The following is a 144,179-nucleotide window of genomic DNA, read 5'->3' on the forward strand; positions in this document are numbered from 1 at the left end:
AACCCAAGGTTTAAATGTTCTAAACAATGAAACCTTACCTTCAAAAGCCTCTTAAACAAAAATTTGAGCTTGAATTTTGTTTTAACCGGTTTAAATGCTTTTAAATGGTGAGAGAGAGAGTAAAGAAGGAAGAGAGAAAAAAAGGCTGGGTTTTGAGGGGAAAACATTTTTTAGCTAGTTAAGGAGAATTTTGAGGGGTTAAGGCTTTAGAATGAGTGTGAAAAGGCTAATATGCCTTTATTTTTTTTCAAATCTGCAATTGAAGCATCGATACATTTGCTGGAGGTATCGATGCTTTTTCCTTTTTAGGTACAAGTATTGATACACCATGAACATGTATCAATACATGTTCGTCAAGATGCATTCTTGGGTTTCAAGTATCGATACTACATGAACAGCTATCGATATTTTTGCTCCGGAATATAGTTTTAAGCCTAAAACCAAGTCTTTTGATCCACCCTAAGTCCCATCTTTCATGTAAATTCCTTTGGTATCAATTTATACATTTTTCCTAAAGTATAAATGTGAGAAATCTCATTTGAAAATGTGAATTTACATGCTTACCAAGCTAAGTTACAAAATTAACCATAAGTGAAAGTTGGGGTTTCACAATAGTCCACCTAGTACTCACTTGACTTAGTTTTCTCGAGCTTCAACAACACCTAAGATAGAATTTATCAAAAATTTCACAATCTCCCCCAATTCCCTTAATTCGAAACTAGTCAAGTTCAAGCTCAAATTCCATAATCCATGATTAACAACTCTACAACCTCAAAACCATAAGTTTATGAACACAATAATCAAGTCCGTATCTTGGTGAGCAAATTTGAGGGCAAACCAACCAAATTCCTTAGATTAGAGAAAGAGTCAGTTGAAACGGTAGAGAGAAAATTATAAACCAATTAAACTAAAGCTAACAAGGCAAGGAAGCCTAAACTCACCGTGGTTTCCATTTTGATCGCTCCAAATGAGGGTAGGAGTAAGTGAGAGTCAAGATATAAGGGTTTTGGAGAGCTGAAGTTGAGAGAAGAAAGGAAGAGAGAAGAATAATAAACTGGTGGATGGACCAAAGCTGGACCTTAAAGCTAGTGGGGATCAACCCTTTCTATTCAAGGTCGATCCTTCTATCGTAAAATACATTTTAAAGCCTTTCTCTCGATTTTTTTCTGTTCCCTTGTCATCCAATACTCATCTTTACCTGTTTTTAATACCTTGAAAGGTATTAAAACAAATTTTGACTTTAATTACACTTTTTTAAGTAACATATTTTTTTGTATAATGAAATTTTAAAAAAGTGTAATTTTTTAGACTTGTAGTTGCACATTTAAATTTATAGTTACACTTTTTCAACATTTAGTAGCAATATTAAAAATGTAATTTTACTGGTGTATGCATTCTTTATAACTGCATTTTATTTATAATGCTGTTAAAAATTTTTATAGTGTACTCAATTCTAAAAAAAGTGTCGTAACAAGTACACAAAAAGTGTTACTACAAATATTTTTAAAAGCACATATTAAAATTCGTGCAACGCTGAGTGCAAATTGTTGTAGCATTTGAGTTTGGGATAAGTTTCTCTCTCTAGCTCACCAAGTATATTTCCCATTTTACCCTTGCCTATAGAACTGGGGTTCTACAAAACAACAATAAAAGAAGCATTAGAAAACAATGACCATGTAATTGAACTTTGCAGGGGTCTAGAGCATACATAAACATAAGTTACACCTAAAAATGCAAGATCAGATGCAAGAAATTAGCAAGCTTTAATACATGCCAGAATTACAACTTATTACATACTTAACACATCAAGCTTCAAGGCTACAAGGTGAAACCAGTCAATATGGTTTGAGCTAAAGTCAGTACAAGCAATATAGTTGCAGCAACTGTAGAAGCACTTCTCCAAGGTGTGCTGAAATACTGACGGTATAGGGTTGCTTTCCAGCTATGCCAAGGTTGGTTGTGGTACTTGTTCAGCTCTACTATAAGACGAAAGAACCTTCGGTTAATCCTTCCCTTAAGAATATTTGTGCAAAGACTGTTAAACAAATTGGCCACTTCACCACTGCTTCCAAGCCAGTGCTTAATAATTTTCTTTTCCACAAGTAAATCTATATCTTTGCTAGTGTCCACTAGGTAATCCATAATTGTGAAATAGTCACTTATGAATTGTTCATGTGGATAGTGATATTGCTCCAGGGCAATGAGGTTACGGAAACGATCTTCTGTTTCATCCCATATATGCAGAGACGGTATTTCAAGTATTCCATCCGCAAATTTTATGTCGAGCAGGCATTTGCTTTCGCTTGCACGGAACTTCACTCCTGCTGCATGTAGTTGAGTTGCGCTAGGCAAATGTTCACGTAACACTTCATAAGAAAAGTCAAATTCATCTTCATCGCAATTTTGCTCTTTCTCCTCAAGTTTTCCACCAGAGCCACTATTCTCTACATCTTTAAATGACGGTAAAAAGAAAGCTCTCAACAAGTCTGTGAAATGATTTACTTCTCCTGTGATGGACTTTTGCTGCTCATTGTAAAGCTTGAAAAATTTGTATGCAAGTTCAAGGAAGGAAGGGTAAATATCAGAACAAGAGCCAAAGGCTAAGTCGTATAGTTCTCGAAGAACAAAGAATGGAAGTTGATTTTCTAGTAGCCACAGATCAATCCTTATGAAAATTAAGAAATACGTTGGTAGCCAGGTTTCTACGATACCTCCAAAATTAGACCTCAAAAAGAGCTCAATGATGAAGGCGGCATCCACAAGAATAAGCCTCAAAAAGTCTTCACTGACGATGTGGTTCAAGTTCTCCGCATAACTACTACGGATGTCATTTTCCAAAGATTTTAAAATGTTGAGAAAGTTACCTAAGCAGGGAAAGTCATTGGCTCTTTCAGTATCAACTTCTTCTGGATTAACAAATGCCAATCGATCTTCCAAGCTAGTAAGTTCATGGTGCTCATGTAACCTAGCAGTCTTGGCAGCACGTTGAAGGAATTGCTCCAGAAATTTGACTTTCGTCTCTTCCATACCCCTTAAATGTTCTTGGAAATGATGCAGAGGACCAATTGAAACAATTTTAGGCGTGAAGGCTGCTTTATCTACATCACGAAGGACATGCGCTCGGTTGATACAACAGCGACGAGATGAAGGACGCCCCGCGTTATTGATGATGAATTGTTTTGTGTCAATTACCCAATCTTTGTGAGAATGTTCATTTTGCTCTTCCATTTGAGTTTCCACAACATCAACTTCAGTTTGTGGATTTTCCTGGTTGGTATTTCCCATCTTTGCAAGCTTTCCCTGATCACAAAACTAACATTAATTAATTGTTACATGCCTCAAAAGTATTATAACAGCACATCTATGAATTTATTCTATAACAGTCATCATATTTACCATCGTATCAAAGTTGCCCACGAGCCGAGCTTCATCCATAGGGTGGATAGTTTTAAAAGTCAAGTTCGTCCATTATATGATACTTTATTATTAAAATCTTTTTATGTTCATATTTTAAATTAAAATTAAATAATTAAAAAAAATAATACTTTCAGGTCGGGGCAAATAGAGCCTTGGCCGAAAGACCTAAATCCAAGCCTGGTTCAAATCAAGTCGGACTTACCGGCTTGGATGAGGTAACTCAACTCTTGAATGGCTTTGCGCTGTATTGTCGCGGTAATAAGAATTTTTTTACTTATTACCCATTGGTTTTATATTTAGAGCAACATAAGCTTAACAACATATTTAAAACATTTTTTTCGATGGTTGATACAAACTCAGGAACCTCAATTGTCCATCGAATAACCCATGGAAAAAGAAAAGAAAATATCCTTGTTTTTGGAAGGGTGGCGACGGAGAAAACTGGTTCCAAACTGGATCTGATAAATAAAATAGAGTTAAAGTTGGGGAAAGGAATTAGATTTCTAATTTCAACTCTATTTGTCATGGGAATATTTAATAATTAAGTTCCAAACTGCTACCCTAAAACCATAGTATTTTTTATATTTCTCTTTATACATCTCATAATACTCTAACTAACTCAAACTCTAATTACTATATATTCCCATGACAAAAAAATGCCTTAACTATTTCTGCACTCTTATTTTACAGAAATGTTGTTCTGTGAGAGCACCAAGACGCCCAAGTTTCCTGAGGTTGCTCAAGAAAACTTTTTACTAATTAAACAAATGCTTTTTTAAGTAATAGAACATGAAATCTATATTTCCAATGGTATGTGTAAAAACCCTTCATTTTCTTTTGTAAATACGAAATTCACCTTTTTTTAATTATAAAGCAAAATACAAGAAATGCAAAAGTAAAGGAAAGGAAGAGAGAGAGAAACATGAGCATGAAGCATTGGAATTTGAAAGGAAGCTTGAATTGGTATCTTACCATGATGGATCAGGATAAGGCACTAGGGGAGATATTTGCCGAAGCTGCTCTTGAGTCTTCAGAGCTTACCGGTGAATACTAAATTGAATAGAAGAAGTTAGGGTAAAAGAGGAAGGGGCATTCAGGACAAGGATTTTGCTTCCCTTCAGTCGACTAATTAAAACAACCTGGGTGGTCAACTCAAGTCAACATTTGTTCAAATAATCTCAGGATAAGGATTTACTTGCCTTGGATTTAGAGGTGGCGTTGCTTGTTTTAGATCTAAATTCTTTAGAGAAAAGATAAAAAATAAAATAAAGTAGAATTCTTTTCTTTTTTTGAGAAGAAAATAAAGTAAAGTGAAATTCTTTACTTGTTTCTTTTGTCAAGTTCAAGGTGGTTCGCCCTTATAGAAATTGTAATCTATCATTCCAAAAATATTTTGGCAGAATCATATTATTTCATATATAATTTTGTAAATTTTGAGTCTTTTTAGTAATATACAAGATGTTTAAATTATTTATTTATTCATGTAAATTATTTGTATTAAATATAGGAAAATTTTGAAATTTTAGCTATCAGATAATTCTATCTAATAATTATTTATATTTGTAAATTTATAGTAAAAAATATAATAAAAGACCAAATCTTTAGTCATTGTTAATTCAATAAATATTAGTAATTAAAGTAAATTGACTAAGTAAACTGACAATTTAAAAATCATAAATATTATTAATATTTTCATAGAATATAGATAATATTTTCATATTAAGTAAACTTTAGTAAATTGAAAAGAAAAACAATTTTTTTGAATTTTGAATTGGATGTCGATTATTATTAATTGGTTAATCTATGATAAATTGTCCAAAGCCAATTGGCTTTGGTAGCAAGCAACAATATTTCCTACATTTAAAAAAAAATTATGATAAAATTAATTAATTAATTAATTGGCTAATAAATGTATGGGTTAATCAAATAGTTACTTTTTTCTAATCCTTTGCTTGTTTCGGAGGTACTTGCTTCAGATAAAAGATTAAAACAAAAGAATAAAGTAAAATTCTTTTTTTGAAAAAAGCAAATAAAGTAAATTAAAATTCTTTACTTATTCCTCTTTGTCAAGTTCAAGGTGGTTTGTAAATTTTGATTTTCTTTAATAATATACCTTAGTAAGTTGACTAAATAAATCGAAGAAAAAAACATATTTTAAATTTCAAATTGGATATTGATTATTATTAATTGGCTAATCTATCATAAAATGAATTAATTTATTAATTAACTAGCAAAGGAATGTATGGTTATTTACAGTCTTATTAAATTGTTTAAATTCTGAAAATCCTTATTTATGCCTACAATCATGAACGGTTGAGTTTTGAACTCACACGTTATAATATAAGATATTTTTCCTTCTTCTACTTCTCTTTTAGGTCTCGGACACAATAGAAGTTCGGACCCTTAAATAGCAAAGTATTCAAATTCCTTTCTTTTGGATGTACAAGAAATTGAAATTTCGAATACTTATCATTCAAATAATAATCCTTATTTACTTTTCTCTAATCTTTTGCTTGTTTTGGATGTACATGCTTTAGAGAGAAGATAAAAAAAAAAAGAATGAAGTAAAAAAAATTTTTAAGGCAAATAAAGTAAAATTCTTTACTTGTTCCTTTTGCCAAGTTCAAGGTATTTAGAAATTGCAATGTAGCTGGAAAACTATTTTTGGTAGAATAATATTATTTCATATATGATTTTGTAAGTTTTGAGATTTTTTAATAATATACAAGGTGTTTAAATTAATTATTTATTCATGTAAATTATTTTTATTAAATATGAAATATATGTATATATAGGAAAATTTTGGAAATTTTAGCTACCAGATAATTCTATCTAATAATTATTTATGTTTGTAAATTTATAGTCAAAATATAATAAAAGGCCAAATCTTTAGTCATTGTTAATTCAATAAATATTAATAATTAAAGTGTAAATTGACAAAGTAAACCTACAATTTAAGAATCTTAAATATTAATAATATTTTCATAGTATATAGATAATTTCATATTAAGTAAACCTTTGTAACTTGAACAAAAAAACAAATTTTATAAATTTTGAATTGGATGTCGCTTATTATTAATTGGCTAATCTAAGATAAAATTAATTAATTAATTAATTATCTCACTAATAAATGTATGAGTTATTTACAATTTTACCCAATAGTTTAAATTCTGAAAAAACCTTATTCATCCTACAATCACGAAAATATTGAATATAGACTATTAATTATTGACAATTTTTCAAAAAATATAAATATAAATATTTATGCAACTATTTAGATTGGAAATTTAATTTGTTTACATTAAATACTACTTATAAAAGAAAAAGTATATGTGTTAATACATATATTTTTATTTAATTTAAAATATTAGTTCAAATTTTGAGTGACCAAAATATAAAATCTTGAAAAATTAAGTAATTAAAAAAATAATTTACTCATTTATATATGACAAGTCTAGAAGTAATTATTGTTATTTTTTCTGTAAGCTTCTTTCCCTTGCAAGAAAATTATCTTCATCTCTCCTTAGAATAAAATATAAACACCAAAATAATTTTATTATTCTATAAATTATTATCATTATTTTTTTAATTCTCATAATTATACCTTAATGAATATGTGTTCACCCTCTAAACTCATTTGTGAAGTTTTAAACTCTACCAACAATATATAAGATAATTGTCACGACCCGGAACCTCCCTCAAGCCCATGACAATCGCCGTAACGTTCCTGATTGACACTCATTATCCGGAATGCCAACCGAAACCCCGCAAGGCTTACATATCAGTTTCTTTCCTTTCCTGTGAGCAATCGTTGTTAAATATCGAGTTTTTAGAGAATATACACTATTTTAGATCAAAAACAATCAAAATAAAATTTTCGCCACATAAGAGTATTTTGGTCATTTTTTTCTCAAAAATTTTGAAACTGGCTAAAACGTAATATACAAGTACAAAACACATAATTCATATTCAAAATGAGTTTAAAAGTCTAAAATCTTCATTTAAAACGAAATTACGGTTATTTGAATATAATAAGAAAATAAAAGAAATATTAAGAAAAATATTCTATTTTCTTATAAAACAATATTTATAGAGTTATACGTGAATAATTTTTATAGCGTAAAAGCTAAATAAATTTATACATACTGAAATACAGTAAGCCAAAATATTTAATTTAATTTACAATAACAAGAGGGCCCTCGAATAAACAAAAGTAAAGAGGACTGTGAACCTACGGTTTGGAAAATGCAGATCCAATGGTAGTCCTCGATGAGATCAGCTATCTACAGTCTATACTGAACCTGAAATGGGTGAAAAGGAGTTGGGTGAGATTTTGCAATCCCAATAAGTAAACAGACATTATCATAAATATCTAAAGGCGAGTAAAATGGAGGCAAGTTTAAACAACAAATTTCAACCCATTTCATAATGTTTTCAATTTATTTCTTAAACCATAAAATATTTATAATTTACCAAAACAATTGTTAAGGCTTATGTCTTTTATTAAAACAAGGCTCAAGCCAAAACTAATCCTCGGGGATACCTTGGCCGAGGCATCTAACCGAGTCCGCCAAGGGTGTTAAAATATTCACACGTGAAACACATTTTTATTTTTAAAAAATCAGCCGTTCCTTGACGTTGGCTGAGTTACACATTCACGTGGGGGTTCGACGTGAAGTGAGCTCTAATACTACCCCGGGAGTTACCCTCCTCGCTTCTACAACCAGAGTAATTATATAACTGGGTTTACCGTGCCCATCTAATAGGCAGTCCACCAAAACCCGTCACTGTAGTGACTAACCCACCAATTTTAATAAAATTTCGACAGTATAACGTGGCTTTTATTTATTTATCCAGCCTGCATAGTAAAACAACTTACATAAATTTCCCAATGCATTCACAAAATATAGCCACATATACTCATTTCTCATAAGCCATTCCTAGGAAAATATATATTTTTCAAGTCAATTTGTAGCCTCCAATTACTCAATTTCATAATCAATACAATATATTTTTATTTGTCACATTTATTCCTAAAACATCAAAAATTCCGTTTTAATCTCGTTCTCATTTCATAAAATACATAAAGGGCATTTAAAATAAACTCTAGATAATTTACAATAATAATAAGTTTACTCACCGTTTGTACAAACTAAAAGCTTTCTAAGCGCCTCGATCACTACTCGTCGGGTACGACTTCTTTGCCTTTTCCGGAAGGCTCTCCTCCTAGACATATTACAAAAATTTACACAATTCATCACATTGATGCTAAATCACTATATAATTAACTTAAATCCTATACTAATGCATGGTATGAAATGCAATAGCCTAAAACAGCTTAAACGCGGTATTAACCTATTTTTGGCACTTTGCTCGATAAATTGCTAACGCGCTCCATTTTAGCTCTAAATCATCCCATTCTCTCTCCAACATTTCTAACCATTAAATATCAGCCAATAACCTTCTAAAAACAACAAAATCAGCTCACTCCCTTCCTTGAAAAATTCGGCCAAAAATGGGACATTAACTCGGTTAATTTTCTACTTTGTTTTTCTATCACGTTTAATCGTTTTTCATCATTTTCTCTTCATTTCCCTTAGAATAAAATCAATTCATCATCATTGTACAGCATTGAGCATCCAGCCAAGAGTGGGTATTGTGAAAATTTAATGATTTCTTGCCCAATTTAATTTCTAAACACATTTAACTAACTAAAACTATCAATTTAACTAAAAATCAAAACCTAAAAATTTCAATTTCTCTCCCCTAGAATTTTGTCCAGCCCTTGATATCACTCTTTGATCTCTCTCCTCAAGCATGCTAAATGGAAATAAAGGCATAGGAAAGGTAGAAATCAAGCTAAAATCGAAAAATCTTACCGTTAGACGCGTAAACGGTCGAAAATCGTGAATTTTCCTTTGAATTTTCTTGTTTCTCTTTGGTTTTTCTTTTTTTCTTCCTTTCCTCTCTATTTCCTCTCTTTTTCTTCCTTATGGCCGGCCAGCACTTAAAATTTGGGTTTAAATGGGCTGACTTTTCATTAAAATAATATTATATCATTAAAAAAATGCCACATGTCACTTTCCCATTGGCCCATTTTTTAAATTTCATCCATTTGTTTCCAAATTTTCACCATACACTTGTCTCATATATTCATAGCTTAGCTAAAATTCTCAGACTCATCCAAAGTCTCGGTGGAGTAATTTTTGAAATTTACACTTTTACCCCCGTAAAAGTAAAAAATTACATTTTTGCCCCAAAAATTGAAAAATTGCCCATAGACATATTTTTCATCCCTTATACTCATACCATTCTCCAATTTGTCAAATTTGATATAAATTCTCTCAAAATCTCAAATTTTGTCCGTGGGTGGCAACATTTGATTTTGCCCCTACACTCCAAAAATCACCAGAATTAAACTTTTTCACTTCCTATCATTAAATTATACTCCAAATAGTTAATCTTGGTCAAAAATTTCACTCCATGATCAAATTATTATCTTAGGTGACAAAATGATGATTTTACCCTTGAATATCAAAATTTCTAATTTTACCCCAAATGAACCCTCGAACTCCGAACAATAATTTTTAGTCATTCCTGGACTATAAAATATTAAATTTCATCCTACAATTTCTATTTGAATTAGTTCGAGGTTAAATCAATTTAAGTGTACCGTTAGGTACAATATCGGGTTTCGTCTATTCTTAGGTGCTTTTCTAGCGTAATAACATGCTATTCAATGCATGTATGTCATGGCATGTATTTATAGGGTCGGGTTTTACAATAATTTTCCTTCTACTTCTCTCTTAAGTCTTAGATACAATGTAAGTTAAGACCCTTATGTGATAAAGTTTTCAAAATCCTCTGTTCTAGAGATATAATACATATATATAAATATATATATATATTAGAAAATTTAATAAAGTTATTTACGCCCTTGTCGAAAAGAAAGTTACCGTATGAATTATTAATTCTTATACTTATACCTTAATAAACATGTGACAATGTTCTAAACTCTCACTTATAAAGTTTAAAATTTTTTACCAATTATCCTTAAACTCTCACTTATATAATAAAGTATTCAAATTCAATATATAGAAAAAAAGTATTCAATTTCCTTTCTTTTGGATGTACAAGCAACAACAAATTGGAAAAGTTAATAACAATCTTTATTTACTTTTTCTAATCCTTTACTTGTTTTAGATATAAATGCTCTAGAGAAAACTTAAAAAAAAGAAATAAAGTAAAATTCTTCTCTTTTTTTGAAAAGAAAATAAAGTAAAGTAAAGTGAAATTCTTTACTTGTTTCTTTGGTCAAGTCCAAGGTGGTCCGTCGACATAGAAACTGTAATCTATCTTTCCAAAAGTATATTTGGCAGAATCATATTATTCCATATATAATTTATAAATTTTGAGTTTTTTTAATAATATACAAGGTGTTTAAATTAATTGTTTATTCATCTAAATTATTTGTATTAAATATAGGAAAATATTGAAATTTTAGCTACCAGATAATTCTATCTAATAATTTTTTATGTTTGTAAATTTATAGTCCAAATATAATAAAAGACCAAATCTTTAGTCATTGTTAATTCAATAAATATTAGTAATTACAGTAAATTGACTACGTAAACCGACAATTTAAAAATCATAAATATTAGTAATACTTTCATAGAAATAGATAATATTTTCATATTAAGTAAACCTTAGTAAATTGAAAAGAAAAACAAATTTTTTAAATTTTGAATTAGATGTCGATTATTATTAATTGGCTAATCTATGATATATTGTCCGAAGTCAATTGGCTCTGGTAGCTAGCAATAATATTACCTACATTTCAAAAAAAAATCTATGATAAAATTAATTAATTAATTAATTGGCTAATAAATGTATGGATTATTCACAACTTTACCCAATAGTTTAAATTCCAAAAAGCCCGATTTATGCCTACAATCATGAAAATATTGAATGAAGACCATTATTTATTAAAATTTTTAATAATAAAAATATAAATATTTATGGAACTATATTTAGATTGGAAACTTAATTTGTTTACATTAAATATAGTTATTAAAAAAAGAATGTTAAATACCAAAAATAAAGGCATATTGGAGAGGAGAAATTATAATGTCAGAATATTATACTCTGCTTTCTTATTTTGTTTTCAATGTCACTTTGGAAAAAGCCATTACCATTATTTTAATGCAAAAATTAGAAGTAATCATTTATCAAAATTTATTGTTGTAAGTATTACCTACAACTTACCGAAAAGAAACAGAACAAGTCTAACAGTTATTATTAATAATGTTTAGTAGTGTCGGTGTTCCAAAGTTTGTTGTCTTGTTAACAAGCACAAGAAAAGAATAAAGAAACCTACTCCGATAAAGTAAAGGCAAAAAAAAATAATAAGAAGTTTATTTCTTTGGTTATAAATGTATTGATCAATTACAAAATCTTTATTATTGTGTCTTTTCTTACCACTTCAGATTGATTATTCACTAATGGAGAAGGAGAGAGAGAGAATTGAGAAAATCAACCATTTTAGCCATCCACATCCTGTCACGACCCGGAACCTCCTTCAGGCCCATGACAATCGTCGTGACGTCTCGATTGACACTCATTATCCAGAATGCCAACCGGAACCCCGCAAGGCTTACATATCAATTTCTTTCCTTTCCTGTGAGCAATCATTGTTAAATATCGAGTTTGTAGAGAATATACACTATTTTAGATCAAAAACAATCAAAATAAAATTTTCGCCACACAAGGGTATTTTGGTCATTTTTTCTCAAAAATTTCGAAACTGGCTAGAACGTAATATACAAGTACAAAACACATAATTCATATTCAAAATGAGTTTAAAAGTCTAAAATCTTCATTTAAAACGAAATTACAATTATTTGAATATAATAAGAAAATAAAAGAAATATTTAAGGAAATATTCTATTTTCTTATAAAACAATATTTATAGAGTTATACGTGAATAATTTTTATAGCGTAAAAGCTAAATAAATTTATACATATTGAAATACAGTAAGCCAAAATATTTAATTTAATTTACAATAACAAGAGGGCCCCCGAATAAACAAAAGTAAAGAAGACTGTGAACCTACGGTTTGGAAAATGCAGATCTAATGGTAGTCCTCGATGAGATCAGCTATCTACAGTCTATACTAAACCTGAAATGGGTGGAAAGAAGGGTGGTGAGATTATAAAATCTCAATGAGTAAACAGACATTATGATAAATATCTAAAGGCGAGTAAAATGGAGGCAAGTTTAAACAACAAATTTCAACCCATTTCATAATGTTTTCAATTTATTTCTTAAACCATAAAATATTTGTAATTCAACAAAACAGTTGTTAAGGCTTATGTCTTTTATTAAAACAAGGCTCAAGCCAAAACTAATCCTCGGGGATACCTTGGCCGAGGCATCTAACCGAGTCCGCCAAGGGTGTTAAAATATTCACACGTGAAACACATTTTTATTTTAAAACAAGTCGTCCCTTGGCGTTGGTCAAGTTACACATTGACATGGGGGTTCGACATGAAGTGAGCTCTAATGTCAAACCCTGCTTTGTAAAATAATTATAATGTCATTCACATGCTCGATGGAATGTTTGTATATTTAAGAAGTTCGAAAAATCGTTAAAAGACGATATTGCCCCTAATGGTACCATTGAGTCGATTAAGCCTCGAACTAGTTCAAATAGGAATTTTAAGATGAAATTAAGAGTTTCACAGTTCAGGGATGACTCAAAATGGTAATTAGGAGTTCGAGTATCAATTCGGAGTCAAACCGGAATTTTCACTATCTAGGGGCAAAATCGTAAGTTTTTCACCCGTGAATAAAATTTGAGATTTTGAGAGAATTTAGATCAAATTTGACAAATTGGAGAATGATATGAGTATAAGGGATGAAAAATATGTCTATGGGCAATTTTTCAGTTTTTGGGGTAAAAATGTAATTTTTCACTTTACGGGGGTAAAAGTGTAATTTTTAAAAATCTACTCCACCAAAACTTTGGAAAAGTGTAGAAATTTCATGAAAGACATGGATAAGTGAAGAGGATTGAGTGGTAGAAAAAGAAAGTCGAAAAGATGGCTAGAAAAAATAAAATAATAAAATATTCAAAAAGTAAAATAAAATAATAATATTTTATTAAGCCTATTAAAAGGCTTGAAAGTTCCAGAATTCTTCATTTGGAGGGTCAGCCAAAACCAGCAGGAGAGAGAGAGAAATAAGAACAAATCCTAGAGTGAGAAAATTCAAAGAAAAAGTGTGATTTTTCAAGGAATCAAGTGTTTAAAGGTATGATTTTTCAAGCTTAGCTTAAGATTTATCATTTCCATGCATTTCTCCTTATTTTCCATGGTTAAATTATGTGTTTTGATGATGGATTCAAATCTGATCATATGAGTTTAGAGAGAGAAAGTTGTTAGATTAATTTGATTTTGAACTAATGTAGTGTTTAGTGTTAGTTTAGCATATTTATGAGTAAAACAACAAGAAAAATATTCATTTTCTAGATGAATTTCTCTAGGCCGAATCTAGCCAATGGTGTGTGAAGATGAGGTTGACTTTATTTTAAGAGAATTAGATGGAAAAATGATTAATTATGAGGTTGGAAATTAAATGGGAATTTTTGGTGCAAAAAAATTGAAAATTTTACCCACTAAGGGTAAAAGCGTAATTTGTGATCCGAACTGATAAATTGGACCATATTCACAGTCATTGAGGTATTGTGGATATAATTAGATAATTAAAATTGAAATTGATGGAATTGGAGTTGAATTGGAGATTTTAGAAATTTACACTGTGTATAGGTGAGTTAGGTCGGACACTGTGATTAAGCGATTGTCCAAACATTTCACACCCTATCTAGTGCATACGCATGGATAAGAGCCTGAAATAATATATATTGATTTGACACAAATTATTGAATTTTTTGTGTCATGTATTGCGGATAGGTGGTGAGCTATCTGATAAGGGTAAAAGACTACACCCGAGGATCGAGAATAGGAGTATATCTACTCCTATTATAGTGAGTAAACTTACTATCGTCTTAATTATCTAGAGTAAATTTATTTAATTGTGTGATTTTATGAAAAAATGATTTAATTGGAAAATTATTATGTTTTATGGGAAAATGGGATTTTATAAAATTTTTGAAAATTTAATAATGATTTCAAAAATAGAGTAATTGGAGACCTATACTATGATTGTGTTGTTTATCCATGATTTTACATTAAATGGCTTATGATAAATGTGGGTATGACTAGTTATTTTTATGATTTTAAGAATATGTGAACTGCTTTGATTTGCCTTGAATGTGTTAAGTGAGCCATGTCATACTATTGTGATTTTATTGGTTGGTGGATTATAAAGTGGGCACTACAGTGACGGGGGTTTCGTGGGCCAGCCTAATTAGAGGGGCACGGTTCCCAATTATTGAGCTTACCTCGATTGGAGAGGCGCGTAGGATAACTCCCGAGGTAGGATTTGAGTACACTTCACGCTGGCCACCACGTGAAACTGGGACTCAGCCAACGCCAAGGAACGGCTGTGTTGTCAGAGGTGAAATATGTTTGTGTGTGTGACAATAAACAGCCTTGACGGTCTCGGTAAGATGCCTTCGCGGGGTATCCCCGATAATGGATTTTTGGCAAGGGCTAAGTTTTTGAAAAGTACATAAGCCATGTTGAGTAGTTGGATGAAATCCAATTATTTATATGGGTTGGGATGAATTATTTTAATTGTCTCCTATTACTCGGCTTTAGATTATTTTGATGATGTCTGTCTACTCACTGGGATTTTATAATCTCACCCATTCTTCCTATACATTTTTCAGGCTCAGAATAGGTAGTAGACTGTCAATTGCATCGAGAAGTAAATTTCGGAGTTGCATCCTAGAAAGCAAGGTTATAGACTTAAACCTTCTCAATTATTTGGGAGCCCACATGTCATTGTAATTTAAATTGCATACTCCAGTTTTCTATATTACAGTATGTATAAATTTATTTTGTTTTTATGTGCAGAAAACTAATTTTTTGATGTTTCAAAAATATACATATATATATATTGTTTTACATTAAAATAGATTATTTTAATTAATATTTTTAGTTTATTTTATTATTCAAAAAAAAAGAAAAGAAAAAAAGAGAGAGAAATGGAAAAACTGGTACGAAAGCCTTGCAAGGTCTCGAAGGGCATTTGGGGGAAGAATGTCTGTCGAGGCTTCGCGGCGGTTGTCACGGGCTCGATGGGAGTTTCGGTTCGTGACAATTCGATTGGTATCAGAGCATGGTTTAAAGATCAAAGATTTTGATTTTAAAGATATGGATTTTAAAGTTTTTGGTTTTAAAGTTGTTTTAAGAAATCCACACTGACACTGCGTGACCCTGAGTTAAGTTAAGTCGAATAGAATGCATGAGTCTGCATATAAAGACCTGTTTGTTTTCAAGGTGTGTAAGAGATTAAGTGATTGTCGTTAGACATTCTCCCTTAGGCTATGGGAGCAATGTAAGTAAATGGCAAGAGAAGAAAAAGGGAGAACTGGAAACGGACTCGAAAAAGGATCAAGATGATAATGATCCTAAAGATGTTTAGTGCATTGTTGAAGCTTGTAATACTGTAATCCTAGGCAGATGCAGTATAAGAAGGATAATAATCCCCTGTATAAAAGTCTTAAGAGTTTACTTTTGTCTTGTATAATATAAACGGATGATGGAGTAGTTGTTTAAAAGACAGAAGGAGTGTAAAAATCTTTTAGTATGACAAAGGTAGATTAGTAATATAAGTATTGAGGATGAATAATTATCTTAGTGGCAAGATCGATTATTTTAAATAAGTATTGAAGGTTGAAATAGGAAGCCATTAATGGTTCCAGTAATTATTAGATTTAATAACGATTAAACCTTGCAGTACTATGAATTGATCACCAGTTAACGGGGTTAAGTCAAGGATTATAAATTTGAGTATGGAGGAAATTAGAAGGTGATACCGTAAAATTTTAAGATGAGAAATATAATCGGTTACGACTATGAGAATAGTGGGATACTATCAATAATGAATCATTAGGCGTGTGATGAAGTTGTGATCTATTGAACCATATGGGAAGACTGTCTTAAGGTGGGACATAGGACATGAGGATTTTTGGAGATGCTTATAGAGGGAGATATAAATTGTAAAGTATGTTTTCCCCCACAAGTTTTAATTTATTTGAGAAATTATCATGGTAAAGATATGTGAATATTGGTAATGAAATATGCCCTAAGGGATGATGGTGGCATATCACATAGATAATATAGATATGTTGGGGTCAGCATCCCGATCATGCATCTGTGATAGAAAATTTACTTTGCTAATTGTGGTATAGACTCAAAAAGGAGCCAAGCCGTTGAGAATGACTAAGGTAGTAACTCCAAAAGTGAAAGATTTGTTTTAATTAAGTAGATTCCAACGGCTACATTGAAAAAAATTACCTTGCGGAGTATTAAGATCAATAATGTATTGATCAAAGTCAAATCTTAAGAAATAAAGAGGATGAGAGATTAATGAGAAGGGACATCAATGTTGAGTAACGAATTTGTGAATAAAGGATTACTATGAGGATTTATAATTCTTGTATTAACTCAGTTGAATGAAAAGTAATTAAATGAAGCAACTCTTGTGGTAAATAGCGGAATAGTGGAGTTGACGTAGAGTCTTGTTTATAGTCAGTGATTGCAGCACCGATTATAGACAGGAGGCTACGTAGACTCTTTATCATAGGAAACCACTTAGTATAATCCTAAATGACATAAAGACTCATGATCGAGAGGATTATTGCTGATCAAATTCTAAAGGGTAATAATAGATATAAGTGAAGTATTCAAGTTGAGTTGGGAATAAATACGAGGAGCAAATCAAGATTCCCTATAATGGAGATAACAGGAGAAGTTGAGCATCGAATAAAAAGCTAATACCTCTATCTTTTCTTGGAGTTTGATAAGTGAAATTTTGAGGACAAATTTTATTTTAAGGGGGGTAGTGTTGTCAAACCCTGCTTTGTAAAATAATTATAATGTTATTCACATGCTCGATGGAATGTTTGTATATTTAAGAAGTTCGAAAAATCATTAAAAGACGATATTGCCCCTAATGGTACCATTGAGTCGATTAAGCCTCGAACTAGTTCAAATAGGAATTTTAAGATGAAATTAAGAGTTTCACAGTTCAGGGATGACTCAAAATGGTAATTAGGAGTTCGAGGATCAATTCGGAGTCAAACCGAAATTTTCACTATCTAGGGGCAAAATCGTAAGTTTTTCACCCGCGAATAAAATTTGACATTTTCAGAGAATTTAGAGCACATTTGACAAATTGGAGAATGGTATGAGTATAAGGGATGAAAAATATGACTATGGGCAATTTTTCAGTTTTTGGGGTAAAAATGTAATTTTTCACTTTACGAGGGTAAAAGTGTAATTTTTAAAAATTTACTCCACCAAAACTTTGGAAAAGTCTAGAAATTTCATGGAAGACATGGATAAGTGAAGAGGATTGAGTGGTAGATAAAGAAAGTCAAAAAGATGGCTAGAAAAAATAAAATAATAAAATATTCAAAAAGTAAATAAAATAATAATATTTTATTAAGCCTATTAAAAGGCTTGAAAGTTCCAGAATTCTTCATTTGGAGGGTCAGCCAAAACCAGCAGGAGAGAGAGAGAAATAAGAACAAACCCTAGAGTGAGAAAATTCAAAGAAAAAGTGTGATTTTTCAAGGAATCAAGTGTTTAAAGGTATGATTTTTCAAGCTTAGCTTAAGATTTATCATTTCCATGCATTTCTCCTTATTTTTCATCGTTAAATTATGTGTTTTGATGATGGATTCAAATCTTATCATATGGGTTTAGAGAGAGAAAGTTGTTAGATTAATTTGATTTTGAACTATGTTAGTGTTTAGTGTTAGTTTAGCATGTTTATGAGTAAAACAACAAGAAAAATATTCATTTTCTCCATGAATTTCTCTAGGCCGAATCTGGCCAATGGTGTGTGAAGATGAGGTTGACTTTATTTTAAGAGAATTAGATGGAAAAATGATGAATTATGAGGTTGGAAATTAAATGGGAATTTTTGGTGCAAAAAAATTGAAAATTTTACCCACTAAGGGTAAAAGCGTAATTTGTGGTCCGAACTGATAAATTGGACCACATTCACAGTCATTGAGGTATTGTGGCTATAATTAGATAATTGAAATTGAAATGGATGGAATTGGAGTTGAATTGGAGATTTTATAAATTTACACTATGTATAGGCGAGTTAGGTCGGACACTGTGATTAAGCGATTGTCCAAACATTTCACACCCTATCTAGTGCATACGCATGGATAAGAGCCTGAAATAATATATATTGATTTGACACAAATTATTGAATTCTTTGTGTCATGTATTGTGGATAGGTGGTGAGCTATCTGATAAGGGTAAAAGACTACACCCGAGGACCAAGAATAGGAGTATATCTACTCCTATTATAGTGAGTAAACTTACTATCGTCTTAATTATCTAGAGTAGATTTATTTAATTGTGTGATTTTATGAAAAAATGGTTTAATTGAAAAATTATTATGTTTTATGGGAAAATGGGATTTTATAAAATAATTTTATAAAATTTTTGAAAATTTAATAATGATTTCAAAAAATAGAGTAATTGGAGACCTATACTATGATTGTGTTGTTTATCCATGATTTTACATTAAATGGCTTATGATAAATGTGGGTATGACTGGTTATTTTTATGATTTTAAGAATATGTGAACTGCTTTGATTTGCCTTGAATGTGTTAAGTGAGCCATGTCATACTATTGTGATTTTATTGGTTGGTGGATTATAAAGTGGGCACTGTAGTGACGGGGGTTTCGTGGGCCAGCCTAATTAGAGGGGCACGGTTCCCAATTATTGAGCTTACCTCGATTGGAGAGGCGCGTAGGATAACTCCCGAGGTAGGATTTGAGTACACTTCACGCTGGCCACCACGTGAAACTGGGACTCAGCCAACGCCAAGGAACAGCTGTGTTGTCAGAGGTGAAATGTGTTTGTGTGTGTGACAATAAATAGCCTTGGCGGTCTCGGTAAGATGCCTTCGCGGGGTATCCCCGAGAATGGATTTTTGGCAAGGGCTAAGTTTTTGAAAAGTACATAAGCCATGTTGAGTATTTGGATGAAATCCAATTATTTATATGGGTTGGGATGAATTATTTTAATTGTCTCCTATTACTCGGCTTTAGATTATTTTCATGATGTCTGTCTACTCACTGAGATTTTATAATCTCACACATTCTTCCTATACATTTTTCAGGCTCAGAATAGGCAGTAGACTGTCAATTGCATCGAGAAGTAAATTTCGGAGTTGCATCCTAGAAAGCAAGGTTATAGACTTAAACCTTCTCAATTATTTGGGAGCCCACGTGTCATTGTAATTTAAATTGCATACTCTAGTTTTTTATATTACAGTATGTATAAATTTATTTTGTTTTTATGTGCAGAAAACTAATTTTTTGATGTTTCAAAAATATACATATATATATATTGTTTTACATTAAAATAGATTATTTTAATTAATATTTTTAGTTTATTTTATTATTCAAAAAAAAAGAAAAGAAAAAAAGAGAGAGAAATGGAAAAACTGGTACGAAAGCCTTGCAAGGTCTCGAAGGGCATTTGGGGGAAGAATGTCTGTCGAGGCTTCGCGGCGGTTGTCACGGGTTAGATGGGAGTTTCGGGTCGTGACATCTAATACTACCCCGGGAGTTACCCTCCTCGCCTCTACAACCTGAATAACTATATAACTGGGTTTACCGTGCCCCTCCAATAGGCAGTCCACGGAAACCCGTCACTGCAGTAACTAACCCATCAATTTTAATAAAATTTTGACAGTATAACGTGGCTTTTATTTATTTATCCAGCCTGCATAGTAAAAACAACTTACATAAATTTCCCAATGCACTCACAAAATATAGCCACATATACTCATTTCTCATAAGCCATTCCTAGGAAAATATATATTTTTCAAGTCAATTTGCAACCTCCAATTACTCAATTTCATAATCAATACAATATATTTTAGTTGTCACATTTATTCCTAAAACATCAAAAATCTCGTTTTAATCTCGTTTTCATTTCATAAAATACATAAAGGGCATTTAAAAATAAACTCTAGATAATTTACAATAATAATAAGTTTACTCACAGTTTGTACAAACTAAAAGCTTTCTAAGCGCCCCGATCACTACTCGTCGGGTACGACTTCCTTGCCTTTTCCGGAAGGCTCTCCTCCTAGACACATTGCAAAAATTTACACAATTCATCACATTAATGCTAAATCACTATATATTTGACTTAAATCCTATACTAATGCATGGTATGAAATGCAATAGCCAAAAATGGCTTAAACGCGGTATTAACCTATTTTTGGCACTTTACCCGATAAATTGCTAACGCGCTCCATTTTAGCTCTAAATTGTCCCATTTTCTCTCCAACATTTCTAACCATTAATTATCAGCCAATATCCCTCTAAAATCACCAAAATCAGCTCACTTTCTTTCTTGGAAAATTCGGCCAAAAATGGGACATTAACTCGGTTAATTTTCTACTTTGTTTTTCTATCATGTTTAATCGTTTTTCATCATTTTCTCTTCATTTCCCTTAGAATAAAATCAATTCATCATCATTGTACAGCATTGAGCATCCAGCCAAGAGTGGGTATTGTGAAAATTTCATGCTTTCTTGCCCAATTTAATTTCTATACACATTTAACTAACTAAAACTATCAATTTAACTAAAAATCAAAACCTAAAAATTCCAAAATTCCCCCCCCCTTGAATTTCGGCCAGCACATGGTGTCACTCTTTGATCTCTCTCCTCAAGCATGCCCAATGGAAATAAAGGCATAGGAAAGGTAGAAATCAAGCTAAAATCGAAAAATCTTACCATTAGACGCTTAAACGGACGAAATTCGCGATTTCCCCTTTGAATTTTCTTGTTTCTCTTTGGTTTTTCTTTTTTTCTTCCTTTCCTCTCTATTTCCTCTCTTGTTCTTCCTTATGGGCGGCCAGCACTTAAAATGGGGTTTAAATGGGCTGACTTTTTATTAAAATAATATTATTTTATTTTTAAAATGCCACGTGTCACTTTCCCATTGGCCCATTTTTAAAATTTCATCCATTTGTTTCCAAATTTTCACCATACACTTGTCCCACAGATCCATAGCTTAGATAAAATTCTCAGACTTATCCAAAGTCTCGGTGGAGTAATTTTTGAAATTTACACTTTTGGCCCCGTAAAAGTGAAAAATTACATTTTTGCCCAAAAAACTGAAAAATTGCCCATAGACATATTTTTCATCCCTTATACTCATACCATTCTCCAATTTGTCAAATTTGATCTAAATTCTCTCAAAATCTCAAATTTTGTTCGCGGGTGGTAAAATTACGATTTTGCCCTACTCTCCAAAAATCACCAGAATTAACCTTTTTCACTTCCTATTATTAAATTATACTCCAAATAGTTAATCTTGGTAAAAAATTTCACTCCATGATCAAATTATTATCTTAGGTGGCAAAATGACAATTTTGCCCTTGAACATCAAAATTTCTAATTTTACCCCAAATGAACCCTCGAACTCTGAACAATCATTTTTTTAGTCATTCCTGGACTATAAAATATTAAATTCATTCTACAATCTCTATTTGAACTAGTTCGAGGTTAAATCAACTTAAGTGTACCGTTAGGTACGATACCAGGTTTAGTCTTTTCTTAAGTGCTTTCCTAGCATAATAACATGCTACTCAGTGCATGTCATGACATGTATTTATAGGGTCGGGTTTTACACATCCATTGTTGTTCAATGATGAAGAAGAGAGTGATAAAAGTAAAAAAGAGCATAGTGATAAAAGTAAAGAAGCTTGTTGTTCCGCATGTTTGGAATCCTTATTAGGCTCAAGTTTTAGCTATGGAGAATACGACTTTCACCTCCATAAAAAATGTGCCGAGGCTCTTTTGGAAATTCATTCCCCTTTCCAATGTAAGCACGCTACTCTTACTCTTTAGCCAAATCCACAATGGATAGAGCCACCCTATATTTGCAATTTGTTCAAGGAAAAACGTAAGATGTTTGTTTATTATTGCCCTTCTTGCATGGCTTCCTTTGACATTAAATGTGTTTTCCTATTACATAACATGGATGAAAAATTTCGTGAGCTCAAATATGTTACCCATGAACATCCATTGACCTTCGTTGAAAATCCCAATGATAAACTCAAAAGAGCCCATTGTCATTGGTGTCAAAAACTAAAAAACCTGACCTTATAAAATACTTGTCATGACATACATGTGATGATAGCATGATTGCATACTAGGAGAGTCTCGAAAAATTTACAAAAGTAGGTTTGTACTTAGAAGTACAACAAAGTTGATTTAAGCCTCGAACTAGATCAAATAGGAATTTTAAGGTGAAATTAAGAGCTTCACAGTCCAAGGATGACTCAAAATGGTAATTCGGAGTTTGAGGATCAATTTGGAGTCAAATCAAAATTTTCACTATCTAGGGGCAAAATGGTCATTTGCCACTTGGGGACAAAATGAGAATTTTTAGAAAAGATTTTGTCCCCATTGGACTTATTGGAGTATGATTTGAGTATTGGAGTATGATTTGAGGTTGAGAAGTGAAAAAAAATTGTAATCTTGGTATTTTTCGAAGCATAGGGGTAAAATGGTAATTTTGCCACCCCATGGGCAAAACTATAATTTTCCACCGCCAGGACATTTTTCCAGCACATGGTCTTCCCTTATCCTCATTTTGACCTTAGACTAATCATGTGGTGGAGATAAAAGGTTTAAAATTTTTAAAGTTTTAAAATTGGACCAATAAGAAAATGACATGTGTCAAGCTTATATCCATTTATTTTTTTAGCTTTAAAATCAGCAAAAATCAGCTTATTTTCTTCATTGTGTCTGGCCAAAGCATGAAGTGGAGAAGAACAAAGAAAGAACAAAACCTAGGTGGGAAAATTGAAGAAAAAGTGTGGACTTTCAAGGGATTAAGCTAATAAAGGTAAAATTTGTGATTTTATCTTGTGATTTACACTACCCATGCTTTCTTTTTCATTTTCCATGCTTAGAACTCAAGTTTTCATGATGAACCCATGCTGGCCAAATTTGAGAGGAGAGGTTTTGAGCATTGATTTTGCTAGATTTCAAGTTAATTAAGTGTTTTTGGTTGTTTAGTAATGGAAAGTATGAAAATCTAGCAAGAAATCACTTTATTCTTTACAAACCCACAAGAGGCTGAATTTTCTAGGGAGGATATTGAGGTTGAAATTGATGATATTTCATGATATTTTGGTGGTATTCAATGATTGGTGAGGCTAGAAATTTAATGGGAAATTTTGGCATGAAAATCTGAATTTTTACCTAATGTATAGACATATGCGATTTATAGTTCGGACTAATAAATTGAATTATATTCACAGTCATTGAGGTATTTTAAGTATAATTGGAGTGTAGAAAGTGAAAGAAATCGATTTGGAATTAAATTGGAGGTTTTAGCCAATTACACCGAGAATAGTGCGAATTAGGTCGAATATCGTATTTAAACGGCTAATCGGACATTTTGCATTCCATATCATGCATTAGTGGTCTAAATTAGCTTAATTTCAATTTAGTACCAATGTGGTGAATTTCTCGATTTTGTACTGTGTCAAGGTGGTGAGTCCTTCGATAAAGGGAAGGGAATTGCACCCGAGGACCAATAGTCTGAGTATTTCGAAAATCCTCACTCTAGACATTGTGAGTAACCTTACCATCATTTTAATTATCTAAATTATGTTTTTATTCAGTTTTGGTGAATTTTATGAAAATGAGTTCAAATGGTAAATTTTTATGTTTTGTAAACAAAATGTGTTTAAATGAAAAGACTTTATAAATTGTCTTGAAAAGAAATAACGATTTTGAAAATAGAGTAATTGGAGACCACTAGTATGTTGTAAATTTATGATTGGAAATTAATGACTTATGTTATATTGTAATTGTGTTGGCATGACTGGCTGGGCTGTGTTTTATGAATTGTATGAATTGTTTTATTTTACCCTTGCAAGCTGGGTAGTATTATATTAGCCTGTCATGCTGTTAAAATTTTATTGTATGGCGGGTTTAGCTTGCTGCAGTGGGCGGATTTTGTGGACCAGCCTATTAGAGGGGCACGGAATTCGGATATATATATATATATATATACCTCGGTCGGAGAGGCTCGTAGGGTATCTCTTGAGGTATGGTTAGAGTTCACGTCACGCCAAACCACCTCGTGATGATGAACTCTGCTAACGCCAAGGAACGACTGTATTTTTCAAACTAAAAATATATTTATGGCACGACCCGGTACTCCTTTCGAGCCCGTGACAACCGTCGTGAAGTCTCGGTAAACATTCATTACGTGGTATGTCTACCGAAACCTCGCAAGGCTCTTGCATCAATTTTCCACTTCCCCTGTGAGCAATAGTTACTAAATATCGAGTTTTAAGAGAATATAAACTATTTTAGATCGAAAACAATCAAAATAAAATTTTTGCCACATAAGGATATTTTGGTTATTTTTACCTAAAAATTTCGAAACCTGATAAAAATACAACATTTGGTAGAAAGATATCCATTTTCGATAAAAAATAATTTTTTGTAATCTAAATCATCCATTTGGAGTGAAAAGTTGACTAATTAGACTAAATAAAAATATTCGATAATACATTTCATTTTCTTATAAAACAATTTTTATAGAATTAGGCATAGATAATTTTTGTAGTGTAAGAACAAAATAAATTTATACACATAGTGATACAGTAAACCAGGTATTCAAAATTATCCTACAGTGGCATATGGGCCCCAAGATAACCAAAAGTGTGCAAGAAGGTAGACCTACGATTTCCAAGGAAGTAAGTCCAAAAGAAATCCTTGATGAAATCGACTACCTACAGTTTATCCTGAACCTGAAATGAAATACCTCATACTTTGATATTGTGATAAATAAAGTTGATCGAATGCAAATTGAGGTCAATTAAAATGTTTATAAGTGATAAAAGACAAAAGGAGTAGTTTAGGATAAAATATTTCGCAAGTGAGAAAATAATAATAAAATAATAATAATTTTATCGGAGGAGAATTTGTAAGATAAAAGGCGATTTGGAAGTCAAGTGAGGCATAATAAGGTATTTTGGGTACCAAGGAGACAAGATAAAATTTTTAGAATAAAATAATATTAAAATATTAATATTTAGCCGGATATCGAAATCAGTCATGAAGAAGGATCATATGGTTGATCCAAGTGGGGGAGAAGATGACAAGCCCGACTCTATAAAAATATTTATCATGACATACATGTGATGGATAGCATATTTGCATGCTAGGAGAGTCTCGAAAAATTTACAAAAGTCGGTATTATACCTAGAGGTACAATAAAGTTGATTTAAGCCTCGAACTAGATCAAATGGAGAATTTACGATGAAATTAAGAATTTTAAAGTCCCAGAATGGTTTAATATGGTAATTCAGAGTTCGAGGATCAATTTGGAGTCAAACCGGAATTTTCGCTATCTAGGGGTAAAATGGTCATTTGCCACCTAAGGACAAAATGGAAATTTTAGAAAAGATTTTTTTTGGCCCCATTTGACTTATTGGAGTATAATTTGACTTATTGGAGTAAGATTTGAGGTTTAGAAGTGAAAAATTTTAATTTCGGTATAATTTGAAGTAAAAGGGTAAAATGGTAATTTTACGACCCTAGGGGCAAAACAGTAATTTTTCATCACCAGGACATTTTTCCAGCACATGGTCATCCCTTATCCTCAATTTTGACCATTGACTAAATGTGTGGTGGAGATAAAAAGGATTAAAATTTTTAAAGTTTTAAAAACGGGCCAATGACATGATGCCACGTGTCATGCCTTTATTACTTTATTATTTTCCTTTTTAAAAGGCACAAAAATCAGCCCATCTTCCACCCCATGGCCGGCCAAACCAGCAAGAAGAGAGAGAAAATAAAAACAAAACCCTAGAGAGAGAAAATCAAAGAAAAAGTGTGAATTTTCAAGGATATGAAGTGAAAAAGGTGAGATTTTTTCTATTAAGCTTGAGTTTTCTTATTCCCAAGCATTTCTCCTTATTTTCCATGCCTAAATTACATGTTTTCATGATGAGTTGATGGCTTATCAAAATGGGTTAGGAGAGAGAAAGTTGTTAGATTAATTTGATTTTAAGTTATGTTAGTGTTTTAAGTTAGTTTAGCATATTTAGAAACAAAACAACAAGAAAAGAATTTATTTTCTCCCACAATCATTAATGGCCGAATTTATCATGTGTTGAGTGAGGATAAATTTGATTTTCATTTTAGGAGAATTGGTTAAGAAATGATGAATTATGAGCCTAGAAAAATAATGGAAATTTTCGAAGCAAAAATACGATTTTTACCCACTAGGGGTATTTTCATAATTTGCTACCGAGACTGATAAATTGAATCTCATTCACAGTCATGGAGGTAATTTAGGGATAATTGGAGTGTAGAAAGTGAGAAGAATTGATTTGGAGTTAAATTGGAGATAATAGGCCGAATTAGGTCAGCACCGCATTTAAGCGGTAGTTTGATAAGTTGTATATCATATCATGCATATATACCGAGCCTGAATTGATTTTATAATGGTCAAGCATTGATGTGATGAATTATGTATTGTACATTGTGGATAGGTGGTGAGCAAAGTACACTGGTAAAAGTACAGAGATTGTGCTTGGAGACTGAGATTAGGAGTACATCGACTCCTAGAACAGTGAGTGAACTTATTATCGTCTTAATTATCTAGAGTAGTTTTAAACAATTGTGTGATTTTATGGAAAATGGGTTTAAATGGTAAATTGCTATGTTTTAAGAGAAATTGTAATTTTATAAAATGATTTTATAAATTTTCTGGAAAATCGAATATTGGTTTTGAAAATAGAGTAATTGGAGACTGCTAGTTTGTGTTGCAAATTTATGGTTTTAAATTGAATGGCTTATGACAATAAATGAGCATGAATGGCTAAACTGATTTTTGTTTTAGAATTATTTATACTGTGTATTTAGCCTTGAGAGGCTAGGTTGCGATAAATTGCCATGTCATGCTAGAATGAATTTTATTGATTGGTGGATTATATATTAATTATTTACTGCAGAGGGGGTTCCGTGGACCAGCCTATTAGAGGGGCACGGTAAACTCCATTATATTCTTACCTCGAACGAAGAGACGCGTAGGGTATCTCCTGGGGTAAAGCTTAGGGTTCACTTCACGCCAAACCACCACGTGAAGGGGAACTCAGCCAACGCCAAGGAACGACTGTATTTTCTCAAACTAAAATATATTTTAAGTGTATACAAAATTTTAACAGCCTTGGCGGACTCGGTTAGATGCCCTGCGCAAGGTATCACCGAGTATGAGTTTTGGCACGAGCCAAAGTTTTAAGAAATTCATAAGCCAAGTTGATTACTCGATTTTTATGGATTGATTTTATTTGGTTGAAATGAGTTGAAAGGTAATGAAATTACAGTATGATGATTTATTTTAATTGTCTCCATTTACTCGACTTTAGATAGTTTAGATGGTATCTGTTTACTCACTGGGATTTTATAATCTCATCACCCTCATTTCCTCACATTTTAGGCTCGGGGAATTCCATAGTTAGCTGACTTTGACAAGGACCTTCATTTGGACTCGAATCGGTAAAAGCTGTAGGTTTCCAGCTTTCGATGCATTTTGGTTAGATGTGGACCCACGTGTCACTGTAAAGAAATTTTATGCTTTGGTTATTTGCTTTATAATATATATGACTATAATTAACTTTTACGCTATAAGAATTATGTACCGATAGTTTTACGAAAATTATTTTACAAGAAAATAGTTTATTTTATTGAATATTTTTATTATATTCAAATGGTCAAATTTTCACTTCAAATGAACGTTTTAGATACTTAATTTTTTTTAAATCATTAAATATATATTTTTGGCTTACCTATTACATTTTTAGCAAGTTTCGAGATTTTTGACAAAATGACGAAAATGTCCCTGTGAGCCAAAAAAAATGTTATGTTATGATTTGGAAATGATTTGTAATCCTTCGTATTTTGATTATTTGATAACTATTGCTCACCGGGGAAGTGCAAAAGCTGATACGAGAGCCTTGCGAGATTTTGATCGACATTCGGGGTGAAGAATGTTTGTCGAGGCTTCGCGACAGTTGTCACGGGCTCGATGGGGAGTTCCGGGTCGTGACATGAAATGGTTAAAAAGGAAAGGGTGAGTTTTCATAAACTCAGTGAGTAAACAAAGTCCATCATTAACATCTAAAGCCGAGTAAATGGAGACAGTTAACTTTTCATCATATCATAATCCACAACATTTTGTACTTGTTTCAAATCATATAAAACAACACATTTCATTATAATACACATCACGGCTTATGATTTTCTTAAAAACTTGGCTCGTGCCAAAAATCATACTCAGTGATACCTTGGCCGAAGGCATTCAACCGAGTCTGCCAAGGTCATTAAGTTAACAACTACTCATAAAAACATAGTTTAGCCATCCCTTGGCATTGGTAGAGTTCATCCTCAAGTGGTGGTTTCGGCGTGAAGTGAACTCAATCGTACCTTAGGAGATATCCTTCGCGCCTCTCCTACTAAGGTAAATATAACGAGGTTTACCGTGCCCCTCTAATAGGCTGGTCCACGGAAACCCGCCTACTGCAGTGGCTAATTAAATAACCCACCAATCAATAAAATTTTGACAGCATAACGTGGCTAACATAATACTACCCAGCCTGTCAAAAGAAAACAACAGTTTATATATTTCACAACTCAAAAACCCAACCACATATGTCATCATGTATCAGTTCATAAATTATCAATTCCAAACATTGGTACGTAAACTTATATATATAGGCAACATCAAAGGTTGGTCTCCACATACTCTCATTTTCAAAAACATTATTGAATTGTAAAATAATTCATAAACCTTATTTCTTAAATCGATTACTAGTCATAGAACATAAAATTCATTTAGGTTCAATATTCTTAAAATCATAAAAACGATTATAAAAATACTTTAGATAGATAAGATGAATAGTGGTTACTCACTTTGACGGGAATTTACAACACTCCTAGTCTCGATCCTTAGGTGCAATACCTTTGCCCTTATCCGAGGGCTCACCACCTGTACATAATGTGTAACAGGAAATTTAATATACTTATGCTAAATTGTCACAAAACTATTCTATGTTCTATATGAATGCATGCAATGAAATGGGAGGTGTTCGGCCTATCGCGCACTATACACTATTTAATCGGTCTAAACGTCCAATTCGATTCCAATTAATTTATTGCACTTCTAGTACTCCCCAAAATTCCACACACTTCACTAAAAGTCTATTCTAAGTGCAATTACCAAAATATCCCTCATTATGGTACAAATTGCCAACTAATAGGAGTAAAATTTTTCGATACCCGTTTTCGATTTTCGGTATTCCTAAGCACCAAATACATCTAAATGGCATGAAAAACAACCAAATTCATCATCAATCCTCACCCATAAAATTCAGCCAAGGTAGGTTCTATAATGGGCATGTGGATTTCTTGCTTAATTTTCATACTAAATGTTACTAAACAATTAAAAACACTAAATTACTTTGAAATTCAACAAAATTCATCACCAACTTTCTCTCTCTAAATCTGGCCAGCATATTGCCCCTCATGAAAACTTGAATTTAATTCATGGAAAATGGAAAAGAACGCATGGGTAAGATGAATTTCAAGCTTAAGATTAAAAATCTTACCTTTAGTCACCAATTTCTTGAAAATTCAACAAATTTTCCTTAGTTTTTTCTCCCTAGGGTTTTTCTTTTCTTTTCTTCTCTTTTCTGCAGGTGCTGGTCGGCTTTGAAATGCTGAGTGGAAGAGTGTGGGCTGGTTTTTAAATGGCAATATAAAAATATTTAATTTTTGACACATGTCACCTTTTTATTGGTCCACTTGTTTTAACTTAATTTTTAAACCTTTTCTCACCACCACAAATGCTCTAATATTGATCCATAGCATAAAATAATAATAGGTAAAATTCTGGAGCTTGACAAATGTCATGGTGGTGTAAAATTACAATTTTGCCATTCGAGTGGTAAAATTACCATTTTACCCCTATGCTCTGAAAAATACCGAAATTACAATTTTTTTTCACTTCTTAACCTCAAATCATACTCTAATAAGTCAAATGGGGCAAAAAAATCTTTTTTAAAAATTTCCATTTTGTCCTCAGGTGGCAAATGACCATTTTACCCTTGGATAGTGAAAATTTCGATTTGACTCCAAATTGATCCTTGAATTCCAAATCACCATATTAAACCATTCTGAGACTTTAATATCCTTAATTTCATCTCAAATTCTCTATTTGATCTAGTTCGAGGCTTAAATCAACTTTGTTGTATCTTTAGGTACAATACCTACTTTTGTAAATTTTTCGGGACTCTCCTAGCATGCAAATATGCTATCCATTACATGTATGTCATGACGAGTATTTTATAAGGTCGGCCTTTACAATTTACATATATACGAAATTTTTAACAACCTTGGCCGACTCGGTTAGATGCCTCGACCAAGGTATTCCCGAGAATGATTTTGGCAGGAGCCAAGCTTTTAAAATATTCATAAGTCATGTTGACTATTTAAATGAAATGAACACTTATGTTATGAAAAACATATTTGGATGAAATGTTTTAATAGTCTCATTTTACTCGGACTTTAGATCTTTTGAATGATGTTTGTTAACTCACTGGAATTTTATAATCTCACCACCCTCCTTTCCCTCCATTTCAGGCTCAGATTAGATTGTAGATAGCTGATCTCATCGAGGACTACCGTTTGGTTTGCATTCTTCAAACTGTTGGTTTATAGTCCTCTTTACTTTTGTTTATTCGGGGGGCCCACTTATTATTGTAAATTAAATTAAATACTTTGGCTTACTGTATTACAGTATGTATGAATTTATTTAGCTTTTACGTTACAAAAATTATTTACGTATAACTCTAAAAATATTGTTTTATAAGAAAATAGAATATTTTACTTAACATTTCTTTTATTTTCTTATTATATCCAAATAATCAAAATTTTGTTTTAAATGAAGATTTTAGACTTTAAAACTCACTTTTGATTATGAATTATATGTTTTGTACTCGTATATTACATTTTAGCCGGTTTCAAAATTTTTTAAAAAAAATGACTAAAATATCCCTGTGAGACAAAAATTATTATTTTATTTGTTTTGAGTTGGAAATAGCTTAAAATCTTCTAGACCATGATTTTCGACAACGGTTACTCACGAGAGAAATGAGATATTGATATTAAGCCTTGCAGGGTCCTAGTTGATATTCCGGGAATGAGTGTCTATCGGGGTACCGCGGCGGTTGTCACGGGTTCAAGGGGAGTACCGAGTCGTGACAGAAACCCCTGGTAGACTCCCTATATGTTTGTATTGATAGAAGATTTTACCTTCATAAGATATGTGTTCAATTACCTGCTTAACTTTTTCACTTTTGACATCGTAAACACCTTCTTTATCTTGCAAATGGTAACCTTGAATGTAAGATATGCCAAATGAAACATTGGAGTTTGTTTTATCATTGTCTTCTTTGCAAGTTTGACATTGACACTGAATGTGTTCTGTCAATGCCAAGGTCCACTATTGAATGTAATGAGCACTCATTCACTTAATTATTAGGGGAGCACCCATTCCTTTGTAATGCATGTGGCATTGAGGGAAATTATGTTTCCTATATACGTTCTGGATGTCACATTATGTGTCACGACCCAAAACTCCCTTCGAGCCCGTGCCAACCGCAGCGGTGTCTCGATGGGCACTCATCTCCTTGAATGCCAACCAGAATCCAACAAGGCTTAATATCAGTTTCTCGTTTTCCCCGGTGAGTAACTATTGCCAAATATTATGGTCTAAAGGATTTTGAGCTATTTCCAACTTAAAACTGATAAAATAAAAATTTTATCTCACAAGGGCATTTTGATCATTTTTTTCAAAAATCTCAATATCAGTTAAAAATGTAGTATGCAAGTGGAAAACACATATTTCATAATCAAAAATAATTTTGGATGTCTAAAACATTCGTTTAAAATGAAATTATGACTATTAGTATAAAATAAAAATATTGAATAAAATATTCAATTTTCTCATAAAACAATATTTTAAGAACATTGCATAAATAATTTTTACAGCGTAAAAGTAAAATAAATTCATATATATTGTAATACAGAAAATCAAGGTATAAAATTAAATTTGTAGTGACATGTGGGCCCACGAACGATCAAAAGTATCTAGAGAGATAAACCTACATATTTTGAGGATGCTAGTCCAATTGTAATCCTCGATGAAATGAGCTATCTACCGATTATCTTGAACCTGAAATGGGTGGAACGGAGGATGGTGAGTGTAAAGCCCGACCTTATAAAATACTATTTATGACATACATGTGATGATAGCATGATTGCATGCTAGGAGAGTCCCGAAAAATTTACAAAAGTCGGTATTGTACCTAAAGGTACAATAAGGTTTATTTAATCCTCGAACTAGATCAAATAGGAATTTTAAGGTGAGATTAAGAGTTTCACAGTTCATGGATGACTTAAAATGGTAATTTGGAGTTTGAGGATCAATTTGGAGTCAAATCGAAATTTTCACTAACTAGGGGCAAAATGGTCATTTGCCACTTGGGGACAAAATGGAAATTTTAGAAAAGATTTTTTTTGACCCCATTTGACTTATTGGAGTATGATTTGAGGTTTAGAAGTGAAAAATTTTAATTTTGATTTAATTTGGGGTAAAAGGGTAAAATGTTAATTTTACCACCCCAGGGGCAAAATTGTAATTTTCCACCATCAGGATATTTTTTCCAGCACATGGTCTTCCTTTATCTTCATCTTTGACCCTTGACTAATCATGTGGTGGAGATAAAATGTTTAAATTTTTAAAATTTTAAAAATAGACCAATAAGAAAATGCCATGTGTCAAGCTTAGGATATTTTATTATTTAACTAAAAAAATCAGCATAAATCAGCCATTTACACTCCAAATATTCGGCCAAGCAAGGAAGAGAGAGAAAGAGAGGAAGAACAAACCCTAGGTGAGGAATTTCAAGAGAAAAAGTGTGGAAAATCAAGGAAAACAAGTGAAAAAGGTAGGATTTTTCAACTTAAGCTTGAAATCTATTTTCCTTAAGCATTTCTCTTCATTTTCCATGCTTAAATTGCATGTTTTTATGATGAATTGTTGGCTGATCAAAATGGGTTAGGAGAGAGAAAGTTGTTGGATTTATTTGATTTTAATTTATGTTAGTGTTTTTAGTTAGTTTAGCATATTTAGAAAAAAAACAACAAGAAAAGAATTTATTTTCTCCCCCAACCATTAATGGCTGAATTTACCATGTAGTGAGTGAGGATGAGTTTGATTTTTATTCTAGGAGAATTGGTTAAGGAATGATGAATTATGAGCCTAGAAAAATAATGGGAATTTTCGGAGCAAAAATATGAATTTTTACCCATTAGGGGTATTTTCGTAATTTGCTATTGAGACTGATAATTTGCACCACACTGAGGGATATTAAGTTAATTTGGGTGCAATTGAGGTATAGAAACTGAAAAGAATTAAATTGGAGTTTAAACGGACGCGTTAGGAATTTAATCGAGTGATAAGACGAATTAGGCCAATACTGAGTTTAGATAGTTACCAGTGCATTTTTGCATTCCATATCATGCATTGGTAGTCAAAATTAGTTTAATTTTGATTTAGTACCAACTTGGTGAAATTCTCGATTTTGTACTGTGTCAAAGTAGTGAGTCCTTCGATAAAGGCAAAGAAATTGCATTCAAGGACTAGTAGACAGAGTGCTTCGAAAGTCTGCATTCTAGACATTGTGAGTAAACTTACTGTCATTTTAATTATCTAGAGTGGTTTTTAGATGCTTTCATGAATTCTATGGAAAAATGAATTTAAAAAGGTAAATTTTCATGTTTTATGAATAAATGAGTTTCAATGAAATTAATTTATAAATTGTTTTGGAATTAATAATGATTTTGAAAAATAGAGTACACAGAGACTGTTAATTGTGGCAATTTGATTGTTTAAATTGACTGGCTTATGATAAATCGAGCATGATTGGCTAGTTGGCAATTGTATTGAAATGCGAATTGTTTGGTTGCCTTGAAAAACTGCGAATTACAAAATTGTCATATCATGTTATTGAGTTTTATTATATGGTGGATTATATATTAATTAATCACTGCAGTAGGGGTTTCTGTGGACCAGCCTTTTAGAGGGGCACTGTAAACCCCATTATAGTCTTACCTCGAATGAAAAGGCGCGTAGGGTATCTCCTGGGGTAAAGTTTAGGGTTCACTTCACGCTAAACCACCACGTGAGTGGGAACTCAGCCAACGCCAAGGAACGGCTATATTTTCAAAACAAAAACATGATTTATGTGAAATGTGAATTTTAATAGCCTTGGCGGTCTCAGTAGGATGCCTCGGCCAAGGTGTCCCTGAGAATGGATTTATGGCACAAGCCTAGATTTTTATGAGATTCATAAGCCTCTTTACGTGTTTTGAACAAAATGTGTTCTAATGCTATAACCCAGTTTATGATGATTTACTTTATTGTCTCCATGTACTCAACTCTAGATGTTTATGATGATGTCTGTTTACTCATTGGGATTTTATAATCTCACCACCCTCCTTTCCACCCATTTCAGTTTCAGTATAGACTGTAGATAGCTGATCTCGTCGAGGACTACAGTGGGATCTGCATTTTCCAAACCGTAGGTTCACAGTCCTCTTTACTTTTGTTTATTCGGGGGCACTCTTGTTATTGTAAATTAAATTAAATACTTTGGCTTACTGTATTTAAGTATGTATAAATTTATTTAGCTTTTACGCTATAAAAATTATTCACGTATAACTCTATAAATATTGTTTTATAAGAAAATAGAATATTTTACTTAATATTTCTTTTATTTTCTTATTATATTCAAATAACCATAATTTTGTTTTAAATGAAGATTTTAGACTTTTAAACTCATTTTGAATATGGAATTATGTGTTTTGTACTTGTATATTACGTTTTAGCCAGTTTCGAAATTTTTGAGAAAAATGACCAAAATACCCCTGTGAGACAAAAAATAATATTTTATTTGTTTAAAGTTGGAAACAACTTAAAATCTTTTAGAACACGATATTTGACAATGGTTGCTCACAAGGGAACAGAGAAATTGATAGTAAAGCCTTGCGGGGTTTCGGGTTGACATTTCGGGCAATGAGTGTCTACAGGGATACCGCGACGATTGTCACAGGCTCGAGGGGAGTACCGGGTCGTGACAGTGAGACTATAAAATCCTAGTGAGTAAACAAACACCATTTAAATAAGCTAAAGCTGAGTAAAAGGAGACAATTAAAATATCTCATCATTTTTAAGTATTTCACAATTTGAAAATTTATCCCAACCCATGCAAACGGTTGTATTTCATTTCATTTCTCATTTAGGCTTATGACTTCTATAAACATTTGGCTCATGCCATCAAATAGTACTCGACGACACCTTGATCAGAGGCGTACACTCGAGCCCGCCAAGGCTGTTAAAATTTCGTATACACGTAAAACATATTTTTAGTTTGAAAAACACAGCTATTCCTTGGCGTTAGCGGAGTTCATCATCACGAGGTGGTTCGACGTGACGTGAACTTTGTCCATACCTCAGGAGATACCCTACGCGCCTCTCCGACAAAGGTACATATATATATCTGGATTTTGTGCCCCTCTAATAGGCTGGTCCACAAAATCCTCCCACTGCAGTAAGCTAAACCCACCATATAATAAAGTTCAATAACATGATATGGCAATTATTGTAATTCACAGCCTTTCAAGGCTAAATACATATTTCATACATTTCAACACAAATATCAATTCAACCATTCATGCAAATATTGTCATAAGCCATTCGATTTCAAATCATAAATGTACAATATAACAAGTGGTCTCCAATTACTCTATTTTTCAAAATCATTATTCGATTTCAAGATAATTTATAAAATCCTTTCATGTAAATACATTTTGTTTGTCAAACATATAGATTTACCATTTAAACTCCTTTTCATAAAATTTCACCAAAATCGATTAAAAACATACTTTAGATAATAAAAATGATGGTAAGGTTACTCATAGTACTAGGAGTTCGATATACTCCTATTCTCGATCTTCGGGCACAATCTCTCTACCTTTGTTAGAGGGCTCACCACGTATACATCATACGTGACACGAATTTCAATAAATTTTGTCAATTTATCATAAGCTATTTCAAGCTCTCTAAATCTAAATGAATGCATGCGATGGGATGCAAAATGTCTGATTAAGCACTTAAATGTGATATTCGACCTAAGTCACAGTATACTCGGCCTAATCGGCTAAAATCTCCAATTTAACTCCAAATCAATTCTTCTCACTTTCTACACTCCAATTATACCTAAATTACCTCAGTGACTGTGAATGAGATTGTCAAGCCCGACCTTATAAAATACTTGTCATGTCATTCATATGATTGACAATATGCTTGCATACTTGGAAAGCCCCGAAAGAAAAATCGTTAAAAGACGACAATGTACCAAATGGTACAATTAAGTTAATTTAAGCCTCAAACTAGATCAAATAGAGAATTTAAAATGAAATTAAGAATATTAAAGTCTCAGAATAGTTTAATATGATGATTTGGAGTTCGATAATCAATTTGGAGTCAAACCGAAATTTTTACTGTCCAAGGGCAAAATGATCATTTGCCACCCAAGGACACAATGGAAACTTTTAGAAAAGAATTTTTTTGGCCCCATTTGACTTATTGGAGTATGATTTGAATATTGGAGTATAATTTGAGGGTTTGGCAGTGAAAAAGTTTAATTTCGGTGATTTTTAGAGTGTAAGGGCGAAATCGTAATTTTATCACTCGCGGACAAAATTTGAGATTTTGAGAGAATTTAGATCAAATTTGACAAATTGGAGAATGGTATGAATATAAGGGATGAAAAATATGTCTATGGGCAATTTTTCAGTTTTTGGGGCAAAAATGTAATTTTTGACTTTTAGGGGGTAAAAGTGTAAATTTCAAAAATTACTCCACCAAGACTTTGGATAAGTCTGAGAATTTTATCTAAGCTATGGATATGTGGGACAAGTGTATGGTGAAAATTTGGAAAGAATTGGATGGCTAGAATTTAAGGAATTAATAAAACATTAAAAAAATAAATAAAATAATATTATATTATTTTAGCCATTAAAAAGGTCAAAATTCTAGAATTCTCATCTTCTTCAGCCGTCCAAACCAGGGGAGAAAAGGGGGAAAAAAACAAATAAGAACCCTACCTGAAAATTTGGGAAAAATCAAGAGAAATTAAGAAATCAAGCATTAAAAAGGTAAATTTCATTGATTTTCCTTGTGATTTTCACTTCACTACCCATGCATTTTTTTCTCATTTCCATGCAAAATTAGAAAGTGGGTATGGACACCCATGCTGGCCAAACCTCCATGGATGAGTTTTGAGTTTGATTTTTGGTTGATTATAATTGAATTAAGTGATTTTAGTTAAGTTATATTGAAATATAGCAAAAATAAGCTAGAGATATAATTTTCTCCCATTGAAACCCATTATGCCGAATTTTCTAGGGGAATATTGGCTGCTGATCTTGATGTTTATTTGCGGAATTATGATGAATAATGATGAATTATGAGCCTAGAAAAATAATGGGAATTTTCGGAGTAAAAATACAAATTTTTACCCACTAGGGGTATTTTCGTAATTTGCTATTGAGACTGATAATTTGCACCACACTGAGGGACATTAAGTCAATTTGGGTGCAATTGAGGTATAGAAAATGAAAAAATTAATTTGGAGTTTAAACGGACACGTATATCGATTTATCGAGTAAAAGATCGAAATAGGCTAACACTGCATTTAGGCAAAAATTTAGACATTTTTGCATTCCATATCAAGCATTAGTAGTCTAAATTAGTTTAATTTCAATTTAGTACCAATGTGGTGAATTTCTCGATTTTGTACTGTGTCAAGGTGGTGAGTCCTCCGATAAAGGCAAGGAAATTGCACCTGAGGATCAGTAGTCTGAGTATTTCAAAAATCCCCACTCTAGACACGGTGAGTAACCTTACCATCATTTTAATTATCTAAAGTATGTTTTTATTCGGTTTTGGTGAATTTTATGAAAATGAGTTCAAATGGTAAATTTTTATGTTTTGTAAACAAAATGAGTTTAAATGAAAATATTTTATAAATTGTCTTGAAACGAAATAACGATTTTGAAAATAGAGTAATTGGAGACCACTGATATGTTGTAAATTTAAAATTGAATTAATCGCTTATGTTATTGTATTGGCATGATTGGCTGGGCTATATTTTTTATGAATTGTATGAATTGCTTTATTTTACCCTTGTAGGCTGGGTAGTAATATATTAGCCCTGTCATACTGTCAAAATTTTATTGTATGGTGGGTTTGACCTGCTGCAGTGGGTTGGGTTCTGTGGACTAGCCTATTAGAGGGGCACGGAATCCTGTTATATTTTTACCTCGGTTGGAGAGGCGAGTAGGGTAACTCCCGAGGTATAACTTTAAAGTTTACTTCACGCCAAACCACCATGTGCAGGGGAAGTCGGCCAACGCCAAGGAACGGCTATGTTTTCAAAATAAAAACATGACTTTCTAATAGCCTTGGCAGACTCAGTTGGGATAGCCTTCGGCCAAGGTATCCCAGATAACTGAGTATGATAATAATTTTTAGCACGAGTCAAGCTTTTTAAGAAATTCATAAGCCATACTGATTACTTGCTTTAAATAAATTGATTTCATTTGGTTGAAATAAGTTGAAAGATGATAAATTACAGTTTGATGAAATGTTTTAATAGTCTCTTTTTACTCGACTTTAGATATTTTGAGTGATGTTTGTTTACTCACTGGGATTTTATAATCTCACCACCCTCATTTTCACCCATTTCAAGCTCAGAATAGATTGTAGATAACTGATATCGACGAGGATTACAGTTGAACTTGCCACATCCAAAAATTGTAGGTTCATTTCTTTTGATACTTTTGGTCATTCGTGGGCCCACGTGTCATTGTAAATTAAATTCTATACTTTGGTTATCTGTATTACGGTATGTAAGAATTTATTTTGCTTTTACGCTATAAAAATTATTTATGCAGTGTTTTTAAAATATCGTTTTATGTGAAAATTGAATATTTTGTTTAATATTTTTATTTTATTATAACAGTCATAATTCCATTTTAAACGAATATTTTAGACATCCAAAATTATTTTTGATTATGAAATATGTGTTTTCCACTTACATATTATATTTTTAGATGATTTTGAGATTTTTGGGATAAATGACCCAAATACCCTTGTGAGACGAAAATTATTATTTTATTTGTTTAAGTTAGAAACAGTTTAAAATCTTTTAGAATGTGGTATTTGGAAACAGTTACCCACAGGAGAAATGAGAAGCTGATATTAAAGCCTTGCGGGGTTTCGGTTGACATTTTGAGTAATAAATGTCGATCAAGACGTCGCGACGGTTGTCACGGGCTTGATGGGAGTTTCGGGTCGTGACAGAGATTCAATATATCAGTCCCGGGTCAATAATCAAATTCGAATTTTTACACCAAAATTTCCCATTTAATTTCTAGCCTCACCAAACATCAAATATCTCCCATATATGATGAAATATCATCAATTTCAACTACAATATCCTCCCTAGAAAATTCGGCCAATAATGGTAATGGGAGAAAATGAATTCTTTTCATGTTGTTTTGTTTCTAAATATGCTAAACTAACTTAAAACACTAACATAACTTAAAATCAAATCAATCTAACTTCATTCTCTCTCCATACACATTTGGGCAGCCATGAATTTACCATGAAAACATGAAATTTAACCATGGCAAATAAGGAGAAATGCATGGGAAAGGTAGATCACAAGTCAAAATCAAGAAATTTTACCTTTGATTGCTTGATCCTTTGGAATCCCACACTTTTTCTTCAATTTTCCCACCTAGGTTTCTTGTTTTTCCTTTCCTCTCTTTGTCTTACCATGGCCAGCCACATGAAGAGAAAATGGGATAAATAGGGGTTGATTTTAATGAAAAATAATAAAATATTCTTACTTGACACGTGGCATGTTTCCATTGGTCCATTTTTAAAACTTTAAAAATTTTAATCCTTTTTATCTCCACCACACAATTAGTCAATGGTCAAAATGAGGATAAGGGAAGACCATGTGCTGGACAAATGTCCTGGTGGTGAAAAATTACTGTTTTGCCCCTAGAGTGGCAAAATTATCATTTTACCCCTATGCTCCAAAAAAAAACCAAGAATAAATTTTTTTCAGTTCTTAACCTTAAATCATACTCCAATACTCAAGTCATACTCCAATAAGTCAAATGGGGACAAAAATCTTTCCGAAAAATTCTCATTTTGTCCCTAAATGACAAATGACCATTTTACCCCTAGATAGTGAAAATTTCGATTTGACTCCAAATCACCATATTAAACCATTTTGGGACTTTAATATTTTTAATTTTATCTTAAATTCTCTATTTGATCTAGTTCGAGGCTTAAATCAACTTTGTTGTACCTCTAGGTACAATACCGACTTTTGTAAATTTTTCGGGACTCTCCTAGTATGCAAACATGCTATTCATCACATGTGTGTCATGACAAATATTTTATAGAGTCGAGCTTGTCATCTTCTCCCCCACTTGGATCAACTATGTGATCCTTCTTCATGATTGATTTTGACATCCGATTAAATATTATTTCATTAATAAAATATTATTTTATTTTAAAAATTTATCTTATCTCTTTGGTTCCCAAAGTTCCTTATTATGCCTCAATTCGCATCCGACCAACTTTATTTATCACCATATCAAAGTATGGGGTATTTCATTGCCACGCATCATCAAAACTACATGACATCACCATGAAATTATTCACAACTACTTTTTTCAAAAACGGGAGCTTGAAAAACATGATTGTGGAATTTGTCTCCATGAAATGCAAATGAAGGATGGCAATTATGATTGTTTGAAGCAAGATTGCAATTTTGTTGCCCATGTGGATTGTGTAATGGACAAGTATCTTACAATTGGACAGGTAAATGACCAAGACGAGGAGTCTAGTGAAAATCTAGCTTCCATCACTTGTGTCATTGAAATGAACCAACATGGAGAAGCCACAAGGATAAAACATTTCAGCCATGAACATGATTTAACATTAGACAGTGAGATTAAGGAAGATGATGATAAACGTTGTGACGCGTGCATGCTATCTATCTCAACTTCCTTTTACTATTGTTCACAATGTGAGTTCCTTCTCCATAATACCTGCGTTGAATTACCTAGGAAAAACATCATTTGTTTCATGAATCTCTCTGCACCCTCCATTTAGAGAACATTTTCAAATGTAAGTTATGTTATCTCTACTGCAGTGGTTTTGCTTACCATGGTGGCAATGACTATAAATTTTGTCTAAGGTGTGCTAGAATTTCTCGAATCCTCCCACGTCAATGACACAAACACACTCTTTTTTTTTAACTTTAATTTGAATGAAGGGCAATGCAATGCTTGTGGTGCTTACATTGATGGTGCATACAAATGTAAAGATTGCACTTTTGTTTTGGATTTTGGCTGCTTAACACTACCATAGATAGCTTGACACAAGTGTGACAAACACTTTCTAGAACTTAATTTTCATGATGAAAATGATGATCCAAAAGAATGTTACTATGATATATGTGAAAGAAAAAAAAGAGATTCAAAACATTGGTTTTATCATTATGCAATTTGTGATAATTCTACTCATCTAAAATGAGTTTTTGGAATATATCCATTTATAAATAAGAAGATTGGGATGACTTTTTGGAGTTGGTATCACCATTATCCGCTCATTTGTGTTAAAAAGAGTTATGACATCTGTCATTGGTGTCGTCTGCCTCGCCAAGATATAGCTCTTAAATGTAAAGCCTATACACCCAACTATACAATCCACTTTGATTGTCTTGACTTGAGGATTGGTTAGCTTTCTTATAAAGTGGGGTTGCAGTTGAAAGGAGCGCTTGTTGTTTTTGATTGTAAAGGGTTGTTATTTTTCCTTTGTTTTATGAGTGTCTGTTCACTTGTAGGCTTTTGTTTCTGTTTTTTTATCAATCTTTATCAGTTTGTAAGTGTTGCTAGATTGGGCTTGAATGACATTGCCTTTTGTTTCTTTTTGTTTCAATTATGCTCACCAAGTGTTCAAATAAAATTATATTATTTCTCATAAAAGAGAAAGTGATGTTCATGCTATAAACATTTTTCACAGCCATAAGACAGAATTCATAACATGTGAATGAAGCATCTTACAAAGTTTTTTAGATTGTTCTTTATTGCTAATAATGAATAACATGCCTATCCAATTTGATTATAATGTAATTCTCAAATAGGAATTTATTGGAGACTAAAAATTCTCATGATTCGTAAATATTTAAAATAAGTCCAAGGACATGAGCACATTCTCATGTCTTTCTAATCAAACTATAAAATGAGTTTAGAATGTGTCCTGCTACATTGGAAAGAGAGTAGAGCAGGGATCTAAATGCCACTCCCCTTACATAAATATTATTCCCCTTTTGACTCCTATCTAGTATATAAGTCTCTTGGATTTTGTGGGACAAGTCATGCCAAGTGTTAGTATGCAAAAATATTGTTGTATTATTATTTATAAATATATTATATTTTAAAATTAAAAATAAATAAAAATAAAAAATATTTATATTAATATAATAATCAATCAAGTCGAAATCAAATCTAAAAATACTATTCAAGAAATTATCAAAGTCATCCTTCAATTTATATTATGTGAATTACTAAACTATTTAATTATTTTAAGTTTGGTCACATTGTTAAGTTTGAGCGACGAAATGCTGATCTGGCAATGACATTAGCATCCTTGTGGGCTTACTACGTCCTAATATCCACTTATTTCTTTATTGTTTTTCTTTTCTCTTCTTTTACAAAATTCACAATTTCTCTTTCTTTAGTGTCTCTCCCTTAAACCTCTTACAAAATTCACAATTATATTTGCTTTTGCAAGAGTATTCAAAGCCCAATAACAATTCTATTCATGTAAAAAAAATAAAGTATGAAAATCGAATGTGACATAACATGCAAGTCCAAAAACCTGGCTGCTGCACGTAAAAGAGGAAACCTTTTTCCTTTTCTTTTCGTTTATATCAAGAATGAGTGTGAAAAAATACTGCTCGTATAGCCTATTGATCAGAAATATAACCTTCTTTCTTTACTTTGTGATCTCTAAAGTATAGCAAAGATCCTTGAATACACATTTTCTCTATATGCACTTGAAGTGATAATGGTTAGCAATTTATTTGTTTTTCTGGTCTTATAATCACCTATAATATGCCAAGTAGCTTACAACAAATTATTTACAATTACAATACATAAAAATCCAATAAAACACAGGGAGGTTCCGGGAGCTTACTTAACGCATTGAAACATGGGAAAAGAAGATTTTGCTGTCTCTCTCATGATGATAGAGAACTCATCTGCACGAATCTTTCAGCCTCCTCAAAGCGACCGAAAGTATTAAGCAGTTCAATGATTATAGAGTAATGTTCTTCAGATGCCTTGAGTTCATATTTACGAGTCATTAGACTGAATAATTGGCAAGCCCTATCAACAAATCCAGCTTGTCTGCAAACTGATAAAACCACTTTGAAAGTGAAATGGTTTGGAATGAAATCGTCAGATGCCATTTGATGAAAAAGACTAATTGCATCTTCACAAAGATCATTATATCCATAAGCCTCGATAATGGCAGTCCACGTCATAGTACCCTTAACAGGGACTGCCTCAAACACTAACTTTGCACTGCTAATTAATCCGCAACTACCATACATCTTGACAATCCCTGCAGAAACAAAAGGAATTGATTCAAAATCTTTTTTCAAGACTTGTCCGTGAATCTCCTTCCCAAGCTTTACAGCTCTAAGCTCACTGCAAACGTTCAACATCCTTGCCATTGCCACTGAGTCTGGCCTGTGTTTTGAGAACTGCATTGACCTAAACACACTAAGTGCTTCATGCAAATGACCACTCTTAACATATGACTCAATCATGGCTGTCCATGAAATCACATTCCTTGCCTCCATACCATTAAATAATTTCAAAGAATAATCTAAAACACCACATTTTGAGTACATAATCATCAGAGAAGTGACAATAGACACATTGGGCAAGAAACAATTCTTTACAGCATAAGCATGAATCTCTTTTCCATGACTCAGAGCCCTCAACTCTGCACAAACAGGAAGAATCGTGGCAACTGTGACGACATCAGGCTTGAACCCTTCCTGCTGCATCCAAACAACTGATCTCAAAGCCTGGTTAAGCCTCCCATTTGATACATATCCTGACATCAAAGCAGTCCAAGAAATCGCATTCCTTTCTCTTGAGCAATAAAAGACTCGCCTGCCTGAATCCATATCACCACACTTGCAGTACATATCAACTAAACCAGACTGAATAACCAACTGCTTGGAATAACTCTTCGTCTTAACTACATAAGCATGGATCTCCCGGCCTAGTTTCCGTGCCCAAACTTCCCCAATCACTGGAAGAATGGTAGTTAGTATAACAGAATTTGGATATATCCCTGCACTTATCATCCATCTAACATAACTCAAAGCTTCCCTTTGCATCCTATTATGTGCGAACCCCGCAATCATCGCCCCCCACAAAACTATATCTCTCTCAGGAATTTCCTCAAGCACACGGCATGCTAGCTTAATCTTCCCACATTTAAAATAAAAGTCAATCAAACCAGTCCTAAGCATTGAACTATCAATGAAACCATTCTTAATCAAAAGGGCATGCGTCTTTAAACCTTGTCTAAATGCTGATGCACCAGCGAAGCTCTTAAGAACAGCAGAGAAAGTGTACACATTCAATTTGACTGCCAGCAATCTCATTTCTGAATAGGTAGAAAGCACATCCAAATACCGTTTCTTACCTGATATAACAGTTCCTCTAAGCAAAGCATTCCAAGAATGAACATTTTTGCTAGTACATTCATCGAATACCCTTAAGGCATCGTCGATGGAGCCACAAGAAGTGTACATATGGGCAAGTTTGGCACGTAAAAACTCGTTGTTTTCGAGCCCATTTGTTCGAATATGAGCGTGGATATGCCTCCCATCGGCTAAGGATTTGGAACGAACGCAAGCGGCAAGAAGAGAAGAGAAAGTGGTGGGATTTACAGGGATGCCCTGCTGGTCTACGTAGTCTAAAATGGCAAGGGCTTCTTTGAGCTTGTTTTGTCTCGCGAATCTTTGAATGTCTTTGTAAATGGCATGTGGGTTCTTGGTGTGGAGTGGTAAAGAGGACGGGAATGCGTTTTTCTCAAAGAATGGTGGTGGGCTTCTTCTGTGGGCAAATATGGTTGGGTTTCTTTGGGGTTTTGGTGGGGATCTTGCGGAGGCTTTTGTTCTGGAGAATTGATTGTTTCTGCAGAAGAGAGGATTCGGAGGGAAAGAGTGAAGACAGAAGGAAAGGGAAGATGACTGGTTGCATTCCATGGCTTCTTTTGTGAATGAGGATTGATGGAGGAGAAGGCCAAAGATTCAACCGGACTGGAACTTAAATTGTGCCTTTGCTCGAGCATAATTTGTTTCGTGGCAATAAGTAGGCAGAAGGGAGGGAAACCATTCCAAATAAAAAAAATCGATCCGATCAAATTGAGTTCAATTATAATAATTTTCAAAGCATTTGATTTTGCAAGTTTGATTATTTTCATTACAGCAGCCGCCGCCAAGGGGAGGAGGCCCCTTCAGACACCAAAAGCTTCGGTGTCTCCGCCTCCCTTCTCTCTCTCTCTCTCTCCCCTTTTTCTTTATATATATAATTCTCGTTCCTGTCTTTCCCATTTTTTAACCTCTGCAACTCCAAAGCATTTGCAGGCTTGGGATTCTTCACCCTCTCTCTTTCCATTCATGTTGGAGAAACAATGTCCTACATTTCGAATTTCGCCGTGTCGTTTCACGGCCAGAGGGCCGCGTTTAATTCAGCAGACGCCGAGTTAAAGTTTCCTTCTCTTGCTTCCATCCATTGTAGACCCACAATCAGGATTGCCAGACCCTTCTTCCGGGTGAATTTTACGAATCTTATTATATTCAATTCTCTTTTATTTTCACCTCCTTGATCAATTTCTTAGCTGCATGTGTCCGATTCTTGTTGAAATAATGTCGATTTTTGTTGTAGAATGACACATTTAGCATCTCCCGGATGGCTGTTGGTAGGTCGAGTAGAGTCGGTAGAGAAGGGAGCGTACATATGGCATTGGTAAATGAGAGGCTCGGACCTGGCCGAAATGTGTCTGAGCCGTCTTCCGTTTTGGTAACAAAACTTTTGGGAATAATTCAGAGAACCAAGTATTTTATTCAACATGTTATTTGTTCCAGCGCTGTTAAATTGTTATTCTTTGTATAGATTAAACGCGTTGCTATATCCTAATTTGCAATAATAAAGCATTGATTTCCAGTATTTATTCTTAACTCACTACTCTTTAATATTTTGTTTGCAGGCATACGAACTAGTTCAAGGAAAACTTGTAAGTTTTCTTATTCTATGTCGCTTTGGAATTAAAAATATGAAATAAAATATAGGCCATTGGTTTAAGTTGTGAAAATGTGGTGTTAGGCAATTTGTTCATTGGTTAGACATGGTTGATTCTTTGCTCCAGAATCATTTGTTTGTAAGTGGATTTGATATTATAATTTCTTTGTGCTTTTCAGCTTGCCTCAAGTCCTTTATATGTTTATTGCATGCTGTAATAATCTGTTGTAGCAGACCCAACATATGAGATGTTGTTTATGTAAACAGAGAGATGTTCTACCATCACCTCCGTTGCTAATTTAGGGCAAAAGGATTATGGCTTTGCTTTTTGAATTATTCTAATATTCATTTGTTGCTTATGGTGATAACTGGAGCTTTTCTTATTTTTTATAATAATAAAAATGACTCTCAACATTCCTCTCTTTTTTTTTTTTCTCATTTCTCAACATTCATATGACTCTGTTGTTCCTTGATTTTTAAAATTTAAATGGCGCTTCTGCTTGAATTTCAGAGAACTTATGTATGAAAACTTGTATACAGGTAAAGTGGAGTTCAATGGTGGCATTGGACAGGTCAATACCAGAGCCACCAACAGCTGTTCTCTTGCATGGCATTCTTGGTAGCAGAAAGAACTGGGGTAAGCACCAAATTGATAATTGGTTAATACCTTTGTATGCTGGTATCATCATTCAGTGCATGTCCCTTTTTCTCCCATAGCCTGAAATGGGATATAGTTGCACCTGTTTTTGGGAACTGGAATGCTCTTCCTCTTTGTGTTTATTTATCTTATTTTATTCCTAAATAATGATCTTTTCCCCTTCTAAAAGATATGGAATTATGGAATTTGGAGAATTGTCTTTACATTCAAAAGAAAAATTTAAAAGAACTGTTGAATTTGCAAATGTTGGCTACCTTATATGTGGTATATGTTACAGAGATTCACTCCTTGACATTCTGGTTTGCATTAAGTGTAATTATACACAATATTTTAATTATTTGGGCAACCTTGTCTAAACTGCACAAATTGTACTCTTTAGCTAATAGATATTTCAATTGGGAATAATTGTTATTAATAAACGAAATTGTCTTTGATCAGATGATGAAAACAAATCCACAGGATCCAGCTGTTAGAAACAAATCAGAGGATTGCAGTTTACCCTGCCCTTTTCCATTTTCATTTAGTCGCTGAGTTGTCCTAAAATTCTGCTCCAAACCATTCTATACTCTAGGTGTCTTGGCTTAACTGTGCCCACCAAAGGTGGTTCCCAACTCTATCATGTTGTTACAATTAGTTTTCTAATTCAGCAAACATCTTGGTTCCATGCATAAATGCAATTATGTACTTTGCTGAGCATTGTCTGACAGTCCGATTTCTACTCTGTTTTAGTGTACTGATGCTCTGATGTTTGTATTTGTCTTGGACATTGTTATTTGGTATATTTTAAGAACAAATTCATTGTTTGCATTTTTGCGCATGAAAGTAACATGTAAAATATTTCTGTTTTATATGTTGTAGGAACTTTTGCTCGGTGACTGGCCCAAGAATTTCCAACATGGCAGGTAACTTTGAGTAACTTTCTGTTTGCTGTTGTTCTCTTCCTCCCGCCATTTTGTAATGATACCTTTTGGTCAATCCGGTCGTTTTATGTCATTAGTATATCCCTCTGTGTCTCTCATTTCAAAAGGAAGAAATGTATTTGTGGTTTTACCAAATTAGCCTTTCATTTTGATGCCTTCAAACAAATATTGATAATCATTGTGAATTTACTTGAAAGTTATGGTGGCATTGTGACATCTGTGTGATAGATATCTATGATCTGCTTAAAGTGGTTTATGTGGCAACATGGGTCTTGGAAATTAGGATGTTAACAAGCAATAATGCCCACATGTTGTGGTGTTTTTTCTTTCATTTATTTATTTAGTAGTATTGTTTATGTGATAAATGGATAGTAGATTAAATAAAGAAAATAATACAGTTAATTGATTGAGATACTTGTTGTTAAAAAGAAAGGTGCTTTGAATCTTTATTGAATGAAACATGAATAAAATAGAAACAAAATACTTGGTGGATTATTTAAAAGAAAGTTATATTTGAATTTTTTATTGAATAAAACATGAATAAACTAGAAACAAAATACTTGGTTAGAAAAGAAAAGGACAATTAGAAAAATAAAAAGATGAGGGATCAAGGTAAAAACTAGAAATAAAAAAGTTATAGGGACTTTAAAGAAAAATATGAGATTAAAAATAGAGAGTGACACTATTGAAGAAAATAACAAAAATCTAAAAACCTAAACATCCTAGGCCCGAAGGGAAAAAATAACAGACTCGGAGTTAAATGTGAGAAGTTTATCAATTAACTATTGCCATTAGTTGAATACAATGGTAGTATAGCAGTTAGTATGTTTCAATAAAATAATTTAATTATTTCTTTTAGTTATAACATTATGTTCACTTAAGTAATTTTTCTAATGTGTAAAATTTGTGCTTAGAAACCATTGCAGGCAAACATCAACACTCATACATGGTAATTTATTATATTAAAATGAAAAGGACAGTAAAAAATGTTGAATTAAGGAAAAATCAATAAAGTGAAAAGTGATAATGAATTATATAAAAGAGGTAATTTGGAAGTAAGACAAAGATGAGATTGTAAAATGTGACATTGTCAAAAAGAAAACCAAAAAAATAAAAATCTTGAACACTATTGCAATTTGTTGATTAGGAAAATAGGATAGAACAGGTTCTTGTAAGTTTTTGAGCACTGTTACAAGATATATTGAACTATTGCAATTTACAACAGCCAAGTCAAAAAAATAAAAATCTTGAAATGCACCTAATTAGAACACAAAGCATATTATAGGAAAGGAATCAGTAAGTCTACCCTTGGATGGACCAGAACGCCTTACTGATCTCATGCCTTTGAAGAAAGCATAAGAAACATGGTAAGAAACAGTACTGTCAGCATCCAGTTAAAGCATATAAATGGTGAGCAAAAGCTGGTTTGTAGGTGCAAGCTTTGATGTGGATTTCTATGGAGATTTATAGCTGACATGGGATATTTAGCGATTAGGTTTGGTCTGAGTTCGGTTTAATTGTACGCTTTGAACTTTTATATGTGGCTGCTTCAGTTTACCAAGTTTGTAATGTGATCAAGACTGTTTATGTAAGTTTTATAGTGGTGTCATGGGTCTCAGGTTGGTCTAGCAGTACTATTGGGTCCTTATGTGTGGTCCAATCGCATGGTTGGTGTTGTTCTTATCTTCTTGCAGTGCAGGTGAAGTTAGTCTTTTAGTAATGTCAGGTAGCAAACTTAATAAGAGAGGTTTTTCCATAATGTAGAACTCCTGTAACGGTGTAAATGCCTTCTTTTCTATGTTTGATTTCTTATAAAATCCTAGGGGAGATTGCCTAGGTTTCACCTTTTCTCCACTAAACAGACAAGGCAAACTGTTTTCATTTTCATATCCCTAGACCCTAAAACTGTCGGACTCTTAATTGCCCCTTATTTTTCCACAATAGCTTCTTCGCCTATTTTCATCCAAGAAGAAAAATTCTAATTCTCCCCACCCAAATACTGAGCCCTAATTACCTTTCTACAATAAATTTTAATGTTGAATGTAAGTTCCTGTAGCAAAAGACAACCAAAAGTGGACAGTTAGCATGCTAGTGTTCCACAAACTGCCATCATAACTTTGTTCTTAGCAAAACACCGTATTTTGAGCAGAGGACCCTAATCTTAGACCTGGATGAGTGAAGATGATATTTCCAATCTAACTAGATTTAAGCCTGTGTGATGTGCGGGTGATGATTTCATTTACAATAAATTTTTAAATTTAGAATAAAAGTAGCAGCATAAAATAGAGTGCAAAAAAGTTAAGTTAGAAACATGCATGCTAAAGAGCAGGTGATGATTTCATTTACAATAAATTTTTAAATTTAGAATAAAAGTAGCAACATAAAATAGAGTGCAAAAAAGTTAAGTTAGAAACATGCATGCTAAAGAGCAATATCTTAAAGATCTGGACAATTAGAAGAATAAATAATTCTATTGAAAATTAGACATTTAAATGACAAAGTAATTGTTAAAAGTAAAAAAAAATTAATAGTAATAATAGGCATTAAATGCTATGTGAAACAAAAAAAAGAAAGCAATGGAATCAATGCCAATTTCAGTATTATAAAGTTTTCTTTTTGTTTGAGTTATGCTAACAAATATATTTTTGGGCTGGAATATCCCTTTTAAAGTTGAATTTTTAACATTAAATGGTCATTTATAAGTTCATTTAGGCTAACAATTAGAAATTCTTAACTTAATCTACCATGAATTCGTATTAAGCATGTAAAATGTCTAACGCAAATAATCAAATGTAGTAAATTTAATCTTCCAATACAAAAATTAAAAGTTTTCATTGATTATGGTAGACATATTGCATTTAGTTAGAATGTACACATGTCAGAAAGATAGACTATTCACATAGGATTATTTTCTTTTTTTCCAAAGGCTTTGTCTTTTATATATATATATTAAATTGTGCTGCAGCTGGTGTAACTTTTCTTTTCTTTCTTTTTCTTCCTCTTTTCCCGGTCCTATCCCTCATATTTATATTCTTTTTGCATTTCTTGGAGCTTGCTTCTCATTTCTGCTAATCTAGCTTAGGATCATTTGCAGTTAGATGGATTGATAGAATTATTTAATTTATGATGCTTCTAAGAATCTCATGTGTTCTAATATTTTGCCTAATGCAGTTTGTTCTAAAATATTTGCGGTGCCATGGTGATTCTGCATCAATCAAGAAGAGAGGTCCACACACTGTTGCTTCAACTGCTTTGGATGTGCTAAAACTAGTGTGTGGTTCTTGAGCCTGACTATTAGTTTTTACTTGAGTGTAACTCTTGAATCTTGATGTTAGTTGACCAAACTCCAGTCGGATAAATGGTGAAGCAGAATTACTATGTTAATTCAGCTTCATTTGATCAAGATATAATGATGAGAATGCTTCAATGCCTCCTGTGTCATTCTAAAATTATTTGAAATTTGCTTTGTGATAAGTTATTTCAGGACATTCAAAACTGGCTTTACTCCATTATTTTGCCTTTTCTGGTAATTTATTGATTTCAATTAAAATCATGACCAGTGATATTGTACTTTTGACATGATTGCTTTCTTGCAATGGGTTTGATTGAAACTTGGTAAAAAATTTGGACCATTAATATTACTTAAACAAACATAGCAGAGATGAGGAATTTATCAGTTGTGCAGTTGAAATAAACCTTTTTCTCTAATGTGATGGTTGTGTATCATAGAAGTCCTCCTATTTACAATTCCCTTAATTATTGATTGAAGAGCTGCTTTGATCTCAGTAGAGTTTTTCTTTTCCTGCCAAACCACAATTAGCTCTATCTGCTAGACTAGCTGCACTTAATAAAATGTCTATTTTAACCATTCATTTCCAGCTTTCTTACTTAACTTCTTAAACATTTAAGTCATTCATTCTTTAAAACTGGTTTTCCACTGCTTGTCTCTTCCAAAAAGAAAAAAACAGGATATTAGAGAAGAATATTATACATTTAAACTTCTGTTTCTTATTCTTCTTCTCGATAACGTTTTTCTGTGTTTTTATGCTGGAATAGATTGCACAGCTTAGAATAACACCCCATGTTCTAATTGGTCACAGCTTTGGAGGAAAAGGTATGTTTAGTGTTTAGGAAAGTTAATATCCTTAATTCTGGTGATATGATAAAAATATAATGAGGAGATAAAAAGGCTAGTATGCTCTGTTTTTCAGTTGTCTTGAGCATGGTGGAACAAGCTGCAAAGCCATTTCCACGACCAGTTAGAGTAAGTTTTCTATCTCTTAGAAATTTTTAAGTTGGTTTTAGTTTTTTAGATTCACTGGTGGAATGTTAATTGCATCTCAAGGTGGATATCATTTAATTTGGAGAGGTTCAAGGAACTCAAATTAGAATAAAAACCAGGTGTTTGCGAATTTTTAAGGTATAGGTATCAGGGAAGAGATCATTTGGTTTCATAACCAATTTGTTGCACACAGACCATGGACCTGAAACAATGATATATATATACATACATACATACATAAATATATATATATATATATATATATATATGTATATGTATATGTATATAGATATATATTTATGTATATGTATGTATGTATGTATGTCTGTATGCATGCATGTATGCATGGAGTTTCTTTTATTAGTTTTCTTTTTCCCCCATTACTTTTCTTTACAATTTGCATTTTTTGGTTTGCTTATATAGGTATGGGTTCTATATGCCACTCCTGGAAAAGTTTGAGCTGGTGGAGATGGCGATGACCATCCAGTAGAGTTAATATCTTTCTTAAGGAAACTGCTTAGGAAGTGAATCATTAGTTGACATTTTGTATGTATTTTCTCATTTGACATATCGACTATGCTATTGACATGCTTGTGTAATCTTTCATTTGGTCAATATGAACTTCCTTAATTCAATTATTTGCATACTAGTAGATGTCATGGACCATGGTATCAATTCCTTGGTACCCAATCAATCTAAGATGGGTAATTAGTGATGTAGGAGCTTTCCAGAACTTATCTAAATTTGTTATTTTGACATGTTCTTTTATTTTTCCTCTTTGACCTTTTGTTTATGGTTAGTAATTATTTTCATTTTATTATGTGTTCATGTGACTAGCATGTGATCTTTTAAAGAGTTTGAATGGCTGGGATTATGTGGGGTTTATGCATATCCAAGGTCTAGGGTTAAAAGCTACTGTAACCCTAGTATAAATAGTCTTTTCGACGCATTGGGCAGCTGTATTCTAGTTGGATATTGTTTGCTAAGAGGTTGTACATTTCTAACGGCTAGCCTTTATGTTCAAACTTCAGTTTACATCAATTTGAGCCTTAGTTATGTTTTTTTTTTTTTTTTTGCTGTTTGAGTTTCCTTTTTATTGTTTCCTTTGGTGTAGCTAGGTGTCCACATATGATGTCTTCATGCAGATATTGTGTGGAACCTCTTGAGATTGATAGTAATTATATCCTTGATTTATTATTATTACTAGCTTTAAATTTACTATTTACTAGTTCACTCTTAGCAAGAGTTAATTAATAACAATTTCTACCATAATTAAACTAATCCATGTATCGTTTTTGTTGTTATATGTTGAATTTATTGCTTTTGCATTTCCTGCATACCCCCTTAAAAAAAAAAGAGAAAATCATTCTTTTATTTTTTTTCCTTCTTTAGATGTGGCTCTAATTTTGCTATAATTTTTAGTAAGGAAGGTCTCTTTGAAGCAGGATATTGTGGATGCTCTAGTTCAAGAAGGGTTTCCTAAGGATGTCGCACAGGTATATTACCACCACCTACCAAGTATGGGGCTCCTTTATAAGTTGTTGGTCTACGGTTTCTATTTTGGTGTCCATTGATGGCCGTCATATGATATTATTGACAAAATAGTACTGCACTTTATTTGCTCGATCATTTATTGAATAAACATGAGTGCTCTATATATATATATGTAGATACTAGATTTTGGTTAATACTGTTACTTTAAAGAATTACGTTACAATATAATGTTGTATAGAAAACAACCAGAACAAGTGAAGTGCTACTTCACGCAGAATAAGTAAAACAAGTAGAACACTACTCCATATGAACAATTAATGCAAGTAGAACAACTACTTCGAATATAATAATCATTTCACTTGGATGACAGTGAAAGCAACTCGGAATAAGTGGTAGGATTCATGGGTTACTTTCATCTTGGGATGTTCTAGAGAGTTTGGCTTGGTGGCTCAGATATGGAGATAGTTAAGAGGTCTTCCTCTTAACCCTTTCCTAAAGTACAAGTGTTTCACCCTCTTACCTTGTTCTCGTATACTTATTCTCGTACAGCTTATTCTCTTGTACCTATTCTTGTACACCTATTTTCTATTACCTTTACTTGAGAACAAGTCTTACTACATCCAATTACAGTAACGGTTACTTACATTCATATTCTTCATAATAATGTCATTCATTAGGCGCATTAAAGTCTATTCTTATGTAACCGTTACTTTTAGCACTATATATAGAGCCTCACAATTCATTTGGGAGGATTCTTCTCTCTCCCTCCAAGCTAACACATTTTTAACTTGAGAGCTTCTCTCTCTAATTATCTTGTACTTTCTAAGTCTTTTTAAAACTCTATTTATTGTCTTCCATCTGTCACAGCACTTAGTACTTCAAGAACTGCTTCAATCTTCCTCTCTGCCGCCTCTGGCACATCATTTTACTTGTTTGCAACGCTTCCTCTCCCTATCACAAGAACCCCCTTTACATTTTGGCGACTCCACTGGGGAATGAGTGATTGCATTAAGTAAGACTTTTACTGCTGAAATTTCTTGTTTTCGAAAAAGATGGAGAGTTCCATTGGCAACCAGGATGCGCCTGTTCCTTCCTACATTCAAGATCTGATGAGAATGATTCAAACTTCCCAAGAGAGGATGCAAATTTTGGAGGACAATAATAAGCGAATGATGGACACTATATCTCAATTTGCATCCTCTACTGTCACCACTTTTCAAGCTCAATCTGTGCATCCTAATGAGAGTGCACCTGCTGGAGTCACTCATCTAGTTACAAACATTGAGGAGAATGGAGGCAATGGAGAAGGTGCAGCTGATGTAGTAGTTGCTGCAAACCCTAACCCTACCAACACCACTATTGCAGTTACTCTAACTACTACTTCTACTGCAGTAATCCCACCTATTCCTACTCAAGGATTTGTGACATTGGAAGAGCTCCAAAAGTTGTTAGATCAGAAGAGCAAGAGTTTGAATTTTTCTGAGTTTGATCTCAAGTTGCCTTACCCGGCTAGTGTAGCTGCAAAACCATATCCTAAAGACTATACTAGCCCTATGTTCAAACAATTTAATGGGAAGACTGGTGATGCACGCGAACATGTCATGAAATTTGTGGAGACTCTTGGAGTAACTGGATTGGATGATGACCTGAAGTTGAAAGAATTCTCCAAGTCTCTCACTGAGAAGGCTTATACATGGTATGTTAACCTTACTCCTGGTTCTGTTCAATCTTGGAATCAGATGTGTAGGATGTTTGGGGAAAAGTTCTTTTCTACTCAAGAGAAAGTTACTCTCGTTGATCTTGGAAGAGAGTTTCAAAAGTCTAGGGAGGATTTAATGGAGTATATCCAACGTTTTAGAGAAAGAGTGCTGGACATACAAGAATCTCATGATGAGAAAGAGTTGGTAAAAGTGTGTATTCAGGGGATGTTTGATGAATACAGGTTACACTTGGAGAATCTACCTCTTCCAACCTTTGCTACACTAGTGGAAGCTGCACGAAGGACCAATAATACAGTTCTTAGACAAAAGGGACTCACTCGCTTTGGTAGAAGGAATAACCCAACGGTGAATGCCATCCAAGGAGGAGGTAGAGAAAGAAGGGGTCCAATTCGAGCAAATTTACGTCCTCGAAGAGATGTCCCTAGGAGAGGGCTAGATGAGGAGAATGACTCTTCTCCACCGTTTTCAGTACCTTTTGATAGAGTGAGAGCTCTTCTCCAAGAATGGGTTAGGGATGGACAAATAAACTTACCTTACACTCCATAACCACCAACAGCGGAGGAAAAGGCTAATCCAAGGTACTGTGATTATCATCGGACAGTCGGTCATCCACTTGCTGAATGCAGAAACCTTCGAAGAATGTTCCACCGACGGGTGCAAGCAGGAGAAGTGTTGATTGGAAATAACAGAGTCCAAAATAACCCTCTTCCCATTCATCCAAATCCTCGCGGACAAGTAAGTGCAATAATTCATGCTCACCATGATGACCCTTCCTCTTCAAACACCCAATTCAATGATGCAAATGAAGCTACTAGGGTTACTTCTTCAATTGCTAATTCACTCATGAAGACACCTAGCTTCCGGCATTTCTTTGACCAACTTGGGTTTTCAGAAGAAGCAAGGAAAGAAGCAGCTATATCCCTAGTTCAGATAGCTGGAGAACAGTATGGAGAATGTAACTTAATAGAACGACCTATGGGGAAGATGGTTGGTGCATATAAGAACGCTATTGTGTTTACAGAGGCAGACATGTGTACACCTCATCCTTATCATAATAAACCCCTTTATGTGGAAAGTACTATCAATGGATATCCTATTAGGAGAACATTCATTGATGATGGTTCTTCTGTGAATCTCATACCTCTATCCACTTTGAAAGCTGTAAACATGGATTTGAAGAGTTTACGTCGTCCTATGGCTATCACTTCTTTTGATAACAAGGAGATTATAACTTTGGGGCAAGTGACAGTGAATTTTAAGATGGGGCCGATTCAAGATCAGACATGTTTCCATGTTATTGATGCAAATGTGGCTTATCATGCTCTAATTGGAAGAAAGTTTTTGCATATGCACAATATCATCCCTTCTTCACGTCATCAATGTATTAAGGGATATTGGAAGGGGAAGGAGGTTTTCATTCTAGCCACTAAAGCTCCGTTTGAACGGCATGAGGTGAGTTATATAGAGGCTTCTTTCTTTGAAGATCTAGCAACAGATGGAGAAACAACTATTGTTAGACCTATCGGTGTTCCATTTCCATGATGGGAGAAGTATGAGAATAAGACAGAGAGTAATGGCAAGAAAAAGGAACGAGGTGGGAAGAGAAGAAGGGAAAACACTTCCACATACAAAGAAGTAAATGAAGAAAAGACGTCTAATGGGGTAACTTCCTATGCACGTGAAGATGGAAAAATTGTGTATTGCTTATGATGGGACGCGGGGTCTGGGGAAACATCTTCTCCTGATCCCAAACTTTGGAAGCCACCGGATACATCACCATCATGTTTTCAAGTAAAAGCAGAAAAGGAAAAAGTACAGGAAGTATTATCCACGAAAGAACAACTTTCAGATCAACCCAAGCCTCAAGGGGATGAGTTGGAAGAAATAAATATGGCAGAAGAAGGAGAGACAAGTAAGCCACTCTTCATAAGCAAGAGTCTTTCTGGTGAACAAAAGGTTGTGCTAATTGAGTTGTTAAGAAAATTCCAAGATGTGTTTGCTTGGACTTATGAGCAGATGCTTGGACTAGATGAGAATCTCATTACTCACGAGTTACACATTTCTCCACAAAGCAAGCCAGTGAAACAACATGCTCGTGTATTTCATCATGAGATAGAGGGCCAGATAAAGGAGGAGATTAATAAGCTTCTCAAGGTTGGATTCATCAAACCCATACATTATCCTACATGGCTAGCAAATGTAGTTCCGGTGAAAAAGAAGAATGGAACAATTCGGGTGTGTGTAGATTTCAGAGATTTGAACAAGGCATGCCCAAAAGATGATTTTCCTCTTCCTAATATTGATACTTTAGTGGATGCTACAGTTGGTCATGAGATGTTTTCCTTCATGGATGGGTTTAGTGGATACAATCAAATAAAGATGGCACGAGAAGATGCAGAGAAAACAGCTTTTAGAACTCCATTTGGAAATTTTTACTACACTGTAATGCCATTTGGATTAAAGAATGCAGGTGCAACTTATCAACGTGCCATGACAGCTATCTTCCATGACATGATGCATGATTTTATGGAAGATTATGTGGATGATATAGTAGTGAAATCCAAGAAGGCTTTTAATCACTTTGAAGATCTGAAAAAAGTATTTGAACGGTGTAGAAAGTATAATCTTCGCATGAATCCTTTAAAGTGTGCATTTGGAGTAACAGCTGGAAGATTTTTGGGTTTTATGGTTCACAGAAAAGGTATAGATGTTGATCCTACAAAAATAAAAGCTATTCAATCCATGCCATCTCCGATGAATCAAAAACAACTCAAAAGCTTGTTGGGAAAAGTCTCTTATATTAGGAGATTCATTCTAGCTTTAGGAGAAATCATTGTGCCTTTTCAAGCCTTGCTTAAGAAAGGTGTTCCATTCATATGGGGTGAATCACAACAACAAGCATTTGAGAAGATTAAAAAGATTCTTACTTCTCCTGCAACGATGATCATGCTTATCAAAGGAAAGCCAATGATGTTGTATTTGACTTCTACTCCATACTCAATTGGTGCTTTACTTGTTCAGGAAATGGATGGAGAAGAAAAACCTGTGTACTACATTAGTAGATGCTTACACAGAAGTGAGTTGAATTATCCACCTATGGAAAAGCACTGTCTTGCTTTAGTCTATACAACTCAAAAGCTTCGGCACTATTTCTTGGCACACAAGCTCATAATCGTGACAAAGTCAGATCCCATCAAGTTTTTACTTTCTAAGCCAGTTCTATCTGGAAGAGTAGCAAAATGGCTTCTTTTATTGGGAGAATTTGATGTATCAGTTGTTCAGCCAAAAGCTATAAAGTCTCAAGCACTTTCAGATTTGTTAGCATATTTTCCATCTCAGTTTGAAGAGATTATTCCTGATGCCATTCCAGCTGAATTTCATGAAGAAGTGTGCGCAGTAAATATTGAAGAAGGGGAGTGGAGTTTATACTTTGATGGTTCTTCAAATAGTTTTGGAGGAGGTGCCGGAATAGTTCTTATTCCTCCGAATAGAGAAGATAACTCTGCAGTACAAAGTTCTGAATTAGTTGTCTCTCATTTGAGTAGAGGTCACATCTCTTTGGAGAGAAAAGGTCTTCGTGTCTTGGAAGCACCAAGTGAAGATGGGAATTTCTTGATTTCATGTTTAGAGTTAAACTCTTTTGGGTCAAGTAGAGAACCTATCTCGTTAGCTTTCAAGCTAGATTTCCCATGCACAAACAATCAAGCTGAGTATGAAGCACTAGTTTTGGGGTTGTATGCGGCAGCAACAATTGGAATAAGCAATCTTTGCATCCATGGGGATTCTAATCTTATTGTAAAGCAGACTAATGGTGAGTTTTCTTTGAAAGAACCAATACTTGCTTCTTACAGGACTCTTGTTCAGTCTTTGTTAGAGAAATTTCAAACGGTGAGATGTGAACATACTCCGAGAACAACGAACCGTTATGCAGATGCTCTTGCTACTTTGGCTTCTAAAGTTTGTATACCGGAGAAAGAACGAAGTATTCCTATAGTTGTACTTAAGAGGACTATCTCATGTCCATCTAGTGAGCTATTACTACCTCCAATTTATGACAAAGAGGATTGGCGAAAATCCATCATAGAAGAGCTGCTTAACCCTAGTTCTACTGCTATTCCACGCTTAAAGCACTACATTTTGATTCATGGTATACTTTACCACAAAGGAAGTAATGGAGTTCTAGCAAGATGCGTTTCTGAGGAAGAGGCAAAAGAAAGATTGAGAATAGCCCACGAACAATGGTGTGGTGAGGAAGGACCACCTTTACATCGCTTAATCCAAAGAGTAGGATATTTTTGGCCATCTACGTCCAAAGATGCTTTACAGCTTCAAAAGGCTTGCATTAGATGTTCTGAACCACCAGATGTACAAGAGTGTAATTTTGTGGGAAGTGCCGGTGATTGGCGTAGGCCTTATATTGATCTTTTCCAAAATGGAATTTTACCAGCTAACTTTCAAGATGCAAGACAACTCAAGAGAAGAGCTCAACGTTTTTTTCTTAAAGGAAATGACTTGTTTAGGCTCTCATTTGCAGGAACATCATTGAAATATGTTTCCCCAGCTGATGTCAATCCATTGTTAGCAGAAGTGCATGCAGGTAGTAGTGGGGAGCATGAAGGTGGAAGAAAACTTTATCAGAAGCTTTTGGATCTTGGGTATTATTGGCCTACTATGGAAGCAGATGCAGTGAATTACGCAAGGAAGTGTTATCCGTGTCAGATTTATGGGAATGCTATACATGCTCCAGCTGTACAACTTCATAGCATCATTACTCCATGGCCATTCCATACTTGGGCGTTTGATTTGATTGGACCTATCAATCCTCCTTCTAAAGGATATACTAGGATATCAGCAGCAACAGAGTGCTTTACTAAATGAGTGGAAGCTATTTCTTTGAAGCATGCGACTGGGGCGGCTGTGGCAAATTTCATCAAGGAAAACATCATTTGCAGGTTCGGCATACCTAGACGTATTCTTTCAGATAATGGTACTCCGTTCATTAATGCCAATGTAAGGGAATTACTTGCTCTTTACGATGTGGATCATGTGAAGTCTACTCCTTACTACCCGAAAAGAAATGGTCAAGCTGAAGCTACTAACAAGACTTTACTTAAAGTGCTTAGTAGAATGGTGCATGAAGAACCAAAGATGTGGTATGATGCACTTCTAGTAGCATTATGGGCATATAGGATTTCCAAGCGTGAACCTACGAAGGCAACTCCTTTTTCACTAGTATATGGAACAGAGGCAATGCTACCTGCTGAAATTCTAGTTCCGTCTGCAAGATTAGCTCTAGACGCTGAACTTGATAATGATAATTTACGGATGTTAGAATTGGAAGCATTGGAAGAAAAAAGAGATAGAGCAAAGAAGAATTTATCAGTCTATCAAAGAAGGTTGAGTAGAGCTTATGACAAGCTAGTGAAGAGGAGGAATTTTGAAGAGGGAGATCTAGTGTTACGCGCAGCTGAGCATATTAGAAGAGGAACACCATCTTCTAAATTTAGCCCAAAATGGGAAGGACCATATATTGTTCATGAGGTGAATGAAAGTGGATATTGCAAATTGATAAATCCGAAGAACAACGCCATCACTGCACCGATCAATTTTCAATATATAAAGAAGTATCATGTATGAGGTTCTAACTCCACTCTTTGTTGTATGCGAAATACATGATTTACTTTTTCGCAATGAAAGGCATTTCAGCCGCAGCTTCACCGCTTTTATATTGGCTGTGTTTTACTATTTATAATTTATCCGCTAGCTTCATTGCTTATATCTTGGCTGTAATAATATTATTGGTCGCAAGCTGTATCGCTCAATATTTGACCATAATTAATCATTAACATTTCAGCCGCTAGCTTTATCGCTCATAATTTGGCTGTAATGATAGTATGTTATTGGCCGCAAGCTTCATCGCTCATCTTTGGCCTTACCTTATTACTCACAAATTGGCCGCAGCTCTTATGCTTGCTTATTTGAAGGGATGAAATAATCTCTTTCACGTCAAGTTAGAGTTAATCTCCTTGATGAAAAGTTGAGAATTATCTTTTGGCCGCATACAATGATACAAAAAGTGAATAAGTACACAACAAGCGAAGCATTATTATTATTGTAAAAAAAAAGAAATGTGATATATCAATAGCAAAGTACTGACTCAAATGAGTTTCAAAAAGAGTCAAAGAAAAGTAAAAGACTAGCCAATTACATATTCCATAGAGAAGAGTTATTATTGGCAAATACATCTAATTGTTCTCGTACTTCAGCTTCACGTTTTTTTAATGAAGTTATCTTCGCTGCAATGTCTTCTAACTCATCTTCCAAGGAAGACTTGTTGAGAAAAATCTTGGCTTTTGATCTACAATCATTGAGGCATTCAAGCTTGAATCCAAAGTTACAAGCATCATCGAAATCTTGTAACATCTGTTGCAATTCCTCTGGTGAAGTACTTATCAATGGAGCATGAGAAATGACTAAAGCTCTACCCAATACGTCCATCATTAAGCAAATGACGTCTACGTTCTTTACAAATGAGGTACTCCAAAACTCTCCCTCTATGTTGAAAACCTGTTCTAAGTATGTCACATATTCCAGTGAAACTTGAAAACCATGGAAGTCAACTTTTTTACTACTTTGTTCAGTATGTGCTATTTGAGTGCCAGAAGCACTACTTGTATCTCTATGTTCTGGCACTGGGGAGGAATAAGCACGAGGAGTCATTTGAATAGCTCTAACATTATCAGTATCAATTCTAACATCTTGAATAACCTCAATATTTGGAGTAACCTCAGGAACAACTTCACCAGCAGGAATAGTCTCAGTGTCAGAAACAACCTCATCTCGAATAGCCTGGGGAGTAAGAACGATCTTAATTTAAAAAAAAAAGGGAGGGGAATGGAACAACATCAATTAGAGTAACATAGTAATATGTTTATACCTGGTTCATGGTAGAACTATGAACATGATTTGGAAATAAAACATCAAAATCAATGAAATCATCAAAAGGGGTTGGCCCACCCTCAATTTCAACTTTATCAACATCAATGGATTCATCATCAGATTCATCACTACGTTCAGAGTCACATGATTCTTCTTCAGTCTCTACTTCAGAAGTTTCTTCCTCTTCAACTGAATTGAGTTCTACTCTTGTAGTTGATTCTCCCTAAAAAAAAAATTGATGAAAATGAGGAAATAAAAAATATATATATATATAGAAAAAAAATAATAAAAAAAATGAACTTACTTTTCGATAGGCATGCTTATCTTTTGTTTGACGAATAGGAGCAGGAACTGCAGTATCTTCTTCTTCAGTCATGCATTTCTTCTTTCTAAGAGGAATCAAGCGCAAGGATACATCATTGTTACTTACATGAGGAGTGTAGAGACGAGCTGTGGGATTAGTTAAGGGCACAGTAAAAGATCTCCATTCTCCAAGACATTCTCCCCAATAAGCAAACCATCCAGAAGTATGGATACCAACTCTATCAAAAGCTGGGATAGTACAACTCTTAAGTTTATCTGAATGAAGTGAAAGTCCTGTCATGAGAAATGAAGAAACGCAAGAAGAAAAGCTGATAGGCGAAGAAGAGTCAGGTGGAGCTGGTTGATCAAATCCAAATTGATGTGCCACTCTATAAGGAGAATACACTTCAACAGAACGAAAGTTTCTATCTCCACCAGAACTAGAACTCTCAATCATAGAAGGCAAATGGGAACTATGAACCCATATACAAAAGTTAATACCTCGTGAGCTCATTCTTCCAGACTGTAGAGGATGAAGGTCATAATAAATTGCAGGATCACCAAATCCATTTATAGGCTGCACATAAGGTCTGGGATTGAATTCTTTTGTAACATCCATCACTTCAAGAACATTACCCCTTTGTAGTCGATCATGCCATGCCCAAGCTCTATAGTTGTTTCTGGATAAAAGGTTATTCACAGAAAAAGATGCAAAAGGATATGCATTAGGCATGGGAGCGCAAGTACCAAACCTTTCCCACAAGCACATCTGAATGAAGGAAACATCCACATAAGTCAAAACCTTGTAACGCCCAGCTGACTCAATAATTTTGAGTTGGTATAAGTCTAATCTCTTATATAGGGATCCTAAATACAGTGGAGCAAGAGGAAAGTGTATTCCCTTAACAATTTTTATTGCTAAAGGAACAACTGCTGAAGAGATACCATCATCTGGACACCATGGGAGTACGTGCCGTGCCAACCAAAAAATTATTAAAGCTACTAACTCATACTTATGGTCTGGGTACTCAAGAGAATCAATCTCAATTCCTTTAGCATTGAACTTTTTATAAAAAACCCCTATCCAATTGGAAAATCGTGCAACCTTCGAAGTTTTACTCAGACTCTTAAGTAGATCAAAGAAAAAGTCTCGAGTACATACCTCTTCTTCAGAAAGCTTAATAAAGTGAAAATCATCATTTCCTATACAAGGAAGTTCTAAGAGAACACATACATCTTCTAGAGTGAAGGTAAATTCCCCCCATGCAGTAATCATAGTATGAGAAAACGTGCTCCACCTCGCAAGAATAGCACGCCACACATCTATCCTTTTTTCTCTACGAATATTGAGCTTAGAAGTGATACGTATAGCATTAAGTATCCCAGCAGAAGAGAGAAGTTTAACATAAGAAGGATTCTTCAATACCTTAGTTACCCATTCATCCCAACCATGAACAAATTGAGAATTGGAGCCTAACTTAGTAGCAGAAAGGGGAAACTCACCGCGTTCAAACCTGAATTTCAGAATAGATGGTCCTGGAATACCACTTCTTCTATGAGGAGGTGCTTCTGAGCATAAACGATTCCAATCATATCCAACAGACTCAGAGGGATGTTCGTCAACCTGTCTAGCATGAACTTCTTCCCAAAAACGATCTTCTCCTCTTTCTCTAATAATTTCATCTTCCCAATTTTCAAGAACAGGAGGAACTTCACCACTCTTTCCTACTCTAATTTTCTTGGGAGCAACTAATTTGGAATCACTATTCTTCCTTTTATGTGCAGTGGTTTTCTTCCTTGTTGCAACTCTTCCAGGCTCACCATAATTGATCTTCGGAGGGACACGCGTCCTAGGCATAGAGGATGATGGAAAAAACTGCCTACAAACATGATCATGAAAAAAGAGATAAGTATACATACGTAATAATTTTTTTATTTTTACTTATTTATTATGCATAAAAAAATCACAACAATAAAGTAAAACAATAAAACTTATCAAAATTATAGATTTTTATATTATTATTATTTTTATATGCAATATAAATAAATATATGTAATAAATAAGTAAAACTTAAAAAAAAAAATTTTACAGCTTTAAATAATAATAATAATAATAATAATAACAAATAAATAAAACTAAATATATATATATACACATAATATTTAAAATATATATAATAATTACAAACTTGAAAGCTCGCGGCACATGCCGCGAGCTCCACTTAAAAAAGCTCGCGGTCTTAAAAGAGCTCGCGACTTGCGCTAGCTCTCAAGTACAAAGGAGCTCTCAAACATTACAAAGCACTAAAATAAAAGACACTACAAAAGTCAAAGTTAAAGTCAAATTATATTAAAAAAAAAAAAACAAGAAAGAGCATGCAGCTTTAAGACAAACTAGCTTTTATGTGCTTATTTATTAGTTGTTTCATTATTCTAGTGTTTTTCTCTATCAAAAGCTGACATGAGGCTTCCTTCACTTTAGCTTGTTCTTGTTTTCTTTATTATAATATTTTTTATTAAACATTATTCATAAAAAATAAAATAATAAATTATACTTAAAAAAATATATTAAATCAAGAAGCTTATGATTAAAAGGTGTACGATCCAAAAACAAACAAAAACATTCAAGATAAAATATAAAAATAATATTAAATAAAAAAAAAAAAACCTCACTTAAAAGAGCTCGCGGTTTATGCCGCGAGCTCTACTTAAAAGAGTTCGCGGCACATACCGCGAGCTCTACTTAAAAAAGCTCGCGGCATGAACCGCAAGCTCCAATTGAAAAAGCTCGCGGCACATACTGCGAGCTACAAAGCAAAAACTTTCTAAAATAAAAAGGTAAAGTGTAGCATGTTTCAAAAACAATATTATAAAAAAAAAAAGGGAGACTGCAGCTTTGCGCCTTTCAATGTTAGAAAAGCCCTTCTTTACATATATATATAAAACCTGCAACTTTCAGCCTTTGGTGCCGATAAATTACTCCAACGTACAAAGCCCTCTTCTCTATATAAAAAAAAAAAAAACTACAACTTGCAGTTTTTTTTTTTTGACAAGTTAATCAATTTTTATTTATTCTTTTAACTTTAGCCTTTATTTACTCTTTTTATTCACTTTTCTAAGGCTGCATATCAAAATAAAATAAAATAAAAATTTCAAAGTTCTCTTTTACATTTTTTCTTGTGCTGTGAGCTACAAATCAAACTTTAATGTAATATATATATATATAAAGAAAAACCGTGGCTTGTGTTATGAGCAATTAAAAAGCTAAAGACAAAATAGTTTTCAAGAAGAATACAAAGATAAAATAAGTTTACAATATCAAAGGCACTAAAGACAAAGTCAAAGAAGAATGAAATTCATGCATTACTCTCCATAGAAAATATATATATATATAATAACTATTATTATTGACATTTTAAAAAAAAATTATTTATGTACTTGAATATATATCTATAATTCTTTCAATAAAAAAAAAAATTTCAGCTCATGCATGAAAAAAATTTCTTGTTTCATATAAAAAAAAAAAATTTTCATGCAGGGGGCAACAAGTAAGAGAAATTGAACTAAAAAAAAATTCAACTGATTGAAAACAAAATTAAAAAAAAAAAATTATTACAAGAAGAAGAAAAATTTACTTACTTGAAAAGATTCGCAAAAGAATCGACTTTACTCTAAAATTTGTTTTGCTTTACTTTGAATATGAATGAAGAAAATTGTTCATAGTAACTTGATATTTATAAGCCATGTAGAATCAAGATTTTTATGGAAAAGATATTAAATATTATTGCATAATCAATAAAATATTACAAATGGAATCAAGGTTTTTTATGAAAAAGATATTAAATATTATTGCATAATCAATAAAATATTACAAAAGATATTGAAATTAAAAAAAAATGCAATCAAATATTACGAAAGACATTAAATATTATTGCATAATCAATCAAATATTACAAAAAGATATTGACATTACAAAAAAAAAAAGTATTACACCTTACATAAGATAGTAACATGTTACTACCTAAAGTATTACTGGCTAAGGTGTTACTGTCTAAAACAGTACTGCTCAAAGCATTACTGCTCAAAATGATACAGTATAATACGTTATAGTACAAAAAAAAAATTTTACTTTAAATTAATACATAAGAATTATTTTTTAACAATAAATTCTTATGCAGGGGGCAAAATGTAGATACTACATTTTGGTTAATACTGTTACTTTAAAGAATTACGTTACAATATAATGTTGTATAGGAAACAACCAGAACAAGTGAAGTGCTACTTCACGCAGAATAAGTAAAACAAGTAGAACACTACTTCATATGAACAATTAATGCAAGTAGAACAACTACTTCGAATAGAATAACCATTTCACTTGGATGACAGTGAAAGCAACTCGGAATAAGTGGCAGGATTCATGGGTTACTTTCATCTTGGGATGTTCTAGAGAGTTTGGCTTGGTGGCTCAGATATGGAGATAGTTAAGAAGTCTTCCTCTTAACCCTTTTCTGAAGTACAAGTGTTTCACCCTCTTACCTTGTTCTCGTATACTTATTCTCGTACAGCTTATTCTCTTGTACCTATTCTTGTACACCTATTTTCTATTACCTTTACTTGAGAACAAGTCTTACTACATCCAATTACAGTAACGGTTACTTACATTCATATTTTTTCATAATAATGTCATTCATTAGGCGCATTAAAGCCTATTCTTATGTAACCGTCACTTTTAGCACTATATATAGAGCCTCACAATTCATTTGGGAGGATTCTTCTCTCTCCCTCCAAGCTAACACATTTTTAACTTGAGAGCTTCTCTCTCTAATTATCTTGTACTTTCTAAGTCTTTTTAAAACTCTACTTATTGTCTTCCACCTGCCACAGCACTTAGTACTTCAGGAACTGCTTCAATCTTCCTCTCTGCCGCCTCTGGCACATCATTTTACTTGTTTGCAACGCTTCCTCTCCCTATCACAAGAACCCCCTTTACAATATATATATATTCTTTCAGATGTGTTATCTTAGTCTTAGCTTAATTTGTGGATAAAAGTTTGGTATATGGTTCCCCAGTTCTCTAGGTTACTGAAAATTGCTTTGTTTTGGGTTTGGTATTTGTGGAGTTTTCTGTAATCAACAAAGTTCAACCTCCATTGGGACTGTCTTAAAGAAGGCAAAATCAATTTGGAAACTATCTGCTTGACCATCATGGGACATGCTCTATGATCTAGTGATCAAGTATATACTTGATTTTCTTGTTCATTTTCATTTGGCTTTTGTAGCGTTGGGATGGAACATTCTGATTCTACTGTTTTAGTCCTTCCAAGACATCCTTTAAAAGAAATTTGAAATTATTCTAGTTTTTGTTTTTGTTTTACAGCTCATTTGCATGAAATATTTAAGCATTTTGTTAAAGAATGAGGGACTTAAGTGTCTTTAAATATTTTTATTTGGGCCTCTTTGGGTTTAATCATGATTTTGGTATTCCATGTCTGACAAGAAATTCTCAATAAAAGAAAAAGGAAAAAACTTTCAGAACCCTGGATTAAATGGTATATATATATTCTTTTCTGACCATCAGAAGATGGCTTATTTTTTTGAGTTTGATCAAATTGGTATGCTTGTAACAGTGCTTTCTCTCTTTCACTGAACTCAACATAGATTCTTATTCTATTTCAGTGTTCTTTCCAGAATTAGGCTAAGCACTACATCAGAAATGAGAAAAGAAAAAGGAGAAAAAGGAAATAAACACAAACCCATATGGCACTGAATTAAAACTTAAAGAAAAAAAAAAACCGGGAAAACAGACACACACATGCGTGTACACAAACACACATATTGAAGAGAAAGCATTTCATGTTCTCTCAACAGATGTTGACACAGCCTGTTACAATACAAGTTGTTTGCAACTGTTATTGGGAACAGTTTGATCTTACTTGTCTAAGGTTAACAATATGGCAATATAGATGGAAATAGGAGTAGCTTTCTGCACCTTTAAACTTTTAAAATATAGATGATGTCATAAAGCCAATATTCCTGGGTGTCAGCCAATATATTTTAATCTATTACCAATAGTTTACTCTTTTCTTGTAGAAATAATACAGTATGTTCATTAAATGTGCAGAATAACGATTGGAGGAACTTTTATGTTTCTTTGCTTTGCTTGTTCTGCATGAGGGCAGGAAAACAAGCATATACTATTGTCCTGTAAGGTCTGTTCAGGATTTGCTTGTTAGTGTGAAGGGGGGTGTGAATTGGTCTATCACGGATGTTGTCTTGATTGAAATCACTCTGGATTAAAATATTGACAAACTGTCTTGTCGGTGCTGCTTCCTTGTGATTGAAGTGTTGGTGTGTCCATCTAGATCCATATTTGAGAGTCAAGGCATCTTGTATCAGATTATTCTTCCCTGTCAGGGGAATTTGCCAGTTTGTCTGCAAAGAAAATGTGTTATCTTCTAGAAATATTTACATCATTCTTACTGTTTGCTGATTCGTCATTGTATCTCCAGCACATTGTTTGGTAATGAAGTTTTTGAGCTGTGACTTTCAATTGGTTATCTGTATAATCTTTGTTTCTCAGTTCTTTTTAGATACTGTTATATTTATTTTGAGATGAGTTCATGACTATAAAAGAAAAATAAAAGAGAAAGGAATAACATTTTCATCTTTGATTTGACATCATTTGTCATGTTTCTCAGATGATGTCATATTTCTGTTGCTCCCAATATTTACCTAGTTTTTACTCATTCAGTGGGTTGTAACTAATCTTCGACCAACTGCTGCTGCTGGTACACCATCATCAAGCTTCTCATGGGTGTTTGACCTTAAAGGGATATCTGAAATGTACCAGTCCTATGAAGAAACAAATTTATGGTAATCTCACCTAGATTCAGCTGTAGGGTGTGGTTTGTTTTTTATTTTACTTGTCTACATTCACCCTCAATGCTGTCTTTTATGTGACTTTTATATTTATATTTCGGAAATGATAAACACAAAAAAAAGAAGTGAAATTTGTTTGCTTCTTTGAAAAAGCATTTATTTAATATATTTGCAACCTTTTGAACTTAAAGCTTGTATATTTTCTTTCATTTTATTCTTTTGGTTGAATAAATGCAGGGAAGTGGTGGAAACTCTACCTCGTGGTGTGCATGTTAATTTTTTGAAAGCAGAAAGGAGTTTGCATCGTTGGGCCCTTGAAGATCTTCAGTGAATCCATCCTGCTGAAAGAGTCTGCTGCTGATGGGGGAGGTGGAGTTGAAATGCATGTCCTCGAAGATGCTGGGCACTGGGTACATCCATTGCACATGCTTTACTTTCTTTATTATTACTTTGCACCAAGCATTTTCCACTTGGAGTTACGCCAAGTATGGTAATATCTCTTTTTAGTGTCTAAACGACACTGGGGTAGATCCTAAGAACTACTACCGAGTTTCATACTCAATAATGTGTTTAGAACCTAAGAAGGATTATAGCTTTCCAAGAAGTTGCTTATGCGATCCTAGTATGATGTCTCCAGACTGACATTGTTCTATAATCACTCTCTTCCAGAGATAAAAGGAACTTTCAGGCTGCTTGAAATTATGCAACCTAAATAGAAAAAGGCTGTGTAACTCGTGAAAATTAAAAAGGAAAAAAATAAAGTGCAGCTTTCCTGATCAGTACCTCCTAGTCTTTTCGCATTCAGAGCATTTGAAAGTAGTCTGGTCTGCTGCATTTTTAACATAGCAACAACATATGGAAAACCTCTGTTCGATATGTGATTCTGTGGGCTGATTTAGTTATTTATTTGCTGAATAGTGCTCTGTAGCTTGCTGAGTTATTTTCCTGAATGTGAAGATTTTTATTAATGTTTGTTTTGCTTTATGTCAAAGAGTGCTCATTTTCAATTTAATCTCTTAATAGGTACATGCTGATAACCCTGATGGACTCTTCAGGATTCTTTCATTTTCTTTCAAGGGAGTTAAAGCCTAAAGGTGCTTTACTGCTTCTATTCAAGATTTGATATAGATGGGTTCTGAGTTGCACAAAAGCAACAGCAATTATTTAGCTTAGCTCAAAATTATCACTTGATTCATATAATGAACATTCTTCTATTTTTTCCCCCTTACCAGTTACCACTGCTGAGTGTTATTCTAGGCTGAATTAATTTGTAGCATAGACACTATTTAGAAAAGAAATTATTGAGTACCGTATGTGATTCCAGAAATCATTCTTGTATCAAAGCACAATTGACAAATCACATTAAAATTTGTTCTACATACTTTTCTCTTCCAATTGCCTTTCTTCAATTCTGATGCTAGTAACATTTTTGCAAGACTGGATTCTTCCCGGCTCTCTGGGCCAAGTATTTGGTATAGTATTTTTTTTCTCTTCTTTGGTTCTACCGTAACGGCTTTGAGCTTAGGTTGTCGCAGGTTGTTATCCTCTTCTCGGAAAGTTAATCTGATAGGATGTGTAGTTCTCACGTTCATAATTATATCAAGATCTTCCTACTTGTCTGATAATGCGATCGAAGGACTTTAGTTTACTTTTTCCGAAGAACTGGGTATGACGCTCCTTCACTCAATCTAGCGACGTCTTCGTCTTCGTTGATCACCTTGCCTGCTTTCCTCTGGAAGTACTTGGCAGAAGTGTTTGGCGTAAGTCGAGTTAAGATTGGGTTTACCAACTTGACATGGGAAGAATGAATACTTGGTATTTTCTCAAACAAAGTATTTTAACAAGCTGCCTTTTTATATTAATCAGATTACTTGCATAAGTAAAAAATTAAGAGTCATCAGAGCTTTAGCTCAAGTGATGAGGGTGGAGTGGGGATCTGAGGTAAGACTTAATGATTCTCAAGCCCTTCATCTAACTATTGAAGTGAGACTCCATTGGTAGATCTTCAGCTGTCACTCTGTTGTAAGAAAATTTGTACAGCCAATCAAATATATGGAATTAGCTGAATTCCCTTCATCATTCCCTTATTTACTTTTATTATTCTAATATAAGTATAATATTTGAAAAAAATTTTGAACTATTTAAAAAAAATTTAAAATTAATTTGTATTAGTTTATTGAGTTCAATTAAATTTTTATAAATTTATTTTAAATCAAATTAATTCTTATAATTAATCGTTGACTAATTATTATTAATCAAAATATTCATTTAATATTCAAGTGACATTGACATGGAAAGTAAAAATATTACATGGTTATGTCATTATGTTATATTAACATGCTGTATTATCATTTACTATGATATATCAATTATGTCATGTCAAGTCATATAAAAAGATAAGTGACGTTTTGATTAATAATAATTAATCAATAATTAATTATAAAAATTTATTTAAATTAAAATAAAGATATAAAAACCTTAATTTCACGTAATAAAAATATAACAACTTGTTTAAATTTTCCTAAACTTCAAATTCTAAGTAGTTTAAGAGTTTTGTATGGTACATATCAAAAGTGTACGAATGTTCCAAGCCAGTCTTACACTTCTTCTCCGTTTCTACCAGGTGGGACACAATCCCAATTCATTCATCCTGGATCTTCTTTCCAAATGATATATACACGTTATTTAGAACATTGTTTTTTTTTTTTTCAAATTTTGTAATTATTATTTATAAACGATGATTAAAAAGTAATCATATAAAATCATAAATCGAATTAATGAATTGATTCAAAGAAAAAAAATGAAGGTGACGGCAGCCACTTATCATCAGCTTTGATTCGCCCCTACCTGCAAAATTCAACTGGCGCATTCACATTTTAACATTGAAGAAGGCATCAATTTGGATGATCCATGCAAGTTTATACATTTAATAAGCAATACAGATAGCATTTTTACTGTGAATCAAACTGCTCTGAATTCAACACTTTACATATGTTCATACACTCTATATTGACCCTAAGCTGACACTCAATTTTTCCTTGGAATACAAAAATTGGCGCCCCGTCGGGACTCGCTGCCATGGGGTCTTGCCTATTATCTCACCTGTCGGCCGTAACAAAATTACCAGGAGCTGCTAAGAGGTTGAAGCAAGATTGATGCACTAGCCTGCACAGGAACTTAACAAAACTTGGTAGGGAGGGTTTCATTCAGTAGAGCGTGGCTCTGAAGAATTTGACCATTTCAACTGCATGAAACTTCTCTTCCTCCATGGACCCATGTGGAGGTTCTTCTCCTTCATTGACCTTTTGACTGCATCGCACATGACACCAACCATGGCGTTCAGGTAATCAGCTTTGCCTACATAACACTTGGGTAGTTGCTCTACAAGCTTGCTGTACTGATCGCATGCTTTCGCAATCTCGAATTGGTCTCGGAACTCCAATTCGATCACAAACGGGATTTGCTTCTTCTTCCCTTGTGTGCTTGCAATCACCTCAATGTATTCATGTGTACCTAAAAGTCATTAGGTAAATACATAACATAATTAGATCAATATTTTATCAAAATTTATAGCTTGCATTAATGAAATATTTCAAATTCATCACTTTTTCCATCAATGAAATTGAAAATATATCATTATCTTAAAAGACAGTAGTCAATTTCATATCGATATGTATTAAACTACGATAGTGTATTTAAGTGTTAGTACCATTTTCAACGAAATATTTTTTGTGAGGTAAAATTGTGAAGTTTAATGTATTAAACAGATAATATCTTGCAAGTTGATGTGAATCATGATATTTGATAAATTGTGAATATATCAAATCATACAATATTTTGTAGATTGGTGTGAACCGTGACATTCGATAAATTAAATAAAATAAAAATAAATCAATAAAATTCAATATTAAATTAATAATATAATGAGAAATTAACCTCCGAGATACTTTCTGGTGTGTTTCCACTTGGAAACACAGAGAGAGGCATTAAGTCCTCTATCACAAAGCATATTGATTACTCTCTTTCGCAAGCAGTTGCTGCAACCATCAATGCTTGGCTTGGTGCAGCTGCAAAAGTCTGTCTCTCTTGCTACCTCTATGATTCGACAAATTTCTTGTCGTAACTTGGAACCTGTCAACGCATAACGCTCTAGAATTTCCTGAAATATTCAAGCACAAGAGCAAACAGACAAAAAAGAAACAATTATATAAAAGATGAAGAGTCTATTGTTAAACCAAATTTGAACATTTTGATAACGAAATTTTTGCATAAAATTTTGTAATTAATGTGAGAAAGGAATTTTTTTTCCTTAATTTCAAAGTAGTACATTTTTAATTCAAAAGACAAGATTATTAGGTGAAAGACAAGTAGAATATTTGATGTTATATTGGTTCTTTTTACACATAAACAAAAAAAACTTATCTTGGTTCATTCACTCATAAAGGAGAGGAACCCATGTTTGTCCAAGATTATCTCGACCTTAATATCACTTATAGAAATCTCACCTTAATGAAAAATTGAATAAATTCTAATACCACTTTATCATAAGATCACACCTCTAACTCAAAAGGCATGTTTATCATGTGAAAAAAAAATCCCTTACTTGTAAGTTCAAGACTTATATCATCTTTTACTGAAATTCATAACACAATCATTCAACTAATTTTAATATATTGTAATTCCTTTAGTTTGTAATTTATATCTTATAATAAATTATTTTAAGGAATAAATAGTTGTCAAGTTTACAGTCAAAATTAGTCCAAAAGAAGGGATCATCTGTGTATGAAAATAGAAAACAAAAGGCTCTGGTTTATTATTTGTGTACCACACAAAAAATAGGGGCTTTCCTATGTTTATGAAGCTCTGCAACCCAACATGTGCTTTAATTATAAACATTCATTTACAAAACAATCAACACCCCCCTAATTCAGCTCTCTCTCCTTTTTTTACTTTGTTTTCTTTAATTGACTAACAAGTCTCATATGCAGCTAGCTTATGGAAGTAAATCTTTATTGATATTTTGTCTAGTTTCTAGCTAGCTTATGGACAAACCTATCAAAACCATGTCTGCTATTTCAATGAAAGCTGATTCTTTGTCTGCTATTTCAGATTTTTTTTCCCTATGAGTAGTTAACCTTGAAACCAAGTTTACATAAATATCATGAGATGTTTATGAACCCAAAATAGAAAAAATTCATAGAAAAGAAGATGAAAATCCCATTCCCATGGTAATTAAATAACTATGTGGTAGCATGCAATACATCCGGATATAAATATACCTGAAGCAAAGCCTCCTGGGATTCCCAGTACAGGGTACGTTCAATAAGGTCCTTGGATTCATTACCATTTGATCCATAGCCATCAATAGTTTCTTGGTTAAGACAAGCATTGGATTCAGCAAAATTGTTGTTGTTCAGAAACTCTGAAACTTTCTCTTCAAGACTGTAACGAGTTCTTTTTTTAAATGGGCTCCATGCATAAGGCGTTTCTGAGAATAGGCCTCCCTATAATTTTAACTGTTTTTAGTCAAGAGAAATAAAATTTGAACAAAATTGTCATGAAATCGACCTATTGGTTTGGCTCTGTGCCTTAACCCGAAACCTATTAATAGGTCAAGTATGTTTATTTGGTCCATAACCCCTTAGTTTTCATTGACAGACCGTACATCTCCTCAGAAGCAATTCTGTTGAAAGCATTCCTCGCTAGTTCAACTTTCGAGCATTTTCGAAGTGGTTATTATTCGCATAAAAGTGGTTGACATATTGAGCAGTGAGAGGAAGTTCACATTATATGGAGAAAGGTATAATATTTTTTTATTTTATTTTGAACCTTGTGGAGAAATGGTTATTCTTCATGTTTAGGGTTTAGGTTTTTGAGTATAAACCTATACATATTGGTTGTTCATATTGATATTCTTATTGTTTGAAATTGTTGAATATAAACATGAAGGTGGTATTGTTGGTGTTGTTGGGGTCGAAAGGTGACCGGGTATGCGTGACTGTTTGATATGTATGCGTTATGACCATTTGATAGGAATTGGGTTGAGGGTTTAGATATTGCGTGACTGAGGGCTTGCTTACGCATTGTGCGTGACTGGATTTTAGAATGGGGTCACTTAGGGTGTGCGTGATTGCATTAGGGTTTAACATTGCGTGAGTGTTTGATATGTGATTAAGTGACATATTGATAGGTCATTTCATGATAGCATGATTGGATTTTGGCATAGGGTTAGGGTGTGCGTGATTGCATTAGGGTTTAACATTGCATGACTGGTTGATATGTTTTTAGCGTTGCGTGACTTGTTTATAGATCATTGTGTGATTTAATGTTAGTAATTGTGTCACGACCCGGTACTGTTTTCGAGCCCGCGACAACCGCCGCGACGTCCCGATGGACATTCATTGCCCGGAATACCAACCAGAACCTCGCAAGGCTTTAATATCAGTTTTTGCACATCTCCTGTGAGTAACAGTTGTTAAGTATCATGTTTTGAGAGATTATAAACTATTTCCAAACTAAAACAATAAAAAATATAATTTTCGTCTCTCGGGGGTATTTTGGTCATTTTTCCCTAAAAATTTCGAAACTAGCTAATAATGTAGTATGCAAGTGCAAAACACAGATTTTATAAGAAAAAACAAGTTTAGATGTCTAAAACATTCATTTAAGGTGAAATTATGACTATTTGAATATAATAAAAATATTTAATAAAATATTCTATTTTCTTATAAAACAATTTTTGTAGAGTTATTTGTAAGAAATTTTTGTAGTATAAAAGCGAAATAAATTCATACAAACTGTAATACAGATAGTCAAGGTATGTAATTTAATTTACAATAACACGTGGGCCCCCAAATGACTAAAAGTAATGAAGGCTATGAACCTACAGTTTTTGAGGATGCAAGTCCAACTGTAGCCTTCAACGAAATGAGCTATCTACTGACTATCTTGAGCTTGAAAGGGGTGGAAAGGAGGGTGATGAGATTATATAATCCTAATGAGTAAACAAATACCATCTAAAATATCTAAAGCTGAGTAAATGGAGACCATTAAAATAAATGATCATACTGTAATTCATCACCTTTCAACTCATTTTAACCAAATAAAATCAATTCATTTACATTGAGTAATCAACATGGCTTATGAATTTCTTAAAACTTGGCTCGTGCCAAAATTATTCTCATACTCAGTTTTCAAGGATACCTTGGCCGAGGGCTATCCCAACCGAGTCCACCAAGGCTGTTAAAAAGTTATGTACGCATAAATCATGTTTTTATTTTGAAAACATAGCTGTTCCTTGGCGTTGGCTGAGTTCACCCTCACGTGGTGGTTTGGAGTGAAGTGAACTCTAAAATTATACCTCGAGAGTTACCCAACATGCCTCTCGTACCGAGGTAATATATAAAAAGGGTTTACCGTGCCCCTCTCATACGCTAGTCAACAAAAACCCGCTCATTGCAGCAAGCTAAACCCACCATACAATAAAATTCGCGATAGCATGACATGGAAATTATTTTATTTTACAGCCTCTCAAGGCAAATCAACAGTTCATACATTTTTAGCACATTTACCAATTCAACCAGTCATGGCAATATTGCCATAAGCCGATCAATTAGAACTATAAATTTACAACACATCAAGTGGTCTCCAATTACTCTATTTTGAAAGCCATCATTCAATTTCAAGATAATTTATAAAATCATTTCATTTAAACACATTTTGTTTATAAACCTGAAAATTAACCATTTAAACTCATTTTTCATAAAATTCACAAAATCGGATAAAAACATATTTTAGATAATTAAGACGATAATAAGGTTACTCATTGTATCAGGAGTTTGAAATACTCCTATTCTCAGTCCTTTGACACAACGTCTTTACCCTTGTTAGAGGGCTCACCACCTATATACAATACACGACACATAATTCAATATACTGTGTCATACCATTATAAATCTATTTCAGGCTTTAAACTAATGCATGAAATGGAATGCAAATTGTTCGGATTATCGTCTAAACACAATGTTCTACACAAATTCAATTATGTACCTAAATAAAACGGTATTGGCCTAATTCGATCTATCACTCTATTAATTGGCCAATATGTCCAATTCAACTCCAATTAACTCCATTTTTCTTTCAATTCTCCAAACCATCAAACACAAGTCAAATAGCATAAAATTTAGCAAAATCATCTTCACATTTTCTCTTGGGAATTTGGGCCATGGTGGGTGCATCAATACTATGATTTTTCCTACTTGATTTTCTCACCATAATTCATCATTTTCTAACCAATTCACTTGAAATAAAATCAAAATCATCATCAATATTCCACATGGAGAATTCGGCCAATGAGGGTTATGGAAGAACATGAATTTTTCTTGCTTGATTTTCATGCTACACATCACCAATCAACTAAAAACACTAGAATATCTTAAAATCTAATAAAAAAACCATCAAAATCTCTCTCTAAGTGTTCGGCCAGCAAGAGACCCATTATGAAATCATGTGATTCAACCATGGAAAATGCAAAAGAATGTATGGGAAAGGTAGATCACAAGTCAAAATTAAGAAATTTTACCTTTGATTGCTTGATTACTTAAAATCCACCAATTTTCTCTTGAATTTTCACTCTAGGGTTTTTGTTTTTTCTTTTCTTCCTTTTGTTCTTGCTTTGGCCGGCCATAAGAATGAATGTGGAAGAGTTCAAATTGGCTTTATAAAGGAAAATATTAAATGGACAAAAATTTACCATGTGTCACCATTCCATTGGTCCATGTGTCATACTTACCAATTAAGCAATCTCTCTCCACCACTTAAATTTCCTCAATTATCCATGATAATATTAGGTAAAATCCATGTGTTGGACAAGTGTTAGGTGGTGTAAAATTTTTGATTTTGTCCTTGGGCGGCAAAATGACTATTTTACCTCTATGCTCGGAAAAATGTCAAAATTAAAATTTTTCACTTCTCAAACTCAAATTATGTTCTAAATAGTCAATCTTGATCAAAAATTTCATACAACACTCACATCTTAACCTCTGGTGGCAAAATGACCATTTTGCCCCTAAGTCATGAAAATTCCAATTTGATTCCAAATCGGTCCTCGAACTCCGAATCATCATTTTAAGTCATTCTAGGGTTTTAAAATTCTCAATTTTCATTTTAAAATCTCTATTTGGACTAGTTTGAGGCTTAATTCAACTTAATTGTACCATTTGGTACATTGCTGTCCTTTAACGATTTTCGAGGTACCCAAGTAAACAAACATACACTTTTATGTAAGAATGGCATAATAAACATATTGTAGAGTCGGGCTTGACAAATTGCGTGACTAATTAAAAAGGCATTGCATGACCCTTTTTGTATGAAATTGCACTAGTGTCATAATTGTATGAAATTTATCTATATGGCATTGCATGACCGACATTGGGTTCATTTTATATTATTTTGGGTCAATTGTAATGCTTTAATATGTATATGTTGATTTACTTAATAATCCATGCTCGACACTTGTATTAATTATTCTGTTTCAAGGTTGTCTAAAAATAATTTAAATTATTGAGAGGGTTATTTTTGGAGTGAGCTTCTAAGGATGGCTATTTCTTAGAAATTCCTCTTGCTTTTTTGTTAATCTACAATGATGGTATTAACATGACTAAAATGGGAATGTTATCTGTTTTATGTTGCAGATGGCTAGCACAAGAACACAACAGGATAATGTGGAATCTTTGCTTTGTGTGTTGAGACACTAGTGGGGGTTCAACGAAAGCATTAACATCGATTGTAAGTGGTCGCATCTCCATGTAATATGTGAGATGCTGTCCAAAGTAAATGAGTTGGAAAGCTTGAAGAGAACATGCTTTGGTCATATGATGGACGTCGAATCAAAGAAGAGTTTATTTTGCGCCAGTTTTGTGCACAACGTAATGCTATGCAAAAATAATGAACCAGATGCCATTGAGGGTGAGTTATGGTTTGCCATAAGCAGAATGAAGGCCTGATTTTTGAATAAGGAGTTTTGCTTTGTGACAAGACTAAAGTTTGGTGCCCTACCGGCCTTTATTCTCAATCCTTACAAGGCCATCCCTAGAGGAATTCACCTACGATATTAGGGACAGGGGAATGAGGTGAGGATACAAGAAGTTTTAGAGACATTCAAGGGAGGGCAGTTTCAGTAAAAGGGAGATGCGACCAAGATGGCCCTCATCTTGATCGCGAGCAATGTTTTATTCGGTCAAGACTACAGACGATCAGTGATTCCATGGTTGTTGTCGCTGGTCGAGAACTTCGACGATTGGAATGCGTTCCCATGGGGCACATACGTTTGGAGTCTGACCGTTGATTACTTGATAAGGGGCTTCGAACCTCCAGCGGTGGGAGTAGTAGAGAAGAAATGCTACCACCTCTACGGATTTATATGGGCATTTCAGGCAGTGTGCCATACCCTAATGTGTATCATTATTCTTTTTGCATAAGATTTTATGAGGTGAATTCTTTTCGCATAAGATTTTATGAGGTGAGTAAACAATGTTTCACAATTGATGTGCAGTTTTGGGCATTGGAAGCAATTCCTGTAATCCGAAGCTTTTTTGGAAGGCAGTGCCAGTTTGGACAGGTTTGCCCAAGAATGCTTAAATGGTAGTGTGATGCGAGGCCTGCAAGTTTCCATGTCAATATTACAAATTTGGAGAGAGAAGGCAAGGTGAGTAAAGAAACCATATTTTTTTGTTTTATTAAATTTTATTTTTATTGTCATAGGGTAACGAGGGTTACACCTAATGGCAATGTATATTTTGGTGCAGTTGTGCACAACCAGAACATTGGAGCCAACTACGGAAGAGATGTTGACCGCATATTGGGCCAACATTGAGGTTAATATCTTCGAGGGGTAGCAATACATTCCATTATGGAAGTTAAAGGGTTGGTCAAAATTTGGCCCCCAACAAAAGAGGAAGATAATGGACTGCAAAGGGAAAACTACGGTAAAAGGAGGCGTTAAGCTAAGACGCAACACGGACGAAGAGGTCCAATCCCAGTTCGCTGCTGTTGAGGCGCCTGATTATCCTCCAGCGGCTCTTTATGCTGCTTCTCCTGTTGCTCCTCATGCTGCTACTCTTGTTGCAATTATCGTGACTCCTCACGCTGCTCCTCTTCTTACTTCTACTACTACCCCTCATGCTCAGGCGCGCAAACCATCATTGTATCTGTAAATGACTATGAGCATTAAGTGAAAGCTACAACAGATGTGGACACAGTGGAAGAAAGACCTACAGTGATTATAAACGGATATGCAGATGCAGATGTAGATGCATGCAAGGCAGTTGGAGATCCAACGGGCAATGCAGTTAGAGATCCAGCGGGCGATGCAGATGTAAATGCAAATGCAGTCAGTGCATCAGCATATCCAGCAGTCACTGCAAAGGTTGGAGGATCGGATTGTTAGTCGATTGATCGATTGTTATAAGGTATGAGCTTTTTTCTTTTTCATTGTGTGAGTTATAACATGTACGATGTATACACTGTTCTAATGTGTTTGATTTTTTCAACTGTTTAAGGTCGATCGATGGGTAAAGAGGATGGTGCGCGTGACAAAGAGGGCAACGATATTGGGGTTGATCTTGACGATGCAGGTGGGATAAATTAGTCAATTGCATTAGCTCGAAGCTCACCTCCCGCTGGCCCGATCGAACATCATCTTGCTCCTATCCCATCTTCACTAGAGGCCCCCCAACATTGTCAGCGTACACCTTCTCCTGAGGCTCCACCTCTATTTGAGGTCGAAGAGGCTCTTCATCTTGCAAATAGTTGAACTACAACTTCCCCGCGTCATGCTCTTATCCCAACTCCACTAGAGGCCCCTTCTCATGGTGAGATCATACCTTTTCATGAGGCTCCACCTCGACCTTAAGCCGAAGATGAACATATGAGCTTAGCCAACAAATACCTTCAAAGCCTATACATTAACTTGCTATTAGTCCAGTGCAAAGCGAAAGATGATTTGAAGGACAGATATGAGTCCTTTATGAAAAACGAGCAAGCTAGGTAAAATGATAACAATACATGATATTAGGGTTAACGGTTCTAAGGTATTTATTCCATAGACCTTCTGACGTGGGTATTATAAATATGCAGGGTTAACATTTTGGGCATTGAAGGATAGGAGGGCCTTGATTTTTTTCGATGATTGGAGATGCCGACTGAGTTGTTGGACAACCAACACATTGACGAATGCATCAACGTCTTGTGTAAGTGGGTGCGCGAGCATCATCCACAACTCTACAAGTAGAGAATATGCATCGTTAACAGCACATTCTATGTAAGTATATTATATTTTAATAAGTTGTAATTATTCAAATGTATGGGTTTGTATTAGTTAATTGCATCTAACTATTATGCGTAACATAATTGACAGCTTATTTTGGTGGCTGTGACCCAAGAAATGAAGCCTCCCCCGATCGATAAGACATTCAAGGCGAGTAAGGCGATAATGCCAGACCATGTGCTTGAGTATGCGAGGGGTGGGAGTCCTCCATGGGGTTTGCCATGGCACAAGGTTGACTCAATTCTCTTGCTATGCTATTTTGACGACCACTGGGTCATAGTGCACATCAACTTGCTAAATTGGAGTATGACATTAGTGGACTCATCGTATAGTCAGACAGATGCACTAAAGTCTGGCTTGCATGATAAGCAGATGAGTCCACTAACAACATTGTTTCCTATTATATGCCACTAGGTTGGGTACTTTGTTAGCTCGCATTGTCAAAAGTGAGCTTTAATGCGGATAAGGTATAAGTTAAATGCAAAAACCCTAATACAACAAGATTCGCATAGTTGTGAGGATTGGGTTATCACCTCAATGTAGTGATTGATCAGTTTAAAGGATCATACCCTGAAGGCAAACGCCATAGACAGCCTTCAAAAAAAGTTTGCCGTTAAGATTTTTGCAAATAGCATGACTTGTTAAATTTTTTTATTTGTTTATTCTTTTTCAATATGTAAATAACATTGTTCTGTATCATGTCCATATTATTCTTTGTTGTATCATTTACATATTTTTTTTCTTTTTTGTATCATTTAACAAAAAAGAAAAAGGACAATAAGGACAGTTCGGTATTCATTGATGTGATAAGCATACGGGTCCAATAATAACAACATTGTTTTTTTTATTATTCATATCTTAAATTTTGTTAGTATTTTATGCAATTTACATGCCAGCTTTCATGAGTTTGCATATGCCAACCCTCTTTACTTTATAACCTATATGACATGTTGAATTGCATTGCGTGACATAGGGCTGTAACCATTTGATATTGAATTGCGTGAATGGTGGAAATGGAATCGCGTCACTAGTTGATATTGATTCACTTGAGTTTTTGATATGGAATCACGTGACTACTAAATTTTGAATCACGTGACTAGTTAATATAGAATCGCGTGACTAATCGATTTGGAATCGTGTTAACCGTTAAGATTTAAAATCGCATGAGTAGTTGATATTGACTCACGTGAGTAGTAAATATGGCGTAGCGTTACTAGTTATTATGGAATCGTGTGACTAGTTATTATGGAATCATGTGACTAATTGATATTGAGTCGCATGAGTAGTATATATGGAGTGGCGTTACTAGTTATTATGGAATGGCGTGAGTATTTATTATAAAATCACGTGAGTAGGAAATATGGAGTCGCGTGACTAGTTATTATGGAATTGCGATACTAGTTGATAGTGAGTTGCGTGAGTCTAGTTGATAGTGAGTTGCGTGAGTAATATATATGGAGTGGCGTTACCACTTATTATAGAATCACATGACTAGTTGATATGGAATCGCATGACTCACTTATTGTGTGTCATGTTCTTTGAAGAAAGGTAAGCCAATTATGATGGACAATATCAAACCATAATCCAACCCCAAGCACCATCATAACAAAATATCCAGTTGAATACCCTAAACCCTCGACCAGAAGTTACCTTAAACACATGAAAGTTAAAGCACATGTTGAGCGAATTTAAAAAAAAATACCACAAATTGTTTAGTAAACCAATTACAGTATCCCTAATCCAGTTAACCCACAACTCTCAAAATATGAATCTTCATCTGCTATGCTTGACTCAACTAGAACCAATGACAACTGACTTACTTTTTCTCTGAGGTTCATGTAAGAGAAACTCATCTCAAGACTGTTTCTTTTGGTCGTGCTTTTACTGCCCGAGCAGCTGTATCTGTTCTTTGCATTAAAAGATTCTCAACATTTTGAATCCTTAATTCCAATGTGTGCATTCTAGCAGTTTGGTTACTAAGTTTCTCATTAATCCTAACAAGCATATTATACATCACATCATTGGAAACAAGATCTGGAATAACTCTAGATGGACCACTGTATGGAGTATCATGGGTAGGATGAATTGGGTTGCCTTCGGCAGAGTTGAATGGCTCATCAACACTCAAGTCATATCCCTTTTTCATGAGCCATCCAAAAGAGAGATTACGAGGCCTGCGACTGGTCCAATCAGCTAGATATCTATTATTCCATATCCATTTTTTCTTAACTAGAGCTGATATGATGTTTCTGTATGGAAAGGACTTCTCATCCCGTATGGCAACTCTTTTCATTCTGATGATCATATATTATGCAATATTTAGCTAAATTGGGTTCCAATTGATTCCATCATCCATAGATTCTCAGCGCTAACATGTCTTAAACTACTGATCCTTCCCTGTAATGTAAATGCTAGAAAATTATGTACTAGCCTCTCTGGTTCAGAATTCAAATGACGAGCAGAACATGAATTTTCCCTGTATGGTTCTTTTTTGCCTATCACGTGGGCCCATATGGTGATGGGTCATAAAATGGGGGAAGTTTGTATTGTCCCTCTCTGTACACTGTTTTCGAGAGCTTCCCAATATCAAAGGTAGTCACTGTAAACTTTATTCCTTCCAAAAACACGTTCAAAACATATGGGTTAAAATCACTAAGAATTTCAAATTCATTTTCACTCCGGCGTATGCTAGAGTAAAATTCCCTAACAAGAGTCGGGCTATAATCAATAAATGGAAAGGTACTTAGACCCTTAAGTTTACCCATATAAAAAAACATATTTAAGTCACCCTCAAGGTGTACGTTTTCCTTAAAGCTTTCCCAATCTACCACTTTCCCGCACGATATGATGGCATTCTCTATTACCCTATACCTAGCCGCATGTGCATTGTTCCTAAATCGTGAAGACGAGGACAAAGCATTACCTAGTTTAATTGAAAAACCAATTGATGCGGCAGGCAGTTCAAGAGCTAGTTTCCATTTCTTCTTTGATCGTAGACTTGAGTGTTCATCATCACCCATAATTTGGTCACCATAGCCACCGACACTGGGTCTGCTCGAAGATGCGATCATTGCTTAAGACAGTGTAGGACAGTTCAACTTTAGTGGTTGAACTTACAACAAGAGATAGGTTTAAGAGATTTTCATTGAATTATGGTTAGGGTTTAAGGTATTAAGGATACGAGGAGACAAAACAACACCGGTTTGAATAAATTTAGTTGCATTTGGTATATTGCAAGGAATGTGATTACTAGGAATATCACTTTGCAACGTTTGGTATAACCAGGGGAAGTGATGATTACATTGAATGTCAATGTAATTGCTAAGAGGATTACATTGTAGTGTTTGGGAATATAACTTTGCAACATCGTTTGTAAATTGACAAAATTACCTTTATTTATAAAAAATGTATAAGTTCAATAAACTTATAATTTTTAATATAAAATTTGACTTTTCAATATTAATACACTAAAATAATAAATAATCACATTAAAATAAAAACATTAAAATTTTTAAATAATTTTTAAATTCTTGACATGCTTATAAAGTTCATAAATACTTATTATTGTGTAACCTGATTAAAATTAAAAATACTAATGGTATTTTTTGAATTATGACCAGAGTAATGTAAAAATATTATTCAATAATCATGTTGTAGGACTTTCTCTTCACCCTAAAACTAACTTTTGATATTTTTGCATTAGTTGGATGTGAAACATTGTTCTTTGACCTCCACATGATAGCCTCTAGCATACAATTCGAAACAAAATCTATCGATAGTTGTAGGCGTATGCTGGAAGATGAAACGACATGTATCGATATATTTAAAATCTATTGATAGATTATTCGCTCATAGACTACCCATGCCGCTGCCTCGTTCTCAGCATCGATGCCTCTAAAACCCTCTCACCCTCAAAACCTCTGAAGTTACTTGTAAATTTGTTCAACCCTAAACTGTTTAAAGGGTTTTCCTATCAACTTTCGCCTAAGAACTCACAAATGAACCGAACTCATTTTTTGATTTTGTCGATTAAATCATATACGTCATCCTCTTTGATGTCTTTATGGAATCATTTTGCCTTAAAACACCCCAAGCCTCTAAATTTCCTAATTTCAAAAAATGAGTTGCAGAACTAAACGCACCAAGGTGACTCACAATAGTGGTTCAAGCAGCTCTGCTCGTGCGGAAACATCGTCAGCCTTAGTAGTGAGTTCTTTTTTGTAAAATTTCACTCATCCATCGCATGCTAAGAAATTCAATGCCAATTTTGCCAAACGCAAGGTAATGCCCAGACGTATAATTGACTTTGATTATTTAAAGTCTATTGATTTCCCATACCTTGCAAACTTTGAAAATTTAGGGTGGACACATTATTTACAATTGAACAAGAAATACTATGAGAATTTGGTCCAGATTTTTTACTTCAATGCAAAAAAAAAAAAAAAACAAAATGCTGAGTCGAAAACAAGTCAGCTAGTAAACCATGATGATACGTTTGTCACCCACGTCATGGGACAACGGATCCTTGTTACTCGTGAGTTGATAGAATGAGTCCTTCACCTTACTTCGGTCCAAGAAGATCTTCGCTATGTCTTTGATAATGGGAACCTTTGGACAGCGTTTATCTACCCTCCACCAAATGAGAAAGGCAGTGCTAGTTGCACAAGGCTATGTTTCTTTGATCGAGTCTTGCACCTCATCATCACTCACACTATCTGTCCTCATGGCTCGAACTACTCGATTGTCACTACAAAGGACCTTTGGTTCTTATTTAACATCAAATTAAACCACCTTATTGACCTTGGTAAATTCATCATGGATGAAATGCTTCGGACCATTCAAGGTGGCATTAAAAGCCTGCTTTACGGCATGTTGATCAGTGAGATCATAGACTACTTCAAAGTTGACACTCATTGTGATCAGCTCAAAAACCATACTTTGTTCAATCCTATCGGTAAGCATAGTATTAAAAAGCTAGGTTTTGAGTTTAGAAACAATAGTTGGGTTAGGAAGAGGGCAGTCGATAACTCGAAATTGGATAAGCAAGGGAATGAGGGTGAGCTGAGTGCGTATCCTACGGGCTCATCTACTGCTCAATCTAGTACACCTATTTCCACCACATTCGATGTTGAGCAAGCTTTCACTAGATTCCTCTCATTTTTGGAAACAATGGACTCTAGGTTGAATGCTCATATGGAATTGTTGGAGGTGCAGAATCATGAGATGTTGCAGCGCTAAAAAGACTTGGGGGATCAATTTCACTCCCAATTTCCACCACCATCATGAGTTCTCACTGCATACGTTTGTTCTACTTAGTTTTTGACTTTAATGTTTTTTTATGTATCGGGTACATTGAACTATTACTGCTTGCCATGCTTTTATTTGAGTTTATTTCACTTGATTGATTGTCTTTTGTTTATCTTATGCCCTTCATGTGATGGTTTAAGGGGACATTAGTTTATGATGTTATCAGCTGATTTTTTCCTGGATTGAAATTTACTTTTGTCCAGGCCCCTGAAATGAATTGCACAGATTTTGAGGGTGTTTCAGACCCTACGTTTGAAAAACAATCAACAATGCGCAGCCCAAACCGTTTGAAGTTGTAATCTATCGATAGGTGTTCATCATCTATCGATAGATGTCGTCATTCATCGATAGATTAACAACATCTATCGATATATTCACATGGCCAAAGAGTGAAGAATGAAACTCAAAACCATGAACATCTATTGATAGATTACATCATATATCTGTATAATGTTCAAGTATTTTAATTAGAACTGACTCATATATCGATGGTTCATGGTATCTATTGATAGTTTTCCACACGCAAGTGTAATACCCCACACTTTAATATGGTGGCTAATTGTGAAACCTAGACCTCCATAGATGCACGATTAGAGGTAGACTGTTGAGTGCATCAAATTCACATATTTAATGGGAGATTAAATACCTAATTAGTCTAAGTTGGATTAGATTTAGGATTGAATTTATGTATTTTTATTTATTTTATTAGTTTAGTTTAATTTATGTCTAAATGTTTATTTTGAGTTATTGATGCTAGTTTTACATTATTTATAATTATTTTATGTTTTTATAGGAGTAGGATCAAAAATAATTTCAATTGGTGAAGAAAGGTGCATAATTAATTGTTGCTCTATTTGTATATGTTTAGGTTTTTCAAGCATATCTCCCACTACAGAAGTTCAAACAACATGATTTTTAAACCATTAGAAAGCTAAGAGGGAGGGATACAACTTTGATGTTTACCATTTTGCCCAGTTCTGATCGAAAGGTAGTCAAAATATTTGTTAAAGTGAAATCACTACACTAGAAGAATAAAAAGGGGCATTTTTATAAATTATGTGAAACTTTGATTGACTTTAGAGATAAATATCTAATTTTCCAACAGCTTCTTCTCCTTCTTCCCATCCCTTTTCCCCATCTCAAGTTCTCCACCTTCCATGGCAACCTCTCTAGAAACCTCCATGATTTTTCTCATGATAACCCCAAATCTTATGTTTTTATATACCTTGTCATAAGATTTTCCATACTCTTTCATTTTTACACCTTAAGAACCCTTAAAAGTCTTTCCTCCATACTTTCTCTCACTAGCTAGACATTTTAAAGAGAGAAAGAGAGAGACTCCCCATAATAGCTTGACAAACTCTTGAAAAGGAATTCAACTACAAAACCACTAAGGTGAGTAATGAGTTAGATTTGATTTTTGAGTTATTGATAATGGCCAATAATTAGATTTGTGGGCTGATTTATTATTGAAGGTTATTTAACCATGTCTAGTGTGAATAATGACTACTTAAATGGTAATTGGAAGCTAATTAGGAATAACTAGTAAAACTTGATTTAGGAAACAACTTTTGGAATAGTCTTTATGTAAATTGAGTTGGTGTGATGCTATTGTGTGTGATAGATTCCAACAAGACTCCACATCTCCATTCGGAGCATTAGACGCAGTTAGAGTCGATCAAAGCATTAACAAAGACACAGTGAGTGAACTTGCATTAAAATGTTTTGGAATAAATGATTATATGCTTAATTGAGCCATTTGAAATATGTTATTGGTTTTTCTTTAAAAATTTCATGGGAACAAGCCCTTGATGAAACGTTTTTATGTAGTGAAATATGAATGTGATGAATTCATGTGTTTCTACGTTATGTTGATATGTATGTTATGCATTGAATGATGTTATTATGTGATAATTATGACCCAACTATGTGCGATGTAGGAGTGCACATGAGCTGATCATGGCCCAGCCATGTGCGGTGTAGGAGTGAGCTAATGATGACCTAGGTATGTGCGGTGTAGGATTGCACATGAGCTGAGAGAGAGTTGGGGTGATGCCGGTGGTTGTACGTATGTTTCTATATGTTATATGCATTGATTATTGAATGTTAAAAAAAATTTGAGAAATGCTTTCCAATTGATTTTCACTGCAGTAAAAATGGATTTTCGTTGTGCTAAGAAATTTAGCTAAATTGCATTGTTTTCAACATAAGTGCATCATGTTTTCTAAAACTTCCCGTATTGATGCTTGTTCCCTTCTTATGTTCACTCACTGAGTTTATACTCATTATTTTCAATTTCATGTTTTAGCTTTCAAGTTCGAAGGTAATTGGATTTATAGGCCGAGATGCCTCCTCTTATCTATTTTTCGGTAGGTCACCCTGACACTAAATGTTAGCACCCACGCCCAAAGTCACACCACTGACGGTCAAGGTCTTTGTATATGCACATATATGTTTAATGTGAATTGTTAAGATACATTTGACAAACTATCTATGTATATTTTGATTTATGATGCCAATATGAGTATTTACTTGGGTTTTATGAATTGCCTTCGAAGAAATTGGCATTTGAACACTATGAAGTATAGATCTTAAAGGAATATGAATGATAGATAGACTAATGTACAAGTTCATATAGGAAGGCTTGCTTGGGCCTAGTGGGTTGTGCCTATTGGATCTCCTTGCGTCAGTCATTGCCCAGGAATTGGCCTGTGGCAAAGGTGGTATCAAAGCTTTAGGTTTAGTTGAATCTTAGGGATTTTTGTGTATCAGAGGAGTTGTGGGAGTCTATGTAGAGTTTCATCCTTGGATTGTGGGTGCGCAATGCAAGCTAAGGACGGGAGGCTACATAGGCCCCTAATTCTTTATAAAACCTACCTATTCCTATGATGTATAAATGGTTAAGTAACCAATGCTCAATTCCATATAGGTTTGAAGGTGCGCCTGTTGCACACGCCATGTCTAGAAAAGACGACAGTCCCGATGCCCCTCATAGTGCTAGCGAGGGATCATTAGATTCCACTGCCAGGAGCCAATGGCACCCTGATCTAGGTAGTCCGGAAGGTGGCCCATCTCGGATTCCTATTAACTAGATTCCACTAGAATTGGAAGAATAGTTTCGTAATAAAGAAAGCCTTGAGAATAGTGAGAGCTTTGAAAGTGAGAACAACTCTGACATTCAAAAAGATGTAAGAAATTTCCTTTTGGAAAGGTTTGAGGAATGTCATAAGAAAAAGACGAAAAAGGCAATTGCAAAGGGAAATATTCATCCTAGGAAGGTGTCAGCTGTCCAAGACTTTCCCCTAGGTTGTGGGAGAGGTGCTTTGCCTGTGAGTAGGGAAAAATGCATAAGAATGCAGCAAGCTTGGATTAAGGCTAAAATGTAGAAGTCTCAGAAAGTAGAAGACCCGAAAGAGGATTCGTCGTTGTGCTCGGATCAAGGCAATGATGATCCTAAAGACACTTAATATTTTCATTGAACTATGTCTTACTTTAAGTATGAGTAAATGCGGTGTAAACTAGGTAGTAGTAGTTGTCTATACAAAAGACTTAAGAGTTTGGCTTTTATTTTTGTGTGACTCGAACGGATTATGAATTAGCTGTTTAAATGACTTGGTGCATATGGGAATCTTTTGGTGTGACAAAGGTGGACTAACAATATAATTTTTGAGGAAAGATATGCACCCTAGTGGCATGATTAGTCACCTTAGGCAATTATTGAAGGTTGATGTAGAAAGTCATTAACAATTCAAGCAACTATAGGACCTGGCGATAAATATGTTTTGTTGTACTGTGAAATGGTTACCAATAAACGTGATGGACTTTTGAGTGGTAACCCTAGATTTTTGACAAGGCGTAAAATGCCATTTGAACTGATAGCGTTTATTAGAAGTTATCATTTATCATGGTATGTGGGTTGTTGGCATGATTCTAAATGCAAGGATAAATAAATAAAATCATAGTTTATGGAGTAAGTTGAATCAAAGAAGTTGATTTTTGAGTAAACACATTGAACTAGGCGACTATGTTATAATAAGCAGGTTTAATGTGTTGTAACTGCATAGGATATCGTGAAAAAGCATGGTAAGGTAAGTAATCAATCATGAAAATATGAATTTTGAAATCTCAATTGCAGTTACAATTCAAAAGGATATGAAAGAAATCAATGAGGCTATAGGTGGCATGGTTAACGTGATTGAGTAAAGGGTTGTAAAATTTAAGTATGGAGGGAACTACAAAATGATGCCATGATGTTATAAGATGATAATTTGGTACAAATATAGACCAATGGAGGCAAATTATGGAACTTGGAAAAGGTGAATTCCTTATTTAATAAGGATTATGAGTATAAAGTGTGGAAAAAAGATGAACTATTTTCTTGATCATTTGTACTGAAAGTCAATGAACTATTTGAGTTACGAGAACAGAAAGACAATTAATTATGAATGGTATGGATTGTGGGATGCCAAAAACAAAATGAATAATTATGTGTGCAGTGATATATATATATATATATCTATTGTGAATTCATTACACCATATGAAAATGATGTCTTAAGATGGGACTCAGTGACTAATGATAAGTGTTAAAAGATAATATGAGTTGAAAGTATTAACTTGGCTTAGTGCATATGACAAGTGAAAAGAAGATACACATGCTTATGGAAATTGTGGTAAGAGCTTAAAGGAAAGCCATATGGTTGAGAAGGATGAAAGTAGCAACTTTGAAGGTAGGAGAACTTCCTTGTGGAAGAACTTTCTAGTAGTTACACCACCACAACACTAACTGTCCAACGCCATAATGGTAGGAACATCTCCTGTATTGAACGTATGAGCAAAGGGTTGTAACCCGATCCTTGGGAACTCTTGCATGTGAACAGTGGCGAAGCATGACTCTCCGCCCAAGGGCTTATAGAAGAAAGGGCTAGACAAAGAGGTGGAGCTGCCTTATGAGTGCTTTGATAGGTACCTTTTTGTGAGACCTTGACCTTTATAGACTTGTAAAGGGAAGTATACGCAATATCCCTGATCAGGGGTAATTTCGTCATTTCCTTAGTAAGCCAATAAAAGTAATATTTTTAACAATATTATAGCCTAAGTAGGCCTAAGGCATAAATGGATGGTGAAATTAGGGGTAAAATGGAAAGGAAACCAAAATTTTGATGATTTTCACGGTAGGGGCAAAATGATCATTTTTCACCTCGTGTTAAAATTGTAAGTTTTCATGAACCCGAGCATGTCTAGACCATTATGGACCTTGTCGCAGTATCAAAAGAGCAAAAAGATTTCATAAAGGGTTGGAGAAGAGTAAGTTAATTGGTGGAGGGGCAATTTGGTAATTTCAAGGTAATGGATAAGATTGGCTATAAATATCTTTCTTCCAGCAGCTTCTTCTCCCATTTTCCAGCAGCTTGTCTTCTTCTTCTTCTTCTCTTTCACGTTGCTTCCAACCTCCATGGAAGCTTGATATGGAGCTTGCATGATTTTCTCTCTCTAGCTCTAGTTTTCATACTTTTGAGCCCTTTTGACTAGAACTCTTGTATTCTTTCACTCTCTCACTTCAAAACCCTTGATAAATCTTATTTCCATACTTTCTCTCACTAGTTGGGCATTCTAGAGAGAGAAAAAGAGAATTATCCCATTGATTTGGAAGCTATTGGAAGAGAATTCGACTACAAAGGAGCCCTAGGGTGAGTGATGAACTAAGCTTGATTTTTAGCTGTGAATAATGGCTAGTAATTTAGATTAAGAGCTGTTTTATTGTTGAGTATGTTCATTACTTTTTTAGTGATTAAGATAGTGAACATAGATAGCCATTTAATGTTACAATTGAAAGCTAGCTAAGAGATAGCTTTTAGGGTTCATAGTGTGTGAATTGACCTATTGCTTATGCTAATGTGATCCTAGGTTCTAATGAAGTCTCATCCTTCCAATTGGATCATTAAGGGAATTAGAGTCAACTAAAGGCTCAACAGTAAATCGGTGAGTGGACTGCCTATCAAAACTATTTTGGGAATGTGACTGTTTTGTACAAATTTTTCATTGGTGCCGTATTTCTCGCTGCAGTGAGAATCATTTTCGCTACAGCGAGAAACTCTCGGGTTTGGAGGGGTAGATTGGCCAAAAACTCGCAGCAGTGAGAATGTATTTTCGCTGCAGCGAGAATGACACTGTAGCTTCTCGCTGCAGGGAGAAACTTTCTGCTTCTGGGTTGCAATTTCGCTGCAGCAAAATTCATTCGTCGCTGCAACGAGAAACTTTCTGTTTCTGGGTTACAATTTCGCTGCAGTGAGATTCAATCTCGCTGCAGCGAAAAACTTTCCGTTTTGTCTCCTATCTTGTCCAATTGCTGCCCTATTTTTAACTTCTTTGCTACCATATCTGAGCATGGACTTCCAACATTAAGGACTAAATGAGTTAAGTTTAAAATGAGGAGATTTAGTGAGAAACCCTCAACCAGTTGAAAAACACTCGTTCGGCTAATAACTTAATGCCAACGTCGCTGCAGCAAAAATTCATTACGCTGCAGCAAGAATGCCTTTCTGCTGCAGTGAAGAGTCCTTGTCGTATTTGACTTGCTTGCATATTATTGAAGCTCTCATTCTTCAAATGGCTCTGTGAGACCCTGTCAAGCTCGATTAAAAGACGGTATTGTATCGAGTGGTACAACTAAGTTAAATCGAGCCTTGAACTAATTCAAATAGAAATTCTAAGAGGAATTTGAAAATTTTAAAACCCACAGAATGGCTTAGAATAGTGATTCGAAGTTTAAGGTCTAGTTTAGAGTCCATCAGGAAAATTGACCGATTAGGGACAAAACGGTCATTTTACCATTTGATGATAAAATGGAGATTTTTAGCCAAGATTTGATCACATTTGACCAAGAATAATTATATGAAATATAATTATGATTATTGGAGTATAAAATGATGTTTAGCAGTGAAAAATTGTGATTCTCGGTATTTTTGGAGCACAAGGGCAAAATGATAATTTTGCCACTAGAGGACTAAACGAAAATTTTTATAAAACGATTGTTTTTCCCATTTGGTTAATATTGATCAATATTAGTGTTATTTGAGGTTGAAAAGTAGAAATAATGTGATTCCGGTACATTTTAGAGTATAGGGGTAAAATTATAATTTTTTGCCCCAAGGGTAAATCGGTAAATTTTTCGCCCAAGCACTTGTCAAGACCAAGGGATTTTAATTGTGGTGGGATTGGATAAATACCAGAATATTTGTGGTGAAAAATTAAAAAGAAAAAGTCAAAAAGTTAAAAAAAAATGTGCCAATAAGCATGTGGCACGTAGCATGCTTGATTATTTTATTATTTTTTATATAAATCAGCCCATTAAATCCCCAATTCTCTCACCATATTCGGCCTAGGCAACCAGCAACAAGAAAAAAGGAATAACAAAGGGAAAAACAAGAAAACTTAGGTGGAAATTCAAAGAAAAAGTGAAGAAATCAAGGAAACAAGCTAGGTAAGTTAAAATTTCTTTAATTCTCCTTGATACCTAGCTTACCCATTCTTTTGTTCTTAATTTCCATGATTGAATATTGAGTTATTATGATGAATTCAATTCTGAAAAATAGATATGGAAGAGGAATTGTGTTGGAATAATTTGATTTTAGACTATGTTAGTGTTTAAGGATAGTTAAGCATGGTTATGAACACAAGCACAAAACAAATATTCAATTTCTCTAGGGTTCCTTGTTGGTCGAACCATGAGGGCTGAATATCAATGGGGGATTATTTTTATTTCAAGGAAAATGGCTTGGAAAATGATGAATTAAGGTGAAACGGTTATGTAGAAAAAAAATTTCGGTGCTAGTGCACCAAATGATCGAATTTTTTTATAAGGAACTGTGAGGGTTCTAATGCTGAATTTGGCTTTATTTAAATGGTAAGTGGTAAATTAAGGTATTAGAGGAGAAATGGATTAATTTGGAGGTGATTTGGACACAATCGTCAATTAATCGGGTGATCGGTCGAATTTAATCGATATCGCGATTAAGTGGTAATCAGACGTATTTTTGCATTTACATATCAAGCATTAGTAATTTAAATTAGTTTATATCAATTTAGGGACAATATAGTAAATTCCTCGACTTTGTTATTTGTCAAGGTAGTGAGATGTCCAGAAAAGGCAAAGGAATTACGCTTGAGGACTATTAGTCCAAGTGCACCCGAAATCCGGATTTTTGACACTTGTGAGTGGACTGCCTTCAAAACTTGTTTTGGGAAATATAATGTAATTGCCACCCATTTGAATGAATTATCAAGTTTTTCATGAAAACAAGTGCCTTGGGAACAAGCTTTTGAAAAATGGTTTTATTTTGTAATATGTGATTGCCATGGATTCATGCACTATTGTATTATGATGATATATATATGTGTGTATTGTGCATGATGAATGATATTGTATATAATGACTATAACCGTGTGTGTGCACGATGTGGAGAATGCACATGCCGGTGATGATGGTGGCGTGAGAGATAGATGATGATAGTGCCCGTGTGCATGATGTGGGGGGATCTACACGATGGCACTGATTCTGCACGATGTGGGGGCATGCACACGATGGTGCCGGCTATGTGCATGATGTGGGGGGATGTACATGAGCGGGGTGTGATTATGATGATGTTCATGTATATCCATGTAATTATGCACATCTAGACTTATGAAATGAAAACTTATGAATGCGATATATGATTGACATATATGAGAAATTTGATACATTGCACTTTGGGAATTTTCATGTGTTGTATGTTTATTGTGTTGGTTTAGCAGGATGGCCTTTTTGTTGAGTGAAGGAAAGCTTTTCTCTTGTTGTTTTGTTTTCACTGCAGCGAAATTCATTCTCTCTGCAGCAAGAAACTCTCGGGTTGGAGGGGTTTTTAATGTGAATGGAACTAAATTGCGTTGTTTTGAAACAAGTGCATCATGATTTTAAATTCTCCCTTGTTGTTGCTTGTTCCATTCCTTGTTCACTCACTGGGTTTATACTCACCATTTTCAAATTCATGTTTTCAGATCACGAGGCAGCTAGTAACTAGGACGAGGTGTCCTTGTAGACCTGTGTCCATCTTTTGGTAGGTGTCTCGGCATTCGGTAGCTGTATGTTCATCCAAGTCACTCCGCTGGAAGTCGAGGGTTATTTTGTTTTGTATAGACGAACTTAATGTAAATTATTAGAATACATGTTGTAGACATTGTATGTAAATTTTTAAGGAGTAATGCCAGTACGAGTTGGCAATGTATATCACTATTTTGATTCAAAGTTATGAAATATGACTTAGTGATATTAGATGGAATTATAAGTAAGATAAATAATAGGCTTTGCTTGGGTTTAGTGGATTACGTCCGTTGGACCCTTGCGCCGGTCATGGCCCAAAATTTGGGTCGTGACAATGTTGGTATTAGAGCCCTAGGTTTGTCTAGGTCATATAACTTCCTTTTGTTGGTCCAGCGGAGAGTCGGGTCTTGATGTGGGAACTTCAGTTGTAAAGTGTGAACCGCGGCACATTTTACAACCAAATGACCGCATAGATTCCCTATCTTAGAAACCACCTTTGCCTTAAGTATGATTATAATATGTGTTTAATATAAGGTGTTTGCTCTTGTCTAGGTGAGAATGCCGCCTAAAACATGAGCCGCCTCAAGACGAATGAGGGAGCAAGATGCTCCTATTGAGATGGCAGATAGGCCACGGGCATCCACCCGGAGAGGCCAAGGTAGACGTGGCAGGGCCACTAGGTCGGTGAGGCCGGATACGCTTGTGAGTAGGCAAGATGATGGATAGTCCTCAGGTGATGTAGATATACACCCAGCTAGGGGTATTACTATTGAGGATTTGGCGACAGGCCTACAGGGAGTTAACCGGGTTGTAGAGATGATGGCGACCCGTATGGAGGATATACAGAGGGTAGTAGAGGGGAGACCTACAGTACAAGAATCTCCTAGCTTTCAAGGACAGGCCAATCACCAATATCTTGAGGTTGAGAGGGGTCACTTAGAGATTTCTCTTCTCGATTTCCTAAAGCTTAAGCCTCCATCATTTTCAAGTTCTGATGCATCAGAGAAACCCCAGGTTTCATGGATAAGATGGAGAAAATATGTAAAGCTTTGGGATGCTCTAGTGTTCGATCAGTCGAGTTAGCCACTTTTTGATTAGAAGATGTGGCGCAAGAGTGGTATAGCTCTTTGTGTAGAGGTAAATCGACGGATACAGCGCCATTGGCTTGAAGTGAGTTTAGTGTAGCCTTCTTGGATCAGTTCCTACCATTCAGTGTACGTAATGCTAGAGCTAGGGAGTTTGAGACTTTGGTAGAGACTTCGAGTATGACGGTGTCAGAGTATGACATCAAGTTCACACAGTTATCTCGGTATGCTCCCTACCTCATTTCTACTGAGGAGATGAAGATTCAGAGATTTGTGGATGGGTTAGTAGAGCCACTATTTAAGGCTGTGGCATCTTGAGATTTCACTACCTATTCTGCAACAGTAGATTGTGCTCTGCGCATTGAGATGAGGACTAGTGAGAGTAGGGCTGCGAGGGATAGAGCAAAGAGGGACAAGACAAAGGGTTATCAGGGCCGTAGAGATTTCAGCAGTGATGGTTCTTCTTCTAGCCGTCAAGGTCCACAGAAGGATTCACGATTATCCCAGCAGAGGAGTGACCTACCTAGTGCTAGTGTTGGGACGGGACAGAGAACTTTAAATGCTAGGAGGCAACAAGATTCGAGACAGAGTAGTCAAGTTATCCACCCTTGTAATATTTGTGAGAGGAGACATAGTGGACAATGCTTACGTACTGCGGCAGTTTGTTATGGGTGTGGCCAACTCGGGCACATTAGGAGGAATTGTCCGATGGCTCATCAATCACAAGATTCTACACGTGGTTCCACCCAGCCAGCTTCGTCTGCTCCTTCAGTTGCTGCCTCATCTGGCCAAGAGGCTAGTGGATCGAGAGGTAGAGGTGCTGGTACTTCCTCTCAGGGTAGGCCATCTGGGTCCGAACATCAGAGTTTTGTTGGTAGAGGCCAGGTGAGGGTGTTTGCTTTAACACAGTAGGAGGCCCAAACAACCAATGCCGTGGTCTCAAGTATTCTTTCAGTTTGTGATATGAATGCTCGAGTCTTATTTGATCCTAGTGCTACCCATTCTTTTATCTCTCCATGGTTTTCATCTCGGTTGGGTAGAGATCGTGTTAGGAGAGAGGAACAATTAGTGGTGTCTACTCCTTTAAAGGAGATATTTGTGGCCGAATGGGAATATGAGTCCTGTGTAGTACGAGTCAAGGATAAAGACACTTTGGTGAATTTGGTGGTGTTAGACACCTTAGACTTTGATGTGATCTTGGGGATGAATTAGTTATCACCTTGTTATGCTAGTGTGGACTGTTATCATAAATTGGTTAGATTTGATTTCCCCGATGAACCATCATTTAGTATTCAGGGGGATAGGAGTAATGCTCCAACTAATTTGATATCGATCATTTATGCCAGAAGATTATTACGGTAGGGTTTTATAGGTTACTTGGCTGTGGTAAGAGATACTAAGGTGAAGGTTGGAAATGTAAGTCAAGTGTCGGTGGTGAAGGAGTTCGTGGATGTATTTTCCAAGGAGCTACCAGGTTTACCTCCCGAGCGGGAGATTGAATTTTGCATAGATTTAATTCTCGACACTAGACCTATATCCATACCCCCATATAGAATGGCACCGGTAGAGCTTAAAGAGCTTAAGGATCAATTAGAGGATTTGTTGGATAAAGGCTTCATCTGTCCTAATGTATCCCCATGGGGAGCACCGATGTTATTTGCAAAGAAGAAGGATGGGTCACTTAGGCTGTGCATTGATTATCGACAGCTTAATAAAGTGACGGTGAATAATAAGTATCCTCTCCCAAGGATAGATGATTTATTTGATCAACTACAAGGAGCACAATGTTTCTCTAAGATAGATCTGCGATCTGGGTACCATCAATTGAGAATCTGAAATGAAGATATACCCAAGACCGCATTTCGAACAAGATATGGGCACTATGAGTTCTTGGTGATGTCATTTGGGCTCACGAATGCTTAGCAACCTTTATGGATTTGATGAACCAAGTGTTCAAGCCTTATTTGGATAAGTTCGTGGTGGTGTTTATTGATGACATCTTGATATATTCGAAGAGCCGAGATGAGCATGAGCAGCATCTTAAGATAGTGCTCCAAATTTTGAGAGAACATCAATTGTATGCCAAGTTCTCCAAGTGTGAGTTTTGGCTTGAAAGTGTTGCATTCTTGGGGCATGTGGTATCTAAAGATGGGATACAAGTTGATTCAAAGAAAATTGAAGCAGTGGAAAAATGGCCAAGGCCAACATCAGTTACGGAGATTATAAGCTTTGTGGGTTTGGCTGGCTATTATCGTCGCTTTGTGAAGGACTTTTCCAAAATAGTCGCCCCTTTGACTAAGCTGACACGTAAGGATACAAAATTTGAGTGGTCTAATGCTTGTGAGAATAGCTTTGAGAAGCTTAAGGCATGTCTCACCACAGCTCCAGTGTTAAGCTTACCGCAAGGCACGGGGGGTTATACGGTGTTTTGTTATGCATCGGGGGTTAGTTTAGGATGTGTACTAATGCAACATGGGAAGGTGATTGCGTATGCATTTAGGCAATTTAAAAGGCATGAGCAGAATTACCCCATACACAATTTGGAAATGGCAGCGATCGTGTTTGCCTTAAAGATTTGGAGGCATTACTTGTATGGTGAGACTTGTGAGATATACATGGACCACAAAAGTCTGAAGTATATATTTCAGCAGAGGGATCTTAACTTGCGGCAACGTAGATGGATGGAGTTGCTAAAGGATTATGATTGTACTATTTTTTACCATCCCGGTAAGGCCAATGTAATCGCGTATGCCTTGAGTCGAAAATCAATGGGAAGCTTGGCACATATTTCTACTGATATGAGATCATTGGTTAGAGAGATCCATAGCTTGGGAGACATAGGTGTGCACTTGGAAGTTACGGAGATAGATGCATTGCTAGCACATTTTAGAGTAAGGCCTATCTTAATGGATCGAATCAAAGCAGCATAAAGTAAAGATGAGTTTGTGGCTAAAGCCTTAGAGGATCCTCAGGGAAGGAAAGGAAAAATGTTTACCAAAGGCACAGATGGAGTGTTGAGGTATTGAACCAGAATTTATGTGCCTGATGGTGATGGGTTGAGGAGATAAATATTGGAGGAAGCTCACATGTCAACTTATGTGGTACATCCAGGGGCTACAAAGATGTATCAAGATTTGAAAGAGGTGTATTGGTGGGAAGGACTTAAGAGAGATGTAGCTGAGTTTGTCTCCAAGTGCCTGGTTTGTCAGCAGGTTAAGGCTGATCATTAAAAGCCTGCAGGGCTACTACAGCCATTACCAGTACCCGAGTGGAAGTGGGAACATATTGCTATGGTGTCACGACCCGGAACCTCCCTCGGGCCCATGACACTCATTACCCGAAATGTCAACCGGAACCCCGCAAGGCTTACATATTAGTTTCTTTCCTTTCCTGTGAGCAATCGTTGTTAAACATTCCATTTAAAACAATTACCGGTCGTTTTCGGCTCAAATAAATCCAAAAATTTTTTTTTAAAAGTATTTATAGACAAATATCACTATTCAAAATATTGATTAAAATGTAACATTTTTATATAAAACAACATTTATAGAAACATGTGTAAGAAATCTTTTGTAATGTGTAAGTCAAATAAATTCATACATACAAAAATTTACTAGGTTATAATGCACAATAATGGTTACAATGACAAGTCGCCCAAAATACACCCAGTGTTGGTGCTAGAAACCTACTGTTTGTGTGGTAGAGATGTCAACTGGAATCCTCGACAAAATAGGGTATCTACAAGCTACCACAGACCTGAAATGTTTGGAAAAGAGGTGGATGAGATTTTGCAATCCCAATGAGTAAACAGACATTATCATAAATATATAAAGGCGAGTAAAATGGAGGCAAGTTTAAACAATAAATTATGAACCATTTCATAATGTTTTCAATTTATTTCTTAAACCATAAAATATTTGTAATTTACCAAAACAGTTGTTAAGGATTATGTCTTTTATTAAAAACAAGGCTCAAGCCAAAACTAATCCTCGGGGATACCTTGGCCGAGGCATCTAACCGAGTCCACCAAGGTTGTTATAACATTCACATGTGAAACACATTTTTATTTTTAAAACAAGCCGTTCCTTGGCGTTGGCCGAGTTACACATTCACGTGGGGGTTCGACGTGAAGTGAGCTCAATACTACCCCAAGAGTTACCCTCCTCACCTCTACAACTGGAGTAACTATATAACCGGGTTTACCGTGCCCTTCTAATAGGCAGTCCACGAAAATCCGTTACTGTAGTGACTAACCCACCAATTTTAATAAAAGTTCGACAGTATAACGTGGCTTTTATTTATTTATCCAGCCTGCATAGTAAAAACAGCCTACATAAATTTCCTAATACACTTACAAAATATAGCCACATATACTCATATCTCATAAGCCATTCATAGGAAAATATATAATTTTTTAGACAGTTAACAGCCTCCAATTACTCAATTTCATAATCAACCCAATATATCTTTATTTGTCACATTTATTTCTAAAATATCAAAAATCTCGTTTTAATCTCGTTTTCATTTCATAAAATACATAAATAGCATTTAAAAATAAACTGTAGATAATTTACAATAATAATAAGTTTACTCACCGTTTGTACAAACTAAAAGCTTTCTAGATGCCCCGATAACTACTCATCGGGTACGATTTTCTTGCCTTTATCGGAAGGCTCTCCTCCTAGACACATTGCAAAAATTTACTCAATTCATCACATTAATGCTAAATCACTATATATTTGACTTAAATCCTATATTAATGCATGGTATGAAATGCAATAGCCAAAAACGGCTTAAACGCGATATTAACCTATTTTTGGCACTTTACCCGATAAATTGCTAACGCGCTCCATTTTAGCTCTAAATTGTCCCATTCTCTCTCCACATTTCTAACCATTAATTATCAGCCAATATTCCTATAAAATCACCAAAATCAACTCACTTTCTTTCTTGGAAAATTCAGCCAAAAATGAGACATTAACTCGGTTAATTTTTCACTTTGTTTTTCTATCACATTTAACCATTTTTCATCATTTTCTCTTCATTTCTCTTAGAATAAAAATCAGATTATCATCATTGTACCTCATTGCAGATTCGGTCAAGGGTGGGTATTGTGAAAATTTAATGCTTTCTTGCCCAATTTAATATCTAAACACATTTAACTAACTAAAACTATCAATTTAACTAAAAATCAAAACCTAAAAATTTCAATTTCTCCCCCCTTGAAATTCGGCCAGCCCTTGATGTCACTTTTAGATCTCTCTCCTCAAGCATGCTAAATGGAAACAAAGGCATAGGAAAGGTAGAAATCAAGCTAAAGTCGAAAAATCTTATCGTTAGATGCGTAAACGAGCGAAAAATGCGAATTCCCCTTTGAATTTTTCATGTTTCCTTTTGTTTTCTTTCTTTTCTTCCTTTCCTCTCTATTTCCTCTCTTGTTCTTCCTTATAGCCGGCCATCACTTAAAATGGGATTTAAATGGGCTGACTTTTCATTAAAATAATATTAAACCATTAAAAAAATACCATGTGTCACTTTCCCATTGGTCCGTTTTTAAAATTTCATCCATTTGTTTCCAAATTTTCACCATACACTTGTCCCACATATCCATAGCTTAGATAAAATTCTCAGACTTATCCAAAGTCTTGCTGGAGTAATTTTTGAAATTTACACTTTTGCCCTCGTAAAAGTCAAAAATTATATTTTTGCCCCAAAAACTGAAAAAATTACCCATAAACATATTTTTCATCCCTTATACTCATACCATTCTCCAATTTTTCAAATGTGATCTAAATTCTCTCAAAATTTCAAATTTTGTCCACGGGTGAAAAAATTACGATTTTGCCCCTGAACATCAAAATTTTCAATTTTTCCCCAAATGAACCCTCGAACTCCGAACAATCATTTTTAGTCATTCCTTGACTATAAAATGTTAAATTTCATCCTACGATTCCTATTTGAACTAGTTCGAGGTTAAATCAATTCAAGTGTGCCGTTAGGTACAATACCGGGTTTCGTTTATTCTTAGGGACTTTCCTAGCATAATAACATACTACTCAGTGCATGTATGTTATAACATGTATTTATAGGGTCGGGTTTTTCATATGGACTTTGTAATGGGTTTGCCTCGAACTAGTGGGGGATACAATTCAATTTGGATAGTAGTAGACTGGTTAACAAAGTCAGCTCATTTTCTTCCGGTTAAGACTACTTACGGGGCTGCCCAATACGCACGAGTTTATATGGATGAGATAGTACGACTGCATGGTATTCCCATTTCTATAGTATCTGATAGAGGAGCTCAGTTTACTAGTAGGTTTTGGGGAAAGTTGCAGGAAGCATTGGGCACTAAGCTGGATTTCAGCACAGCTTTCCACCCTCAGACTGATGGACAGTCTGAACGGAGCATACGGACATTGGAGGATATGTTGAGAGCTTGTGTGATAGACCTTGGTGTCAGGTGGGATCAATATCTACCCTTAGTGGAGTTTGCCTACAACAATAGTTTCCAAACTAGCATCCAAATGGCACTATTTGAGGCATTATATGGACGGAGATGTAGGTCACCCATTGGATGGCTAGAGGTGGGAGAAAGGAAACTTTTGGGGCCTGAATTGGTGCAGGATGCAACCGAGAAAATACGCATGTTCGTCAGAGGATGTTAACACCACAAAGTAGACAAAAATCATATGCTGATAACCGACGGAGAGACTTGGAGTTCCAAGTAGGAGATCATGTATTTTTGAATGTTTCGCCAACTAAAGGGGTAATGAGGTTTGGCAAGAAAGGGAAGTTAAGTCCTCGGTATATAGGGCCATTCGAGATCTTAGAAAGGGTTGGAGCGGTGGCTTATCGTTTGGCATTACCGTCAGACCTTTCGCATATTCATCCCGTGTTTCATGTGTCCATGCTTAGGAAGTACAACCCGGATCCATCACATGTAAAACGGTATGAAACCATTCAGTTGCAGGATGATCTAACCTATGAGGAACAACTGGTAGCTATCCTTGATAGGCAAGTTAAAAAGCTCCGTTTAAAGGATGTAGCCTCAGTGAAAGTGTTGTGGCAGAATTACACTAGCGAGGAGGTAATGTGGGAAGCTGAGGATGAGATGCGGACAAAGCATCCACACCTCTTCGATATGTAAAGGTAAGCCATTCTACATTGAATTTAAATTCGGGGACCGAATTTTTTTTAGTGGGGGAGAATGTGGACCCTGTCAAGCTCGATTAAAAGACGGTATTATACCGAGTGGTACAACTAAGTTAAATTGAGCCTTGAACTAGTTCAAATAGAAATTCTAAGAGGAATTTGAAAATTTTTAAACCCACAGAATGACTTAAAATAGTGATTCGGAGTTCAAGGTCCAGTTTGGAGTCCATCAGGAAAATTGATCAATTAAGGATAAAACGATCATTTTACTATTTGATGATAAAATGGAGATTTTTAGCCAAGATTTGATCACATTTGACCAAGAATAATTATATGAAATATAATTATGATTATTAGAGTATAAAATAATGTTTAGTAGTGAAAAATTGTGATTCTCAGTATTTTTGGAGCACAAGGGTAAAATGGTAATTTGCCACTAGAGGACTAAACGAGAATTTTTATAAAACAATTTTTTTCCCATTTGGTTAATATTGATCAATATTAGTGTTATTTGAGGTTGAAAAGTAGAAATAATGTGATTCCGGTACATTTTGGAGTATAGGGGCAAAATCATAATTTTTTTGCTTCAGAGGCAAATCGGTAAATTTTTCGCCCCAGCAGTTGTCAAGACCAAGGGATTTTAATTGTGGTAGGATTGACTAAATACCAGAATATTTGTGGTGGAAAATTAAGAAGAAAAAGTCAAAAAGTTAAAAAAATTAGGCCAATAAGCATGTGACATGTGGCATGTTTGATTATTTTTTTATTTTTTATAGAAATCAGCCCATGAAATCCCCAATTCTCTCACCATATTTGGCCTAGGCAACCAGCAACAAGAACAAAGGAAGAACAAAGGGAAAAACAAGAAAACCTAGGTGGAAATTCAAAGAAAAAGTGAAGAAATCAAGGAAACAAGCTAGGTAAGTTAGAATTTCTTTAATTCTCCTTGATACCTAGCTTACCCATTCTTTTGTTCTTGATTTCCATGGTTGAATATTGAGTTATCATAACGAATTCAATTCTGAAAAATGGGTATGGAAGAGGAATTGTTGTTGGAATAATTTGATTTTAGATTATGTTAGTGTTTAGGGATAGTTAAGCATGGTTATGAACAAAAACACAAAAGAAATATTCAATTTCTCTAGGGTTCCTTGTTGGTCGAACCATGAGGGCTGAATATCAAAGGGGGATTGTTTTTATTTCAAGGAAAATGGCTTGGAAAATGATGAATTAAGGTGAAACGGTTATGTAGAAAAAAAATTTTGGTGCTAGTGCACCAAATGACCGAATTTTTCTATAAGGAACTATGAGGGTTTTAATGTTGAATTTGGCTTTATTTAAATGGTAAGTGGTAAATTAAGGTATTAGAGGAGAATTGGATTAATTTGGAGGTGATTTGGATACAATCGCCAATTAATCGGGTGATCGGTCGAATTTAATCGATACCGCGATTAAGCGGTAATTGGACGTATTTTTGCATTTACATATCAAGCATTAGTAATTTAAATTAGTTTATATCAATTTAGGGACAATATAGTAAATTCCTTGACTTTGTTATTTGTCAAGGTAGTGAGACGTCCGGAAAAGGCAAAGGAATTGCGCCTGAGGACTATTAGTCTGAGTGCACCCAAAATCTGGATTTTTGACACTTGTGAGTGGACTGCCTTCAAAACTTGTTTTGGGAAATATAATGTAATTGCCACCCATTTGAATGAATTATCAAGTTTTTCATGAAAACAAGTGCCTTGGGAACAAGCTTTTGAAAAATGATTTTATGTTGTAATATGTGATTGCTATGGATTCATGCACTATTGTATTATGATGATATATATATGTGTGTGTTGTGCATGATGAATGATATTGTATATAATGACTGTAACCGTGTGTGTGCACGATGTGGAGAATGCACATGTCGGTGATGATGGTGGCGTGAGAGATAGATGATGATAGTGCCCGTGTGCACGATGTGGGGGGATGTACACGATGGCACTGATTGTGCACGATGTGGGGGGATGCACACGATGGTGCTGGCTATGTGCACGATGTGAGGGGATGTACATGAGCCGGGTGTGATTATGATGATGTTCATGTATATCTATGTAATTATGCACATCTAGACTTATGAAATGAAAACTTATGAATGCGATATATGATTGACATATATGAGAAATTTGATACATTGCACTTTGGAAATTTTCATGTGTTGTATGTTTATTTTGTTGGTTTAGCAGGATGGCCTCTTTGTTGAGTGTGGAAAAACTTTTCTCTTGTTGCTCTGTTTTCGCTGTAGCGAAATTCATTCTCGCTGCAACGAGAAACTCTCGAGTTGGAGGGGTTTTTAATGTGAATGGAACTAAATTACATTGTTTTGAACAAGTGCATCATGATTTTAAATTCTCCCTTGTTGTTGTTGCTTGTTCCCTTCCTTGTTCACTCACTGGGTTTATACTCACCATTTTCAAATTCATGTTTTCAGATCACAAAGTAGCTGGTAACTAGGACGAGGTGTCCTTGTAGACCTGTGTCCATCTTTTGGTAGGTGTCTCAGCATTCGGTAGCTGTATATTCATCCGAGTCACTCCACTGGAAGTCGAGTGTTATTTTGTTTTGTATAGATGAACTTAATGTAAATTATTAGAATACATGTTGTAGACATTGTATGTAAATTTTTAAGGAGTAATGCCAGTACGAGGTTGCAATGTATATCACTATTTTAATTCAAAGTTATGAAATATGACTTAGTGATATTAGATGGAATTATAAGTAAGATAAATAATAGGCTTGCTTGGGTTTAGTGGATTACGTCCATTGGACCCTTACGCTGATCATGCCCCAAAATTTGGGTCGTGACAGGTTCGTTATGTATGGGTTCATGATTTTCAAATGATTAATCATTTAAGAGCTTGATGAGGGTTTTTTAATATGAATGGAACTAAATTGCATTGTTTTGAAATAAGTGCATCATGATTTTAAATTCTCCCTTGTTGTTGCTTGTTCCCTTTCTTGTTCACTCACTGGGTTTATACTCACCGTTTTCAACTTCATGTTTTCAGATAACGAGGCAGCCGGTAACTAGGACGAGGTGTCCTTGTAGACTTGTATCCATCTTTTGGTAGGTGTCTCGTCATTCAGTAGCTGTACATTCGTCCGAGTCCCTCCGCTGAAAGTCGAGTATTCTTTTGTTGTGTATAGACAAACCTAATGTAATTATTAAGATACATGTTGTAGATAATGTATATGCACTTGTTTGGTATGCTAGTATGAGGTGGCAATGTTTAAGAATATTTTGATTCTAAGTTATGAAATATGACTTAGCAGGTTATGATGGATGATGAACATGTCAGATTAATAGGCTTGCTTGGGCTTAATGGACTATGTCTATTGGGCCCTTGCGCCTGTCATGGCTTGAAATTTGGGTCGTGACACTTTTGTTGTCACTAGCTAGGGAGGAAAGGGCTACCCAAAGAGGTGGAGTTGCCCCTAGTGACAAAGTTGGTATTAGAGACATTGATATTGAGCATTGTTATGCAGAGATTTAAAAGATTGGATAATGATACATGAATTGAAAAGTTACTTTATTACCTTATATATTGGCATGTAAGTAAAAACGAAGTAGAGAGTTCTTGAGACGGCTACACTGAGATTAATTACCATGTGAAGTATTAAGATGAATAATGTGTTGACTAAAGTCAAATCTTAAGAAATAAAGAAGACAAGAGATTAAGCCTTGTTAAGGGCTAAGGAAAAAGTGTGTGAAAGTCATATGAATGTATAAGGCATTGATAAGGGATGTCAATACCAAGTGATGAAAGTGTGAATGAAGGATACAAGCGTGGCCTAGAAAATGAGTTAATGTAAAGTATCATTATGAGGATTTACAAATCTTGTGTGGACTTAGTTGAATGAATGGGATTAGTAACAACACAAGGCTGATTATGTGGCACGCTAGAAGCTCTTAAAGATAAATTGAAGTATGAATAATTGAGCATGCATCGAAATATCTTGGTGAATAGTGCATGCCTTTATGGAAACAACGTGTTCGGGATGTTAAAAGAGCAAATAAGTGACTAATTAATATCGAAATGCAATAAGGATATAATCTATATGTTAGAGGCATGAAAGATACTTGAGAAATGAGGATGACTTTTAGGGATTATCGTCTTGCATAAGATGCAATATTCAAGTAAAGATGAATCTTTGAAGGATCAATGAGATTATAAAGTATATACGGATACTGGATTGTAATTTAATGAAAATAACATTTAGCAAATGAGATGTGACTAATGACAATGTGATGCAAGGATATATAGTGCAATGAAACTTAAGCATATGATTGGAAATGATAAGAAAAGAGTAAAACATGTAAATGATGTGAGGTTATGCATAGGCATAATGTCACAACCCGGAACCTCCCTCGGGCACATGACAACCACCGCGATGTCCCGATTAACACTCATTGTCCAGAATGCCAATCGAAACCCCTCAAGGCTTACATATCAGTTTATTGCCTTTTTTGTGAGCAATCGTTTTTAAACATTTCGTTTTAAACAATTACCAGTTGTTTCCGGCTTAAGTAAATCAAAAGACAAAAATATAGCATTTTTATATAAAACAATATTTATAGAAACACGTGTAAGTAAAATAAAATCATACATACAATAATTTACAAAGTTATAATGTACAACAATAATTACAATGACAAGTGGCCCATGAATACACCAAGTACTGGTGATAGTAACCTACTGTTTATGAGGTAGAGATGTCAACTGGAATCCTCGACAAAATAGGGTATCTACAAGCTACCACAAGCTTGAAATATTTGGAAAGGAGGTGGGTGAGATTTTGCAATCTCAATGAGTAAACAGACATTATCATAAATATTTAAAGGTGAGTAAAATGGAGGCAAGTTTAAACAACAAATCACAAACCATTTCATAAGGTTTTCAATTTATTTCTTAAACCATAAAATATTTGTAATTTACCAAAATAGTTGTTAAGGCTTATGACTTTTATTAAAACAAGGTTCAAGCCAAAACTAATCCTCGGGGATACCTTGACCGAGGCATCTAACCGAGTTCGCCAAGGTAGTTGTGATATTTACATATGAAACACATTTTTATTTTTAAAACAAGTCGTTCCTTGGCGTTGGCCGAGTTACACATTCATGTGGGGGTTCGACGTGAAGTGAGCTCTAATACTACCGCGAGAGTTACCCTTCTCGCCTCTACAACTGGAGTAATTATGTAACCGGGTTTACTGTACCCCTCTAATAGGCAGTCCACGGAAACCTGTCACTGCAATGACTAAACCCACCAATTTTAATAAAATTTCGATAGTATAACGTGGCTTTTATTTATTTACTCAGCCTGCATAGTAAAAGCAGCTTACATAAACTCCCAATGCAATTTATCAAATATAGCCACATATACTCATATTTCATAAGCCATTCATAGGAAAATATATATTTCAAAATAATTGACAGCCTCCAATTACTCAATTTCATAATCAACACAATATATTTTTATTTGTCACATTTATTTCTAAAACATCAAAAATCCCGTTTTAATCTCGTTTTCATTTCATAAAATACATAAAGAGCATTTAAAAATAAACTCTAGATAATTTACAATAATAATAGGTTTACTCACCATTTGTACAAACTAACTGCTTTTTAAGTGCCCCGATCACTGTTCGTCGGGTACGACTTCCTTGCCTTTACCAGAAGGCTCTCCTCCTAAACACATTGCAAAATTTACCCAATTCACCACATTGATGTTAAATCACTATATAATTGACTTAAATCCTATACTAATACATGGTATGAAATGCAATAGCCTAAAACGGCTTAAACGCGGTATTAACCTATTTTTGATATTTTACCCGATAAATTGCTAACGCGCTCCATTTTAGCTCTAAATTGTCCCATTTTCTCCACAACATTTCTAACCATTAAATATCAGCCAATAACCTTCTAAAATCACCAAATCAGCTCACTTTCCTCCTTGGAAAATTCGGTCAAAAATGGGACATTTACTCGATTAATTTTTCACTTTGTTTTTCTATCACATTTAACCATTTTTCATCATTTTCTCTTCATTTCTCTTAGAATAAAAATCAGTCCATCATCATTGCACATCAATGCATATTCAGCCAAGAGTGGGTATTGTGAAAATTTCATGCTTTCTTGCCCAATTTAATTTCTATACACATTTAACTAACTAAAACTACCAATTTAACTAAAAATCAAAACCTAAAAATTTCAAAATCTCTCTCCTAGAATTTAGGCCAGCCCTTGGTTTCACTTTTTGATATCTCTCCTCAAGCATGCATAATGGAAATAAAGGCATAGGAAAGGTAGAAATCAAGCTAAAATTGAAAAATCTTACCGTTAGACGCGTAAACGGAAGAAAAACGTGATTTTCCCTTTAAATTTTCTAGTTTTCCTTTGTTTTTCTCTTTTCTTCCTTTCCTCTCTATTTTCTCTCTTGTTCTTTCCTTATGGCCGGCCATCACTTAATATGGGGTTTAAATGGGCTGACTTTTCATTAAAATAATATTAAATCATTAAAAAGTGCCATGTGTCACTTTCCCATTGGCTCGTTTTTAAAATTTCATCCATTTGTTTCCAAATTTTCACCATACACTTGTCCCACATATCCATAGCTTAGATAAAATTCTCAGACTTATCCAAAGTCTTGGTGAAGTAATTTTTGAAATTTACACTTTTGCCTTTATAAAAGTGAAAAATTACATTTTTGCCCCAAAAACTGAAAAATTGCCCATAGACATATTTTTCATCCCTTATACTCATACCATTCTCCAATTTGTCAAATTTGATCTAAATTCTCTCAAAATCTCAAATTTTATCCACGGGTGGCAAAATTATGATTTTACCCCTACATTCCAGAAATCACTAGAATTAAACTTTTTCACATCCTATCATTAAATTATACTCCAAATAGTTAATCTTTGTCAAAAATTTCACTCCATTATCAAATTATTATCTTAGGTGGCAAAATGACGATTTTGCCCCTAAACATCAAAATTTCCAATTTTACCCCAAATGAACCCTCGAACTCCGAACAATCATTTTTAGTCATTCTTGGATTGTAAAATATTAAATTTCATCCTACGATTCCTATTTGAAATAGTTCAAGGTTAAATCAACTCAAGTGTACAGTTAGGTACAATATCGAGTTTCGTCTATTCTTAGAAACTTTCCTAGCGTAATAACATGCTACTCAGTGCATATATGTCATGACATGTGCTTATAGGGTCGGGTTTTACACATAAGGAAAAGTACTATAGATTACGTAAGAGATAACTTGTCGCAAGGCATAAGTTGAATGGTAATTTAAACAACTGGAAAAAGGCAATCTGAAATTGATTGTACCCCAATGTTCGTAGATAAAATATGAGAATATTGACATGAACTATGAAAATTATTATATTGAATCTTGGCTATAAATGGGAATGAATAAAGGGAAATTTAGTCCGAAGGCACTTGAATACAAGGATCCTCATACATAATAAGGAATGTTGATACTTAAATGTGCATGTACGTACGTAAGTGTGGAGTTAGTGATGTGCCCAACTACAGTGAAGAATTGTTCTTAGTGGTTCGAGATTTGAACTCAATATATTTGATGAGTTGTATAGATAGTACAATGATAAGAAATCCCATCAGAAGTTGAGCTATGTTGATATAAGAAATTTTGGAGAAATAGTCAAAGAAATGATATCAAGGAAACGTAATCTATAGCATGGTTAAGCCTTACAAGACGGACCAATACAATTAAGAAGATTGAAGTTGCATAAATGCAAGATAAACATGATGCATTTGGGAATAGTTGAAGGCATTAACCTCCCTCCCAATGTCGAGAAATACGTGCAGGAATGAATATGGCATGTCTATAATGCTGTAAGCTATATAATAGTGTATGGGGATAAGATGAATGAATGAATGTCGAGACGTTCGACAAGGAGAGAAGTAATAAACTGGTGATTGGGTATACATAAGTAAGTATAATATGTGATCAAAATAGGTATGATTGAGATAGAGTTATGGTTCAAATTTAATGATAGTGATAAAGGCATACTCGGTGTCTTAATATAAGGGATAATGATGGTGAAGGGTGTTGATAATCTGACTCTAAAAGATGATAATAGACATAAGTGAAATATTTTAGTCGAACTGGAGTTGAACGAGATGAATAAATCAAAATTCCCTATAAAGGGAGGAATGATATAAGATCATAGAGTGAGATTGATAACCCGACACCGACGTTAATTCTAGGACGAATTCTATTTAAGTGGGGGAGACTGTAATACCCTGTACTTTAATATGGTGGCTAATTGTGAAACCTCAACCTCCATAGATGCATGAATAAAGGTAGACTGTTGAGTGCATCAAATTCACATATTTAATGGGAGATTAAATACCTAATTAGTCTAAGTTGGACTAGATTTAGGATTGAATTTAGGCATTTTTATTTATTTTATTAGTTTAGTTTAATTTATGTTTAAATATTTATTTTGAGTTAATGATGCTAGTTTTGCATTATTTATAATTATTTTATGTTTTTATAGGAGTAAGATAAAAAATAATTTAAATCGGTGAAGAAAGGTGCATAAATAATTAACTGTTGCTCTATTTGCATATATTTCTATTTTTCAAGCATATCTCCCACTAAAGAAGTCCAAATGACATGATTTTTAAACCATTAGAAAGAAAAGAGGAAGGGCTACAACTTTAATGTTTACCACTTTACCCAGTTCTAATCAAAAGGTAGTCAAAATATTTGTTAAAGTGAAAGCACTACATTAGAAGAATAAAAAGGGGCATTTTTATAAATTATATGAAACTTTGATTGATTTTGGAGATAAATATCTGATTTTCCAGTAGCTTTTCCTCACTTCTAGTAGCTTCTTCTCCTTCTTCCCATCCTTTTTCCTTATCTCAAGTTCTCCACCTTCCATGGCAACCTCCCTAGAAACCTCCATGATATTTCTCATGGCAACCCTAAATCTTATGTTTTTATATACCTTGTCATAGGATTTTTCATGCTCTTTCATTTTTACACCTCAAGAACCCTCAAAATTCTTTCCTCCATACTTTCTCTCACTAGCTAGACATTTTAGAGAGAGAAAGAGACTCCCCATAATGGCTTGACAAACTCTTGAAAAGGAATTCAACTACAAAATCACTAAGGTGAGTAATGAGTTAGAATTGATTTTTGAGTTGTTGATGATGGCCAATAATTAGGTTTGTGGGCTGATTTATTGTTGAAGGTTATTTAACCATGTCTAGTGTGAACAATGACTACTTAAATGGTAATTGGAAGCTAGTTAGGAATAACTAGTAAAAGTTGATTTAGGAAACAACTTTTGGAATAGTCTTTATTTAAATTGAGTTGGTGTGATGCTGTTGTGTGTGATAGGTTCCAACGAGACTCCACATCTCCATTTCGGAGAATTAGATGCAGTTAGAGTCGATCAAAGCATCAACAAGGACACTGTGAGTGAACTTGCATTAAAATGTTTTTGAATAAATTATTATATGCTTAATTGAGCCACTTGAAATATTTTGTTGGTTTTTCTTTAAAAGTTACGTGGGAACAAGCCCTTGATGAAACGTTTTTATGTAGTGAAATATGAATGTGATGAATTCATGTGTTTCTAAGTTATGTTGATGTGTATGTTATGCATTGAATGACGCTACTGTGTGATAATTATGACCCAGCTATGTGCGGTGTAGGAGTGCACATGAGCTGATGATGACCTAGCTTTGTGCGGTGTAGGAGTGAACATGAGCTAATGATGACCTAGCTGTGTGCGGTGTAAGAGTGAACTGATGATGACCCAGCTATATGTGGTGTAGGAGTGCACATGAGCTGATGATGACCCAGCTATGTGCGGTATAGGAGTGCACATGAGTTTATGATGACCTAGCTATGTGCGGTGTGGGAGTGCACATAAGCTCAGAGAGAGTTGAGGTGTTGCCGGCGGTTGTACGTATGTTTCTATATGTTATATGCATTGATTATTAAATGTTAAAAAAAATTTGATAAATGCTTTCCAATTGATTTTCACTACAGTAAAAATGGATTTTCGTTGTGACAAGAAATTTAGATAAATTGCATTGTTTTCAACATAAGTGCATCATGTTTTCTAAAACTTCCAGTATTGATGCTTGTTCCCTTCCTATGTTCACTTAGTAAGTCTATTCTCATTATTTTCAACTTCATGTTTTAGTTTTCAGGTTCGAAGGTAGTTGGATTTCTAGGCCGAGGTGCCTCATCTTATCTATTTTTTGGTAGGTCGCCTTGACACTAAATGTTAGCATCTACACCCAGAGTCACTCCGCTGACGATCAAGGTCATTGTATATGCACATATATGTTTAATGTGAATTGTTAAGATACATTTGACAAACTATCTATGCATATTTTGATTTATGATGCCAATATGAGTATTTACTTGGGTTTTATGAATTGCCTTTGAAGAAATTGGCATTTGAACACTATAAAGTATAGATCTTAAAGGAATATGAATGATAGATAGACTAATATACAAGGTCATATAGGAAGGCTTGCTTGAGCCTAGTAGGCCATGCCTATCGGGTCCTTGCGCTGGTCATAGCCAAGGAATTGGGTTGTGATAGCAAGAAAGTCAACCGCTGTAGTAAATATGGAGTCACGTGACTAGTTGTTCTTGAGTCGCGTGAGTAGTAAATATGGAGTGGTGTTACTAGTTATTATGGAATCACATGACTAGTTCATATGCAATCGTGTGACTTTTTGATATGGGATTGCATTACTCACTTATTGTGTGTCACATGATAGCCTTCTTGAAATCTGATTCTGTCGATTAAATCAGTTACATCATCCTTTTTGACATCTCTATCGAATCATTTTGCCTCAAAACACCTGAAGCCTCTAAATTTCCTAATTTTGAAGAATAAGTCGCAAGCTTAAATGCACAAAGGTGATTGACAACAGTGGTTCAGGAGGCTTTGCTTGTGAGGAAACATCCTCAGCCTTGGTAGTGAGTTCTTTTTTGCAAAATTTCACTCATCCATCGCATGGCGAGAAATTCAACGCTAATTTTGCCAAACTCAAGGTAATGCCCGACCGTATAGTTGACTTTGATTATTTAAAGTCTATTGATTTCCAATTTCGTCAAGATGATCATAGATATGTTCTTGACAAAGATAACCTCCACTCTACCTTCGTTTATCCTCTGCCTAGTGACCAAGGCTACTTTAGCTGCACGAGGCTCTATTTCTTTGATCATGTCCTCCACCTCATCATCACTCACACCATCTGCCCTCATGGCTCTAACTACTCCATGGTCACCCAAAAGGACCTTCAGTTTCTCTTCAACATTAAATTGAACCACCAAATTAATGTCATCAAATTCATTACGGATGACATGCTTCACACCATCCAATGGGGCATCAAAAACCTTCTTTATGGTATGTTGGTGAGTGAGATAATTGACTTTTTTTTTGTTGACACTCAGTGTGATCCACCCAAGTCCCATGCCCTATTCAACCCTAGTGATGAGCACACAGTTAAGAAGATAGGTTTCGAGTTGAAGAATGGCAATTGGGTGAAGAAGGGTGTCGTAGATCTTCTAGTCTTTGATGATGAGGGTGTTGAGGCCATAAAGATAATGAGGGGGAACCGAGCACTTATCTTGCTGGTTGTCCACTGCTCAACCTAGTGCACCGCCTATGTCTACCTCATTTAAAGTTGACCATGCCTTCACTCGACTGTTCTTATTCATGAAGACCATGGGGTCACACATGATTGTGCATATGGATGTCTTAGAGGTGCAAAACTGTGAAATTTAGAAACGCCAATGAGATTCAGAGGATGATTTTCTGTCATAGCCCAAATTTCGTGCCATGATCGGTGCATGGGTCCAATGGGCATAGCCCACAAAGCCCAAGCAAGCCTCTTTATGCAATTCCGATCATCATTCCCAACCATCATTTCTAAAACCACATATTGTAATTCTCTACTATAATTATTTCAGTAACGTTTTATGGCGATCCAATATTCACATTTGTATTATGCTAACATAGTATCACTCATTTGCCACCTTACAGTGGCATCAGTAATCAAATATGCATATTTGATTTTTAACATGAATCTTAGTGGTCTTCATTACTTATACATGTACACAAGCATAAGATTCTTGACCTTCAGCGAAGTAACCGTGGGTGAGGGTACAGCTAATGAGATGCCATAGTACCTACCAAGAAGGCGAGCATATGTGTGCGACTCAATCTAGCTCCCAACTGCCTCCAAATATGAAAACATGAATTTTAAAAAACGTGAGTATAAAACTCAGTGAGTGAACATAAGAAGGGAACAAGCAATCAATAGGAAGAATTTGGAAATCATAATGCGCTTGTTTCAAAAACAATGCAATTGATTTAGTTTCTTACTAAAAACCCCTCACTTCAAACTTTGATTAATAACCTCATGGTGTTGCAAAAACCCAAGATCAATCCATGAAGTTAAATGGGTGAAAAATATGTCAAAATCAAGCAAGGTAGCAAGCATGGCAACAAGTTTCTCACTGCAGCGAAGTTCATTCTCGCTGCAGCTAGATTCAGGCAAGCATGGCAACAAGTTTCTCACTGCAGCGAGAAACAGTCTCAGTTTGTATATGTTTCAGTTTTTCTATCATATCTCATGATACAGAAGTCCAATTGACCTGATTTTAAACCATTAGAAATCTAAGAGGTAGGGCTACAACTTTGGTGTTTACCACTTTTCCTAGTTCAGATTGGAAGGTGGTCAAAATCTTCATTAAAATGAAAGTACTGCATCAGAACTTGAGAGTTTCTCGCTGCAGCGAGAGTAATTCTCACTGCAACAAGTTGCTAGCTGCAGAAACAGAATGTTTCTCGCTGCAGTAAGAAGCAGGGCACCTAAGTGTAAAAAGGACCTCCTTTGCACTAAAAATCCATTTAGTGTTGCAATAAAAATCAATTTGCAAGAAAATGGGAAATTCTCAAGATTCGTCATGCGAAATTTCACATGCATTACAACCATATACCATATACATGAACTTTCTATAACACACATATCCATAACTGTATACATACATATATATATATATATATATCCATCATCATGCACACCCTCCCATCATCGTCAGCTCATATGCACTCCCACTAGCATATGGCTGGGTCAACATCGGCTTATGCACACTTCTACTCGCACATAGTCAGGTCAGCATCGGCTTATGCGCACTCCCACTAGCACATAGCTGAGTTAGCATTGGCTTATGCGCACTCTTACTCGCACATAGCCAGGTTAATAGCATTACACAACATTATTCGTATATATATATATATCAACATAGTATAAGAGCACATAGGTCCGTCTTTTTACACATTTCACATTTTCACAACATCAAAATATTTTATCGAGAGCTTGTTCCTAAGGCACAAGTTTTTAAGAAAAGTTGGATAAAATCAATCAATGTTTTGTTCAAATAGATTCACATTCCCAAAATAGTTTTGAAATGCAAGTTCACTCACCGGTCTTGTTGATTCTTTAATTGAATCTAACTTCGATTATTGCTTCAAATGGGCAGGGGAGGCCTTGTTGGAATCTATACACACACAACATCACAACCAACCCAAATTGGCATTAATATAATTCTAAAAGCTATTTCTTAACTCAAGTTCAGTTAGTTATTCCTAACTAGCTTTCAATCACCATTAGGTGGCTATTTATTTCACTACTCTAGTCACCTTAAAATGAATAACAATCTCAACAATAGATTAACTCACCACTCTAATCATCAACCATTATCAACAACTTGAAAATTTAACCTAATTCATTACTCATCTTGGTGGTTTTTTTATAGTTGAATTCCTTTTCAAAAGCTTCCAAGCTACTATGGCAAGTTTCTCTTTCTCTCTTTAAAACTTTCAACTAGTGAGAGAAAGTGCTGAACAAAGACTTTTGAGGGTTTTAAGATAAGACAGTGAAAGAGCATAAAGGTTTTATGAAATAGTGCACAAAGCATGAAAATTGGAGCTAGAGAGAGAAAGTTATGGAAGTTGCAAAGCAAGCTTTCATGGAGGATAAAAGGAACGTGAAAGGGGAGGAAGAAGGAGAAGAAGAAGCTGCTGGAGCTCAAATATTTAAGCTTCAAGTTAATCCAAATTTCCACGAAATTACCAAAATGCCCTTAACATGGTGGTTTTGTCTTCCTCACACCCTTTGTGCAACCTTTTTGCTCTTTTGACACCGAAACAAAGTCCATAATAGTCTAAAAGGTACTCAGGTTCACAAAACTTAAAACTTTAGACTCGGGATGCAAAATGACCATTTTACCCCTATCGTGAAAATTATCATTATTTTTATCTTCCTCATTTATTTACCATCATAAACATCATCCATTCATTCCTTAGGCCTATTTAGACCTTAATAGCATCAAAAACCCACTCGTAGGAGCTCCCCAAGAGAAATTACGAAATTACCCCTGGTCAGCATTATCTCGTCTACTTCTAGTTATGTGCCTATGGAGATCAAGATTTCATAGGTTCATTTCTGAATTACCCTTTTAACTTAGTAATTAACCTCAATTGGCATCCGTAAATTTTATTAGCCACCGTATCAAAATACGGGGTACTACATTTTCATTGCCATAGTGATCTCCATGCATCATGCCATTTTGAATGTTTTAAGCTTATTGTAGACATGTAAATTAAGATGTTTGTTCATTTTGCTTTTTGGATACTTTCTTTATGTTCTCGGTTGTAAATTAAGATTTTTTTTATATTGTTGGATTTTGTAGATCTCTTTAATGTTTATCTCAATGCTCTGCTACATATATTTTCTACGTTACTATTTTGGTTAATGGTTAGGTATGTAAGGTATCTTGAATCCTTCAACACCATAGATATATGTTACATTGTGTTGCCCATGGCTTTTGAACAATTTGTTTAAAGTAACTTTGTTTATTCTTGCCAATAGTTTTATAATATTGGCAATAATAAACAAAGTTACTTTAAACAAATTGTTCAAAAGCCATTGGCAACCTAATGTAACATATATGTATAGTGCTGAAGGCTTCAAGATACCCTATGTAAAACCCGACCCTATAAACACATGTCATGATATACATGCACTGAGTAGCATGTTATTATGCTAGGAAAGCACCTAAGAATAAACGAAACCTGGTATCGTACCTAACGGTACACTTGAGTTGATTTAACCTCGAACTAGTGTAAATAGAAATTGTAGGATGAAATTTAATATTTTATAGTCTAGGAATGACTAAAAATGATTGTTCGGAGTTCGAGGGTTCATTAAGGGTAAAATTGAAAATTTTGATGTTCAGGGGTAAAATCGTCATTTTGCCACCTAAGAGAATAATTTGATAATGGAGTGAAATTTTGACCAATATTAACTATTTGGAGTATAATTTAATTATAGGAAGTGAAAAAGCTTAATTATGGTGACTTCTGGAGTGTAGGGGCAAAATCGTAATTTTGCCACCCGTGAACAAAATTTGAGATTTTGAGAGAATTTAGATCAAATTTGACAAATTGGAGAATGGTATGAGTATAAGGGATGAAAAATATGTCTATGGGCAATTTTTCAGTTTTTTGGGCAAAAATGTAATTTTTCACTTTTACGGGGGCAAAAGTGTAAATTTCAAAAATTACTCCACCGAGACTTTGGATAAGTCTGAGAATTTTATCTAAGCTATGGATATGTGGGACAAGTGTATGGTGAAAATTTGGAAATAAATGGATGAAATTTTAAAAATGGGCCAATGGGAAAGTGACACGTGGTATTTTTTAATGATATAATATTATTTTAATGAAAAGTCAGCCCATTTAAATCCCATTTTAAGTGCTGGCCGCCCATAAGGGAGAACAAGAGAGAAAATAGAGAGGAAAGGAAGAGAAAAAAGAAAAACCAAAGAGAAACAAGAAAATTCAAAGGGGAATTCGTGTTTTTCGCCAGTTTACGCGTCTAACGGTAAGATTTTTCGACTTTAACTTGATTTCTACCTTTCTTATGCCTTTGTTTCCATTTAGCATGCTTGAGGAGAGAGATCTAAAAGTGACATCAAGGGCTGGATGAAATTCTAGGGGAGAGATTTTGAAATTTTTAGGTTTTGATTTTTAGTTAAATTGGTAGTTTTAGTTAGTTAAATGTGTTTAGAAATTAAATTGGGCAAGAAAGCATTAAATTTTCACAATAACCACCCTTGGCCGAATTTGCAATGAGGTACAATGATGATGATCTGATTTTTATTCTAAGAGAAATGAAGAGAAAATGATGAAAAATGGTTAAATGTGATAGAAAAACAAAGTAGAAAATTTACTGAGTTAATGTCCCATTTTTGGCTGAATTTTCCAAGGAGGAAAGTGAATTGATTTTGGTGATTTTAGAAGGTTATTGGCTGATATTTAATGGTTAGAAATGTTGGAGAGAGAATGGGACGATTTAGAGCTACAATGGAGCGCGCTAGCAGTTTATCGGGTAAAGTGCCAAAATAGGTTAATACTGCGTTTAAGCCATTTTTGGCTATTGCATTTCATACCATGCATTAGTATAGGATTTAAGTCAAATATAAAGTGATTTAGCATTAATGTGATGAATTGAGTAAATTTTTGCAATGTGTCTAAAGGAGAGCCTTCCGGTAAAGGCAAGGAAATCGTACCCGACGAGTAGTTATCGGGGCACCTAAAAAGCAATTAGTTTGTACAAACGGTGAGTAAACCTATTATTATTGTGAATTATCTAGAGTTATTTTAAAAATGCTCTTTATGTATTTTATGAAGCGAAAATGATATTAAAATAGGATTTTTGATGTTTTTGAAATAAATGTGACAAAAATATATATATTGTGTTGATTATGAAATTGAGTAATTGGAGACAGTTAACTGTCTTGAAAATTATATATTTTCCTATGAATGGCTTATGAGATATAAGTGTATGTGGCTATATTTTGTAAGTGCATTGGGAAATTTATGTAAGCTGTTTTTACTATGCAGGCTGGATAAATAAATAAAAGCCACGTTATACTGTTGAAATTTTATTAAAATTGGTGGGTTAGTCACTGCAGTGACGGGTTTCTGTGGTCTGCCTATTAGAGGGGCACGGTAAACCTGGTTATATAGTTACTCCGGTTGTAGAGGCGATGAGGGTAACTCCCGGGATAGTATTAGAGCTCACTTCACGTCGAACCCCCACGTGAATGTGTAACTCGGCCAACGCCAAGGAACGGCTTGTTTTAAAAATAAAAATGTGTTTCACATGTAAATGTTATAACAACCTTGGCGGACTCGGTTAGATGCCTCGGCCAAGGTATCCCCCAGGATTAGTTTTGGTTTGAGCCTTGTTTTCTTTTATAAAAGACATAAGCCTTAACAACTGTTTTGGTAAATTACAAATATTTTATGGTTTAAGAAATAAATTGAAAACATTATGAAATGGTTTGTGATTTGTTGTTTAAACTTGCCTCCCTGTTACTCGCCTTTAGATATTTATAATAATGTCTATTTACTCATTGGGATTGCAAAATCTCACCCACCTCCTTTCCAAACATTTCAGGTCTGTGGTAGCTTGTAGATACCTTATTTTGTCGAGGATTCTAGTTGACATCTCTACCACACAGACAGTAGGTTTCTAGCACCAACACTGGGTGTATTTTGGGCCACTTGTCATTGTAACCATTATTGTACATTATAACTTTGTAAATTTTTGTATGTGTGAATTTATTTTACTTACACGTTACAAAAGATTTCTTACACGTGTTTCTATAAATATTATTTTATATAAAAAATGCTATATTTTAATCAATATTTTGAATAGTGATATTTATCTATAAATCCTTTTAAAATATTTTTGTCTTTTGATTTGCTTGAGCAGGAAACTACTGGAAATTGTTTAAAAACAATTGCTCACAGAAAAGGCAAGAAACTGATATGTAAGCCTTGCGGGGTTCTGATTGGCATTTCGAGTAATGAGTGTCAATTGGGACGTCGCGGCGGTTGTCATGGGCCCGAGGGAGGTTCCAGGTCATGACACCCTATGTACCTAGCCATTAACAAAAATAGTAACAACGGAAATATGTGTAGTAGGTTGTCAAGACAAACATTAAAATACTGCAACAATTGTTGAAATGCAATGTAATGAAGCTATTGGCTTTGTAATTGTCGAAATGCAGAATAACTTTGTTTATTTTATATTCATATCTTTTGTAGAAAGATTACACAATTTACATTCTAGAATTCATGAGTACGCATATGCCAATCGCATGACTTATGGAATGTGTGAACAATTTGTTATTATTATTCATATTTTTCTAGGCAAAAATATGAAGCAGGAAACGAAAATCAATCAGGCAAATATTATTAAATATTTTGTGCTTTAATTTAATTGTTTACAAAGACAAACAAATTATGAAGAAGTACAACGCATTTGATGATCCCACAATATCATCTTAAGAGGCATATATCTTATTGCTGGCTATTGTCCAAAGTCAGAGTATCATCTCCAGACTCTGTCAAACTCAAGTTCAAATAGTATTATTCAATACAAATGTCAATGGCTAGTTTGCAACAATCCCTAACAAGTGACGTTTGAAAGGCCATTATCTTCAGGTACGACACCTATAATGTTCTCAGAGTTTGTAGTCCGCATTGGACAGCGGTTTCGTGTGTGCCCGGATTGTCTACAAATTGAACATGCCTTGGGTCATCGTCGTTGTCAAGCCGTCAGCTGAGTAGATGATGTTTCCACGTTTGTCAATAGACATACAAACGGAGTTCTGCAATTTTGTCTATTATGACCATAGCTCTTGCATTGTGAACATCTACATCGTCGATTGCCTTCCCTAGCTGATGGAATCCTTTTCCTCCTAAGTCTTCCCACTTAACCTCGCCAAGTTGGTGGTAAAACGACAATTTGTTGAACATCATGGGGGATGTCCCACTCACTAGGATGCCTAACCGAGTGAATGGGAACCGCATATCCCTCCACCTAAGACTGAGTATTGTAATAGTTCGAGCAGAATTCAATGGCTGGACGTTTGTACTTACTGCCAAGGCAATGAAATCACAATTGGTGAATAATGTAAAAATTCAATTCATCATGCACAAAATAGTAAAACATGATTATTCATACCTTATTGCCACCATGGCATGGGTGCAGGGGAGTAGATCGGTCTGGAACTCACCTCATGAACATGTCTTGGTGGAGAGGTTGATGATTGTGTCCTTAGTCCCACCTATAACTTGAAACTCCACCCGATTGATTGGTTGTATGGAAAAGTGGCATACTTCATTGAACCTTGTGTTCAACAGATCGGTAGCTCAAGGGCTGAGGGGCATGGTCAAATTCAAGGCCTCATTGTGCCGATCATGGAACCAACATTGAAACATGCCTCTGATGCACTCGATCAAGACCATTATTGGCATTTTCCTTGCATGCCTTAAGCAGGAGTTAATACACTCCACAATGTTAGATGTCAGTAGCTTGTATCGCCTTGTGAGTGATTGTGCATGTGCCCATCTCTTAGGGCCTAATCTCATAAGGCAGTCATAAACAGGTTTGCAAAGCTGTTTTAGCTGATTCATATGTTTGTTAAAATCGGCAAGCCTATAGCAGTTGGCACCAAGGTGAAAATCGCAGCAACATCTTCGCGCTTGAATATGTTTTTAACATTTTTCCCTAAGTGGTAATTGCATAGACGTCCTTGTACACTTTCTCAACAGCATTCTAAATGCCAAGATGCTGATAAAAAATGAACATTGCACTTTCAAGACAACCAATCGCACAACATAATTGGTTAAGAAACCACGACCAAGAGTCTTCGTCCTCCACATGGCCAATGCCAAATGCAACTGGATATATCTGCTCATTCGTATCTTTGCATACCGCAACAAACAGAATACCCTTGAATCTGCCTTTTAGATATGTGGCATCGATAGCAACTACAGGCCGCATTACAACAAGGAACCCTCGGATACATGATCCGAATGCCCAGAAACAATATTTGAATTGTTGTTACCCATCCGTAATGACACTCGTGACAGTACCGGGATTTTCACATTCCAACATATGGAAATACGAGGGAAGGAGTTGGAATGACTCTTTCAGGGGACCGAACACAAGACTCTTAGACCTTACGATATAGGCATTGCAATCCCCACTTGCGATTCATCTCTTTCATTATTTCCTTAGGTCTCAATGGAGTTACATAATTTCCTTGCAGCTTGGTGGAGATAAGCTCACCAATTAACCTCGCACTCGTAGTTCGGTACCCATATTGCAAACCATCAACAGTACACGTGTGTACCTTCTAGAACGTCCGAAGTTGCCAATATTCTCCCTCAAGCAACTTCGTTGCACATAAAGAAAACTTGCATGCCTTCTCCTTACAACCAACCTCAAAACGAGCGTGACATGACTTTTCAACTCTAAACTCAAAATGCTCTTTTAGTGCCAACATGCTCAAAGCTCGTTTCAATTCAGCCTTCGATGGAAATAATTTTTTGTGATATAAGTGGTCATTCGTTGATCTGGATTCCTCACTTGCAACTGTTTAGAAGGATATAATATCTACCTCAGGAATAATCCATTGATAAGATACTTCTGTATTTACCCTTTCTTGATCACTATCATCAAGCGAACGAATGCTGTTCTCAAGTGCAATGGCGTTGTCGTAAATAGGGTCGACACCCTTAACATCTTCTAATTCAACAGTTGTGGCATGGTCTTCAAACTAAACCTCTTCTAACATAATAGTTGTGGCATGTCCTGTACTGCCATCTGCATGATTGCAATCTGAAATGTCGCTGTGCTCACCTCTGTCATCCTCTGAACAATCATCATGTTTGCTAGCATAATCATCTTCAAAGTCATCATGCAACTCATCATTCCAATCCACTGTGTCGTCCTCTTCAACATCATTTTCAATCTGATCAGATGCATCGTGATCACTCACAACTATCACAATGTCCTTTGCGAATGACAATGGACCCACTGCATTTTTGACCGGCTGTTGCATTTGTTGCAAAGTACCAAGTATTTCGTTCGATGCACATTCTGATTAGAATTGTGCATACATCATTTACAAACACCTCATGTGTGTGCCGAGCTGCTCAAACTCATGAGGATACGTTAAGCATGATTGCCATGGTTGTTTGTTAGGAAATGCATGGTGTGGTATGTCAAAATAATTAACATTCTGTTGCAGGTGATTACTATGTTGGATACCATGTTCATGTGGAATATTGTTTGCATTTCGTGCCTTAACTATCACAAACACTACAACTGACCTCTTATCTCATAAAATACTTGCTACATCTTCATCATCCCTGATAACTGCTTGCGAAACTCCTGTGGTATGACTAAGTGATGCATATAGCACGATTTCATTATTATGTGAGTTGACCTTAACAACCTCTTCAACCAGCTTCACTAGGCTCGAAAATGACAAATCATTCCCAAACACCCCTCACTCATGTCTCACCACCCTTGTAAGTGTCATCAACCCAATGACCACCATATGTAATCATAAGCTTCACATTTGGTAGGCCTTTGAAATTTAACAGAAAATAAGTGTCACAATTAGTCAATTTATCAAAAATTTCCCTTCAATGCATAAAAACCATTTACGCAATGCCTAAGTCTTCGTTGGTCGTTGAAATTTAATAGAAATTAAGTGTTGCAATGTCTAATACACATTCATGCAATGCCTAAAAACTAGTTAACAAAAGCCTCAAAACAAGAGGTGAATTGCACAAGTCACGCACCACCAGTCTCGCAATACCTAATAATAAGTCACTAAATGCGTAATATCCACTCACTTTATGCCAACATAACTAGTCACATAATGGCCCAATGTCACGCAATACATAACAACAGGTCATGCAATATATAAAAATCAGTCACGTAATGCCTAAAAACTAGTGAACAAAAGCCTCAAAACAAAAGATGAATTGCACAAGTCAGTCACGCATCGCCAATATTGTAATACTTAAGAATAAGTCACTAAATGCCTTATACCCACTCACATTATGCCAACATAACCAGTCATGTACTGGCCCAATGTCACGTAATACATAACAACAGGTCATGCAATACATAAAAATCAGTCACGCAATGCCTAAAAACTAGTGAACAAAAGCCTTAAAACAAGAGGTTAATTACACAAGTCATGCACCACCACTCTCACAATACCTAATAATAAGCCACTCAATGCATAATATCCACTTACATTATGCCAAAATAACTAGTCATGTAATGGCCCAATGTCACGTGATACATAACAATAGGTAACGAAATATATAAAAACCAGTCACGCAATGCTTGAAAACTAGTGAACAAAAGCCTCAAAAGAAGAGATAAATTGCATAAGTCAGTCACGCACCGCCAGTCTCGCAATACCTATTAATAAGTCACTTGATGCCTAATATCCACTCACGTTATGCCAACATAACCAGTCACGTACTGGCCCAATGTCACGCAATAAATAACAACAAGTCACCATATACATACAAACTAGTCACGTAATGTCTCAACAGAAGATATGCATTACATAATTCACAGAATGTCTATAACCCAGTCTCGCAATACCTAATAATAGGTCATGCAATGCCTAACATCCACTCATGAAGTTATTCAGCATAATATAACTTAAACTAAGAAAATATGTGCTCAATGAAAATTTAAATTTTATTCATTAGATTCGTCGAAATAAAAGGAGATGATACAAAAAAAAATGAACAGTAGTTCATTTCTTCTTAAGTTCATCTGCTATTTCATAAATTTCGGCCAGAATCTTATTGTTGGCTAGGATATCTCCCTCCAGGTCATATGTCCTAGCCACCTGCTTGTCCATCAGGGCATGCATCTCTTGCTGTATTTTCTCGACTTGCTCCCTCAAGGCAAGCATCTCCGGCATGTCTTCCTCAAAGGCAGCCCCTTTCCTAGTGTCGACTCTTAGACGTTTAGATGCCATTACAATTATATGATTTTGTTTCAGATAATTTTGATTAAAATGGTTAATGGTTCCTTTTATTTATAGGCATGAATGTTGACTCTTTGTTTTCTAAATTGATATAAGTGCAATTAAGGGGGGCTAAATTCGTTATTAAGTACCTGTTCGGCAAAGTTTTTTTCAGCTTATCTACCTTTTAAAAGCAAAAGCCAAGCCAAACATCATTATTTGAGAAATTCTTAATAAAAAATAGCTTTTTTTTAAGAACAAAATTTTTGAAAAAAGAGCTTAAAGAAAAGCTCGACGGAGGAGTTTTCTCTTCTCTTCTTTTAAAAACATATTAATTTTTTAAAAAATACCCCTCTCTCAATAAATCTCTCTCCTCTCACTCCTTCTGTAAATTACCATTTTTCAACGTAAATCGCGATTTTCCTCTCCTTTACCTCTTTTTACAAAAACTACTAAAAAAATAAAAAACCTAATAACAGAATATCAAAATCTAGAATTTTTTTTGTTCTTACAGAGATTAAGAGAAAAAAAAATCTAAAATTCAAAACTACATTAAAAAACTCTTTAAAAGATTTATCTCTTTTTCACTAAAGAGGATTTTAATGTTACATACATCGTTTCCTCTTTTCTTTTCTTTTTTCAAAATTTAAGCATCATGGTCCAATTGCTTGCTAGATTAACAAAAATCTAATACTATTGGTACTAAACAAGTATGAAAATTGTTTCATTTTTTTATTGATTTCTTTGATTTTAACATCTGAAATTATATATAAACTTGAAGCATTACATTATAGCTTACTAGGTGATTGAAGATGACATAAATATCCTTTATGGTAATTTTAATCGAAATTAGAGCTTATATAATTTATTTTGTTAAATAGTTTATTAAACAACTTTAGCCTAATTATCTTTTAATTTTACAAAATTTGTTATTAAGGGGGTTAAATCAGTAGATAATAACCTTCAACATTAGGTAGATAAAGTAACGCAATGCCTACAAACAAGTCACGTAATGCCTATGAACAAGTCACGCAATGCTCAACAAATATTTAGTCACGTAATGCCAATTAAAACAAGTTACGATTCCTACTATCCAGTCACACACCCTAATATCCAATGATGCAATGCCTAACAAATATTCACATATCACCTATAAACTGATTGATTTTGCTACTCCTAACCAAATTTAAGCTTCCAAACTCATATAATTTACCCATCAACTTTTACGTTCTATGAATAACCTTAAATAAACCCAAAAACCCATAACAAATACCTCGATGTCATCTCTACACTTTTGGATTGTGAGAAAGTTGGATGGTGATATAGACCTCGATGGTGTTGGAGAGCTAGACAGTGAGATATATGCCCCGATGGCATTAGAGAGCTAGACAGAGGGATAGCTAAATCGAGATTTAATTTTGAAATTTTTATCTAAATGACGGGAAAAGAGAAAGAAACCGAGATGCATTTTAATTTGGATTAAATGGTTTAAAGGGTATTCTTGTGAAGTCTTGCCAAAAAATGTCTAAAAACAGTTAAAATTATAGTGAAGGTCATTTCTAACAATTTCCTCAGCTGTAATTATAGCAGCAACCATGTTGATTATGATGATGATGACCATGGTACTGTTCAAGAGCCTTATCTCCAACAAGCTTACCTATTTCTTCTTTCTAGCCAAACCCAGATATTAATGGAATTTGTATATATATAGGAGGAAAGAAGGTTTAAAGAAAGAGAAAAACATGTAGAAATGAAGAATAAGAAGAAGAAGAAAAGGCTCTTGCACCAAAAATCTATCACCTGGGAGAAGAATATACACACACACACACACCTCTAACATTCCACGTCAGCATTCATAAGATTTTTTTATTTATTTATGATATTTGCATTCAGACAATTTTGAAGAGACAATTAAATAAAAATTTGACCCTAACAATTTTATAAAATTAGAAGTTTACCTCGTCATTTTGATAAAATTTTATTATAACCTAAAAAGATTTTGAGGTTTTTCATTTAAGTCCCTAGAAAGAGACAAAAGATGAGATTTTGGTTGGGGGAATAGCTTAAGTCATTCCCCTCTCCCTCTTCTTCTTAGATGAAAACTATTACCTCTTTTGGTTCTTTTTTGAGTTAAGGGATAACCATTTCCAAGAATGAACATTTTTTAAAAACACAAAATAATTAATATTGATTTTTTTTGGTATTATCTAGTTCATCTCTTACGGAATAAGTTTAAATATTTTTAGACAAAAATATCTTTACTCATTAAAAAAAATTACTCGTGATAGATAATAGATTAAGTTGAAATTTGAAAGACTTAAAAAGTTATTAGAGTTTACAATATTGCAACAATTTGTAAAGGCTTATTTAAATATAAAAAAATTGTGAGAAATAACCTTCTTCATAAACCTAATTCAAAAATGTCCTTGTTGGCTTCATTAGTTTTTAATGATAATAAAACATCCCCATTTATTTATGTCTAATACCTTTACTTGAGTGTGCAGGAAATTAATATATGAAATTAATTAATTTAACTCTTTAAAGAGTATATCAAAAGAAAAAGAGGGATAAAAATAACAAGAAGCAAGTGTTTAACAAGGAGGAAGCTTATTGGTGAAACAAGGAAGAACGTTGGTTGACCAAGATTCAAAATTGGAGAAATAGCGGGCTGAAGAGTTTGAGAAACATAACCAACTTAGTCGATCAAGTCAGTCGACTAAGTGCTCTCGACCAAGATCTGCAAACCAGAAACAGAATCAACTTAGTTAACCAAGTTAGTTAACTAAGAGCTCTCTATCTATAATTTGAACCAGAGCACTACAAGACAGATTAACGGTTAGAACTCATCCTCAACTGTTTCCAACGGCCATAAACTGTCAAATTGCCATCAGAGTTTCATCTTCAAGTATAAAAGGGTCTTCCACCAATTAGAAACAAGTTTTTTAGAAGCCTTGAATGAGATTTGAGCTATAGAAAGTTGAAAAACCAGAAAAGCTTCACTGCACTTGTCTGCACTTAAACGCCTACTCCTTGCATTTGTATTTAGCACTCAATCTTATACCACTCAGATCAACCAGTGATCATAGGTACCTTCTTTTACTACTTTTCTTGTATTCTTAGAGTGAGGGAGTCACTCTAAGGGGTTATTCAAGCTTGGGATAGCTTGATTGTTGAAGGTTGTGGTTAAGCCTTGGAAAACCACTTTGGGTTTTAGTTGAGCCTGTGAAAAACTAGTGTAAAAGGTTTTGGTTGAGCCTGGTAAAAGCCATTGTAAAACTTGGTGAAAGCTTGTGAATTTCACTGGTGTTTAGTGAATTTGTGGGAAAATCCTTAGTTGGATAATCAAGGTAGTTGATGTAGGTCTTGGACTGAACCACTCTAAAATGTTGTGCATCTTATACTCTGTTTTTATTTTCTTAAGTTCTGAAAATTAGTTTCCAATATTGTTAAGAGCCAAATTGTGCTATTCACCCCCCTCTAGCACATATTATTAGGACCAACAATTGGTATCAGAGCTAGTTCCCTGTTATCAAGGCTTAACAATCTTAGGGAGGATCCATATGGCTCTCCAAAAATCAGTAGTGGCTGAGGGACAATCAACAAACAGACCACCTTTATTTGATGGCTTTAATTACCCTTATTGGAGCATTAGAATGTCAATTTATATTAGAGTTATAGACTATGAAATGTGGGACGTCATAACTGATAGACCCTTTATGCCCTCAACCGTGAATGTGGTGACAAATGAGTTGATGCCCAAGCCAAAGTCTGAATGGACTGAGGCTGAAACTAAGAAAGTTCAAATAAACTTTAAGGCCATCAACACAATGCATTGTGCATTAACCCCCATTGAATTTAACAAAGTCTCAAGCTGTACAACAGCAAAGCAAGTGTGGGAAAAACTTAGAATAATTCATGAAGGGACTTTTCAGGTAAATGAGTCCAAAATTGCTCTGTTAACACATAATTCTAAAATGTTCAAAATGTAGCCTGGTGAAGATGTCACCAGCATGTTTGATAGGTTTACAAACATCAAAAATAAATCGAGTCAGCTAGGAAAGCCTATTCCTGAACATGAATTAGTAAAGAGACTGCTTAGAAGCCTACCAAAATCTTGGAAGCCAAAAGTGACTACCATTAAAGAGCCTAAAGATCTAAACATCATCACACTTGATGAGATTTGTGGTTCTCTTCTCACTCATGAGCTGAAGCTTAAGGAAGAAGAAAAAAAAGACAGAAGGGAAGCAAAGGAAAAGAAAAAGAGTGTTGCACTTAAAGCCAACATCCTTGAAGAAGAGCTGGAAGAGCTTTCCTATGATGATGATGAAGAATTAGCTCTGGTTGCAAGAAAATTCATAAATCTAATGGGTAGAAGAAATCGAAGGCTAGTTAGAAGAGGTTTCAGGAAAGACCAAGGTGCTTCATGAAAAATAAAGAACAAAAATGACTCCAACAAAAAGAAAGAGATGATCTGCTACGAATGCAAGAAACCTGGTCACTTCAAGTCCAAATGTTTATTGCTGAAAGATGAAACTCCCAAGAAAAATAAGAAATCCAAGAAAGCAATGGTGGTAGCTGCATGGTCGGACAGTGACACATCAAGCTCTGAAACAGATGATGAAAAATCTGAGGAAAGAGCAAACATCTGTTTAATGGCACAAGAGGACAAAACAGAGGTATCCTCATCCCCCTGCATTAATTCTTATGATGATTTACAAGATGAGTATGAGTGTCTTTATGATGAATTTGAAAAACTTTTTTCAAAATACAAATCATTAAAGAAAAAGGATGCATTATTTGAAAATGATTTGGAGCAAATCAAACAAGAATTTACTTCTATTTTTAAGCAAAGAAATATTTTGCAAGTTGAGTTAGAACATTCAAAAACAGACTTTGAGCATTTAAAACAAGAGCTGGAAAACAAATCTGAAGCTTTGCAAATAATTCTTGATGAAAACATAGCTCTTAAATGTTTGAAAAATGAATCTTCAAAAAGAGATGTATACCATAACAAAAATTCAGCTAAAGCATTACCTAGATGTTATAATTGTGGTAAACATGGTCATTTATCATATGATTGTTTTAAGAAAAGAAAAGTGCAGAAAGTTAAGAAAATTTGGATTCCTAAGGGATCCTTTGTTGCAACTAACACTCAAGGACCCATCAAAGTATGGGTACCTATAAAGAAAAACTAAAATTCTATTTTGTAGGTTGAGTTGGACTTAAAGGAGACATGTTCAAGAGCTCAACTCAAGAAGAAACAGCCTTGGTACTTGGACAGTGGCAGTTCAGGACACATGACAGGACCTGAAATGCTGTTTACTCAGCTAGATAAGAGAAAGGGAGGAACCGTATCCTTTAGAGATGACTCAAAAGGCAGAATCCATGGTATAGGTACTGTTGGTAAGAATTTCCAAACTCAAATCAGTCATGTGTTGTTGGTTAAAGGATTAAAGCACAATTTACTAAGTATTAGTCAATTATGTGATAAAGGATTTAAAGTATGTTTTGATTCAACTAAGTGTGAAGTGATAGATATGAGTATAAATAAAATCTCATTTATAGGAAATAGATTAAAGAATATGTACGTAATTTTTCTTGAAGATCTTGAAGTAAATAGTGAAGTATGCCTTGTTGCAAATGCTGAAAATGATAGCTAGTTATGGCATAGAAGATTAGGACATGTAAGTTTGCATACTATGTCAAAATTAATTAAGAAAAATCTTGTTGCTGGACTACCGGAGTTAAATTTTGAAAATGATAGGATATGTGATGCTTGCCAACTAGGAAAACAAGTTAGGACATCCTTTAAGACTAAGAAGATAGTGTCAACATCTAGACCTCTTGAATTATTACACATTGATCTATTTGGTCCAATAAGCATAACTAGCTTAGGCGGAAAATCTTATGGCTTTGTAATAGTTGATGACTATTCTAGATATACTTGGCTGTATTTTCTTGCTCATAAGAATGATGCTCTACAGGCATTCTTAAGTCATTGTAAGAAAGTAGAAAATGAAAAAGGACTAGCCATAGTTAGCCTAAGGAGTGATCATGGAGGAGAATTTGAAAATGATGAGTCAAATGCTTTACAAAAAGAAGTTCATGATGATGATGATGATGTAGAAGTCCTAGAAAAACAAATGGAGGAAATGAGTTTAGAAAATAATAAAAATCATGAAGAAAGCTCACTCAAAAGAGAAAATGAAACTCCACCTCTAGAAAATCTACAAAGAGCAAAAAATCAGCATGATGATCTACCAAGGAGTTGGAGATTTGTAAGAGATCACCCACAAGACCAAATAATAGGTGACATTTCACAAGGAGTTAAAACTAGGAAAGCAATTAGAGAAACTTGTGAGTTTTCAGCTTTTATATATTAAATTGAACCTAAAAACCTTGAAGAAGCTGAAAAAGAGGAAAGTTGGATAATGGCCATGCAAGAAGCACTTGATCAATTCACAAGGAGTCGTGTATGGTCATTGGTACCTAGACCTTCAAATCACCTTATTGTTGGTACAAAATGGGTATTTAGAAATAAGGTAGATGGGCAAGAAAATGTAGTTAGAAATAAAGTTAGGCTGGTTGCAAAAGGATACAACCAAAAGGAAGGAATAGATTATGATGAAATATTTGCTCCGTTGCTAGGATTGAAGCCATAAGGTTGTTGCTAGCTTTTTCATGTTTCATGAATTTTAAATTGTTCCAAATGGATGCAAAATGTGCATTCTTAAATGGATTAATTCAAGAGGAAGTATATGTGGAACAACCACCTGGTTTTGAAGACTTTGAAAAATCTGATCATGTTTTCAAACTTCATAAAGCCTTGTATGGATTGAAACAAGCTCCTAGAGCTTGGTATGAGAGGCTTTCAAAATTTCTAGTTGAAAAAGGGTATGATAGAGGTAGCATCGATACTACATTTTTCATTAAGAGATATATAAATGATTTAATTATTGTGCAAATATATGTGGATGACATTGTATTTGGTGCAACTAATGAGGCTTTATGCAAGAACTTTGCTAAGGAAATGCAGGGTGAATTTGAGATGAGCATGATGGGAGAGTTGAGGTACTTCCTTGGTCTTCAAATTAAACAAAGTGAGGAAGGAATCTTCATCAACCAAGAAAGATACACTCAAGATATGCTCAAGAAATTCGATATGCTGAAGCTGAAATCAATTTCCACACTAATGAGTCCATCCACCAAACTCGACTTAGATGAAAAAGGTAAAGATGTAGATTAAAAGCTCTATAAAGGTATGATCGGCTCTCTTCTCTACTTAACAACAAGTAGACCAGATATTAAGTTTAGTGTGTGCTTCTGTGCTAGATTTCAGTCATAGCCTAAAGAAACACACCTAAAAGTTGGTAAGAGAATTTTTAGATACCTCATAGACACTCAAGGACTCGGAATATGGTACTCTAAAGACTCAACTCTTAGCTTAGTTGGATATTCAGATGTTGACTTTACTAGCAGCAAAACTGATAGGAAAAGTAGTAGTGGAACATGCCAATTTTTAGGAAGCATGCTTGTGTCTTGGTCCAACAAGAAGAAAAACTCAGTAGCTTTGTCAACAGCCGAAGCAGAGTATGTATCCCTAGGTAACTGCTGTGCACAAATTCTTTGGATCAAGCAACAATTAAAAGATTATGGAATAACTATACATAATGTACCAATATACTGTGATAACACAAGTGCAATCAATATATCAAGAAACCCTGTGCAGCACTCTAGGACAAAGCACATTGAAATTAGACACCACTTTATTAGAGACCATGTAGTGAAAAATGATATTAAGATAAAATTTGTGAACACTTTACATCAATTAGCAGATATTTTTACCAAACCTCTAAATGAAGATAGATTTTGTGAGATTAGAAGAAATTTAGGGATAATTAGTATGAAGGAATTATAAGAAAACCTTTGGCTCTCACATAAAAAATATAGTGCATCAGTCGACTAAGGAAATCTTAGTCAACTAAAAGTGGTTTGACAGCATTAAATAATAAGACTCAATCAGTTTAAAGAATGAGGAGTAAAATGAGGTAAAAATTTGGTTTACCGGGTGCAAAGAGAAAGAAGAAATATTGCCAAAGGTAAATAACCAAAATTTAAGAGGGAATTTTGAAATTATAAAGAATGAAAGTAGGGCAGCTCTTAAGGGAAGGTGAACAGTTTTTCTAAGAAATAACTACTGACAACCTCTCCTCTTCTCTCCCCTGAAACCTGTTGCTCTAAAAACAAAAATCCAAATCTTCTTGTTTGCCTCTGAAAATGACTCAAACCTTCAGAAATTTCTGGAACCAAAATGGCTAGAACATCTCAGAGTAAAGAGATATTAGAAAAGAAGAAAGGGAAAAAGCCAATGGAGGAAGGAGCAGGAACAGAAAGTTTGAAAAAGAAACAAAAAATCATGCCTGCTTCAGTGAAAGAAATATTCGAGAAACTAAGAGAAAAGAAGCAAAAAACTGACAAGAAGAAAGAAACAAAACCCTCACTCCACAAAGGTACCAGTTCTTTTTCTTCAAAGTTTAGGAATAAGTTGCATGAATATAAGTTCAAAAATATCGAGAATGCACCAATCTCTTGTGGCAAAGTTATTTATTGGAAGAGTTTTAAGGAAAATGTAGAAATCCAAACTAGTTTATCTAAGTACTTTGATGAATTGAAACTAAAAGGTTACAGCACCTTTGAGAATAAGTCTTATAGTTCAAGTCTGGTTAAAGAATTCTATTCTGGCATTACTTTGAAAAGAAAGGAATTAATATACTCTGATGATTGTGATGAAGATGGCTTGAATGTATATTTGAATGGAAAAGAATTTATTGTGATTGCTGAAGATTTAAAAAACCTACTGAAAATAGAATGTAAAGAAAGTAAATTTGAGCTGCTTGAAAAATATGATCCGTCCTCATTGTGGGAGATCATCATTGGGAGGAAGGAAAAATATTCCTCAAAGAGCAATTCTAGACTGATAATCAGTCTTCAGATTAGGATTTTACATTATTTTATAGCAGCCAACATTTAGGGTAGAAGTGGAAGCCTTAACTACATTAGCCTCCAAGACCTCTAGTTGATGGAGCATGCCTTTAATGGAGTGTCTTTGAATTTGGGAAGATATATGATTGAAAAGATGAGAAGTGCCTGCAGACTTGATAAGGTTAATCTATCGTATGGGAATGTAATTACATCCCTTGTGCAAAAGAAAAGAATATGGGCAAAGAGGTATGATATGGACTTGGTAAAAACCAGAAATCAAGCTGTTTATTATGGCAACTTGGTTAAAATGGAGTATGTGATCAATGGGGAAGGGTTCATTAAAACCTCTAAAACTGGTCCAAGAAAAGAACACAGCCTACCTGCTCAACCTGAAGAAGTCCTTTCTAGATTCTCAAATGAAGTAATTTTTAATTTGCTCCTAAGGATTGATGGTAAGCTGAGGATTGATGGTAAGCTAACTAACCAAGGAGTAAAGCTACAGAAAATTGAAGACAAAATCACTAAGTTGGAAAACAAGCTGAATGAGAAGGAAAACATGCTACCTGAACTTGTGGATGCAGACAGTTCTGCCACATCTAGCACTGCACCTAACAGCAAAGAGCTGAAGGTTCAGTTTAGCTAGCAGAAAAATCTACTCCTCATGTTGAAAGTTCTGGCATTCAAGTTGAAGGTTCCACCTACAAGTCTGCCAGTCCTATTCTGCAAATTGAGGACTCTCCTTAAGGGGTTGATAAGCCAGCCAAGACATCCTCTCCTAAACGTCAAAGCAAAAATGATTCAGAACAACGTACAGAAGTGGTTGGTTCAGAGACAAAGAAATAGCAGACCTCTCCTCTAATTCAAAGGAAGTTTCCATCATGGATATCTTCCACCAAATGGTTAAGGAGGGACAAGCTGAAAAAGACACTGTCAGGACAAAAACTCAAAAATATGGTAGAGATGCAAGAAAAGGAAAGAAACCTGCATTAGCTCCCAAAGTAAAGACAAAATCCGAGAAAGAAAAAGCCACTGCAGCATTATCAACTGAGGCAAAACTACCAACCAAGGGAAAGAAGACTATGGCCACCAAGACAACTTTTCTCAAGAGAAGAAAGTCTTCCAGGTTGGAAGAAAAATCCAGACCAATTTCAGCCTCTTCTCTTTAGAGTCCAATCCCTGTCTCAGACAAGTCCTAACTAAAACCTTCCTCTAGACGGTCATCACCTCTCTGAGAGCCCTCTCTTTTTCCTCTAAACCCTTTCTATGATATTGAATCCTCACCCTCTGACACATCAGATGAATAGAAGCCTCTTCCTTTGATGTTGACAAAAAGGGGGAATAAAATGGGTGTAGGAACCAGAGAATAAATTTTTTTTAAAAAAAATGTTAGGTTGGAAGAACCAATAACCTAGGAAAGAAAAGAAAGCAGAATCAAGGGAAAGAACTTAGAAAAATAGGAGATAGGAAGCAAAAATAGTCCAGGGGCAGTTTCGAAATGCTTTTTGATTAACTATTATTTGTGCCATGGTGGCACTTGAACACTCAGTTTTAATTTTGTTGTTTATGTGGTTGTATGTGAAACATTAATGCTGATATGACTATATTGCTTAACTGCTAAAAATTGAAGTCTGCTGATGTTTTGCTATTTTGGTATTTTTACTATCATGAACAAAATCTGCTGATGCTATGCTGATAAATGATTTTTGTTATGGCATTATGAATGATTTCTGTTTGTAAATAGATATAGATGAGGTGTATAGTATATTAATTGAAACATGAATGATGTAGACAAAATCTGAAATCAATAAACTGTTGACAGCTGCTGGAACATTTATGAAAATCTGTCAACACTTACTGCTGAAAGTTTAATGATGATCTGCTAATACTTACTTGCTGCAAATCACTCCATATTGCTGTACATATGTACAATGTCATTTTCTATATGACAAAAATAAAATTTGATAGAATAAAGTAAGCAAAATATGCACATACTTAGGGGGAGCAATCCTCATTTTCTATATAAAACTAAAAAGAGTTAAAAAGACACTATGCTGTTAATCAAGGAACGTTTTGTCATCATAAAAAAGGGGAGATTGTTGGCTCCATTAGTTTTTGATGATTATAAAACATTCCCATTTATTTGTGTCTAATACCTTTACTTGAGTGTGTAGGAAATTAATATATGAAATTAATTCATTTAACTCTTCAAAGAGTATATCAAAAGAAAAAGAGGGATAAAAATAACAAGAAGCAAGTGTTTAACAAGGAAGAAGCTTATTGGTGAAACAAGGAAGAACGTTGGTTGACCAAGATTCAAAATTGGAGAAATGGCGGGTTGAAGAGTTTGAGAAACAGAACCAACTTAGTCGATCAAGTTAGTCGACTAAGTGCTCTTGGCTAAGATCTGCAAACCAGAAGCAGAATCAACTTAGTCAACCAAGTCAGTCGACTAAGAGCTCTCTGTCTGCAATTTGAACCAGAGCACTACAAGATAGATTAACGGCTAGAACTCATCCGCAACTGTTTCCAACGGCCATAAATTGTCAAACTGCCATAAAAGTTGCATCTTCAAGTAGAAAAGGGTCTTCCAACAATTAGAAACAAGTTTTTTAAAAGCCTTGAATGAGATTTGAGCTATAGAAAGTTGAAAAATCAGAAAAGCTTCACTGCACTTAAATGCCTACTCTTTGCATTTGTATTTAACACTCAATCTTATACCACTCAAATCAACTAGTGATCATAGGTACCTTCCTTTACTACTTTTCTTGTATTCTTAGAGTGAATGAGTCACTCTAAGGGGTTATTCAAGCTTGGGATAGCTTGATTGTTGAAAGTTGTGGTTGAGCCTTGGAAAACCACTTTAGGTTTTAGTTGAGCCCGTGAAAAACTAGTGTAAAAGGTTTTGGCTGAGCCTGGTAAAAGCCATTGTAAAGCTTGGTGAAAGCTTGTGAATTTCACTGGTGTTTAGTGAATTTATGGGAAAATCCTTGGTTGGATAATCAAGGTAGTGGATGTAGGTCTTGGACCGAACCACTCTAAATTGCTGTGCATCTTATACTCTGTTTTTATTTTCTTAAGTTCAGAAAATTAGCTTTCAATATTGTTAAGAGCCAAATTGTGCTATTCACCCCCCTCTAGCACATATTATCGGGACCAATAGTCCTTCATTAAAATTTGAATTATTTTTAGCCAATTTTTGACATCACTTAAGAACAATGCCATTTAAATAATTTCAAACAAATTAAAATAGTTTCGATTTTCTCTATCCCACCATCCAAACAAAAATTTCAAAATTAAATCTCGATTTTTCTCTCTTGTCAAATACTTTCTATCTCACCATTCAGCTCTTCCTCGCCATCCCAAAAAGTAGAAATGACATCAAGGTGCATGTTTTAAGTTCTTAGGTTAATTGATTTATATTCATAGAACCTCAAAGTTGAGGGGTTAAAATTGATTAGACATATCTATAAATTAAAACATTATATGACTTTGGCAACTTAAACCTGACTACAAGCAAGCAAATAAATTAGTTATTAGGTACTGCATTACTAGTTATTAGGTATTGCATTGTGTTGGTCCCGTTAATATGTGCTAGAGGGGGGTGAATAGCACAATTTGTCTCTTGACAAGATGTGGAACTAATTTTCAAAACTTAAGAAATTAAAAACAGAGTATAAGGTGCACAACAATTTACAGTGGTTCGGTCCAAGACCTATATCCATTACCTTGATTATCCAACCAAGGATTTTCCCAACGATTCACTAAGAATCTGGTGAAATTCACAAGCTTTCACCAAGCTTTTACAATAGCTTTTCCCAGGCTCAGCCAAAACCTTTACACTAGTTTTTCACAGGCTTAACTAAAACTCAAAGTGATTTTCCAAGGCTCAACCACAACCTATAACATTCAAGCTTTCCCAAGCTTGAACAACCCCTTAGAGTGATGTCACGACCCAATTTCCCGGGCTATGACCGGCGCATGAGCTCAATGAGCATAGCTCACTAAGCCCAAGCAAGCCTATCCATTTACCTTTGCTTAACAAATTTATCATATCATGCATACACACACACCTTTTTCCGGGTGTGAACATAGCCAAAACACAATGGCATTATCAATAATAATATACATGCACTATACCAGTCATGTATTTAGCAATTTACATTGCATACACATATTCACATTGTTAGATTGTATTCACAATACAAAAGGACCCATGACTTCCAGCGGAGACATTTACAATAAAAGGGATTACTATCGAATGCCAGACACATACCCAGGAGATGCACTACGGGGACTCCTCAATCTAGGGTCCAACAGTCACCTGATCTGAAAACATGAATTTTTATAAAACGTGAGTACAATACTCAGTGAGTGAATATTAGAAGGGAACAAGCAATCTCAACCAGGTAATTTGACAATCATGATGCACCGGTTGAAAATAAAGCCATTTTCATCTAACTACTATTCCAAACCCTTTTTCCCTTACCTAGAAATTTATTACGCATTCAAGGATTAAACATCCTTGAATTTACACCAATCCTTCTAGCAAAGTAGTAAAACTAACGATTATTTACAAATCGTCACACAATAAGGGTTTCACAACCCGTACGATTCATATATGCATATGTATCACGTACAATTTCATTCACCAATTGTTCTATCAAGCAAGATAGCAAAATTAACGGTTTATCACAAACCGTCACAAACAAGGGTTTCACATACCACACAATCAAACATATATACATAAACATATGAGCAATTATATACACTGCCAAGTCTTCACTATTCTTGGTGGTACAAAGAAATAACTATTGGAGTACTCGGTAAGGGGTATCACTCAGTATCCCTCTTTGCACACCTCTGAATTTTTAGGAAATTGTGGGCGTTACGTATCGCCGTCCCCACAACCTTTATCATTAAACCGGCATTGCACTTCCCACTTCGCATATGCACGGTCGTAATTATCACATCCTTTGTCATTCAACTAGCATTGCACTTCCCACTCCGTACATGCACGATCGTAATTATCACGTCCTTTGTCATTCAACTGGCATTGCACTTCCCACTCCGCACATGCACGGTTGCATCAATTTCACCATAATTTATTAATAATGCATATCAGCATAATACAAGGGTACACAGATTCAGTATAGTTAATTTCACACAATTTCTCAATAATACATGTAGGCATCATACAGATATACACAGATGCATCGCAATCATATTTAACATCACAGAAATATTTTCACTAAAGGCTTGTTCCCGAGATTCATTTTTAAATGGAAATTAGATATAATCATTCATGCATTTCATTTCAACTTAATTAGAATTCCCAAATAATTTTGAAATGCAAATTCACTCACAGGTGTCGAAAATCCGGATTCCGAGTGCACTCGAACTAATAGTCCTCAGGCGCAATTCCTTTGCCTTTTCCGGACATCTCACTACCTTGTCAAATAACAAAGTCGAGGAATTTATTATATTGTCCCTAAATTGATATAAACTAATTTAAATTACTAATGCTTGATATGTAAATGCAATAATACGTCCGATTACTGCTTAATCGCGGTATCGATTAAATTCGACAGATCACCCGATTAATTGGCGATTGTGTCCAAATCACCTCCAAATTAATCCATTTCTCCTCTAATACCTTAATATACCACATACCATTTAAATAAAGCCAAATTCAGCATTAGAACCTTCACAGTTCCTTATATAAAAATTCGATCATTTGGTGCACTAGCACCGAAATTTTTTTCTACATAACTGTTTCACCTTAATTCATCATTTTCCAAGCCATTTTCCTTGAAATAAAAACAATCCCCCATTGATATTCAGCCCTCATGGTTCGACCAACAACGAACCCTAGAGAAATTGAATATTTCTTTTGTGTTTTTGTTCATAACCATGCTTAACTATCCCTAAACACTAACATAGTCTAAAATCAAATTATTCCAACAACAATTCCTCTTCCATACCCATTTTTTAGAATTGAATTCATCATGATAACTCAATATTCAACCATGGAAATCAAGAACAAAAGCATGGGTAAGCTAGGTATCAAGGAGAATTAAAAAAATTCTAACTTACCTAGCTTGTTTTCTTGATTTCTTCACTTTTTCTTTGAATTTTCACCTAGGTTTTCTTGTTTTTCCCTTTGTTCTTCCTTTGTTCTTGTTGCTGGTTGCCTAGGCAGAATATGGTGAGAGAATTGGGGATTTAATGGGCTGATTTCTATAGAAAATAATAAAATAATCAAGCATGCCACGTGTCACATGCTTACTGGCCTAATTTTTTAACTTTTTGACTTTTTCTTTTTAATTTTCCACCACAAATATTCTGGTACTTATCCAATCCTACGACAATTAAAATCCCTTGGTCCTGACGAGTGTTAGGGTGAAAAATTTACCGATTTACCCTCGGGTAGAAAAATTACGATTTTGCCCCTATACTCCGAAATGTACCGGAATCACATTATTTCTACTTTTCAACCTCAAATAACACTAATATTGATCAATATTAACCAAATGGGGCAAAAAAATTATTTTATAAAAATTCCCGTTTAGTCCTCTAGTGGCAAAATTACCATTTTGCCCTTATGCCCCAAAAATATTGAGAATCATAATTTTTCACTACTAAACATCATTTTATACTCCAATAATCATAATTATATTTCATATAATTATTCTTGGTCAAATGTGATCAAATCTTGGCTAAAAATCTTCCTTTTATCATCAAATGGTAAAATGACCGTTTTGTCCCTAATCAGTCAATTTTCCTGATGGACTCCAAACTGGACCTTGAACTCCGAAT

The 144,179-nt window shown here is 34.6% G+C and overlaps 3 protein-coding genes and 2 pseudogenes across 5 annotated transcripts; 2 read left to right on the plus strand and 3 right to left on the minus strand.

Annotated features, from left to right (window-relative positions):
* Nucleotides 1–1,744: 1,744 nt before the first annotated feature.
* LOC18601395 (UPF0481 protein At3g47200-like) lies at nt 1,745–4,604 on the minus strand. Of its 2 annotated transcripts, none has more exons than XM_088808419.1 (2): nt 4,390–4,604; nt 1,745–3,300 (listed from the first exon to the last, which is right to left on the minus strand). In XM_088808419.1, the coding sequence occupies exons 1-2, from the start codon at nt 4,390–4,392 to the stop codon at nt 1,819–1,821; spliced, it is 1,485 nt and encodes a 494-aa protein (XP_088664545.1). In that variant the 5' UTR covers nt 4,393–4,604; the 3' UTR covers nt 1,745–1,818. The 2 variants fall into 2 exon arrangements, with proteins under 2 accessions (XP_088664545.1, XP_088664544.1); XM_088808418.1 differs by having other exon boundaries at nt 1,745–3,312.
* A 39,357-nt stretch (nt 4,605–43,961) lies between these two features.
* On the minus strand, nt 43,962–46,196 carry LOC18601392 (pentatricopeptide repeat-containing protein At1g71460, chloroplastic-like). Its single transcript, XM_007032323.3, has one exon. The coding sequence runs from the start codon at nt 46,194–46,196 to the stop codon at nt 44,145–44,147; it is 2,052 nt and encodes a 683-aa protein (XP_007032385.3). The 3' UTR covers nt 43,962–44,144.
* Nucleotides 46,197–46,624: 428 nt separating this feature from the next.
* Nucleotides 46,625–53,730, plus strand: LOC18601391 (uncharacterized; annotated as a pseudogene). Its single transcript, XR_016027549.1, has 9 exons — nt 46,625–46,765; nt 46,879–47,013; nt 47,201–47,227; nt 47,773–47,869; nt 48,749–48,792; nt 51,982–52,080; nt 52,867–52,924; nt 53,022–53,074; nt 53,516–53,730. The product of XR_016027549.1 is annotated as an uncharacterized LOC18601391 (transcript).
* Nucleotides 53,731–53,792: 62 nt separating this feature from the next.
* Nucleotides 53,793–71,795, plus strand: LOC108662667 (uncharacterized). The gene is given in 6 exon segments (XM_088808710.1): nt 53,793–53,796; nt 54,515–54,588; nt 70,301–70,422; nt 70,666–70,774; nt 70,776–70,838; nt 71,452–71,795. Coding segments are annotated over 6 exon segments (441 nt in total). The 3' UTR covers nt 71,521–71,795.
* A 1,731-nt stretch (nt 71,796–73,526) lies between these two features.
* On the minus strand, nt 73,527–76,124 carry LOC18594773 (uncharacterized; annotated as a pseudogene).
* Nucleotides 76,125–144,179: the final 68,055 nt, after the last annotated feature.

Source organism: Theobroma cacao, chromosome 7, assembly GCF_053813885.1.
Source record: "Theobroma cacao isolate CCN51 chromosome 7, ASM5381388v1, whole genome shotgun sequence".
NCBI lineage: Eukaryota > Viridiplantae > Streptophyta > Magnoliopsida > Malvales > Malvaceae > Theobroma > Theobroma cacao.

Bases quoted from the DNA above. Each gene is read 5' to 3' on its own strand.
- LOC18601392 (XM_007032323.3), bottom strand. From the start codon at position 46,196: ATGGAATGCAACCAGTCATCTTCCCTTTCCTTCTGTCTTCACTCTTTC.